The sequence below is a fragment of the Mauremys reevesii genome, linkage group 6, assembly GCF_016161935.1.
Source record: "Mauremys reevesii isolate NIE-2019 linkage group 6, ASM1616193v1, whole genome shotgun sequence".
NCBI lineage: Eukaryota > Metazoa > Chordata > Testudines > Geoemydidae > Mauremys > Mauremys reevesii.
This window is the reverse complement of record NC_052628.1, coordinates 271225-405461: the sequence shown is the minus strand read 5'-3', so window position 1 is coordinate 405461 and position 134237 is coordinate 271225. Positions and strand designations below refer to the sequence as shown.

At 55.8% G+C, this 134237-nt stretch overlaps 3 protein-coding genes across 15 annotated transcripts; 2 read left to right on the top strand and 1 right to left on the bottom strand.

The window, feature by feature from the left end:
* The first annotated feature begins 20292 nt into the window (after nucleotides 1–20292).
* TPM2 (tropomyosin 2) lies at nucleotides 20293–50916 on the top strand. 11 transcript variants are annotated; one of them, XM_039543696.1, is made up of 9 exons: nucleotides 20293–20488; nucleotides 21662–21787; nucleotides 39028–39161; nucleotides 42775–42892; nucleotides 43460–43530; nucleotides 44915–44990; nucleotides 45198–45260; nucleotides 46374–46443; nucleotides 50610–50916. In XM_039543696.1, the coding sequence occupies exons 1-9, from the start codon at nucleotides 20375–20377 to the stop codon at nucleotides 50690–50692; spliced, it is 855 nt and encodes a 284-aa protein (XP_039399630.1). In that variant the 5' UTR covers nucleotides 20293–20374; the 3' UTR covers nucleotides 50693–50916. The 11 variants fall into 11 exon arrangements, with proteins under 11 accessions (XP_039399630.1, XP_039399633.1, XP_039399638.1 ...); XM_039543699.1 differs by lacking the exon at nucleotides 44915–44990 and adding an exon at nucleotides 43985–44060; XM_039543704.1 differs by lacking the exon at nucleotides 50610–50916 and adding an exon at nucleotides 49079–49278.
* Nucleotides 50917–63969: 13053 nt separating this feature from the next.
* On the top strand, nucleotides 63970–94144 carry LOC120408231 (gamma-secretase subunit Aph-1b-like). 3 transcript variants are annotated; one of them, XM_039544932.1, is made up of 7 exons: nucleotides 63970–64205; nucleotides 74074–74244; nucleotides 88392–88465; nucleotides 89022–89144; nucleotides 91761–91888; nucleotides 92510–92633; nucleotides 92942–94144. In XM_039544932.1, exons 1-7 carry the CDS (start codon nucleotides 64093–64095, stop codon nucleotides 92977–92979), a joined length of 771 nt encoding a protein of 256 aa, XP_039400866.1. In that variant the 5' UTR covers nucleotides 63970–64092; the 3' UTR covers nucleotides 92980–94144. The 3 variants fall into 3 exon arrangements, with proteins under 3 accessions (XP_039400866.1, XP_039400864.1, XP_039400863.1); XM_039544930.1 differs by lacking the exon at nucleotides 63970–64205 and adding an exon at nucleotides 64955–65010 and having other exon boundaries at nucleotides 92947–94144; XM_039544929.1 differs by lacking the exon at nucleotides 63970–64205 and adding an exon at nucleotides 64955–65010.
* A 1278-nt stretch (nucleotides 94145–95422) lies between these two features.
* Nucleotides 95423–131029, bottom strand: CA9 (carbonic anhydrase 9). Its single transcript, XM_039543036.1, has 13 exons — nucleotides 130815–131029; nucleotides 118977–119006; nucleotides 112234–112404; nucleotides 110046–110188; nucleotides 108618–108710; nucleotides 108017–108083; nucleotides 107321–107478; nucleotides 106934–107075; nucleotides 103057–103131; nucleotides 97092–97115; nucleotides 96376–96411; nucleotides 96026–96116; nucleotides 95423–95712 (listed from the first exon to the last, which is right to left on the bottom strand). Exons 1-13 carry the CDS (start codon nucleotides 130915–130917, stop codon nucleotides 95646–95648), a joined length of 1200 nt encoding a protein of 399 aa, XP_039398970.1. The 5' UTR covers nucleotides 130918–131029; the 3' UTR covers nucleotides 95423–95645.
* Nucleotides 131030–134237: the final 3208 nt, after the last annotated feature.

Genomic DNA, 134237 nt, shown 5'->3' with positions numbered 1-134237 from the left:
TGGGAGTGGATCGGTCATTACACAAAGTAAAACTATTTCCCCATGTTTATTCCCCCCCCCCTACTGTTCCTCACACCTTGTCAACTGCTGCAAATGGACTATTTTGATTACCACTACAAAAAGTTTTTCTTTCTCCTGCTGGTAATAGCTCACCTTAACTGATCACTCTCCTTAGAGTGTGTATGGTAACACCCATTGGGGTGTGTGGGGGTGTGTGTGGGTGTGTGTGTATATATTGTGACAGACCCAGACCAGTGGGGTACAGGAGTCTGGCAGCGGGCAAATATACTGGTCACTGGATGAGTAGTTTTCTGTTCCCTGAGTGACCAGAGCAGGGGCTGCACTACAGTAATCAGGAACCTGCTAGAACCAATTAAGGCAGACAGGCTGATTAGATCCCCTGCAGCCAATCAAGGCAGCTAATCAGGGCACCTGGGTTTAAAAAGGAGCTCACTCCAGTCAGGCCAGGGGAAGCCAGAGGAGAGGAAGTGTGTGTGAGGAGCTGGGAGCAAGAGGCACAAGGAGCTGAGAGTGAGAGGCTGTGCTGCTGGAGGACTGAGGAGTACAAGTGTTATCAGACACCAGGAGGAAGGTCCTGTGGTGAGGACAAAGAAGGTGTTTGGAGGAGGCCATGGGGAAGTAGCCCAGGGAGTTGTAGCTGTCATGCAGCTGTTACAAGAGGCACTATAGACAGCTGCAATCCACAGGGCCCTGGGCTGGAACCCGGAGTAGAGGGCGGGCCTGGGTTCCCCCCAAACCTCCCAACTCCTGATCAGACACAGGGGGAGTTGATCCAGACTGTGGGGAAGATCACTGAGGTGAACAAATCTGCCAATAAGTGCAGGACCCACCAAAGTAGAGGAGGAACTTTGTCACAATATATATATATATCTTCCTACTGTATTTTCCACTGCATGAATCCAATGAAGTGGGCTGTAGCCCACGAAAGCTTATGCTTAAATAAATTTGTTAGTCTCTAAGGTGCCACAAGTCCTCCTGTTCTTTTTTGCATATTCAGGGTGACTCCAGTCAGTGACTGGGGATCTCAATCCTTATGGCTTAAGGTTTCCCCCTCTTGAAACCCAAAGCAGATCTGAGATGAAGAAGGATCATCTACCCTTTAACCTCTAACAATGCAGATTTGCATTTCAAAGCTCTATTCAATTACATATTTTCCTAACAAGTCTCTAAAGCTGGGCCATGGGTCAGGTCAGTCTGTGAGGTAATTAACTTTCTGGCCCTGTCACCTTCCACTGAATTATTATATTACCTCTTGTGATGTTATGAGTGTATCAGCACTGCCACTCACCACTAGTGCGCATCCTTGCAGCTCGGTCTGGGAAAGTCGGGTTCCTCCTTGCTCACTCTGCAATAGCCTTGCTTCTGGTAACGTGGACCCCTGTCCATATGCTGTCTCCAGATGGCGTTTGGCCTCAGCGTGGGCTCTGTGCCATTATATCAGTGGCTGCCAGGGGAACCCAGGCCCACCCATGACACCAGGTTCCAGCCCAGGGACCCTGTCACCAACAGTCCAGGTCCTCTGTCTCTGTTTCCCTTGGCTCCTTCTTACCAGGCCTCCCTATATGCTCGTTCCTGCTTCTGGGTTTACCCCTGGAGCTTACACCACCCCTGTGGCTGCTGCACCCATCCTACCCTCGGCTCAGATGCCCTGACAGCCAGCCAGGCTCCTCCCAGGGAGTGACTGCAGGCCCCTTTCCCTGCAGCCCTCAGCTCCCTGCTTCAGTGCTTCATTCGCAGTTAACCCTGTGCAGGTGATGCCTGGTCACCTAATTGGTGTCTCAGGGTGTCATTAACCCCCCAGGGCTGAGCTGGGGTGCACACCCCTAGCCAGGGGCCTGTACCCCGTCCAGGAAGGAAACAAGATTGGTTTGGCAAGATTTGTTCTTGACTAAGCCAGGCTGGTTGTTCCTTACAACCCTGTTTTCCTAGACTATGGGGGCAGGTGAGCTGAGCCCAGCAGCTGGGGACAGAGGCAGAACAGGGCAGCCTTTGCCATGGGCCACTCACTGCAATTCCAACTGAGTGTGCCGGGTGTGTCAATGCCCACCCTGATGCTGGCACGCTAGATATATCCCCCCTGGACACCCACTCACCTTCCATCTCCCTCACCCCAGGTGACTCTGACCACCTGTTCTCCATAGAGGGAGGGGCCTGAGTGGGGCCCGCCCGCTCCCCTCCCTGCCCCCCGCAGAGAGGGAGGGGCCTGAGTGGGGCCCGCCCGCTCCCCTCCCTGCCCCCCGCAGAGAGGGAGGGGCCTGAGTGGGGCCCGCCCGCTCCCCTCCCTGCCCCCCGCAGAGGGAGGGGCCAGCGTGGGGCCCGCCCGCTCCCCTCCCTGCCCCCCGCAGAGAGGGAGGGGCCTGAGTGGGGCCCGCCCGCTCCCCTCCCTGCCCCCCGCAGAGAGGGAGGGGCCTGAGTGGGGCCCGCCCGCTCCCCTCCCTGCCCCCCGCAGAGAGGGAGGGGCCTGAGTGGGGCCCGCCCGCTCCCCTCCCTGCCCCCCGCAGAGAGGGAGGGGCCTGAGTGGGGCCCGCCCGCTCCCCTCCCCCCCCCACAGAGAGAGAGGGGCCCGACCGGGGCCCGCCGCCCCCTCCCTGCCCCTGCAGAGAGGGAGGGGCCTGAGCGGGGCCCGCCTGCTCCCCTCCCCCCCCCACAGAGAGAGAGGGGCCCGAGCGGGGCTTGCCCACTCCCCCACACCCTGCAGAGAAAGAAGGGCCTGACAGGGGCCCGCCTGCTCCCCTCCCCCACCACTGCTGGCTGCAGCTCTATGTGGGGTGGGTGTGGGGGGTCTCGACAGCCCCAGCTGAGGCTGTCCACAGCAGCCCATGCCAGTGCCCCCCGCTTTGCCCGGCCTCCCAGCCAGGCCTGGTGCGAGGCCCTGCACCTCGCTGGCAGGCAGCCAGCTGCCTTGCCGAGATCGCAGGGACCCAGGGGTGCGCACCCAGCGGGCTGGGCCCCCAGCTCAGGGCCAGCCTTGCCTGGTGCAGGGAGAGCCGGGCAGGCGCATGAGCGGGTGTCTGTGCCAGCGGAAAGGCTGTGACTAAGAGTGAGGTAAGTGCGAGGAGAGAGTAACCGCTCCCTGCCCGGCAGCCTCCACCCCCGAACCGGGGGAGCTGTCGGGAATGTGGGGACTACAGGCTCCCTCAGGGCCCGTCTCCCCAGCTTCATCCCCCCAGCGGCCTGCAGGGCTGGGGACAGTCTCCCTTGTCTCTGCCTTCCCTGTGCCCATCACCCCAGCGTCCAACCCTGCAGGCGCGCGGCTGTCAGGATCCCAAGCTGGACTCTGGCTCTGCATTCCTGCGGCCCCAGCCCCGCCTCATGCAGCAGCACCATCTTTGGACTCGGCACAGCCCTGGCTCATCAATCTCCCCCGTCTGCTTAATTTCAAAGGCACTGGGCCCTTGTTTTCCAGCTCCTCCCCTTGGGGGGGGGGGGGGAGGTGGGCCCCACTCGGGCCCCTCTCTCTCTCTATGGGGGGGGAGGGAGCAGGCGGGCCCCACTCGGGCCCCTCTCTCTATGGGGGGGAGGGGAGCAGGCGGGCCCCACTCGGGCCCCTCTCTCTATGCGGGGGGAAGTGAGCAGGCGGGCCCCACTCGGGCCCCTCTCTCTATGTGGGGGGAGGGGAGCAGGCGGGCCCCACTCGGGCCCCTCTCTCTATGGGGGGGAGGGGAGCAGGTGCCCCCCCCTCCTGACTCTGGCCTGTTGTGAAGCTCAGGACGAACTGTCTAAATAAAGTGCAGGTCCAAGCCAGCCAGGGCCAGTGCTGCGCCAGAGACCCACGTGGCCTGCGAGGGGCCCGGAATGTGGGGCCAGAGCTGCCCTGGCTGCCTGCACTGATCTCACGCCTAGAAATAGAGCCCAGGGGCCAACCTGAGGGCCGGCAGCTGCGGAGAAAGGGCAGCGCTGCCCAGCACCTGTTCCCACCCTGTCACTGGGGAACGAGAGGGAACAGGAGGCAGGAAGCGCCTGGCCTGGCGCGTTCCCCAAATGGCTCTGGCTTGTCTGTCCCCTGCTGCTGCTGGAGGGCGGGTGGGGGGCGCGGCGGGGGTGGGGGCCCGCCCAGGTAGGCAGCCGCTGGATGGGAAATGTAAGGAGATAGGGAGGGGCTCTGGCCCTGGGGAGAGGGGAGCTGTGGAGAGGGAGACACCCCCCCTCCCGGGGGTACAGGGAGGTTGACAGGAGGAAGAGCAGGCAGGGCCTGCGAAGGGGGAAGCTGGCAGTGAGCACCCAGGGCAGCTGGGACGTACCTCCTGAGCTGAGCTGAGGCTCCTGGGGGTGATACCCTGCCCAGTCACCGGCCCATCCCTCCCATTGACAGCCCCCCACTGGTCACCCCCCCCCCCATAGACCACCTCATGGTCACTGGCCCATCCCTCCCATTGACAGCCCCCCACTGGTCACTGCCCCTCTCCCATTAACACCCCCCCACTGGTCACCCCCCCCCCATAGACCACCTCATGGTCACTGGCCCATCCCTCCCATTGACAGCCCCCCACTGGTCACTGCCCCCCTCCCATTAACACCCCCCCCACTGGTCACATAGACCCTCTGGTCACGGCCCATCCTCCCATTGACAGCCCCCACTGGTCACTGCCCTCCCATTAACACCCCCCACTGGTCACCCCTCATAGACCCTCTGGTCACCGGCCCATCCCTCCCATTGACAGCCCCCACTGGTCACTGCCCCCTCCCATTAACACCCCCACTGGTCACCCCCATAGACCCTCTGGTCACTGGCCCATCCTCCCATTGACAGCCCCCACTGGTCACTGCCCCTCCCATTAACACCCCACTGGTCACCCCCATAGACCCTCTGGTCACCGGCCCATCCTCCCATTGACAGCCCCACAGGTCACTGCCCCCTCCCATTAACACCCCCACTGGTCACCCCATAGACCACCTCATGGTCACTGGCCCATCCCTCCCATTAACACACCCCCACTGGTCACGCCCCATAGACCCTCCGGTCACCGGCCCATCCTCCCATTGACAGCCCCCACTGGTCACTGCCCCGCTCCCATTAACACCCCACTGGTCACCCCATAGACCACCTCATGGTCACTGGCCCATCCTCCCATTGACAGCCCCCACTGGTCACTGCCCTCCCATTAACACACCCCCACTGGTCACCCCCATAGACCACCTCATGGTCACCGCCCATCCCTCCCATTGACAGCCCCCACTGGTCACTGCCCTCTCCCATTAACACACCCCACTGGTCACCCCCATAGACCACCTCATGGTCACTGGCCCATCCTTCCCATTAACACACCCCCACTGGTCACCCCCCCATAGACCCTCCGGTCACCGGCCCATCCCTCCCATTGACAGCCCCCCACTGGTCACTGCCCCGCGCCCATTAACACCCCACTGGTCACCCCCATAGACCACCTCATGGTCACCGGCCCATCCCTCCCATTGACAGCCCCCACTGGTCACTGCCCTCCCATTAACACCCCACTGGTCACCCCCATAGACCACCTCATGGTCACTGGCCCATCCTTCCCATTAACACACCCCACTGGTCACCCCCATAGACCCTCCGATCACTGGCCCATCCTCCCATTGACACCCCACTGGTCACCCCATAGACCACCTCATGGTCACTGGCCCATCCTCCCATTGACAGCCCCCACTGGTCACTGCCCCTCCCATTAACACCCCCCACTGGTCACCCCATAGACCACGTCATGGTCACTGGCCCATCCTCCCATTAACACACCCCACTGGTCACCCCACCCCCATAGACCACCTCATGGTCACTGGCCCATCCTTCCCATTAACACACCCCACTGGTCACCCCCATAGACCCTCCGGTCACCGCCCATCCTCCCATTGACACCCCCCCACTGGTCACCCCCCCCCCATCGACCACGTCATGGTCACGGGCCCATCCCTCCCATTGACAGCCCCCCCACTGGTCACCCCCCCCCATAGACCCTCTGGTCACTGGCCCACCCCTCCCATTGACAGCCACCCACTAGTCACCGCCCCCTCCCATTTACACTCCACCCTTGCTGGTCACTGCCCCCCCCCGTGACAGCCCCCGGCGGGGCACTGGCGCACCCCTCCCATTGACCCCCGTTCCCACTGATACGCCCCCACTGGTCACAAACCAGCCAACAGGCCACACACAGCCATGCCATGGCCTAAATTTATGGTGTTAAGGCCGCCCGGATGGTTCTGCCCACCCAACCTGGCCTTTGCAGTGCCGAACCCAGCCACGGATCCCTGCGAACCCAGCCACGGATCCCTGCGTCCAGCCACTCACCGGCGTGGGACAGGGCTCCATGGGCGCTGCTGGAGTCCTGGCCTGCCAGGCTGCCCAGAGAGCTCAGGGGCCTGGCTGTGGTTAGCTCCCTGGGGGAAGGGATGGCAGCTGACTGGCGCGGAATCAGGGCGCTGAGGCAGACGGGGCTGGGAGAGGCTTCCACCCATCCCGCAGGCGACTGAGAGCCCAGCGTGGCTAGTGCTGGGTGGGAGCGTTCCCACAGCTCGCCTGCCATGGGCCCGTCCAGTCTAGCATTCTAGGGCCTAGCAGCGGGACTCCTGCCAGCAACCCTTCCTCCTTCAGCCTGGGCGATGATCCCCCAGTGACCGGGCCACCCCCCCAAGATGATTCCCCCACACCGCAGAGGGGAAAAGGATTCCCCAGTGCTGTTCCTTCACCCTCCGGAGACCCGCTGCCCCGAGCCGGCACCCCCCCCCGTTTCCCCCCGGGGAGACCCGCGCTGCCCCGAGCCGGCACCCCCGTACCCCGGGAGACCCACTACCCGAGCCAGCGCCTCCCATTCCCGGGAGACCCGCTGCCCGAGCCGCGCCCCACCCATTCCCCGGGATACCCACTACTCCGAGCCAGCGCCTCCCATTCCCGGGAGACCCGCGCTGCCCCGAGTCGGCGCCCCGTTCTTCCCCGGGATACCCACTACTCCGAGCCAGCGCCTCCCATTCCCGGGAGACCCGCTGCCCGAGCCAGAGCCCCCATCCGTTCCCCTGGGAAGACCCCGCTGCCCCAAGCCGGCGCCCCTGTTCCCCAGGAGACCCGCTGCCCCGAGCCGGCGCCCCCGTCCCCCTCCCGGGGAGACCCACTACTCCGAGCCCGCGCCCCGTTCCCTCCCGGGAGACCCGCTGCCCCGAGCCGCGCCCCACCCGTCCCGCCCTGGGAGACCCGGCGCCCCGAGCTGGCCCCCCCACCCGTTCGCCCGGGGGTACACCCTCTTCACCGAGCTGGCGCCCCCCCCCGTCCCGCCCTGGGGAGACCCGGTGCCCCAAGCCGGAGCCCCCACCCGTTCCCCCAGGAGGCTGCTCCCCAGTCTGGCACACGGCACAGCTTGGGGGCTCTTTGTGCCAGCTGCCCAGGTATTTCCTGCTGACTCCAGCCCAGCCCAGGCCCAAGTATCTCCCGTATCTGTCCTGCCCCACCTCAGGCCTTGCACCTTTCCCACGTTTGCAGACTGGTCTGACCCGCCCTTGGGCACGGCTTAGCCAAGCGGGACAGATTTAGCTCTTTTCATCTTGCCTCGGAACGCAGGTCCCGGCCCCCGGAATATTTCTTCCACTCGTCTCTGGACACCCTCCACATTGTCGGTCTGCCGCCTGCCCTCTGCACACTCCTCGTGTCCTTCACACCGACCCCCATCTCCCCCCTGCAGCCCCCTTCTGCTCTGACCACAGGGCCCCCCATGAACCCCCAATTCTTCCCTGCAGCCCCCTTCTGCTCTGACTCCCCACAAACCCCCATCTCCCCCCTGCAGCCCCCCTTCCACTCTGACCCCCCCAAGATCCACCCACCAATGCCCATCTCCCTCTGCAGCCCCCTTTCACTCTGACCCCGACCCACCCACCAACGCCCATCTCCCCTGCAGCCCCTTCCACTCTGACCCCGAGATCCACCCACCAATGCCCATCTCCCCTGCAGCCCCCTTTCACTCTGACCTCCCCAGACCTTCCCACCAACCCCATCTCCCCTGCAGCCCCCTTCTGCTCTGACCACAGGCCCCCAAACTCTCCAGTTCCCCTGTAGCCCCCTTCCGCTCTAACTCTGGACCCCCAACAACCCCCTTCTTCCCCACCATCCCCCCTCTGTTCTGACACACCCCCCGGACTCCCTATCTGCCAACTCCCCTCCACTCTGACCCTGAGGCCTCCTCGCAATGCCCCCTCACTGTGCCCATCAGGCACAGATTAGCTCCAATCCACCTGCCCATAATGGGCCACACACCATGACCCCAGCCCCTGCATAGTCCAGGGGTGTCTGGTGGGCAGCTTGCAGCCAGCAGACCCGTCTCCCGTTTGCCCTGGCAGGTGTGAACTCCTGGGTGCAGAGGCGCAGTGTTACTGTTCACCTTGCTCTGGGCCCTTTCCCAGGCAGGAGGGGGGCTGTGGCCAGGCAGAGAGCTGGGGAGGAGCACTGCCCTGGAGCAAGCTGTATTAATTAATTGTCACTTGCAGTGCAACCAAAGCCATGCTAGACCCTTCCTAGCCCCGAAGGAGCCAGGTCTCTGCCCTAGGAGTGTGTGATCTAGGGAAGGGCTGACTAGTGATGGGTTTTTGTATCCTCTCCCCTCCCCTCGGCCCCTGCCAGTCCAGGTTCTTGAGTCCCACCTGGTTGGTCCCCTTAGCCCATGATCCTGCAGGAGCGAGTGGCTGGCGGGGGGAGGAGGTGAGGGGGGAGGCTGATGTCCCAGGCACTCAGGGTGGTGCAGGAGGAGGCTGGAGAGGAAGAAGGGGGTGAAGGGAAGGCAAGGTGCGAGAGCGTGCCCGTGAAATGCCCAGCTGAACAGGAGCTGCTGCTGCAGATGGCTCCCGTACTTGCCCAGAGGCCAGAACTCTAATTTAGACATAACCGAGGATTGAAACAGCCCCTTGGATGTTCAGTTCACCTGGCAGTGAAAGCTCTGGCTTTCAGCCGGCCGCACTCAGCTGACATGCAGCCAGGGATGGGGGCCTGCGGAGCTGAGGCAGCTAAATCTGGGCCTGGAGAAACAACTCAGTCAACAAAGCCGCACCGGGGCCAGAGATCTGTCGGTAGAAGAGCTGTGCAGGCCAGCTGGAGGGCTCGGCTGGTCCTGCCTGAGAAGTCCCACCCACCCAGAGCCAGCTCCAGACCCCAGCACGCCAAGCGCACGCTTGGGGCGGCATTTTGCCAGCAGGGACCAGCGCACCCTCCGCAGGCACGTCTGCAAGAGGTCCCCCGGAGCCGCGGGACCGGCGACCGGCAGTGCGCCCCCCGCGGCGTGCCAGCGTGCTTGGGGCGGCCAAATCCCTAGAGCCGCCCCTGCACCCACCTGCACCTCAGCACCAGGGCTAGGTGCCATAGCAAGGAGACACGCTGCCCCCCAGCACAGGGAGACAGGGAATGGGGCCCAGCAATGGCTTGCTGCTGCGAGGGGCGAGCACTGAGGAGTCCGTCTAACACACTCCGGGGGGAGAGGAGCAGGGGGGTTCTGGCCTCCCAGACCTTGTTGGGTCACTTTAAACGAGGAGACAGTAACTCTGCCACGCAGCCGTTGCACAGGCAGCAAAGCTGAAGCTGCCCGGAGCCGGCATAGTAGTCACATAATCAATGGTCTGCATGCCAGGGGGATGGGGATGGCGATTGTTCTCATCTAGACTGGGCAAGCAGGAGAGGGAGCCTCTGACAGGCTGCCACCATGTGTCTCTGCTCTGAGCATTCAGCCAAGGCAGCGTAATGGTCCCGGGCAGGGGAAGGTGACCACAGGCAGGGTGGGGTGCAGGCGGGGAGCTAAGGCTCCTCTCCTCCCCGAAGCTGCCCCAGTTTGGTCCCTGAGAGGCACAGGAGGGCTGACGTGGGATCCTGCCTGTCAGAGCTGAGGGACGCTCTCCAGGGGCCTGGCTGCAGGAGGGATTTTTTTCCTCTTGGTCAGGAATGCCAAGCGCTCCCCAGCTGTCCCCAGCAATCTGCTCTGCCCTGACGCTGCGTCAGGGTGTCATCCAGGTAATAGACACATGCCTCAGACGTGAGCCGGGCTGTCGCTGGCCTCACAAGCATTGTGCTGGCCACGGCACCAAAGGCAAAGTGTGTGGAACCAGAGCGGCTGACCCAGATGAATGGGTAGCACAGAACAGGTCTGGCAGAATGAGCAGCTGGGACATTCAAGGGAAGCAGGGCCAGGGCACTGTCCCCTCTGGCACCCAGCACCCCAGAAATCCACCTGCTCCCCAATTTGGCCACATGCTGTAAGAGTGGCTGCTCTGCCCAGGCTTTCCACAGGCTGCCTCCAGTTCCCCCTGCCGCTCTCCGCGAACCCTTTGTCTGTCCTTTACAGCCACCTGGGGATTAGCTCAGTACCCACAGGCACTGGATCTATGTTGCTCAGATGCTCGGCTCTGTCCAGTGAACCCAGAGATTATGGGGCTGGGCACCATAAGGAAACAGGAATAAATGTTACAGAAAAGAAGACGAGGAGGATGTGAGGTCAGTGGGTCCAGTAAAAGATATGACCTCACTCACCTTGTCTCGCTGATGTCTCTAGTATCCTGGGGCCAACATGGCTACACGAACACTGCAGCCAGGAACCAAGACAATACTTTGCTACAAGCTGCCCTTCCATCCACTGCAAATGCTGCATTCTGGCTAGAGCGGAATCCCCATAAAGTTTCCGCACTCGAGCGAATGTGAATTGTGGGCGGGTTTCAATAGCTGCAGTGGCCAAGATGTTCCAATCCAGGTGCCTCAGGTTAGGCTCCTAAGTCCCTATTCATCACCAGCTGTCAGGCACCTAGATATGGGCCATGCAGCCTCACTGCTGGAAACCGTGGTCCCGTTTCTCTCTGAAGAGTGAAGCTTTGAATTGTGCTGCACTGTTCGGAGTACGTATGGGGAGGGAGGCTGTGCACGTACGTGTCTGCACTGTGTGGGGGTGGGTGCATGCACGGAGCCCCCATCAGTCCCTTTCAACCTCAGTGTACTGATTATTTTGAAGACCAGTAGCTTGCAAGCCCCTGTCTCTGGTGGCCCTGTGGCAGAAGGGGAAGGATCCCAGCCCAGCTTCTGACTTCTCCCTGGCTGGCAGGGGCTGGGGTAGCAGGCTCTGTCTGTGGGGGGAAGGACCCCCCCAGGTCATTCTCTATTATCCCCTTTGCCTGGCCTTCAGGGCAGCTTTTACTCCAGCCTGTGAATGGCTGCTACAGCAAGAGCAGGAATGTGCCAGGATCAGAAATCCCAACTGCCCCTGCAACCCCATAATCGCCACAGCCAGCTGGAGCTTCCAGACAAATGTGGTGCCATTTAAAGCTCGGTTTCTGGGGCTCCTGTGCTGAGAATAACCCTGCAGTTCCATCCCTGCAGCAGCCGGAGTCGTGGGGGCTCTGCTCCGGGCAGGCTGTTGTATAGCGAGACGCCAGTGGTGGCAATATCCCTACGGAACCAGCCCTTTGGTGCAGCTGCTCTGGGCACTCCGGTGGCGTGGGTGTTAATGAGAGAGGGAGATCGCATTATTTCAGTGTGATCCTCAGGGCTCCTGCTGCTGCGTGACAAGTTCCAGCCTGAGCCCCTGGTCTTTGTAACTCACTAGGGATCAGAAGGGAGCTGCCAGGCCTGGCAGCAACGCAGGTACCTGCCAGAGCTGAGACAGGCTGATGCGTCTGTCCAGCCCCATTGTTTCTTGCACTACGCTCACTGTCTGCTCCAGTTCACTCTCCATCCCCTTCTTAAAACTGGCTCCTCTGCTCACCTGCCCAGCCCAATGCTTCTTTCTTTGCAGAGCTCCAGAGGAGACAGCTTCCTCCTTTCGCACAGCAATATCCAGGATCATTTCCCTCACCATCTGACCGTAAATGGGTGATTTGGCATGAAGCTTCCCTATTTACAACCCGCTCCTCCTGCCTGCTTGCTCTGAACACAGTAACCCGTCAGCCTTGAGTCCGCACTGTGCATGGACCCAGCTCAGGCTTCTTTCACTATCACCCCATCTTCCATCGTCCTGTACTCCTCCCCCGCAACGCATCTCACCTCAAAACGCAGCTTCCTGCTACTTATGAGGCCCTGGCAGCCAGCCACACCTGCTGTGTGTGTAGCAATGACCTGGGACAGGTGGGACCCACCACCACAATGGAGTTTATGGATGCTGGTAATCAGGGCTCAGCTGTGACCAGCACTGAGGAGAGAGAAATGATCCAAAGGGACCTGGTGAGGTGAGAAATGGGGGCAGATCGTCGGGCAACTGCATGCCAGTAAATCAGTCAGGAAAGCAACGTCTCTCTCTCACCCACCCCTCTCTGTGTGCCTGAGCAGAGGGGACAGCGAATAAGCCAGGAGTCTGCAGCATGATAGCCCCCGGCCATGCAGTTTTGTGATGATTGCCCTGAATACAGTGTTCGGTGCCAGGCTCCTCTGTACCAGGAGTGTGCTAACACCTGGTGAGGAAATCAGGGACCAGCAACTAACATGATGCTGGGGCTGGAACAAGTCCTGGATTTCCGTCTCTGTGCTGCACCCAAAGGTGTGCCACGTGCCTCCCAACGCACTGAACGAGAGGAGGCCCTGCCCCACAACACGTAGGAACTGGCCGTTAGCCCAAGCAGGGGAGAGCAATCCCCGGGTGGGCTAAGCCGGATGGGCTGCACATCAGACAGTGCAGTGACTGGAGTGTCTCATGTGCTGCTCAGTGGATAATTTAATTCTAATTCCTTCCCCTGCGGCCCTCTTGGCAGACGTGACTTTTTAGGAGGCATTGGAAGGCGGTAAGGGGTGAAGCCTGGTATGCTGGTTTGGGAGGGCACTCCTTGCATAGGCCGTGGGCAGGTAAATGCCGGTAGCTGAGCTAACTGAAGGGACGGCGATGGGGTTACTCTGTAGCAGAGGGGCAGGGACCTTGGGAAGGGTGAGGCACGGTTGGTACAAGGGGTCATAATGAAATGTAATTGAAATTTAAAGTGAATAGTGGACATGTAGGCAGAATCTTAGGGCACATTCCCCAGCAGCGACATGTATCAGGCTAAGGAATCAGCTTCTGGGGAGGGGTCAGGAGCCCCTTGCTCCCTGTGGGGTGGGGAATGGATCCAGCTGGGGCACCCCACAGCCTAGGATTGGCCAGAGCCCTGGAAAATGGATTCTAGGGAAGACTCCTGCCCTGGCCTTGGAGATGAGCTGGAGGGAACCTGGCAGGGCTATTCCTGTTCTATGATTACAAACACCAGTTATAGACCTAACCCCATCACAGCGCCTCTCCCCGCCCACTCTGGCTGTGTTTACTGCATCACCATCCCACTCCCATCCCCAATGGCTGCACCCTGGCTGTCCTCTCCAGTTCTCCAGTAACCCATCCACGCCCAGGTAATCCCCCCACTCAGCCCGCTCTACCAGCAACAGCTCCAGCACTGCCATGGCCCTTCAGCCCAATCAGGTCCTGCCTCTCAGCCTCCCACCCAGCTCCTCCATGCTTGCTGTTGGCCCAGCCCCTCCTTGCTCGCTCACCCAGCCCAAGCGCTTGCTTGGCCTGGCTCACTCTGGACACACTTATGAACCGTTCAGTGTGTGTGAGTTCTAGAGGCGCTTGTATCTGAGGGTTTTACATGGGTCGCCTGTTGCATATTGTTGATTTTGAGCAGAATGCATTCTGGGTGCCTTGAACCACAGCCGCGGTGTCTGTGTTGCCTTGGGAAGTGTGGCCACGGCAGAATGCAGCCACGGTGTGCTGTGCAGTGAGCCTTGTGGGCCGCGCTGGCAAGAGGTGGGGGGTCTCTGAGGGGTGCACTGCAGGAGGAGTACCAGGGCAGATAGTCAGCTCATGGTGTTACCTGCTTTTGGGGTGAGAACTGGAATATGTGCTCCGTCGCTGAGCTCAGGGTTTGCATCTCTCCCTGAAGCAGTGATTTGAAGGCAAAGCCTGGCTGCTTTTCGGCTGCTTCACACTGCACAGGGAGGGTTGATTGCTTGGTTTGTTTTTAAAGGCTTTTTCTGCTGCTTTTTCCCCTTAGACTCTCCGGAGTGGCGCTGGGTGAGGCGGGGGAGCAAGGGTATTGGAGCGTTCATGAGGCGCTCTCACACCTTGCTGGGGGCTGAGGTGCCCTTGCTCAGCATAGACTCTGCTGGGTCTAAACAGGGCCTGACCCCTCATGGAAACACAGCAACAATGACCCTGCTGGCCCCACCCCTCCCTCCCCAGGACACGAGCCCTGGGGTTGTTTCTCCTTGGAGAGGGCTGAGGGGTCCCTGGCATGTAGGGCCGTGTGGTGCTGTGGAGGGGGCTGTGTGGGGAGCTCAGCCTAGTGACCTGGGCTGGAGGGAGGCAAGGGGTGTGAAGGAGAGAATGAGAAGCTGGGCTCTGAGATTCAGAGGCTGGGATTCAGGAGGGAGCTAGTGAAGGGTGTGAGAAGTGGGCAGCCAGGCTGAAGAGCAGGAACGGGATGTCCAAAGGGCATGGTCAGGTTCTGCTAGTGGGTTAGAGAAGAACATCATTATGGCAACAGGCCTCATACAAATTAAAATAAAATAAGAACATAAGAACGACCTGACTGGGTCAGGCCAAAGGTCCATCTAGCCCAGTATTCTGTCTGCTGACTGTGGCCAATGCCAGGTGCCCAGGGGGAACGAACAGAACAGGTGATCACCAAGTGATCCATCCCCTGTTGCCCATTCCCAGGATCTGGCCGTCAGAGCTTTGGGGACACCCAAAGCATGGCATTGCAACCCTGAGCATCTTAGCTAATAATCATCGATGGACCTCCAGGAACTGATCTAGTTCTTTTTTTAACCCAGTTATATTTTTGGCCTTCACGACATCCCCTAGCAGTGAGTTCCACAGGTTAACTGTGTGTTGTGTGAAAAAGAACTTCCTTTTGTTGTTTTAAACCTGCTGCCTATTAATTTCACTAGGTGACCTCTGGTTCTTGTGTTATGTGAAAGGGTAAATAACACTTCCTTATTCACTTTCTCCACACGAGTCATTATTTTATAGACCTCTCTCATATACCCCCAATTCATCTAATTTCCAAGATGAAAAGTCCCAGTCTTTTTAATCTCTCCTCATATGGATGATGTTCCATACTTTTAGTGCCCTTCTCTGTACTTTTCGATTTCTAATATATATCATTTGAGATGGGGCAACCAGAACTGCGCACAGTATTCAAGGTGTGGATATAACATGGATTTAGCTAGTGGCATGATAATTTCTGTCTTATTATCTATCCCTTTCCTAATAGTTCCTAACATTCTGTTAGATTTTTTTGACTGCCATTGCACACTGAGCGGATGTTTTCAGAGAACTGTCCATGATGACTCCAAGATCTTTCTAGAGTGGTAACAGCTCATTTAGATCCCATCATTGTGTAGGTATGCTTGGGATTATGTTTTCCAATGTGCTTTACTTTGCATTTATCAACATTGAATTTCATCTGCCATTTTCTTGCCCAGTCATGCAGTTTGGGGATGTCGCTTTGTAACTCTTCGCAGCCAGGGTATAAACTGTTCAGGAAGGACAGGTATGGGAGGAAAGATGGAGGAGTTGCATTGTATGTAAGGGAGCAGTAGGATTGCTCAGAGCTCCAGTATGAAACTGGAGAACAGCCTGTTGAAAGTCTTTGGGTTAAGTTTAGAGGCGAGAGCAACAAGGGTGATGTTGTGGTGGACGTCTGCTATAGACCATCAGGCCAGTAGGATGAGGTAGACGAGGCTTTCTTCCGGCAACTAGCAGAAGTTTCCAGATCACAGGCCCTGGTTTTAATGGGGGACTTCAATCACCCTGACATCTGCTGGGAGAGCAATATAGCAGTGCATAGACAATCCAGGAAGTTTTTGGAGAGTGTTGGGGACAACTTCCTGGTACAAGTGCTTGAGGAACCAACCAGGGGTCATGCTCCTCTTGACCTGCTGCTTACAAACAGGGAAGAATTGGTAGTGGAAGTAGAAGTGAGTGGCAATCTGGGCAGCAGTGACCATGAGATGGTTGAGTTCAGGATCCTGGCAAAAGGAAGAAAGAGTAGCAAAATACAGACCCTGGACTTCAGAAAAGCAGACTTAGATTCCCTTAGGGAACTGATGGGCAGGATCCCCTGGGAGGCTAATATGAGGGGGAAAGGAGTTCAGTAGAGCTGGCTGTATTTTAAAGAAGCCTCACTGATGGCGCAGGAACAAACCATCCCGATGTGCAGAAAAAGTAGCAAATAGGGCAGGCGACAAGCGTGGCTTAACAGTGAAATCTTCGGTGAGCTTAAACTCAAAAAGGAAGCTTACAAGAAGTGGAAATTTGGACAGATGACTAGGGAGGAGTATAAAAATATTGCTAGAGCATGCAGGGGTGTAATCAGGAAGGCCAAGGCACAACTTGAGTTAGAGCTAGCACGGAATGAGAAGGGTTTCTACAGGTATGTTAGCAACAAGAAGAAGGTCAGAGAAAGTGTGGGACCCTTACTGAATGAGGGAGGCAACCTAGTGACAGGTGATTTGGAAAAAGCTGAAGTACTCAATGCTTTTTTTGCCCCAGTCTTCACAGAAAAAGTTAGTTTCCAGACTGCTGCCCTGGGCAACACAGTATGGGGAGGAGGTGAGCAGCCCTCAGTGGTGAAAGAGCAGGTCAAGGACTATTTAGAAAAGCTGGACATGCACAAGTCCCTGGGTCCAGATCTAATGCATCCAAGGGTGCTGAGGGAGTTGGCTGATGTGATTGCAGAGCCATTGACCATTATCTTTGAAAATTTGTGAGGATGGAGGGAGTTCCCGGATGATTGGAAAAAGGCAAATAGAGTGCCCATATTTAAAAAGGGGAAGAAACAGAACCCGGGGAACTACAGACTGGTCAGCCTCACTTCCGTCTCCAGCAAAATCATGGAGCAGGTCCTCAAGGAATCCATTTTGAAGCACTTGGAGGAGAGGAAGGTGATCAGGAACAGTCAACATGGATTCACCAAGGGCAAGTCATGCCTGACTAACCTGATTGCCTTCTCTGATGAGAAAACTGGCTCTGTGGCTATGGGGAAAGCGGTGGATGTGATGTATCTTGACTTTAGCAAAGCTTTTGATACGGTCTCCCACAGTATTCTTGCCAGCAAGTTAAAGAAATATGGGCTGAATTAATGGACTATAAGGCGGATAGAAAGCTGGCTAGACTGTCAAGCTCAACAGGTAGTGATCAATGGCTCGATGTGCAGCTGGTATCAAGTGGAGTGCCCCAGGGGTCGGTCCTGGGGCCGGTTTTGTTCCAAATCTTCATTAATGATCTGGATGATGGGATGAATTGCACCCTCAGCAAGTTCTCAGATGACACTGAGCTGAGGGGAGAGGTAGATACACTGGAGGGTAGGGATAGGGTCCAGAGTGACCTAGAAAATTGGAGGATTGGACCAAAAGAAATCTTATGAGGTTCATCAAGGACAAGTGCAGAGTCCTGCACTTAGGACGGAAGAATCCCAGGCACTGCTACAGGCTGGGGACCGACTGGCTAAGCGGCAGTTCTGCAGAAAAGGACCTGGGGATTACAGTGGACAAGAAGCTGGATATGAGTCAGCAGTGTGCCCTTGTTGCCAAAAAGGCCAATGGCATATTGGGCTGCATTAATAGGAGCATTGCCAGCAGATTGAGGGAAGTTATTATTCCCCTCTATTCAGCACTGGCAAGCACCTGGAGTTTTGGTCCCCCCATTACAGAAGGGATGTGGACAAATTGGAGAGAGTCCAGCCGAGGGCAACAAAAATGGTCAGGGGGCTGGAGCACATGACTTATGAGGAGAGGCTGAGGGAACTGGGCTTGTTTAGTCTGCAGAAAAGAAGAGTGAGGGGGGATTTGATAGCAGCCTTCAACTACCTGAAGGGGGGGTTCCACAGAGAATGGAGCTAAGCTGGTCTCAGTGGTGGCAGATGACAGAACAAGGAGTGATGGTCTCAAGTTGCAGTGCGGGAGGTCTAGGTTGGATATTAGTAGGGTGACTAGACAGCAAGTGTGAAAAGTCGGGACGGGGGTGGGGGGTAATAGGAGCCTATATAAGAAAAAGACTCCAAAATCGGGACTGTCCGTATAAAATTGGGACATCTGGTCACCCTAGATATTAGCTAACAGTATTTCCCTAGGAGGGTGGTGAAGCACTGGAATGGGTTCCCTAGGGAGGGGGTGGAATGGGATGGTGGTGGAATGGGTGGCTTGGATGATTTAGTTGGTGTTGGTCCTGCTTTGAGCAGGGGGTTGGACTAGATGACCTCCTGAGGTCTCTTCCAACCCTGATATTCTATGATTCTGTGATTTAGCCTTGACTTAACTATCTTGAGTAGTTTTTGTGTCATCTGCAAACTTTGTCACCTCACTGTTTACCCTTTTTTTCAAGACCATTTATGAATATGTTGAATAGGACTGGTCCCAATACAGACCCCCGGGGGACACCACTATTTACCTCTCTCCATTCTGAAACCTGACTATTTACCCTTTGTTTCCTGTCTTAACCAGTTACTGATCCATGAGAGAACCTTCCCTCTTATCCCATGCAGGGGCGGCTCTAGGCACCAGCGGGCCAAGCGCCCGCTTGGGGCGGCGTCCTGGGGAGGGCGTCATTTGGCTCCGGTGGAGCTCCCGCTGGCATGCCGGCGGCAGGTCCACCGGAGCCCGGGACGAGCGGACCTGCCGCAGGCATGCCTGCGGCGGGTCCCGTCTTCCCGCGGCTCCGGTTGAGCTCCCGCAGGCATGACTGCGGCAGGTCCGCTCGTCCCGGGCTCCGGTGGACCTGCCGCTGGCATGCCGGCGGGAGCTCAACCGGAGCCAAATGACGCCCTCCCCAGGATGCCGGAGCCGCGGGAAGAGGGGACCCGCCGCGGGACTGGGGAAGGGCGGCGCAGCGCTCCGCGCTGCTTGGGGCAGCCTACTTTGTAGAGCCGCCCCTGATCCCATGACAGCTTACTTTGCTTAAGAGCCTTTGGTGAGGGACCTTGTCAAAGGCTTTCTGAAAATCTAAGTACATTATATCCACTGGATCCCCCTTGTCCACATGCTTGTTGACCCCCTGAAAGAATTCAAATAGTTTGGTGAGGCATGATTTCCCTTTTCAAAAGCTGTGTTGATGCTTCCCCAACAAATCATGCTGATCTCTGTGTTTTAACTATTCTGGTCTTTACTATAATTTCAAACGATTTGCCCGGTACTGAGGTTAGGGTTACTGGCTTGTAATTACCAGGATCCTCTCTGGAACCTTTTTAAAAAATTGGCATCACATTAGCTATTTTCCAATCATCTGGTACCGAGGTTGATTTAAATGATAAGGTTACATACCACAGTTCTTAGTTCTGCAATTTCATATTTTAGTTCCTTCAGAACTCTTCCATGAATCCCATCTGGTCCTGGTGATTTATTACTGTTTAATTTATCAATTTGTTCCAAAACCACCTTTACTGACATCTCAATCTGGAACAGTTCCTCAGATTTATCACCTAAAAGTATGGTTCACATCCTTTGCAATGAAGACTAATGCAAAGAATTCATTTAGCTTCTCCACAACAGCCTTGTCTTCCGTGAGTCTCCTTTGGCATCTCCACTGTTCAGTGGCCCCACTGATTGTTTGGCAGCTTCCTGCTCTTGATGTAATTAAAAACATTTTGCTGTTAGTTTTTGTATCTTTTGCTAGTTGCTCTATTTATTGCCTGCCTAATTATACTTTGACACGTCACTTGCCAGTGTTTATGCTCCTTTCTATTTTCCTCAGCAGGATTTGGCTTCCAATTTTTAAAAGTTGCCTTTTTGCCTTTAACTGCCTCTTCTACTCTGTTGTTTAGCCACGGTGGCAATTTATTTATGTGGGGTTTTAAAAGTTTCCAAGCAGCTTCCAGGCATTTCACTCTTGTGACTTTTCCTTTTGATTTGTGTTTAACTAGTTTCCGGTGTATGTGGGCAATGGAAATCTCTGGAGGTCGCAGCGAGAATCTCTGGGGATGGGGGTCTCTGGTGTTTGGGGGTCCCTCTGGAGAGGGCGATTGGGGAGATCAATGTGACTCAGTGGGGTTGGGGCTCTCCCTGGGGAGCAATGGGGTGGGGCTGGCTCTCTGGGAGTGCAGTGTGATTCAGTGGGGTTGGGGTCTCTCAGGGGAGCACAGTGGGCGTAGGGTCTCTCTGGGGGTGCAGTAGGAGTGGGGTCCCTGGGGTGGGGGCGCAGGGGGTGTCTCCGGTTCCGGGTCCCTGGGGGCGCAGCCGGGCCGGTCCCTCCCGGGGTGCTGCGGCTGCTCGCCGATCCCGCCCCTCCCTGCGGCTCGGCTCGCGAGCCTGTCCCTAAAAGGTGCTCGGCGGCGGCGGGGGAGGGTCCGGGTCCCGCGGCTCCTCCCGTCCCCTCCCCGGCTTTTAGGCGCGGCGGCGGCGCCCGGGCCCCAGAGCCCGCTCCAGCCCCGCTCGGCCCCGCTCCCAGCCCGGTCTCCGCCCCGCGCCGCAGCCATGGACGCCATCAAGAAGAAGATGCAGATGCTGAAGCTGGACAAGGAGAACGCGATCGACCGCGCCGAGCAGGCGGAGGCGGACAAGAAGCAGGCGGAGGATCGCTGCAAGCAGGTGGGGGGGGGTGTCCGGAAACCCCCTGCCAGCGCCCCCCCAGCCCCCAGGCAGTCCCCCAGCGCCCCCAGGCCCCAGAAAGCCCCTGCCAGCGCCCCCAGGCTCCAGAAAGCCCCCGCCCAGCGCCCCACAAGTTCCCAGGCAGTCCCCTTGCGCCCCCGAGTCCTAGGAAGCCCCCAGTGGCCCTCCAAGTCCCCAGGCAGACCAGGACCCCCAGAACCCCAAGTCCCTGGGCATCAACCCCAGTGGGGCCTCTCCCAGCACCCTGGCGTGCCCCCGCCCCCAAGTCCCCAGGCTCCCCAGCCCACCCTACCCCTGGGCACAGCCTCTCTGAGTCCCTAGGCAGCCACCTCCCAGCTCCCCCCCCCCCGAGTCCCAGGGAAGCCCCCCATCACACACCCGGACAGCCCCCCTCCAGTGCCCCCACCAGCAGTGCCCCTCTAGTTTCCAGGCAGCCCGCTGCCCAGCCCCCCTCCCCCAGCTGGGATTAACCCTGCCCAGTATCCCCATCCAGTGACAGATTAAGCAGGGTGAGGACTGATACCCCCATCGCTCAGGGCACCTCCCCCTTAGACTCCCATTGATAGGGTGAGGACCAAGTGGGGGGGGATCACTGCACACTGTTGGGACCACTCCAGGGACCCCCAGTTCCATCCCCTGACCAGGTACCACATTGGCCCCTCCTGGAGCTAGACTTGAAGGGGGCTCATTGCAAACAGGCATCTTGGCTCCCTCTGCACATCCAGGCACTGGGGTAGAGACTGTCTCTGCTCCACCCCCCTTGGACACTGCCTGTCTCAGCAGCTCAGGCCCTTGGGATGGAGCCAGAATCTTGGGCTGAGTCTGGGGTTTTCCCCTCCACGCAGTGGGTTCACCAGAAATGTGGGGCAAGAACATCACCCCCCGCCAGCTGTGCCCAAGACCAGGGAGAGGCTTCTCTGGGCTCCCCTGGTCCTTGGAAGCCCAAGGAGCCATTCTTGGGAGCCGCCGTCTCTGGAGATGCTGGCCTCGAGTTCCAGGAACCAAGCTCTGTGTCTGCGCCAGTCCTGGGGGGTGTCCCAGAGCGGCTGGCCCAAGTTCACCTTGCCGCTTTCCTGTTACCTAGCATGCTGCCTGGCTCCTGCTGAACCTCTGTCCGGGCCCCTAACCCCCCGCTCTGATCTCCCTTCCCAGCTGGAGGAGGAGCAGCAGGCCCTGCAGAAGAAGCTAAAGGGGACTGAGGATGAGGTGGATAAGTACTCCGAGTCCGTCAAAGAGGCCCAGGAGAAGCTGGAGCAGGCGGAGAAGAAGGCAGCAGATGTATGTACCCACTGCCAGTCCCTTGAGATGGGAGAAGCATCTCATGTGGGAGGGGTGGGGGCCCTGTCACTGGGGGATTAAGGGGTGGGAGCCTCATTGGGAAACCCCTCCTGGTGGAAGCAGTCAAAATCCCATCACTTGGGACACTTACACTGAGCTGCACTAAACACTATAAAATGGACAATAGGGTCCTGACCCCTGGAGTGGGAGGTGCAGCCCAATGGGAGGAATGGGGCAAGGGGGTGTAGTCTGCTGAGGGAGGAGGCGAGGGTGGGTGCAGTCCGGCAGCGACGGAGGACGAGGAGACAGGTTGGGGTGCAGTTTGACGGAGGATGGGGAGACAGGTTGGGGTGCAGTCCGGCGGTGACGGAGGATGGGGAGACAGGTTGGGGTGCAGTCTGGCGGCGACAGAGGACGGGGAGACAGGTTGGGGTGCAGTCCGGCAGCGACCGGGGATGGGGAGACAGGCTGGGGTGCAGTCTGGCGGGCGACGGGGAGACAGGTTGGGGTGCAGTCTGGCGGGCGATGGAGGACAGGGAGACAGTTTGGGGTGCAGTCCGGCAGAGGACGGGGAGACAGGTTGGGGAGCAGTCCGGCGGTGACGGAGGACGGGGAGCAGGTTTGGGTGCAGTCCGGCGGCGACGGAGGACGGGGAGACAGGTTGGGGTGCAGTCTGGCAGGCAATAGAGGACGGGGAGACAGGTTGGGGTGCAGTGTGGCGGGCAATGGAGGACGGGGAGACAGGTTGGGGTGCAGTCTGGTGGCGACGGAGGACGGGGAGACAGGTTGGGGTGCAGTCTGGCAGGTGACGGAGGACGGGGAGACAGGTTGGGGTGCAGTCTGGCGGCGACGGAGGACGGGGAGACAGGTTGGGGAGCAGTCCGGCAGAGGATGGGGAGACAGGGTGGGGTGCAGTCTGGCGGGCCATGGAGGACGGGGAGACAGGTTGGGGTGCAGTCCGGCGGTGACGGAGGACGGGGAGCAGGTTGGGGTGCAGTGTGGCGGCGACGGAGGACGGGGAGACAGGTTGGGGTGCAGTCTGGCAGGCAATGGAGGACGGGGAGACAGGTTGGGGTGCAGTCTGGCGGGCAATGGAGGACGGGGAGACAGGTTGGGGTGCAGTCTGGCGGGCAATGGAGGATGGGGAGACAGGTTGGGGTGCAGTCTGGCGGGCAATGGAGGACGGCGAGACAGGTTGGGGTGCAGTCTGGGGGTGATGGAGGACGGGGAGACAGGTTGAGGTGCAGTCTGGCAGGTGACGGAGGACGGGGAGACAGGTTGGGGTGCAGTCTGACGGAGGACGGGGAGACAGGTTGGGGTGCAGTCCGGCGGCGACGGAGGACGGGGAGACAGGTTGGGGTGCAGTCTGGCGGTGATGGAGGATGGGGAGACAGGTTGGGGTGCAGTCTGGCAGGTGACGGAGGACGGGGAGACAGGTTGGGGTGCAGTCTGACGGAGGACGGGGAGACAGGTTGGGGTGCAGTCTGGCGGGCAATGGAGGACGGGGAGACAGGTTGGGGTGCAGTCTGGCGGTGATGGAGGATGGGGAGACAGGTTGGGGTGCAGTCTGACGGAGGACGGGGAGACAGGTTGGGGTGCAGTCTGGCGGTGATGGAGGACGGGGAGACAGGTTGGGGTGCAGTCAGGCGGAGATGGAGGAGGGGGAGACAGGTTGGGGTGCAGTCTGATGGAGGACGGGAGACAGGTTGAGGTGCAGTCTGGCAGGTGACGGAGGACGGGGAGACAGGTTGGGGTGCAGTCTGGCGGGCAATGGAGGACGGGGAGACAGGTTGGGGTGCAGTCTGGCGGGCAAGGGAGGAGGGGGAGACAGGTTGGGGTGCAGTCTGGGGGCGACGGGGGACGGGGGGGCAGGTTGGGGTGCAGTCTGGCGGCGACGGAGGACGGGGAGACAGGTTGGGGTGCAGTCTGGCGGGCAATGGAGGACGGGGAGACAGGTTGGGGTGCAGTCTGGCGGGCAATGGAGGACGGGGAGACAGGTTGGGGTGCAGTCTGGCAGGTGACGGAGGACGGGGAGACAGGTTGGGGTGCAGTCTGACGGAGGACGGGGAGACAGGTTGGGGTGCAGTCCGGCGGCGACGGAGGACGGGGAGACAGGTTGGGGTGCAGTCTGGCGGTGATGGAGGATGGGGAGACAGGTTGGGGTGCAGTCTGACGGAGGACGGGGAGACAGGTTGGGGTGCAGTCTGGCGGTGATGGAGGACGGGGAGACAGGTTGGGGTGCAGTCTGGCGGTGATGGAGGATGGGGAGACAGGTTGGGGTGCAGTCTGATGGAGGACGGGGAGACAGGTTGAGGTGCAGTCTGGCGGGTGACGGAGGACGGGGAGACAGGTTGGGGTGCAGTCTGGCGGGCAATGGAGGACGGGGAGACAGGTTGGGGTGCAGTCTGGCGGGCAATGGAGGACGGGGAGACAGGTTGGGGTGCAGTCTGGCGGCGACGGAGGACGGGGAGACAGGTTGGGGTGCAGTCTGGCGGCGACGGAGGACGGGGAGACAGGTTGGGGTGCAGTCTGGCGGGCAATGGAGGACGGGGAGACAGGTTGGGGTGCAGTCTGGCAGGCAATAGAGGATGGGGAGACAGGTTGGGGTGCAGTCCAGCAGCGACGGGGGATGGGGAGACAGGTTGGGGTGCAGTGTGGCGGGCAATGGAGGACGGGGAGACAGGTTGAGGTGCAGTCCGGCGGCGACGGAGGACGGGGAGACAGGTTGGGGTGCAGTCTGACGGAGGACGGGGAGACAGGTTGGGGTGCAGTCCGGCAGCGACGGAGGATGGGGAGACAGGTTGGGGTGCAGTCCGGCAGCGACGGAGGATGGGGAGACAGGTTGGGGTGCAGTCTGGTGGGCAATGGAGGACGGGGAGACAGGTTGGGGTGCAGTCTGGCGGGCAATGGAGGACGGGGAGACAGGTTGGGGTGCAGTCCGGCGGCGACGGAGGACGGGGAGACAGGTTGGGGTGCAGTCTGGTGGCGATGGAGGACGGGGAGACAGGTTGGGGTGCAGTCCGGCGGGCGATAGGGAGGTAAGGGCACAGTCGGGGGGGGAAGGGGATGCAGTTTGAGGGGAGGCAGTGAGCTCTGACCTGCGGGAGGTGAGAAGCTGTTTGGAGTTTGCTCTTGGACCGAGGGCTTTGCTGACAACACTAGTCGCTCTTGGAGCTCGGCAGGCCCCAGAGCAGCTCGGCTGTTTCAGCGGACTGGACCCACCTCTCTAGTAGCGATAGGGCCCTGCCAGGACTGGAGCTGTCACTGCACCAGCCAGTATTGAGTATCTTCAAATGGGCCATTGGTATCTGCTGGGCACAGACCAGCTCATCGGCCTCCCATGACGTTCAGACATCAAGAGAAATTCCAGGGTGCTTGTTAGCCTGTTCTGGGAAAGCCAAGGAGAGCAGGGAGCCAAGGGGAGGGAGCAGGCACAGCAGGTGTCTGTGCGTCTGAAAGAAACCCTGGGCCAGGGAGGCTGGGGGAGGCAGGAGGGTGGCTGGCTGGAAGGAAGGAGGTTGTAGCTGTGCTTGGGGAAATCCTTTTCCTCCATGAGCTCCAGGGGCCGAGGGCTCCATCCCAGGCCCCTCGGAAGGACAGGCCTGGAGTGGTTTTCTCCTGCCTGGGGGAAGACGTGTCCGGGCAGGGCACAGTGAGGAACAGCTGTGTGCAGCCCCCGGCTGCTCCAGGGAGTGGAATGGGGTGTAGTGACCCACTGTGCCACACAGGGTATTTGACACCCTATAAATAAATCCTCCTTTTCATAGCCAGCCCTTCTTTGATGAAACCCCACCCCGGGAAGTGGAGGAGAAGCTGAAGGGAGCCATCTGGAGCACAGCCAGTGGGGGGAGGGCCAAGCTTTTTAGGATCAAGAGCAAAAATTCAATCCCAGCTGGTCTGTGGAGCTAAATGGGGGAGATGTGTCAAATCTCCGAGGCAGCCACCAAGGACAGGGGAGTCCGGACAAGGACAAGGCTGTGGGGCTGTGATACGTCCCCTCCCCCACTCCCCAGGGCAGCAAAACGCCCTGGTTGAGTTCAGGACCCTCCCATCCCACAAACGTATTGATAGTCCAGTAGAGCCCCTAGTCAGGATCAGGGCCACTGTGCGGGGCTCTGCATAAACATACAGGGAGACGGACCTTGCCTCGAGGAGCTTACAATCCCAGCGCTCAAGTGCCCTGCACCTACTGCGGTTACTCGAACCAGCACCAGCTGGCACAGTCCGTACAGGCCAGGCACTGGTGCTAGTTCTCCAGGAGGGCTGCAGCGGGGTGGCCTAGTGGCCCCGTTCCCAGCGAGCGCTCCAGGTGTAAAGGCAGTGTGGAGCGAGTCTGCTTCCTCCTCCCTGTTCGCTGGCTGCTCTGCTCTGCTCTGGCTCTGGGACATGTCTGCTCCATTTGGACCGTGAGCCAAACCCTGCATCAGAGCCCAGCATAACTGGGGGCGAAATCTGCAGCCAGGCACTTGAGACAAGAAGCTCCTCTTGGCCTCTGCCTCCCTTTACCCTGAGGCAGCTGCCCTGGGGTCCTGGGGTGAGATCCTGGGCCCATTGAATCCATGGGAGTTTTGCCATTGATTTCCTCAGAGCCTAGAGTTCACCCTGGTGACTCTTGGCAGAGGCTCCCCTGGGCTTTGGGCAGCCCAGGCTGCCAGGCTGTGCAGCATTAAAGGACTGGAAAACCTGCCTGCAGGTGCTCGATCTGCTTAGCTTAAAGGGAAAGTTATGGGGTGACCTGATCCCAGCATGTAACGAATAGTTGATAATGGGCTTGTCTGGCTCTAGCAGACAAAGGTCTAACCCGAGCCAAAGGCTGGTAGCTGAAACTAGACAGGTTCAGACTAGAACTAATATGGAGATTGCGCACAGTGACAGTCGCTAACCATTGGAACAGCTGACCTAGGGTCAGGGCGGCTTCTCCATTCCTGGCCGTATTAAAATCAAGACACGATGTTGCTCTGCTGTAGTTCCAATGGGAATTAATGCAGGGCAGTTCTCTGGCCTGGGTTCCCCAGGGGGGCAGACTAGGTGATCACAGGGGACCCTTCTGGCCTGAAACTCTAGGAATCTATTAATCAGTTGTTCTTCTGGCGGAGAAGGGGGAGGGGGCCTCCGGGACATGGGGCTGCCTGGGGCCTGGTGCTTCTCTGAATGCTGATTTAGTTAAGCCAGTGAAGAAACAAGTGCACAGACACTCTGGTTCCAAACAGGCTTGTTTCAGTTCGCCTGGCGTAGATTCAGAGCAGTTTTTAAAGTAAGTCTCCACTACATAAAGCCCTACGACAGCGCGTCTCTAACCCAGACCTACAGACTCAGGCTCCGGGGGCTCGCAGCACTTGTAGCCGTTCCCCCTGAGGCTGGAGCCTGGGCTCTGAGCGCTACCCCCCTCGCCGGGTTTCAGAGCCTAAACTCCGGGCCGAGCGGGAATGTCTACGCTGCCATTTTGAGTGCCATAGCATGAGCCCTGTGAGCCAGAGGCTGTGCTCCAGGGCTCTGAGATTTCCCGCTGCAGGGTTTCGGAGGGGGGGGGGGGTTCTGTGTAGATGTGACCTAAGTGTCCACAGAGGGGATAGCACTGCTTTAACTGAAGGGGTGCAAATTTGCATGTAGATTACCCCGTGGTGTGGACTGGCGTGGAGTGCAAATGGCTGGGGGTCCTACTGAGCTGCAGATGGGTGGCAGTGGAAAGGGGATGGCCCTGGGGGATGTCAGAGGCCTGGGTGGATGTGGAGTTCGCAGTGTAGTTGGCAGTGTGATGTGCAGTGCACGCTCCCGGGGGGAGGAATCCCTCGTTATGTGGCTCTGATTTGTGTCCACCCCTGGCATATTGTTCTCAGTGCTGGCAGACTGGAGGGAGCTCAGAGAAGAGTAACAGAAAGGCTCGAGGGGGGCTGGACAAACCTACCTAGTTTGACAACGGGGGCGAGGGGGAGTCCTGCGACCTCTCTCCACATATCTGAGAGATGTGACCTCCCAGGAGGGAGGGGAATTGCTTGGGGACCCGGGGGAGAGACCAGGAGGAATGGGATCCCATTCAGAAAAGGAAAAATAGAAAGAAATGTTGGGAAAAACTTGCTGGGAGTGAGCTGAAGAGTGGAGGCCCTGCGGTGATGGGTGCTCGAGATGGACCATCTACTTAGGACTGGCCAGAACCCTGGACAATGAAGTACAGGGACCAAACCTGCCTGAAAGGATGTCTCTCTGTGAGCCCCTGAGGAGCTCTGTTCTGGGAGAGCCCCATTCCAGGGGAGGACCCTGTTCTGTGGCTGCTGGAGCTTGTTTCCAGGATCTCTCATTGCCTAATCGCCAGCGAGTGAATCCCAGGGCAGGACGGTGCTAGGAGCTGGTGGGGCCGATGCAGCAGGAGCTGGAGGGCACCTGGGAAAGGAGGAGAATAAAACCCCAGGCTGAGAATCCAGGAGCCAGAGGAGCCAGCACCTCCAGAGATGGGGAGATGCTCCATTCCTGTGAGTCTAGCAGGGCAAGACAGGAGCACCTGAGCCATACAGGGCTGCTCCCAGCTCCCCGATAGCCAGAGAGGCAGCTGCTCTCTGTAGAAATATCAACAAATACATTAAAATAACTAACCCTCTCTAGTGCTCGTCTGGGGACAACGGGAACGTGCCCCTGGCCCGCAGCCTGAGCTGACAAGCCTGTCTGGAGACGGGAGTGCGGCTTGCTTGCAGATGGGCTGCAACATGCTAATGTAACATGGGTCCATGCTAACGGGTGTTAATGTGAGCCCCATCCCGCACACCCTGCCAAGGGGTGTCAGCTTCCAGCATAAAGCCAAGTGTGGCAGGCTCAGGGATTCACAGGTCCTTGCAATCCCAACAGTGGGGTGCATCAGAGCTCAGTGTAGGGGTGCTCGCCATGACGGGCGTGGGGACTGACTTCTCCAATCCCAAGAGCAGGGCACGTCAGAGCTCAGTGTAGGGGTGCTCGCCATGGGGGTGGGGAGGGCTGCCTGGCTTCTCCAGTGCCAGCCTCTCCCAGCAGGAGGCGCTGTGGGTGCAGGGCGGGAGCACTGATTCATAGGTTTTGTAGGCTGACCTCCTGCATAGCATGGGCCAGGGAACCTCACCCAGTGACTGGCCGTGGAGGGAATTATTCCTGCCTGCTCTGTAATTAACACTGCCAGCCCAGTAACCTGCAGTGGAACTGGCTGTGTGGGAGGCACCCAGCTGCTGCTCACTTCCCAGTCCCTGGGGCAGGAGCTGGTCTGGGTGCCCATAAGTGGGCTGTGCCAGGAGCCGCAGTAGCAGGGCTGGTGTGCGTCTCTGGGGCATGCAGGGAGAGTGCTGGATTCCAGGACTGTGATCCTGAAAGCTCCCTGTGAGGCTGTGACAGGATCCGCCCCAGCCCACCTCCTAGTCCAGACTTTGCTCTTATTTGGTGATTCCCTGAGCCAGTGGGAGGGAGTTGGCTGGCGGCCCAGGGTGTGGCTAGAGCAGAGGCCACTTAGCAGAGCAGCTGCTGAAAGGACTGTCTCTCCGGCCCCTGAACCTGCCCCATTCCTGGCAGCCGGGCCCTGACTCCCTGCCCTGTCCTGTGGCTGGTGTGAAAGTGCTGTGCTGCAGCTGGGCTCTGCACAGGCCTTGCCTTCCATCACTGCTGAGGACCGGGGCGACAATGCGTGAGCTGGCCTGCTGTAAAGCCAGAGTGGAGCCAAGGCTCTGTGGCTGTACCCTGAGGTCAATGAGCCGAGCTCAGCCCCAGGCAGGGGTACAACTCGCCTGCCTTAGTTACCCTGCAGGGAAAACAGACTTCTCAGCAGTGAAGACATGGGCCCTGCTGGGGTCCCTCAAGCACTGCCGTGGGTCAGCGGCTGGGCTCAGCTGTTGCCTGTGGAGCCCAGGAATCCCTGTGCTCTTTAAATGCAGGCGTGAAGTGCAGCCAGCGCTGCCTGCTGTCTGTCACTGCTCATTAAGGAGGGACTGAGGGCTCCCCTTGTAACGGATCAGACCGTGTCCCAGAGCATGGGACACCAGGGCATAGCCCCTGACACCAGATAGCGTCAGTGTTGCATTCCAAGACAAGCAGGGATGAAGATAGCAAGTGTGTCTGAGCACTGGGGAGTTGTGTGTGCGATTCCTTATATCCAGTGCAGAGTAGAGACCGAGGCTGCAGACATGAAATCATCAGGTCTGTCCGAGGGGCTTGTAGATCCCAGGCAATGGGATGGATGGTGTCAGGACCCTGGGGCTTGGAGACCCTTTCCCATGCAGATGCGCTCCGAGCACGGGCAGAAGCTCGAGTCGTTCATATCTGGCTGCTGACCCTAAAGGCCCAGCTGTGCTCTAGGATTCATGGCATGCAGCAGGCTGTCGCATGGTTCACACCTGCATGCCCTGTGGTTCCTGCCTGTCGCTGGGTTCTGCCGCCGTTGTTCCCCTGTGCAGAGATGCTGAAATAATGGGATTTAAAACTCCCAGACCCCCTTCCCTTCCACTGGTGTTTGGAGCAGCCATGCATCTTGGCTCTGGCTCTTGGACTGGACACTCTGCAGCCTGCCAGCTCCATCCAAGGGGGCACAGCTCCCAGAGAAATGGATGTGAGGTGTCTGTGAGAACCCCAATGGGGCTGCAGTCTCAGCAGCCCCTCTCATGGCTAAGGGCAGAGCTCCTGGTCGGATGGGGAGGCTCTGCAATGATTTCATACATAAGGACCCTCCAGGCCAGAGGTCTGACTGGGTTACTCCTGCATTCAGCCCCTCACTTGTGGGCGAGCTAGAGACCTTTCAGAAAGATACTAGCGATAGCCTCCTGCATGAGGGGAAGGAGGTGCTGCGTCTGCCAGGAGCTCCCTTGTTCTGTGCCTGGGCCTTCATTCCAGCCCCCCCACCCCCCGCCCGGGCTTCGTTCCTCTCTTACACGTCACACACCCTGACTCATGAACATATGTTTATGGGAAACTTTGTTCTCCCACTTCTCTGCTCCCCCTTCCAGCACCCCCCAGGGACTCAGTGTTGTGTGCAGGACCCACCGGGGGCAGGAAGGAGCCCTCCCAATTCCCCAGCCCCCTGGCTCCATGGAGCGCAGAAGTAGGGTCCAGAAGCCATGCCCGTGGCTACAGCAGTGGCAAATGCAAAAAGGGGCATCTCTGCTCAGCCCCACCTAAAAGAGACAGAGCAAACCCCTACAGGCGAGCCCCTGCTGGGGCCCTCCTCTCTGGGCTCTGCAGGCCAGGCAGCTCCTGGGACACACAGGCACCCAGAGCACCGCTGCAATGCTCCCTGGGCGTGGGGAGGGTGAGGCTGGTTCCCTGGGGGAGGGAGGGGAGCCCGTAGCTGCAGTGGGAAAAGCAGCTTGGATGCCTGGTGCTGCCTCTTTAAGAGGAGGGAAGTGTGCAAGCGCTGACACTCAGTTTCCTGAGGAGGAGATGCAGGAGAGGGGGAGGAGGAGCAGGAAAGGGGATGAAGGCGGGGAGGGGAGAGTTCGCATCCTGAGCTCTTCCTGCTGGCTTGGGAGTGGCAGTCCCACAAAGGGCTGAAGCGGAGCTGTCACCGGCAGAGCCAGTGACTGGCGAGCTCGGGCTGGAGCACAGCCAGCAGGACCCAGTGGGTTGGAACCAGGCTGCATTGGAGCTCGCCACAGACCCTGCCCCAGGCAAGTCCTGCTCAGGTCCCCAAGCAGCACCCTCAGGCCTCGTTCCTTGGGCGCGCCCCGGGGTGGAAGATGGCTGGGAGCACCTCCATTGATGCGGTGAAGAAGAAGATCCAGAGCCTGCAGCAGGTGGCGGACGAGGCAGAGGAGCGCGCGGAGCATCTGCAGAGGGAGGTGGATGCTGAGAGACAGGCCAGGGAGCGGGTAAGGCGGTCCAGGGCTTGAAGGTCCCAGCCAGCTCCTCCCAATGCCCTTCCTGCTTTACTCCCCCAGGGGCCTGGGTGCCAGCCTGGGTTTGACGTCCCCTCCGCTTCCTGTGGATGTCAGGGCCTGGCAGGCCCAGTCGGCCCCACCCCAACTGGGCTCACCTTGCACCCTCCTTGCCTGATGCTGGACTCCCCATCCAAGGAGCTTCTCCTTGTACTCACACCCCATCTGGCCCCATCCCAGCCTCCCACCACCTGGGGGTCTGGGATGCACCCAGTGAGGGGCCAGGGTGTAGGCTGCTGGGGAAGGCGGGGCGCAGACTGGGTCAGGGATGCAGCCAGGGAAAGGTTGGGATTGGGGGGGAGTGGTCTGGGAAGTAGCTGGGAGATGGGGCCTGGTGCTGTGGTTCAGGCCGGGGAGTTACACAAAGGTGGGGGTAGGGAGATTTTCCCCATGGTAACGGGCCAGAGCAGGCTGGTCCCAGGTGTGTGGTGTAGTAGGAGGGTATCCGGTGCCTGTCCCTATGGTGATGCCAGGGCAGGACAACAGCCGAGAACGACCCAAGCACCAGACTCGTGGCACTCTGGAAAGCCCAGCCCCATCCATGTGCCCCCTGACCTGGCTGTGGCTGTCTGTGTGGCTCAGTTTCTCTGTCCACCTACCGGCTGCGTCTCGGAAGGACAGTGGCCAGACCCAGCTGGGAAAGTGCCCCCCAGCAGAGATGAAGCCCTTCTTGCACCCTGGGTGTTTCTGGGGTCCCCATCACCGTGGCGTCAGTTTCAGGCCTACCGCTGGTTGCCCCAACTGACCATCTTGGCGGACTGGGTGCCCATTCCGGCAGCTTTGACTCATCGCCTGGGCCTTGCAGCCACGTGTGCACCTCCGTCAGTTGCAGAGCCCCAAGTCCAGTAGTGGCCATGCTCTGGGTCTGGCTGGAGGTGCAGTGGGTTCTCTGTGGGGAGGGAGCATCTCCTGCTCCAGGCTGAAGCTGCAGCCTCGGCTGTCCTGGCCCGCAGGAAGCAAAGCTGTGTCCCCATCTATCCCTCCCTCCCTCTGGGCTCACTGTGGCTTCCCCTTGCCCTGGGGCAGAGGAGGTGAAGGGAAGAGCCAGAGGCATTGCTGGCGGGAGTGGGAGATGGATGATTGGCAATGATGTAGGGAGGGTGCAGGAGCAGTGGTACAGCTGAAGGGAGCTGCCTTCTCCCATGCTGTGCAGCGTCTGTGCCTCCCTGATTAACCCAAGCTGACCCGACTGGGTCTCGGTGTCGACTGCCTCCCCCGAGAAGGGCTCCCAGGGTTCAGGACAGCCCAAGGGACAGTCCCACTGTGCTCTCTGGTGGAGTCACAGCGAGTCACTCGAGCAGGGATTCAGGGATTCGAGAGGCCCTGTGAGCTGGCTCATTATACTGTGGGTTGGGGACAGGCAGTGGCAGTGCTGGGCTGCCTAAGGGGGGGAAGGGGCAGGCAGCTCTGAAAGCCTGTTGGGCTGGATCTGGCCTGGGAAGCTGACTCAGGGCTGGGTCAGGTACCTGACCCAGCCCTGAGTTGGGTGGGAGTTGACCAGCTCCAGCAGCACATGATCCCATCCAGGGCCCTGTGCTCGACCCAGATCAGTTAGGCCTCGTCCCTGGGAATGGCGTTAGGCTTGGTTGCCAGCTCTGTCCCTTCACAGCAATGGGCAGATCAGCTGCCCCTGCAGGTTCTCCCAGCAGCCTTCGACTCCACCGCCCCCTCGGTGCTGCAGACTCAGCTGTAGGGACGAGCCCTGGGGAAGGGGTAGCTTGCGACTGGTTCTGCTCAGAAAGACCTCCCCCCCCCCCGCCCCTCCCAAAAGCAGCTGGCCTAGGCCCAGTGATCCCAGAGGCCCCCTCTCTGCCATGGGCCACCTGTGTTCAGCAGGAAAATTCACACTGCCTGTCCCCAGGGTGGGACTTGCAGGAGGGGAGTCGTCCTTGCCTCTGGGATTCTCACCACTGTAAATACGTCTGGCCAAGCCTGGTCGCTTCCAGAGCAGGCTGTGAGACACAGGTGTCCAGGCCTCCGCTGGCCGGAGGCCCCGGGAGCGCTCTCCCTAGCCCCGCCCTGTAAGGGTAGTAGCTGAGTGCTGCATCGCGTGTGCGGAAAAGGTGCTCCATTTGTAATGCACCCCTGGATGCCAGAGCGACAGGTGCCTCAAATACTTTCCATGGTATCCCCACTGCTGGGGAGAGGAGGGCTGCCTGCCAGGAGAGGGGTTAGACTCAGACAGTCAGGGATGCGGGGACCCAAAGAGGCTATTATGAGCATCCAGTTTCACCCCCTTCATAGCACAGGCCAGAGAACGTCAGCCAGCGATTGCCACCTCCAGCCCGTCCCTTCCAGTGAGCGGGTCTGGGAGAGAGCACCCACCGAGCCCTTACTGTTAAAAACCGCAGCTTAGTTCTAGTCTGAATGTGTCTCGTTTCAGCTTCCAGCCGCTGGCTCTCCCTCTGCCTTTGTCTGCTAGGTGAAGGAGCCCTGTGCTACCAGACAGCCCTGCCCCGTCTAGGTAGCTGTAGACTATGATCAAGTCACCTCTTGACTTTCTCTTCGATTTGAGCTTCCTCAGTCTCTCGCTGTCGGGCTAGCTTTCCTGCCCTCGCATCATCCTTGTAGCTTGTTCTGAACCCTTCCAGTTTGTCAGCAAAGTGTGACCCCCGAAACTGGCCATGGTCTCGCTAAGGCCATCTCCCCACTCCCTTTGCTAGCCCTCGCTTATACATCCAGGGATTGCCGTAGCCTTTTTTGCCACAGCATCACATGGGGAGCTCGTATTCCCAGAGGAAGTCTGGCTAATCAGGAGTCTGGCCTGCTTCAGGCCCTACCGCAGAGGCCTTCTTCAGGAAAGCTGCTCTGCCATAAGTAGCACGAGGAAGAGAGGAGAAAGCCCTATAGGTGGGTATCTCGGGCAGAGAGAGCCCAATAGGTGGGTTATGGGTATCTCGGGCAGAGCCCCCCTGGGAGGGGGTCCCATCAGGGAACTTCACATGCAGGACTGGGCCTTGCTGATCCAATCTGACTCTAGGAGGAGCTCAGCCTGGGCGGGGGGGGGCATTCCCTGGCTGGGTGCGGCTGGGCTACAGGCTGTTTGCCTGGGGCGGCACTAGCAGGCCCAAGCGGTACCTGAGGCTGGGTGGAGCAGACTCTGCCAGGAGCTTTCTGGGCAGGGCGCCCTGCAGGGAGCTTTCCTATTGTTCCCACAGCCCCAGTCCCGCTCACTCTTCGGTGCTCATTGGCTGCAGGGGAAGCCGGGCCACCCTGCCCAGTAACCTGATCTCCACGAGAGAGCCTGGCTGGTCACTCCAGTGCTGGGCCTGGCTGAGGTCCAGGAACCAGCGGAAACTCTCCATAGAGCAGTTGCGCTGCGTGGCTTCCTGCCCTGACTCCAGGAGGGAAGGGACCTGAGACCTCGGTGTGGAAGGGCCAGGTCCTGGCTTGCATGTCCCAAGGGCTGAACCTGGCCAGGTGGTGGGGGGGCCGGGGGTTGTCTCCTCTGATCTCCCTACTAGTGTGTGCTAAGCCCTGCCCCATTCCCGGCTTCCTGTGCTCTAGTGACCAGGCTGCAGGGAAACCCTGGCCTGCTGGGGAGTGAGCATGGCCGGAGGGGAAGGGGGCCCCAGCCGGGAGAAGGAGGCTCTGCCCACCCCCCGTGTCCCTATAACCAACATAGGCCAAGGACATTATTGCAGGCCCTGTAGGGTCAGGTAGCTTTCTGCAGCCTGGCTAACGCCTTCTGCTGGTGCTGGGGGGACCCCACTGGAATCCCATCACTGCTGTGCCTTGTGCCTGGCAGGGACGGTTCCTTGGGAGCTCTCCCAGCCCTTGTGGCATGATGTGGAGCCAGTGAACCCAGCCCGCACCCCGGCATGGCAGCACAGTGCTCCACGGGGAGAGGGTTGGGGGAGGAGAGCAGCCCAATGTGTGCTTCCTGGGGCCTTCTGCCCAAAGGCCCTTTGAAAGCCAAACTCAGCCCCTTTCCCTGCGCCTTGGTGTCTGGCCTGGGAGGAGATGGCACTGCGGAATTACAGCCAGCGAAGGGCAGGTCTGGGTCTGGCTGTAACTGGGGAGGGGGCAAGGGTCCTGGAGGCTTTGTCCGTCCCTGAGGGCCGGGCTGCTGGAACACTTTGCTTCGTGTGGGTGCTGAGAGCCATTGGACCAAACTGTAATCCTGTACAGATGGCAACCACTTCAAGCCGGGGGGGGGGCAGCCCTCCCAGCACCCCTGCCTGGGGGAGGGGGGTTTCCTGCGGGTGTGGGAGGCCAGGGAAGGGGACGTAGGGCAGGGTCATGATGGCATGAGGGGGTGTCCCTAACTCTGCAGGCTCACCCCTGTTCTGTGTGATCTGCTTTCTGGGGCCTGGTGCACAGATCCCAGCCTCCTGGGCAGGGCACTCAGTAGCCAAACAATGCTGGGGTGAGGGTCCCTGGCTGTGCCCTGCCGGGTGCTGAGTAGGCTGGGCAGGGCCCTGGGCCCTGCTCTCAGCACTGAGCCACGCTCTGCTCTCCCCCCGCACCCCGCAGAGAGTTCAGCCCTTGGGGGCTGCTGCACCCGCTGGAGGCATTTCCGGCCTGAGAGCAGGAGCAATGCGAGAATTACCAATGGAAAGGAAAGCTGGTCAGATGCTGTGGGGAGGGGAGGGGAGGGTGGTGTGGGGCTGGGGGAGCTGACATGGGGCCGGCGGGGGTCTGTCTCCCAGTCCACAGCTCCGGCTCCCGCTGCATGAAAGCGCCAGCACTCCCCACACCCCCTGCCAAGAGCTCTCTCTGGCGTCTCTTCCTCTGCCCCCGCCTCTGCTCTCATCCCTCTCCCCGCTCCCCCTTTCCCCAGTGTCCTCTGCCCTGGCTCGCCGCCCCCCCTCCCTTCGCCCCAGGGAACCCAGCCCTGTGGGGACGGGGTGGTGCTTGGAGCCTGGGAACACACTGGTTCCTGGCTCCTTGGCTGCGGGCCAGCCCCATGGAGGCGCTTTGCCGGATTCCTCCCTGGGGACTGTAAATCAGGGAGGGCTCAGGCCTGGCCCAGTCTGTCCCCTCGGGCTGAGGAGGGGCCGGGAGAAGGTGCCAGCCAGAGCAGCTCTTTCCTTGTAACAGAGTCCGGACACTCGCCGGTCAGCGGTGGCAGAGAGTGACTGGGGCCTCGGGGGTATCCACAGGCCCCCCAGCCTGGCCAGTGCTGCCTCCGCCCTGCCTGGCTGGGTAGGGAGCCGGGGCGGGGGAGGGGACCCCGCATGGACAGCCTCGCTGGCTTCGGTAAACAGGAAATCCACAAGTTGTTCCAATCTCCTTTTTGGGAGCGAATCTGTGCTGGGCATTCCTGCTCCTTTACTCACCGCTCTGCAAACCCAGATGCTGCCCCGCGCCACCCTCACCGGTAGGGTGACCAGACAGCAAATGTGAAAAATCAGGATGGGGGTGGGGGGTAATAGGAGCCTATATAAGATACAGCCCCAGATAGCGGAACTGTCCCTATAAAATTGGGACATCTGGTCACCCTGCTCGCCGGGGTCAGCCAGGACTGACCGGGCTGGCTCTGGCTCGGAGGGGAGGGTGCGGGGCTCCTGGGCTGTGTCCGCACTGCAGCGGGGCAGCCCGCGCTGGCAGGGCCTGAGGTAGTGCACTAATAGGAGCAGTGTGGACACTGCGGCCCAGGCAGCAGCTCTGGCTAGCCCCCGATCTCAGAGCCCGCTCGTGCCCTGCTCGCACAAGTCTGTCTGCCCAGGCCGGCATGCTCGCTCGCCAGAGTGACTGGGCTTTGGCTTGGGAAGGGGGTATGTGTCTATCTGTCCATCCTGCCGTCTGTCTATCTGTTCTTAGAACTGGGCTGGACTCTGGGAGCACAGGCGCCGACTCCGTGGGTGCTCTGGGGCTGGAGCACCCATGGGGGAAAAAAATACTGGGTGCTCAGCACCCACCAGCCACAGCTGTTCAGTGCCGCCAGTGCCAGTCAGCAGTTTGGCAGCACCCCCAATGAGCTAATCAGGAGTGCCGCCAACCAGCTGTTTGATGGCTGGGGAAGAGGCTTTGGGGAGGGCGGAGAGCAGCAGGTGGGTGGGGGCCTTGGGGTGGAGCAAGGTGGGAAGAGACGAAGCGAGGGCAGGACCTCGGGAGGCGGGCGGAGTGGGGCAGAGTGAGGGTGGGGCCTTGGGGGAAGGGACAGAATGAGGGCAGGGCCTTGGGTCGGAGCGGGGATGGAGACCCCCCCACCCGAGAGACCCCCCCCCCCGGAAAATGAGAAGTCAGCGCCTATGTCTGGGAGAACAGTGCAGGGTCCGCTGGGGGTGGGTCCTTGGGGCTGAGCTAGATTCAGAGGAGAGGTGCAGGATTCACTGGAGTCAGGCGCTGGCTAGACTGTGTGGTCCAAACCCCAGATGAGATGTGAGGAATTCAGAACAGGCTGGAGAGTAAGACGGAGAATTTTGAATGGCTTTATATAAATAGATGGTCCGGCCTCCCCCGCACACCCTGTCTCAGAAAGGATATTGCAGAATTAGAGGGGTTCAGAGAAGGGTGCTGAGAATGATCAGGGGTCTGGGAAAGCTCCTGTGAGGAGAGAGTGAACCGATCAAGATTGTTAGCTTAGAGAGACAAATAAGAGGGGGACATGACAAAAGCATCTAAAACAATCAATCCTCTAGAGCAGGGGTTCTCAAACTGGGGGGCATAACCCCTCAGGGGCTCGCAGGGTTATTATGTAAGGGTCACAAGCTGTCAGCATCCACCAAACCCCGCTTTGCTTCCAGCATTTATAATAGTGTTAAATATAAAAAAAGGGGATTTTAGTTTATAAGGGGGGTCAGACTCAGAGGCTTGCTGTGTGAAAGGGGTCACCACTAGAAAAGTTTGAGAACCACTGGTCTAAAGAATGTAGATTTGGAACTTCTGCTGTCCTAGAACCCCAGGATAGTGAAACTTTTTAATTTGCCACCTTTAAATTTCTAACAGAAGGAAATGCTTTGTCACACAGTTCATAATTATCCTGTGGAACTCACTGCCACAAGACATTTGGGCCAAAATTTAGCCCAGTTCAAAGAAGGATTGGATCCTTATATAGATAAGACTATTCAGGGCTATCCTAGTTACTGCTAGCATAAATTCTGGCAAGGATATTCAACCTCATGCTTCAGGGGCTTGAGCCAATCTCGAAGTATTCTAGACCAGGACAAGATTTCGTGTGGGGGCAGATTATTCCACCTCTCTCTACTATGGGCATCTTGCGTGAACTTTCGAAGCATCTGATGCTGGCCACTGTCAGAGGCCAGCTGGTGTGCAGGACGGACCCCTGGCTGATCCAGGCAGCAATTCCTCTGGCCTCTGCACTGGGTCCCAGTGCTGAGGGGCTCATGCACGTTCAGTGGCTCTCAGCCCTTTTCCAGCTGTGGGGTGGGATTGACTCTGATGCTGCTTCTCCCTCAGGCTGAGTCTGATGTGGCCTCCTTGAACCGCCGTATCCAGCTGGTGGAAGAGGAGTTGGACCGAGCCCAGGAGCGCCTGGCCACTGCACTGCAGAAGCTGGAGGAGGCCGAGAAAGCGGCTGATGAGAGCGAGAGGTGTGTGCTTGGTGGGAAGGAAGGAGTGCGGAGGGGAATGTAACCTGGCAGCTGAGGGCGGGTTGGCCTGGATGTGGCCTCTTGCCCCCATGGGGTTGGGCTCCTCTTCCAGGGCCCTGTGGGATTGCTCCAAGCCCCCATCCCATGGAACTGGGGTCCCCCGGTGTCACAGGCAGCAACGGGCAGCTGGGCCCCATGTCAGGGAGAGATGGGGGCAGGAGCGGTGGAAGCCCCCTAAAGGTGGAGGGCCCACAGGCACTTTTCCCCCGGAGGCCCTGCCCTTGCACCGCCCCTTCCCCAGAGGCCCCGCTCCCCACTGGCTCCTCTCCACTCCTTTCGACCCCCTCCTGACTCTCACCCTTGGGGCAGTGCATAGCCATGGCCCCCATGCCGTGTTGGCACCCCTGGATGGGGGCAGTTTGGGGCAGGAGATGAGATTGCAGCAGCCTGCCCGAGGCCAGCTGTGCTCTAGGTTGCCATGAGCGGTGAGTTGGACTGTTGAAGGTGCCAGTTACTGCTGTCAAACAGGGGCACCTCAGGCCCCTTCTCTCTTGCTCAGCTGGATCACGTGGCCCCTGGAGCAGGTTCAGCTTGTGCCAGCACTGAGATTTCATGGGGCTTTTCAAAAGCTAAAGTCTAGCTCTCCAGACTTCAAGCGTCACACAGACAGCGACTGAGACAGCAGCCCTGGGAGCTGTGAACGGCCCCGCTCCCCGGGGACCTTGCCAAGGTGTTGACTCTAAAGCCTAATGGTAACACTTTTGCAATGTTCTAATTAACTAGTCAGTTGCTAATCGTTTGGCCTTCAGGAGTGGGCAGAAGGGAGGTAATGGGGAGACACGCAGGTAGTGAAAGGGAGCGGATGGCAAACATGGCTGGGGAAGGGAGATGCAGAGGACAGAAATAGCTCCCAGAAATGGTCCTGAGGGGGAGCGTGTTCCTGCTGGGTGATGCTGGTTGTGGCTGTAAGGCGCTGAGCAGATAACAAAGAGAGTTTCCCCCGCCCTCAATGTGACTTCCTAGTGACCCCTGAGTGGGCTCCGCCATTCGTGGCAGAATGTCGAGAGTTCAGAATATTTACCCAGCCTTTGGGCCATAATTAAAAGGGGACTTAGGCCTTCCCCATGGGGTAAGTGACAGTCCTGCTGCAGGTGATACTCGTTGTCTCAGGCAGGGCTCATCAGCCCTGAAACTCTTTCTTTGCCCACGCTGATCACTGAGGTCTCTGGGCACCTTCCAGCTGTGGCTAACATCTGTCACACGTGCCTGTCCTCTCCCCAGGTGAGGACCCACGTGTGCAGTGGAGTGGTTGATTTTGGTAGGGCTATTAGGTTTTTTGAACACGTCCACACTGCCCCGGGTCTGTGTCAGCAAAGGAGAGCTGAGAAGCATGCTGGCCCTGGGACTGGAAGGTGGGGAGTTTGTGATGGTACTAGGCCCCTGAGGGAGTTTGTTCCAGTCTCAGCTGACCCTGGAAAGCTCTGTCTCGTGCCCAGATGCGCTGTACCCTCCAGGGGAGAGTCCCGTTGTGCTGAGGAGCGGAACTGGTGACCAGGGCTTCGTCCTGGAGCTTTAGGACCTTTTAGATGTGCTGGGCCCAGGCCATTGAGCATCTTGGAAATAAGGACCAAGCCGTGGCTCACTATTCTATGGGAAACCAGCATGGAAAGCAGGGAACTGGTCAGATGTGCGAATGCAGCACTAGTGTAGCGCAGGGCAGTCTCCTGGAAAGCCCAGCAGTCTGCCCTGTCCTCCAGAAGCCACCGGTCAACCCTGAAGACCTCTCCAGCTTCCCGTTCCAGGGTAAAATAATCAGTGCTCCAGCGGGCGCCGTGATCATGGATGCACTGGATTCTGGGTTCAGGGTAGTGCACAACACAGAGACCGCTCTAGTGGCACTGAGAGACGGCCTGGGGCCATGGACGCAGGTAAGGTCTCCATGCTCATGCTGCTGCACCACAGTGAACCGCAGGTACTAACTCACCTACCGGACAGAGCAGCCGATGGCACAGCACTCCAGTGGGTGAGCGTTCCTCTCCAGCAGAACTTGGGGAGTGATGATGGGTAGTGCTGAAGGCTCTCATCTATGGGGTCCATGCAACACCTGCTTCTCCTCAACGTCTACGTGACTCCACTGGGAGACAGAGGGAGACACCAGGGCTCAGTTGCCAACAACACTCAACTATCTATCTCGTTCACCACCGATGCAGCCACCACCACGACTAAGATGTCACTCGCAGTACGTCCCAGAGATCGGCTCTTGGATGGAGGGCAGTTGGCTTGCAGCTGGAGACCCTAGACAAAGTGACGCTGTTGGAAAGACTTTGTCCCCACCTTCCATTTGCCAGAGTCGTTCAAAGCCTTGGGGTCCTGTTTAACTCCTCGTTAAGCTGGGGGACCAGGGAGTATCTGTCTAAAAATGTCTTATTTCACCTCAGGCTCACTAGGAATCTCTGCCCCTTCCTCCTGGCTGAGGGCCTGGGCCCAACGACCCTTGTGTTTGTCACTCGAGGCTGGGTCACTAGCTCCCTTGGCTGCCTGCCCTCTCCATGATCCAGGCAACTGTCTGCATTGCCCACAGCCACGAGCTGCTGAACCTGGTCGACAGACCTGGGCTGGCGGGGCCCGCGCTGCCTGCTAACACTAGCTGGTCGACGTGGCTCGAGCTGGAGCTCAGGCTCTGAAGCCTAGGGCAGGGCTGGGCTTCGAGCCCACTCTACAGCCCGAGCTGCAAAGTGCAGCAGGGGCCCCGTGAGCCCAGGTGTGTCGACCCAGCTCAGAGGCTTGCAGCCAAGGACTGGAAGCCCCAGCTCCTGTCCCTCCACGGGCTCCCTGCCTGTTTGGGTGATTTGATCCTTTGCTGTAGGCTTTTGCGTACTACGTGGGGTCTATTTGGGCAGACGGGGTGTCAGGGCTGTGAGTATCACTGGTGCGGTGTGGGAGAGGAGGGCGTAAGTGTGTCCTGAAGATGGTCAGACTGAATTTCCCTGATCTCCACTGGGAGGTTTTTCTGTAGCTGGCTCCCCTTGATGGAGAATGCTCTGTCCCCAGCTCCCCCAGGTGTTTGGCTGGGCTTCATCATCTGCATTGTCCCAGAGGGGCCCATGCCCACTAGCGGCTTCGCTCTTGCTGCTGCCTCTGCAGGAGGCGCTCAGATGCTGTGGTGGTGGATGGCAGGACAGATACCTGACACAAAGGGTGCAGAACTAGCGCTGAGTGTGAGCTAGGATGGGGCTGAAGGGAGCTGCTAGCTCAACGCCAGGAGCATCTGACTCCACATGGCAGTGATCTGAGAGAGAGTGAGGGATGTGGCAGGATGGGCACTGGGATAACAGTGTGAGGCTAATTCCTGACACTGGAAGATGATCTAGAACATGGGGGTGGTTTAATTCACTGGGAGGGGAAGGGTGCTCAGGGCTGCAAAAGGAGAGGGAGCAGGTGTGGGGCGCTCCGGCATGGGGCAGAGCCGGGGTGCTCTGGCGTGGGGCAGAGCCGGGGAGCTCTGGCATGGGGCAGAGCTGGGGAGCTCTAGCTTGCTGCGAGGCAAGTTGGGTGCTCTAGATCATGGCAGTCTAGATCGCAGCCGTAACACTTTGGTTTGGTTTTTCTTCAGAGGCATGAAAGTCATTGAGAACCGGGCCATGAAGGATGAGGAGAAAATGGAGCTCCAGGAGATGCAGCTGAAAGAGGCCAAGCACATAGCAGAAGAGGCCGACCGCAAATATGAGGAGGTGAGAACCAGCCCTTCCCAACGACCATCATCCCCGGGGCTCCTGCTGACACCACCAGGAGCATCCACGGCTCCGGCTGGCTCACCAAGGATGGGCTCATGCACTGGAGCACTGCCATGGAGGGGGGCGCATCCCTCGGGGGGCTGGCAGCTCCTAGCAACACCCCCCTTTGTAGGAGAGGTCCCCGGAGAATGGAGCATGAGATCGTGGGTCCTGCTTCTGAGGCCCCTGCCCTTCCCCCACCCTCTGCTCTCTTGCCTCTGGGGGGCAACCCCTCTCCCACCTGCTGCCACTGTCTCTGGAGGGCACCTCCTCTGCCTGCCACCCTGGGGGTGCCCCCCCCAGACTCTCTGCCTCCTGCCACATTGGGCAGCACCCCACATGCCATGTCCTCTGCCTCCCAGCACCACTACACGTGGGGGCCACCATCCACCTCCCTGCTAATCCTCTGCCTGCTGCCTGCCCCCCCAAGGCCTCTATCCACGATCACTGCTGTGGTGGGGGCGCTGCTGCCGAGCTGTGTCCCCGCAGCCAGGCTGACAGTCTCTCCTCTGCCGGGCCTGCCAGGTTGCCCGTAAGCTGGTGATCATTGAGGGGGAGCTGGAGCGCTCGGAGGAAAGGGCGGAGGTTGCAGAAAGGTGAGTGCTGTCTGTACCCCCCGGGCAGCTGGGGAGGGCACGGGGACGGGGTTACTCAGGCCCCTATGTCCTTCCCCCCCCGATGAGCTGAGCTGGGATCCAGCCCTTGGGGAGCTGAGCCACGTAGGGCACTCAGTGGGCAGCCAGAGTCCGTGGCTGGGGCGAGTCCCTTCCCTTGGTTCTCCAGCAGGAGGCGCCACTGACCCCGTCAGAGGCACAGAATCCAGGTGCAGGTTCCCATGGAGCTGACGGAGCAGGTGGCCTGATCCTAGGTGTCCCTGGCTCTCTGTCTCTGATCAGGCTGAATGGCAGCCGGCTCCTGCCCCTTCGCTGTCCCCACCGGGCCCGGCCAGGTGGGTGGGGGTGCAAGGAGTGGGAATGGTTGATCTTGTTCTCTGCTCGGTTTCCCATGGCTGAATGGTCCCCCTGGGATGCTCCCTCTCACTCCCCCCAGCCGAGTGAGACAGCTGGAAGAGGAGCTGCGCACCATGGACCAGACCCTCAAATCCCTGATGGCCTCAGAGGAAGAGGTACTGGGGCAGGGCACTGGGGAAACTCGCAGCTTCCTCTCTGTCCCTCTCTGCCCCTCTGGACGTGCTGTCTCCTTTCCATCAATCCTCTGAGCCCTCTCCTTCTTCCCTCGCCATTCTGGGCGGCTTTGGGTCTGGTCCTGCTCTGGGGCTGAGACAGATGGGGCTCGATGCACTGAGGGGCTGGGGTTGGAGGCGAGCTGGGTGGCCCTTGGTGCTGGCTGCTGCCTGGTTCGCCCCACACCTCTCCCTGGCTGCCTGCGTTGCAGGGCCGCTCCTTGTGCTGAGGCCCCAGAGTAGCTCTGCGGGCGTGAGGCAGGCCCTGGTGGGGAGTGAGACCTCTCCTGCTCTCTGTCTACATCTGTCTCTCGGTACCGCAAGAGTCTCTGTCCCGGTTACTTTCCACTGTGCTGCTGGCAGGAGGAGCTCTCATGGTCCCGCGCGGGGCCCAGCTGGGGCTGAGCTGGCAGAAGCAAGTTGGGCTGGCTGGTCCTGTCACTCTGGCATCTCTGCTCCAGACTTTGGGCTCTTCTTAGATCCAGTTACCTGCCGAGCTTGCTCAGGCTGGTGATTCTCTCTACCACTTGGCTGCCTGGGCACAGCCTGGGTGTCTGAGCCTGCCTCTCGCATCCCAGCCATTCAGCCGGACGCTCCCAGGAGCTGTGTGACCACCGCCGGGGTAGGGGAGCGGGGATGGTGGCTTGCCTGAGGTCAAGGGCCATGGGCCAGGCTGGCTGTTGCTTCCTCTCCATCTGAATTGCTGTTTCTCTCTCCTGAGCTTTTTCTCTCTCTCCTTCCTTCATTCCTCCCCCCCGCCCTTCTCTCTTCCGCGCGCCCTGGCCTGCTGGGAATAGTAAATGCGGGGACCTAGAGGAAGAGCTGAAAATTGTCACCAACAACTTGAAGTCCCTGGAGGCCCAGGCCGATAAGGTAGGAGCCAGAGGAGAGCAGCACCGGCCCCCGGGGAGCAGGGCCTGAGACGTGAGCGGAGCCGAGTGCTGCTCTCCCGGGAGATGCCCTGCATCTGGCCAATGGTGGGGCAGGTCGGGGTGGGCCCGCCAGCCTGTCGCTGTGAGAGAGGGACCCCGCGGGTGCCGCAGGGACTGTGCAGTGACTCGGGCCTGTCTTTCTTCACAGTACTCCACCAAGGAAGATAAGTACGAGGAGGAGATCAAGCTGCTAACAGACAAACTGAAGGAGGTGAGAGACGCCCAGAATCAGAGACCCTGACAGGAGGGCAGAGACCTTGTATAATTGCCCCGTCCCCCCAGGGCGCACGGGTTTGCTGCCACCCTTCAGAGTGGGCCTGGCTGTGGGCTGTGCTGGCTGTGGGCCATAGGCACCAACTCTGTGGGTGCTCTGGGACTAGAGCACCCACGGGGGGGAAATGGTGGGCCCTGAACACCAAGCGGCAGCCCCCCATCAGCTCCCCCCCCCCAGCGCCTCCCTCCCATTGGCGGGCCCCGTGGATCAGCGCCTCCCCCTCCCTCCCCACACCTCCTCCCGCTGTGAACAGCTGTTTCACCGCATGCAGGAGGCTGGGGGCGGTGGGGGGAGAGAAGCAAGGATGCAGGGAGCTCGGGGAGTGGGCGGAACTGGGCAGGAAGAGGCGGGGGGGTGGAGCAGGGGCAGGAAGAGGTGGGGTGGGGGCGGAGCAGGGGTGGGACAGAGGCGGAGCAGGGACAGAAACGCTGTGTCTACTGCCCGCTCCTCTGAATGGCTAAAACCACCCTCTGCCTGGACAGGATCCCTGGCCTGTGCAGATCCCCGGCCAGCTTCCCCTGACACCCTGCCCCAAAACATGAGCCATCCCCACCGCCCTTCCCTGCCCAGCTCTTTGTTTCTGAGGCACTTAAGGGGCCAAACTCAGCCTGTGAGGGCCCCGGGGTGCTTGGTGGGGGCAGACACAGTCATTCCTGGAGCAGAGCTGAAATTAGCAGCACAAAGGCAGATTCTGCTTTGGCCTCACACATGGCTCTGAATGCTGCTGCTCCTCCAGCCATGGCCTGGCCCCATGTTGTGGGGCTGGAGTCACTGCAGAGCAGCTGACAGGTCGGCTGGATCTGCTGCAACTTGAGATACAACCAAGCAGGCAGCCAAGCCCTGCAGAAGTGCTGGGGGAGTGAGTCCAGCAGGAGGTTTGGCTGCTCGCCATGTCCCAGCTCCAGAAAGGGGCCCCTCCATGGGGCCAAGCAGGGTAGCCTCTGGCCCTCCTTTGCCCGTGGAGAGTCCTGGCCTAGGAGATGCTACCTCCTGGCCAGTTCTCCATCAGACGGTCGGTACCATAGCTAACGCTCCATTTCCTGACCCTAGGCTGAGACCCGAGCGGAGTTTGCTGAGCGATCCGTGGCCAAGCTGGAGAAAACCATTGACGACTTAGAAGGTAAAGAGACCCTGCCTGCCCTTTGCCCCCCCTCCACACAGAGCACAGCCAGCCTAGGAGGCCCAGGACGTGCCTCGGGGTCTGCCCAGCCAAAACCTCTGGCCATGGGACTGTGGCTGAGCACTGGGATGCGGAGAGGAGGGAGGGACAGAGAGCCCGGGTGGGTATCACAGAACGAGCTGCCCCCCAGTCTGAAGGGAGGGGAGGCAGGATCGCCGTGCGATGGGCGTGGGCCAGGAAGGGTCCCAGAACGGGGGCTGGCCAGGAGCACAATAGGCAGGGAGGGGATGAAGAGTGGCCAGAGAGCTCAGGCCGGGCCAAGAGAGTCCCTTGGTGAGAAGGGGCCAAGCGAGGCCCTGGAGCAACAAGGTAAGGGCAGGGGTGGGAGGAACCAGCCTGGCCTATCAGAGGCCCATGCACTCGTGTGAGCCTTACCCGGCACCCTCCCATGGCAGCAAGGTTTCTCTCTTTCTCTCTCACATTCACTCTCTCTCTTTCTCCCTCCCCCTCACTGCCCTGCTCCGCTCTCTGCCACGGGCCGCCCCCTGCACTCCCTCCTGCCTGCAGACGAAGTGTATGCTCAGAAGATGAAGTATAAGGCAATCAGCGAGGAGCTGGACAATGCACTTAACGACATCACCTCCCTCTGAGCCCCCCGAGCGGTCCCAGCACCATGGCACTCCACTCCCACTGTCTGCTCGCCCCCTCCCACCCTGCCTGCTTGTGATCTCAGTCGCCATGGCTGCCCCTGCCTGCCTGTCCGTCTATCCCTTGGTCTCTGCTCCTCACTGCCTGTGTGTCTGTCCATCCCTTCTTTGTCCCCACAAGCTCCAGTGCTGCTGGGTGGCTGTGGTTTGCTCAGTGAAAGCTGCAGGAGAGGAGAGTCCCTGAGCAGTGACCAGCCCATAACCCAGACTGGGGAGCATCCCTGGTCCAGGATCAGCCCGTCTGCAATGTGCCATGCATAGGCCTTGCCCAGGGGCTGCGTGTGGCCAGCTTGCCTGATCTGCCGAGCTGCAGCGAAGTGTCCAGTTAGACAGTGGGGTGAGCCTTCAGGGGCTGACCCCTCGCCTGGGGGTGGGGTCTGAGGATGGAAGGTGCATGGTCCCATCTCACCCCACATGCTGGGTCTCTGTCTGCTGGCCTCGGCTGATCCTTGCTCCGTGGGCACGGGCCGGGGGATGGCTGCAGATTTGGATTTCTCTCTTTCCTTAAGAGCAGTTGGTGCAGAAGGTAAAGTAGAGAAAAGCTCCTGTTGCAGCCCAGGAGAAGAGGCCAGGGCTCCCCATGCTACTGGCTGTCTGGCTCCATTCTGCCTCGCCTGCTCCATGGGGCATGCTTTGTGTCAAAGGGCTGCCGAGTTCTAACAAGCCTGAGGACAATGGCAGCTGTGGGGCCAGGACGCCAAGGCCTCAGGGGGGGGAGGAGACGGAGGGACATGCCCTGGGGCAAAGGGAAGCTTTACATATGTTGGGTCCCAAGAGGCAGGTGCATTTAGCCCAGCTGCTGGGAACAAGAAGGGAGCAGCTAGTGCTGGGATTGGGAGGGGCAGCGTGGGCTTCACGTCCGCTGACCAAATCTGCCTGGGCTCTGCTCCCCATTGACACCCCCCTGGAGGGGATTCCCCGCAGCTGGAAGCAGCCCCTCCAAAGCTGAGGGCAGCAGGAGAGGGGAGGGTCACTCTCATGGGGTGGAAGGAAAACGGGGGAGGCTTGGCAGCCCTTACTGCGTCCCCCTGTCCCTGTGCTGCATTCTTCCTGTCCTCCGCATGTTACTCTTGAGTTCACATTTCATGACTTACTTTCTTTTCTGTCCTTCTGGGTCAATGCGCTGGTCTCAATAAAACATTTTCTCTCCTTGGTTTCTCCTTTGTTTTCTTCATGCTGCTTTGGTTTTTCACCTTCACTCTCATTTTCATGCCTGTACATGGCCCTTTATGGGGGGTTCTCCCGCCAGGTGTGCTCCACAGCGCAGACATCCCCAGGTGCTTGGACCCTGCAGGGAAGGGCCTGGCATAAGAACCCGGACAGAGCCTTGAGCTCAGCCATGCCTGCCAGGGCGACCTTCCCCCTTTGTGCATCGGGGAGGGAGAGGGACACGCGCATTGGAGAGGAAAGTTCACCTGGTCCTTGGGCTCCTTTTGGGCTCCGGGTCCCAGCCTGAGCTGAGCTAGATCCAACCCTGTCTCTCTTTCGTTGCCTGGACTTGCCCCAGCGCACACACCATTTCACAGCCCTGGCCTGGCTTCCTGGCTTGTGTTTAGCTGAGTGGGGCAGCACTTTCCTTCCTGGAGCGGTGATTGGCTTTCCCCTTCAAAGAGCATGATGTTTCCGGGTCAGAATTCACCCCAGTTTGTGATACAAATCTCCCCATCTCCTGGAACCATGTCCTCTTTCCTTCTCGAATGCCTCCATGCTGCTCCATCCCCTAGCCAGGCCTGAGCCTGCTCCCTTCTGCCTGTAGCCCTGAGGTCATTTCTCCTTCCTGCACTGGGCAGACAGGCTGCGGGACGTGCGCCCCCCGGGCTCAGCGTACACCGATAGCGTCTCTGTGCTCACCTGACTTTCTCTTTGCACTAACTCTCTCCTTTCTCTCTCTCTCTCCCTCTGCTGCCGCTGACGTCTGTTTTCTATAGCGCGCTCCCAGCAGGAGGCGGAGAAAAACCGTATTCTCACTAACGAACTGCGGGTCATCCTTAACGAACTTAACAACTGAGCCAGCCTCAGCCCATGCTTATGTCACGTAGCCTGTGTCTCTTGGGGTGTTCCAGCCCCATCGCTCGCCCCGTGTTGCCCAGGACATTCCCTGCAGCCCCGAGTCCTGGTAACAGGTCCCACCAGGCCTGGGGAGTCCCTGCCCTCTCCCTGCTGCTGGGTACTTGGCACATGGACCCCCACCCCCTGGCCTTGCAGTTCAGAGTGACCAGCCTGCTCTGAACGGCTGGAGCCTCCTGAGCTGGTTGATTTGCTCAGGGGCAGAGCCTGCTGCCATCACAACCCAGCGATCGGGAGCCTGCTGTAATACCCAGAGCCCCACCTTCCCCATGGGGGCACTGCCGAGCCGGTGCCAGCTGCCCAGGCTGGGGAGGGAGTGCCCATGTGATGGGCTGAGCCACATGAACCCTCCCAAGAGCGTAGAGCTCCCCAAGCCGGGGAAGGGGACAGCCAGCCTCCCACCGGCTCTGCCAGGACCTTCCTAAACCACCCAAGTGCTGCAGGCAAAGGCTGTCTGGATACTGCTCTCACAGGTCCAGCTTCTCCAGCTCCAGGAACTGTAAGGAACAGGGCAGGAGCCCAGCTGCTCTGGCCCCAGCCTCTCCCAGCAGGGTGCGCTGGGCAGCAGCCGCAGGTGACCTCATGGAAACGCCTGTCCCAGCAAGGGCTCTGGTAGGCAGCAGGACAGACGCACTAGAAGGGGGAGCTCCCAGCTACTCCACTCCCAGACCCAGTGTCTCCCAGCTGAGGGTGTCGTGGCGAGTCTCCTTCCAGCAGAAGTGGTGTGGGGGACAGCGCAGAAGCGCTGGCTGTGAGCAGGTTTCCCGTAGCATGTGCTGTACACGAGGGCTAGAACTGGCTCCTGCAGTTTCGTTAGTGCTGGTCTCTCTTCCCTCTGTGCTGTCCTCTCTCCTCCTGAGCTGCTGCCTTGCTCCTGCTCTCCAGGGATCACTGCGCCCAGCTGAGTCTCGAAGCAGCTGGTCAGTACTATGCACCTTTCATCATGAGTGGCTGGGCAGGACTCGCTGGGGATGGACCTGGCTCTGCTGGAAGCACATGGCTGCGGAAATGGGGCTGTGCCATCTGACAGCCCCATGTGCAGTAGCAACCTGCAGGGAGCACAGGTAGAAGCAGTGGGTGTGACATTAGGCTGCAAGGATCTGGCTGGTCCAGGTGCCCTACCTGCCTCTGAGCTATTGCTGCTCTGTGAGGTCGGGCCGTGTCCCTGGTAGGGCCTTGGCGTGGAGCTGGGGTACGTTATGGTGCTGTGTGGAAATGCTGTTCCCCAGCGACACCGAAATGCCCATGTGTGTCTGGGTGTGTGGGGGTGTGCGCGTGTGTCTTGGCTCGGTCTGTCCCTCCCTGTGCACGGGCGGGTCTGTCTCCGTGCCTGTGTGATCTGCGTCTGTCTGTCTGTCTGGATGTGTGGCTGGATGTCCCTTGTGTTTACAGAGAATCTGGCCAGTGCCAAAGAGGAGAACGTTGGCATTCACCAAGTTCTAGACCAGACCCTGCTGGAGCTGAACAACCTCTGAGCGGCTTGAAGAGCCCCACTCTATCCGCCTGCCCCTGCACCTCAACCCCATTGGCACCCTCTGGAGGTCACCAAGTGAACTGCGTCATGGCCAAAGCCACACATCCATGAGAAGGGAAACCCTGCGGCCCATACCCTGGCCCTGGGGCGTCTTGTCTGTGCACAGCCAGATCGGCTCTGTCCTGTCTTCATGTCCAAATATTAAAGCAAGTTTAACAAGATGGACAGATGTCTGGTTCTTAGCCAAGGGGCGTCAGGGTGGGGAGAAGCTGCCCCCAGCTCATTTCAGTGGGGCTCTTGGCCTGACTGGGTTGTCAGATGTTGCCATAGTATAGGAGCCAGCCCCCTCCGGTCTCTTGCTGAGGGGAGGGGGGGACTTGCCCACATCAGGGCGTTCCCGTCTTTGGGGTTTGATCTCTTGCGTCAATTTGTCATTGCTGCCTGTCCGTGCTCTAGAGCAGGCACCTCCATAGCACGGAGCCATCTCTCTCCATCTCCCAAAGGCAGGGAGTTTTCCCTTCTCGCTCTGAAGAGACATCACGTAGGATTCCTGGTCGTTTGAGGAAATAAATGTATCTTGTTCCGTCACATCTGGGACATTGGGCTAGAATCTCTCTGTCCCCTTGGCTGCCCTGTCGCTGCTCGCTTTTTGTGGTTTGTGTCTCCCCAGCCCACCCCCAGTGCCTGGTCGCTGAGTCTGGATTTGCTGAGAGGCTGCCATAATTCTGCAGGTCTGTGCTTTCACAATCATTCTGTGCAGGGAGCTGGAGCCAGTGAGACACTTTTCAGGGTTAACGAAGGAGGCCAGGGTGACTTGCTACCCCCTGCTTATGGTGTGAGGGCATCTTGTCTGTGCCCACCAGGGGAAGGTCTCCCAAAGCTACCAGCTGCAGGCAATACAGGCGATCCACTCGGGGATACTGCAAGGCCCACTCTTTCCTGCTGCAGGCTAGCAATTTACCCAGCCCACCTTGTTACAGTCGCATGCCCACTTCCTTGTCTTCTGGACACCTGCAACGTCCACCGATCCACTGCCTCTGTGGAAGCAGGGCAGCCCAGGTCACCAGGGCCGGTGCTACCATTAAGGCAAACTAGGCGGTTGCCAAGGGTCCCAAGATTTGGGGTGCCAAAAAGCGGTGCCCCCAATTTTTTTTTACAGCATTTCTCCCCGAGCGCGCGGTCGCTGCTCCACTTCTCCTGCCTCCCAGGCTTGCAGCACCAATCAGCTGTTCGGCACTGCAAGCCTGGGAGAATTAGAGCAGGGGCAGCATGCTCGGGGAGGAAACGGAGAGGTGAGCTGAGGTGGGGAGGTGCCGCACGGCTCCCTGGGGGCGGGGGAGGTGCCACGGGGGGGGAGGGGGGTGGGCGGGAAGGCGCCGCAGGGCTGGGAGAGTGGGGGCAAGGTGGGAGTTTCACCTAGGGCGCAAAACTTCCTTGCACTGGCCCTGCAGGTCACTAGCTTCACCCAGCTCAGCACATGCCTTAGCACAAAGCACTGGGGCACGGCTCTAGTAAAATCAGATTGAAGTTTATTTAATGGAGCTTGAGATAGATTCAAATACAAGTAAAAGGCTTTGGGAACATAAGATTACTAGTAAAAGAAAAACAATAAACCCCAGTGTGTGGCCTGTACGTATTAACAAGTGCCTGTCCTGTCTGTTAAAGTATTTCTAACCCCCAATCAGTCCACACAGCGCCTGTCCAGGCCAGAGAATTGGGTCTGCTTTCCATGAGATGCATACTGGGTCCGCATTCCATGAGCATGTCACCTCCTAATGCTAACGCCTTGTGCCCTTGCTTCCTCGCTCGGACAGTCCCAGAGGTTTGGGCTCATTTCCTAACCTGCGTGTTTCATTCACTTCACCGCAGCTCTCAGGGTCTTTTCTTGGGTTTCTTTTGGTTTTGTCACTGTTTAGGCCCATGTCTGGGCCAGATGGAAACCCAGGACTGGGCTGGCTCGACAGATGCCGGGTGTTCTCACTCTTGGTGGAGTTAGCTGAGCCCTAACCCGCCTGTCAAGGCTGATTCCAGAGTGCAGAAGGTGGGGGCCCGCAAGGACTCTAACAAGTAACACTGGCCACTCCAGGTGTGTATTAAACTCCCAAGGTTACAGCTTCTCTCTCTCACCTTGGCTGGGTAGATGCTGCTGCCACCCAAGTGCAAAAACCCTCTTTTGAGAACCCAGGAAGGTGCACTTGGGAATTCCTTCCTGTGGGGTACCCTCAAGCCCTTTCACCGCCCCACCCCCCCGGGAAAGAGCTGAGAAAGAAAAACAAAGGAAATCAGCTGTTGCCACCAGCTAATTAAACATATGCACAAACCTCTTAGGACAGAAAACCCCAATCCTGTTCCTAAAAAAGGTAAATTTGATTAAAAACAAAAAGAAAGAAAATACATCTGGACTGTACGCTATTGCTGGATTTAAAAAGAGCAAACATAATTGAGCATCAAGAATGGTTTTCTTGAGGTCCAGCTTAAAGGTTACAAGCAAAACAAAAGCTTTTGGGGATTAGCACAGAGAAGGCCACAAGCCAATAAGAAATAACCCTAATTGCATCTTCCTAGACATTCCCTGATTTACTTACATAGCTGGGGTTTCAGGTAAATAGTCTCTAGGTATGATCTGATGGTTTTTCAGACCTGGCTTAAAGCTTCCTATAGCATAGCTCAGCCCTGTCCCTGCTCAGCGTCTCCTCTTTCCAGAGAACACCAGACACACAAAAGGGGAGTCTTGTTTCAATTTTAAAAAGTTCTAGCCTTCCCACTGGCTCTTTTGGCCAGGTGCCCACTCACTTCCTTTTACCTATGCATTGCAGTCAGACCTTTTTAACCCTTTACAGGTAAAGCAAGTAGAGAACAGCTACCAAGAGGGATTTTAGAGCTAACTGGCTGGCTGGGTGTCCATAAAAGGAAGCTCCCCTTCTCCCCCCCTTCATTTATCACACCACCTCAGGTCACTGCTTCAGCTCCAGTTGTTTGGAACCTCAGAGCCTATATTTTACAGAGCTCATAAAATACTTCCCATGCAAATGTCTGGCAATAACCACAATGATCAGCTAGTGCTTAGCTTTCGGCAGAGACCATGTGATCCTCCCCCACACCTTTGGTCAAGTATTGCAAAGCTGGGCAAGCCAAGATGGGTGAGGTAATATCTTTTATTGGACCAACTTCTGTTGGTGAGAGAGACGAGCTTTCACAGTTACACAGTTTCCTCAGGTCTGGGAAACTCAGCTAAATAGAAGGCGGAAGAAATTGTTTAGCATAAGTAGTAACATATTTCAAGGGACCAATCCTGGAGGGAAAGGAAAGGGGGAGATAAGAAGGAAGTTGTGTGTGTGTGGGGGGTGTTGTTAGTGGGTTACAGATTGTTGTCTTTGATCAGTCCATGATTTTTAGGGGCTAGCAAAGTTATGAATTTAAGCTCTCAGGCTCGTCTTTTGAAAGTATTGTGCAGGTTTCCTTTGAGGCTAAGGCCTGAGTGATCACTTTGTGAAACATGTTCAACCATATCATTTTCCTGTGAGAGTTCATTCGAGAGTGCAGTGATTCTCTGGTTTCACCCACATAGTTGTTATTGGGGCATTCAGTGCACTGGATAAGGTACCCCACATGTTGTGATAGGCTTGTGTAGGACCCATAGAGCTTGAAAGGTGTGTTGGGTGGGTGTTCATCATTGTAGCAGTGGTGATATGTCTGCAGGTTTAGCATCTGTTGTACTGGCAGGGTCTGGTGTGTTCTTGTAGTGCAGCAGAGTGGCCTTCCTCTGGACTTGAAAGTGAGAGCCCACTACACTCCCCCTGTTGGGCGGAGCCAAAACTGCCCCCACCCCCTGCGCAGGAAGTACTGGGATGGGACAGGAAGTATAAAGGGAGGGACCTGCAGCTCAGTTGAGTGGGAGCCAGATGTCTCCACTCTGCTGCAGAGTTGAACCTGTGCTGTGCAGCACCCTACCCCTGGAGAAATGGTGACCATATGTTCCTATTTTATAGGGACAGTCCTGATATTTGGGGCATATTTTTTTTTATAGGTGCCTATTACCCTCCACCCTGTCTTGATTTTTCACACTTGCTGTCTGGTAACCCTACCTGGAGAGGAGTTGCTGGGCATGCCATCTGCATCGTACCCTGAGGAGACAGAGGACCCTGAGACTATGGAACACCGCCCCAGACCGTGGTAGGAAGTAGCCCAGGGAAACCAGATGTAGAATTCCCACTGACCCAGTGGTGGAACCATTCGCGACTGTTTGTGACCCACTGGAGTAGGGTGGGCCCAGGCCCCTAGGGTGCTGGCCTATTCACCCCTAAGCTAGAAGGCCTGTGTATTATTCGTGTCTTGCCCCAGCTAGGAGACTGTGGGCCCAGCCTGTGTGTTTGCTGGCTGCCATAGCCAGGTTAGGCTAAAGCCTGCTCCCTGCTCTGTCCCGCCCAGTGGACCAGAGCTTCCTGTATAGATTGTTAATTGCTGTCTGCCCTGCCCCGCAGAAGCTGTAGGCTAAAGACTGTTCGTGCCAGAGCCCTAGACTCTTGATTGGCAGCAGCCCTAGCCCAGAGACCCTGGCCTAAAGACTGTTTACTGCTCCGCACTGCCTGAGGGAGCTAGAGCTCCAGACTGTTCATGGTCGTTTGCCGCTGCGAGGAGGCTGCGAGCTATAAACTGCTTACGACTTGGCCCCACCAGCAGGACCTGAGCCCAAGTGCAGCTGCCTGCCGCGGCAAGGCAGGGTGGCCTCCATCCCCCACTTGAGCGCAAGAGACCACTATACTTGGTGGTCAATGTGGGCATCATCCTTCCTCTGAGATAAGGGGACGAGCTTAGGACAGCATTAAATCGGACCCCCTCCCACCTGCTCTGGAAAGGATGGAGGTAAAGAAATTGATCAAATGGCTTGCCAAGAAGCAACAGCAGGCAGCACAGCTCCAGCAGCAGCAACAACTAATGCAACAGCTCATAAATTGGCAACAGCAATTGATCTGAGAGCTGGGGGCCCAACACCACGATAAGCAACAGCATTGCTTCATCAGCTTGACGCACTCATACCGACACCTGGGGGCTCCAACCCCGGGGGAGCAGTGGCCCCAACTGACCTCACTATGCTGGTGTGCTTGGCAAAAATGGGCCCTGAGGGCCAGAGGACAACCCAGTGGCCTTCCTCAATGCCTTTGAGAGGGTCACCTCGGCAGCTAAGTGGCCTCTTGAGGAGTGGGCTACCCTTTTGGCCTCTTATTTGATGGGCCTGGTCCAGGATGCCTACTGGAGGCTCCCAGCAGGGGAAGCCCAAGACTACAGTCAGTTGAAGGCTGCAATTCTTGACGCGCTCGAGATCACACCAGAGACACTCTGGCAGCATCTCCAGGAGAAGACCTACCCGCCCAAGATCTGACCGAGGGCTGTAGCCCAACAGCCGAAGGACGTGAGCTGGCAGTGCCTACAGCCTTGAGAGCATACTGGTGCCAAAGACACTGAACAAGTCATCCTTGAGCAGTTCATACATGTCCTCCCAGTGCGAGGCAGAACCTGGGTCCTTCGCCACTGGCTGGTGGCCTTGAGTGCAGCTGTGGCCTTCACAGAGGACTTTTTGGCCATGGAGACTGCTGTTGGCCCCATGGCCCTGATGATGGCCAACGCCAGGGAAAAGAGGACCCAGAGCCAAAGGAACTAATCCAGGCCTGGCCCAAGACACCCAGAAGGATGCGATGCTGTCAATCCTCAATATCCACCCCATGCATCTCAGGGAATACCTGAGGACCCAGACATGGTGAGGAAGCCCCAGATTGCAGGTGAGCCAGTGCCCTCACCCAACGCTACAGATTGGCCCAGGCACCCTGAAATTGGCCCTCGTTTCACCTGCAGTTGATTTGGCACCTTCGATGTGGGTGCCCTATGATGGACTGTGGTTTCAGCTGAGTCTGCTCTGGGGAGTCTCAGCCCTCTGGGTAAGCTGATAGTCCCCCTTGACATGTACGGAGTGTGAGTGTCCGCCCTCATTGACTTTGGATGCAGGCAGACTCTCGACCACCAGGACCTCATCCAGCCCCCAGATCCACCACTGGGAGTCATTCGGCTGCAGTGCATCCACAGGGAGGTGAAGCCCTACCCCAAGGCCCAGGTCACCATGATGATGAAAGGGGAGGCATGGACCATGACGGTAGGCTGGCACCAAGGCTAGCATACCCTGTTATCTTGGGCTGTGACTAGAGGGGATTTGTGGAGGTCCCGCATGCTGCAAACCTGGGGTCCCATCAGCCTGAAGTAGCCTTTGAGGGAGAGCCCTTTGAGGAAGTGGACGAGGCACCCGAGAATCCCAATCTGAACGGTCAAGGAAACAGAGACCCCGACTGCGACCCTCCGGAAGAGGCCCTGAGTTGGGGGCAGACTTCAGCTGGGACCAAAGGGAGGATCCAACACTCAGTCGGGCCTACAAACAGTTGGCTTGCATCAGTGGGACTGTGACAGCATTCCAATTGGGTAACAATGTACCACCCACTTCAAACTGACCAGTGACCACCTTTACCGGATCGACTGTGACCCATGAACATACGAAACCTGAGCTCAGCTCATGATATCCTCGTGGCACCAACATGCAATCTTGCAACTCATCCATGATGTTCCAGCAGTCATCCACTGGGTCATGAGAAAACAATAGTGAGAGTCGTGGCCTGGTTCTTCTGGCCCGGGGTGCACCAGGAGGTGAAATATTTCCGTGACTCCTGTCCGGAATGCCATCTTGCAGCCCCATGGGGAGTACAGAGGGCACCCCTCATTCTCTTGCTGGTGATTCGCACCCCATTTGAGAGGATCGCCACGGACCTCTTGGGGGCCCATCATGAAGAGTGTCGTGAAATTCAGGTATATCCAGGTGGTTTTAGATTATGCCACCCACTTCCCAGAAGCAGTCCCTCTCCAAAACATCACAGCACGTGAACAATTGCTGCAGAATTCTTGATAATATTTGCCCAGATAGGCCTCCCCCAAGAATTCCTGACTGATCAGGGCACCAACTTTACGTCGAAGCTTCTTCAACAGGTCTGTCACCTACTGGAGATAAAAAAGTTGAAAACATCTACGTACCACCCACCGACAGGCTTGTGGAGCGTTTTAATCAGACCCTTAAGGAGATGCTGCGGAAGTTCCCTCTGAAAGAACTTCACTACTGAGACCAACTTATCCCACCCCTGTTGCTGGCCATCTAAAAGGTACCCCAGCTGTTGACAAAGTTCTCCCCCTTTGAGCTGTTAAAGGGCCAGCAGCCAAGGGGACTGCTAGACCCTATGGGGGAGAACTGGGAACCAACACTGTCCCCATCACAGGGCCTCCTCCAGTATGTCCTGCAGCTTTGGGGGTGCTTGGCCAGTGCCGGAGATCGCAAAGAAGAACCTCCACTGTGCTCAGAAAGCACAGGAGTGAACTTCTAACAAGGGAGCCCGGGGAAGGGGCTTTTGAACCTGATGAAAGGGTTCTCCTCCTCCTACCCTCCAAGGAATCGAAACTCCTAGCACGCTGGCAGGGGCCTTATGAGATCATTTGCCAAGTCGGGCCGGTCACTTATAAAGGTCCCAACCCGACTGGAAGGAAAATGACATGGTAAATCTGTCATATCTGTTAAAGGCATGGCGGGAGCATGAGGGGCTGCTGATCGCCCCATATCCCTTGGAGCCAGACTTAGGGCCCCAGCTTCCTGACCTAATGGACTCTGAAGGGCCACAACTGGCGAATACCCTGACTGAGGAGCAACAGAAGCAAGTCAGAAGTCTGCTGAAGGCATTCCCTAAAACCTTCATGGCCCAGCCAGGACAGACTACACTTGTACAACATAGAATATTGACAAACTCAGGAGAAGTTGTCCGAGAGACCACAAGACCATTGCCGCGCCAAACACTCGAAGTAGTTGACAAGGAGGTCCAGGCCATGGTGGAACTAGGCATAGTCGAGAGATCCCAGAGTGGCACAGTCCCATCATTCTGGTCCCTAAGCCTGATGAGACCTTAGGTTCTGCATCAATTTCCAAAGAGTCAACACCATCTCTAAATTCAATGCTTACCTGATGACGTGGTTCAATGAGCAGCTAGACCGACTCAGTGATGCCCAGTACATGAACACCCTGGATCTCACCAAAGGGTACTGGCAAATTCCACTGGACCCAAGCTCCAGGGAGAAGACTGCGTTCACCACCCTGACCCGGCTGTACCAATTCACCTGGATGCCTTTCGGTCTCCATGGCACCCCAGCCACCTTCCACCGGCTGATAGACTGGATCCTACAACTCCGTTGTGCCTGCACCGCTGCCTATCTCAATGACGTAGTGATTTACAGCAGCCACTGGGAAGACCACCTCAACAAGGTCAGCACTATCCTTAGAGGCTTGTGCACAGCCAGGCTGACTGCCAACCCCAAGAAGTGCAAGATAGGGTGGCAGGAGACCACTTATCTGGGATACACCCTGGGGCAAGGCCAAGCATGGCCCCTAGTGGGAAAGGTCCAAGGGCTGCAGGCCTACTCAGCCCCTACCACAAACAGACAGGTGTGGCCATTTCTGGGGCTAGCGGAATATTACCACCACTTTGTCCCCAATTTTGCCTTGATCGTGGCTCCTGAAAAAAGACAGTCCCTGACGTGTGCATTGGATGGATGAGTGTGGATGGGCCTTCCAGACCCTCAAAGACCAACTGTGCCAAGAGCCGGTGCTGTTCAGCCCTGACTTCAACTGGGAGTTCCTTTTACAGACCAATGCCTCAGAGGTGAGACTGGGAGTCATCCTCTCCCAGGAGGTTAACGGGGAAGAGCACCCCATATTATATATCAGCTGAAAGTTGCTCTCCCGAGAGCAGAACTACTCAGTGATTGAGAAAGAAGCTCTGGCAGTCAAGTAGACGCCTTGAGATATACCTCCTGGGCCCCTCTTTGTGCTTCTGACTGCTCCCCTAAAGGGGCTGAACATGGTCAAGAAAACGACCGCCTGACTGATGCATTGGTACCTCCCCCTGCAACCCAACGAGTTCACGGTGTGTCATCGAACTGGTAAGGACCACACCAATGCCAATTTCTTCTCTCGGTTGGGAGAAGGGGACTTTGCCATCTCTTTGCTTTTCCTGGGAGATGGACTTGAGGGGGTGGGGTGTGTAGTGCGGCGGAATGGCCTCCCTCTGGACTTGAACAAGGGACCACTACACTCCCCCTGGTGGGCGGAGCCAAACCCACCCCATTCCCTGCACCAGAAGTACCAGGGCCGGTCAGGAAGTATAAAGGAAGGGCCCTGCAGCTCTGTTACCAGGAGCCAGGGAAGGAGACAGTTGTCTCTAGTCCACTGCCGAACTCTGGAGCTGAACCAGCACCATGCAGCACCCTGCCCCCAGGGAAGACTGACCTGGAGAGGAGGCTCCAGACTGTATTTTTGCTGGCTGCCCTAGCCAGGTTAGGCTAAAGCCTGCTTCCTGCTTTGTCCCGCCCAAAGGGCCAGAATTCTAGAGCAGGGGTGGCCAAACTCTTTTACAGTTAAAGTGCAGCTTGCAAAGCCCCCACACGCCACCCTCCATTCTCCACCAACCGGGGGGTGGGGGGGAATCAGGTCTTTTGTCCAGTGGGGAGGAGGGTCTCGAGGCTTCAGCCCCATGGGGCACACATGCCGGGGCTTGGGGCTTGAGTAGGGCTGAAGCCAATGGGATATGCCAACAACAAGGATGTGTCCCCACCCCATCCCTCTCAGGGAGTTTGGTGCCTTGGCCTGGGCTGCAGGGACACACAGCCAGGATCCATTTCCTGGAGTCAGGCCGCTTTGTGACCATGAGCTAGGCAGGGCCTCACGCTACACAGCAGCTGGAGGCGGAGGTGATGCTCTCCTAGTTTTTAGCCCAATGGTTAGATGTGGGAGCCCAGGCTCTGGCAGAGAGAAGGAAACTGACCCCTAGGTTTCCCACAGCCCAGACAGGTTCTATCACTGGGCTAGAAGGTATAATGGGATGGCTCCACCTTCTCCTCCTGACGAATTCTGAAAGTGCTGCAATCTAGTCAGCAGACTCAGCACCCTTACAGGATCAGGCCCTGCAGGTGAGCTAGAAATGCATTCACCCGTCTCCCCGGTTTGTGAATTGCTCCAGGGCTGAGGCATCCTGATGCCCAGAGTGGGGCAGGAGTGCACATGCTGACAGGCAGGCAACAGTGCATAGAGAAATTCTACCCAGACCATTTAAGCACATACCAAGTTTGGCAGGAGTTTTGTGAATTGCAATGGAGCCAAACCTGGGACCGGGTGCCTAAATACCTTGGTGAATCTTTCCCAAGGGACAGTCCAGCCCATTCTGCACAAGTGATGTTTGGGGCCCAACTTGAACTGGTTCCATTGATTGGGATAAAACCCCAATAGACACCTCACACGAACGCACCTTGTATGTGAGAGATGCAGCGCTGACAGCTGCTGGGAAGAACTGGGCTCATTCCCCAGCCACTCAACAAATGGAGCTGACTCAGTTCTGGGGCCACCTCTTCTAACGCAGCAACCCCACTCCCACTCAAAGGGGGTCAGACACCAAACCCAAATAGAAACATGCTCCACTCCTCTACACTATGTCATTGCTCCTGTGCTCAGTAACGCGGAGTCCCTCACCAGCAAACACACAGCAGCCAGCCCAGCGCCCGTAGACAGGTCACTGGGAAGCACATATCAAACCCAGCGACGGGCCAACTGCCTGTGACACAGGCATGCCCCAGCAGGCGCAACATACCCGTGCGTGACCAGCGTCTCACTCAGCTACCACAGCATGTGGTCTGAGGAGAAAGTCCGGGACATGTGCCTTAACACTTGTGAAACCGCCTTCACCAAACCAGGACACTCTACCAGAGCAGCAGATCTCATCGTGGACCAAGCCACCCAAAAACTCCGAGAGAACCTGCTTCCACACAGCAATAAAACCCCCTTTTACTGCACACCCCAGCTGTCACCTACCACTCCACGCTGGAACCCATATGGCATGTCATCAGACTACAACCCATACTCGATGGGGACCTGAAAGAAATTTTTTCCTGAACCTCCTCTTCTGGCCTTCAAACTACCCCCAATCCCTGCCAACCTCATCATCTGAATCACGCTCTCCATAGACCAGGACGGTAGTGGTCTCTCACTCTCAAGGGGGGAGGGAGGCCACCCCACCTCGCGGCGTGAGGCAGCAGCACTCGGGCTCTGGTCCTGCTGGTGGGGCCGTTTATAGCTTTTATAGCAGTTTATAGCTCGCAGCCTCCTCACAGAAGCAAATGGCCATGAACAGTCTGGAGCTCTAGCCCCTTGGGCGTGGCAGAGCAGTAAACAGGCTTTAGCCCAGAGTCTCCAGGCCAGGGCAGACAGCAATTAACAGTCTGTAAGGGAAGCCGTGGCCCTCTGGGTGGGGCAGAGCAGGAAGCAGGTTTAGCTTCTGGGCTTAGGCAGACAGTAAACACAGGCTATGTCTACACTACACACCTTTAGTGACACAGCTGTGCCACTACAAGGTGCACAGTGTAGCTGCTGTTGGTCGGCGGGAGAGAGCTCTCCCACCGACAAAGCGCTGTTCACACCGGTGCTTTTCGTCTGTGAAACTTTTGGCATTTGGGGGTGTGGTTTTTTTAGGCTGATGGGGTGGGGTAACTTGAGGGAATGGAGGAGTCAGGGCGATCTCAGGGAAGCTCCCTGCCAGGCATGTGTATCCAGCTGGAAATCATCTCCCCGTAAAAGGGGGAAGGGCAGCCGCGTTGGTTTAAATCATAGAATCTCAGGGTTGGAAGGGACCTCAGGAGGTCATCTAGTCCAACCCCCTGCTCAAAGCAGGACCAATCCCCAGATTTTTACCCCAGTTCCCCCAATGGCCCCCTCAAGGATTGAACTCACAATCTGAGCTATCCCTCCCCCTGCTTCCCTCCTTTCTCGGCTGGCCCCCTTGCTGCATTACATCAGATTCGGGTTGTGAGGTCCATGGCAGAGTCGGCCATGAGGTGTTAGAGCAACGGGGCCTGGCCCAAGGGGCTGATCAGACCCACCCACCTCAGGAAACAGGTGCATCCTCTGTGTTGGGCACATGGTTCAGCCGGGCTGAACTCTGTGCCCTGTGCTTGGAGTCCCGGCTTCCTGGCAGCCCGAGTTCATTCCTGGACCTCCCACCCTGCCCTTCCCCTGAGCTCAGGGTGGGGGCTTCAGCACTCTGCTCCGGGGGGGAAGGATCCAAAAGGCCTGACCCAACTCCCTTGCCCCCCTCCCGGCCTCTGTCCCCACGACTGACCTCAGCCTCCCCGGCCTTCAGCCCCATGACTGACCCCAGCCTCCCCCCCCCTGCCTGGCCTTCGGCCCCATGACTGACCCCAGCCTCCCTCCCCGGCCTCTGTCCCCACGACTGACCCCAGCCTCCCTCACCGGCCTCTGTCCCCACGACTGACCCCAGCCTCCCTGGCCTCTGTCCCCACGACTGACCCCAGCCTCCCCCGCCGGCCTTCGGCCCCACGACTGACTCCAGCCTCCCCCCCCCTTGGTCCCCACGACTGACCCCCTGCCTGGCCTTCGGCCCCATGACTGACCCCAGCCTTTGTCCCCAGACTGACCCCAGCCTCCCCGCAGCCTTCGGCCCCACGACTGACCCCAGCCTCCCCGCCGGCCTTCGGCCCCACGACTGACCCCAGCCTCCCAGCCTTTGTCCCCACGACTGACCCCAGCCTCCCCCCCCCGACTGTGTCCCCACGACGGACCCCAGCCTCCCCCCCGCCTGGCCTTCAGCCCCCATGACTTACCCCAGCCTCCCCCCCCGCCTTCGGCCCCATGACTGACCCCCAGCCTCCCCCGGCCTTCGGCCCCATGACTGACCCCAGCCTCCCCCGGCCTTCGGCCCCATGACTGACCCCAGCCTCCCCTACGACTGACCCCGGCCTTCATCCCCACTGGCCCCAGCCGCCCACGAGGCGCAGCGCCCTGCTCCGTTCCTCAGCACCCAGCAGCGCGTTGGGCAGAGCAGAGGAAGCCCCGGTGCCTCCCCAGGGAGCTAAACCCGCCCCGGCAGGAGTGAGGGGCGGGGGCGGCTCCATCACCCCCAGGGTGCGCGGTTCGGCCCAGTGACTCTCAGCGCCGCACAGGCTGGCCCGGGGGCTCCGGGGCTGGGCTCGGGGACCCGGCGGGGCAGGACCGAGGCCGCACGCTCCAGCCCGTCCCGGCGCAGCCTACCAGGGGGGCCCCACTCCCAGCCCCGGCGTTGCCCTTTTAAGGCGGCCGGCTGCGGGATGTGATGTCACCGGGCTCCCGGAAGGGCCGGAGCCGGAGCCGGGACCGAGACCGGGACCGGCGGGACAGGACAGGACAGGCAGCCGGACGGACGGACGGACAGACAGGCCGAGCCCCGCCCCGCCCGCCGGACCGGGAGCCCCCGGAGCCCCGCGCCCCGCCCCCTCCCGGCCGCCATGACACTCGCCGTCTTCTTCGGCTGCACCTTCATCGCCTTCGGGCCGGCGCTGGGGCTCTGCCTCTTCACCGTGGTGCGGGACCCGCTGCGCATCATCATCCTCATCGCCGGGTGAGTGCGCGGCCCGCGGGGGCCGGAGCCTGGCGCCGGGGGGCGGGTTCCGCTGCCTCGGGGCCGTGCGGGGGGGGGAGCCCGGGGGCGCCTCATCTGCCCGGCCCCGGCCCCAGCCCGGGGGGAGCGGCGCCGCCCCGGCCCCCGCCCCAGGGAGGCGACAGCGCGAGGCCGGAAGGGCTCGTTGTGGAGACCCAGCCGGGCCACGGGACTCGTCAGACCGGCCAAAGGCCCATCCAGCCCAGCGTCCTGCCTGCCGACAGGCCGGGGCCAGGGCCAGGTGCCCCCGGGGGAGTGACCAGAACAGGGAACCATCGAGTGATCCAGCCCCTGTCGCCCGCTCCTGGCAAACAGAGACCAGGGACACCACCCCGCCCATCCTCATGGACCTGGCCGTCTATGCATGTCACCCTGTTATCCTGCCTTTCACAACATCCTTTGCAAAGAGTTCCACAGCTTGGCTGTGCCTTGTGTGGAAAAATCCTTCCTTGTGGTTGTTTTTAAACCTTCTGTCTAGTCATTTCATTAGGTGACTCCTAGTTCTTGTGCTATGAGAAGGACTGAATAACACTTCCTCCTTTACTTTCTCCCTCTACCATAACCCCCCCAAGTCAGTCCCAATCTTATGACTCTGCCCTCATATGGAAGCTGTTCCATGCCCTCAGTCATTTGTTGCCCTTTGCTGTGCCTTTTCAAATCCCAATACGTCTTTTTTGAGGTGGGGTGACCAGATCTGCATGCAGTATTCAAGATGTGGGCGTACTATGGATTTATACAGAGGCAATATATTTTCTATCTTATTACGGTAACTATCTCTTCCGTAATAATTCCCAACAGTATTTACCAGAACCTGGGAGTGGGCGACAGGGGATGGATCACTTGATAATTACCTGTTCTGTTCATTCCCTCTGGGGCACCTGGCATTGTCCACTGTTGGCAGACAGGATACTGGGCTAGATGGACCTTTGGGCTGACTCAGTAGGGCCCGTTCTTATGTTACCTTTTTTGACGGCTGCTGCACAATTGAGTGGATGTTCTCAGAGAACTGCCCATAATGACTCCAAGATCTTTCTTGAGTGGTAACAGCTCATTTAGACCCTGCCATTTTGTTTGTATAGTTGGGATTATAGCACGAGGCGTGGGACTAGTCTGATCTCCTGTAGGTGTAGAGTAGAGCTTTCCAAAAAACATTTGTTCTTGATTTAAAATTTGTCAGGTTATGGGGTATCCAACATGATCCTTGGTAAATTGTTCTAATGGTTAATTACCCTCACTGTTAAAAAACATACACCTTATTTCCAGTTTGAATTTGTCTAGCTTTGATATTCAGCTATTGGATCGTGTTAGACCTTTCTCTGCTAGATTAAAGAGCCCGTTATTACCCATTTGTTTCCCATATGTGTACTTATACATTGATCAAATCACAGCTTAACCTTCTCTTTTTAAGAGTTTATCACTAATTTTTTTCTAATTCTAATTCTTTAATCATTCTCATGGCTCCTCTCTGAACCTTCTCCAAATTATCATCAAGTACTGACATCAGAACTGGACACAGTATTCCAGCAGTAGTTGCACCATTGCCAAATAAAAAGGTAAAATAATCTCTAATCATACTCAAGATTCTCCTGTTTATACATCCCAGGATCTCATTAGCTCTTTTGGCCACTGTGTTTGGCTGATTATCCTCCCCCCCCCCGAGGTGCTGGAACAGTTTGTGTAGTGGGGGTGATGAGAGCCATTGAACCAAACTGTAAACCTTGGCTATAATGGAAACCACTTCCAGCCAGGGGGTGCTGCAGCACCTCCTGCACTCCTAGTTCCAGCACCTATGCCCCCCACCCCCCATCTTTTTAGAGTGCCCGCTTCCTAGGATAGAGTCCCCCATCCTGTGAGCATGGCTGACATTCTGTGTTCCTAGATGGCTAACTTTACATTTAGCCATATTAAACGCATATTGTTTGCTTGTGCTCAGTTCACCAAGTGATCCAAATCGCTCTGAATCACTGACCTGTCCTCTTCATTATTTACCACTCCCCCAATTTTTGTGTCATCTGCTAACTTTATCTGATGACTTTGTTTTCTTCTAGGTCAGTCATAAAAACATTAAATAGCGTAGGACCAAGAACGGATTCCTGCAGGACTCCACGAGAAACACCCTGTCTACAAAAACAACAAGGAGTCCTTGTGGCACCTTAGAGACTAACAAATTTATTTGGGCATAAGCTTTCATGTGGGTTCTAGCCCACGAAAGCTTATGCCCAAATAAATTTGTTAGTCTCTAAGGTGCCACAAAGACTCTTCATTGTTTTTGCTGATACAGACTAATACGGCTACCACTCTGAAACCTGTCACCCTGTCTACAGTTACATTTTGAGACCTATCAGTTAGCCAGCTTTTAATCCATTTAATGTGCATTAGGTATCATTCTGTTTTTTAATCAAAATGTTGTGCAGTACCAAGCACTTTACAGAAGTCAGCATTTATTACATACACACTATTACCTTTAGCAACCAAACTTTTTTAATCTCAAAAAAAGATAATAGAATCATGGAATCATAGAAATGTAGGGCAGGAAGGGACCTCGAGAAGTCATCAAGTCCAGCCGCCTGCTCTGAGGCAGGACCCAGTAAACCTAGGCCATCCCTGACAGGAGTTTGTCCAACCTGTTCTTAATCTCCAGTGATAGGGATTCCACAGCCTCCCTTGGAAGCCTGTTCCAGAGCTTAACTACCCTGATAGTTAGAAAGTTTTTCCTAATATCTAACCTAAATCTCCCTTGCTGCAGTTTAAGCCCATTACTTCTTGTCCCACCTGGACATGGAGAACAATAGATCACAGTTCTCTTTATAACAGCCTTTAAGGTATTGAAGGCTGTTATCAGGTCCTCTCCCCCAGTCTTCTTTTCTCAAGACTAAACAGACCAGTGTTTTTTTAACCTTTCCTCACAGGCCAGGTTTTTCTAAACCTTTTATTATTTTTGTTACTCTCCTCTGGACTCTGTCCAATTTGTCCACATCTTTCCTGAAAGGTGGTGCCTAGAATTAGAGACAGTTCTCCAGCTGAGGCTCACCCAGTGCCAAGTAGAGCAGGACAATTGCATCCCATTCTTTCTGTACAGCATTCTAGTTAATACACCCCAGAATGGTATCTGCCTTTTTGCAACTGCATCATGTGGTTGACCCGTATTCAATTTTGATCCACTCTAACCCCCAGATCCTTTTTAGCAGTACTCCCACCTAGCCAATTATTCCCCATTTTGTAGTTGTGCATTTGATTTTTTCCTTCCCAAGTGAAGTACTTTTCACTTGTTTTTATTGAATTTCATCTCCTTGAATTCAGACCAATTCTCCAATTTGTCAGGGTTGTTTTGAATTCTAATCCTGTTCTCCAAAGTGCTTGCAAACCCTCCCAGCTTGGTGTCATCTGCAGATTTTTATAAGCATGCTCTCCACTCCATTATCCCAAGTCATTAATGAAAAAATTGAGCAGTACCAGACCCAGGACTGACTGCTGCAGGACCCCACTAGATACACCCTTGTGGTTTGAAGGCAACCCATTAACGACTCTTTGAATATGGTCTTTCAACCAGTTGTGCACTCACCTTATTGTAATTTAATCTAGGCCAGTGGTTCTCAAGCCAGTCCGCTGCTTGTTCAGGGAAAGCCCCTGGCGGGCCGGGCCGGTTTGTTTACCTGCCGCACCCACAGGTTCAGCCTATCGCGGCTCCCACTGGCCGTGGTTTGCCGCTCCAGGCCAATGAGGACTGTAGGAAGCGGCACAGGCCGAGGGATGTGCTGGCCGCCCTTCCCACAGCTCCCATTGTCCTGGAGCGGTGAACTGCAGCCAGTGGGAGCCGCGATTGGCCGAACCTGCGGACGCGGCAGGTAAATCGCGGCTCCCACTGGCTGCAGTTCACTGCTCCAGGACAATGGGAGCTGCGGGAAGGGCGGCCAGCACATCCCTCGGCCTGTGCCACTTCCTGCAGTCCTCATTGGCCTGGAGCGGCAAACCACGGCCAGTGGGAGCCGCGATAGGCTGAACCTGTGGGTGCGGCAGGTAAACAAACCGGCCCGGCCTGCCAGGGCTTTCCCTAAACAAGTGGCGGACCGGCTTTGAGAACCACTGATCTGGACCACATTTTTCTAGTTTTCTTATGAGACTGTCACATGGGACTGTGTCAAAAGTCTTACTAAAATAAAGATACGTCATATCCACTTTTCCTTCTTTGACAAAGTTAATGGACATGAGATTGGTTTGGCATGATTTGTTCTTGATAAATCCATGCTGGCTGTTCTTATAACCCTGTTATTCCCTAGGTGCTTATAAATTGATTGTTAAATAACTTGTTCCAGTATTTTTCCAGGTATTGAAGTTAGATTGACTGGTTTGTAATTCCCTGGTCCTCTTTGCTCCTGTCAAGGTTCCTTCCCCACTCTGGACTTTAGCGTACAGATATGAGGATCTGCATGTGAACCCCTAAACTGAATTATCAGCTTAGATCTGGTTTTGCTGCCACCACTCCCGAGTATTAACTCCCTTCCCCGGATAGTCTTGAGAGACTTCTTCACCAAGTTCCTGGTGAACACCGATCCAGCTCTTAACACAAGGAGAATTTAACCATCCCCCTCCTTTCCCCCACCAATTCCTGGTGAGTCTAGATCCAATCCCCTTGGATATTAACACAAGGAAAAATCAATCAGGTTCTTAAAAAGAAGGCTTTTAATTAAAGAAAGAAAGGGGGGGAAAAGGTAAAAATAATCTCTGTAAAATCAGGATGGAAAATAACTTTACAGGGTAATCAGATTCATAGAGCCCAGAGGAACCCTCTCTAGCCTTATGTTCAAAGTTGTAGCAAACAGAGGTAAATCCTCTTAGCAAAAAGGAACATTTACAAGTTGAGAAAACAAAGATAAAACTAACACGCCTTGTCTGGCTGTTACTTACAAGTTTGAGATAGGAGAGACTGGTTCAGAAAGATTTGGAGAGCCTGGATTGATGTCTGGTCCCTCTTAGTCCCAAGAGCGAACAACCCCCAAAACAAAGAGCACACAAACAAAAGCCTTCCTCGGCACCAAGATTTGAAAGTATCTTGTCCCCTCATTGGTCCTTTGGGTCAGGTGTCAGCCAGGTTACCTGAGCTTTTTAACCCTTTACAGGTAAAAGGATTTTGGTGTCTCTGGCCAGAAGGGATTTTATAATATTGTACAGAGGAGGGCTGTTCCCTTCCCTTTATAGTTATGATGGCTTCTCTTCTTAAAGATAGATACTATGTTTGCCCTTCTCCAGTCCTCTACCATCTCACCCATCCTCCAGGAGTTCTCAAAGATTGCTTCAGCTAGTTCCGTAAGTAGGAACTAGTATGAATTTCATTAGGTGCTGCTGACTTGAATACATCTACTTATCTAAATAGTCTTGAATCTATTCTTTCCCTATTTTGGCTTCCCTTCCTTCCCCCTTGTTAATATTAACCGTGATATCAAGTTAAAGCAACAAAGAGTCTTGTGGCACCTTATAGACTAACAGACGTTTGGGAGCATGAGCTTTCGTGGGTGAATACCCACTTTGTCGGATGCATGGGTATTCACCCATGAAAGCTCATGCTCCCAAACGTCTGTTAGTCTATAAGGTGCCACAAGACTCTTTGCTGCTTTTACAGATCCAGACTAACACGGCTACCCCTCCGATACTTGATATCAAGTTAGTTTGTGGTGGTGGTGTAGCCGTGTTGGTCCCAGGGTATTGGAGACAAGGTGAGTGAGGTAATATCCTATATTGGACCAGCTTCTGCTGGTGAGAGAGACAAGCGTTCGAGTTTATATGGAGCCCTTCTTCAGGTCTGGGAAAGGTGCTGAGAGTGGAGACAGCTCGTCTCTCTCACCAGCTGAAGTTGGTCCAATAAAAGATATTACCTCACCCACTTTGTCTCATCAAGCTAGTTTGACAGGATCTATTTTCCATAAACCCATGCTGATTGGCATTAATTATATTACCCTCCTTTAATTCATCATTAGTCCCATATCAGCTGCTTCATTATCTTGCCCAGGATTGATGTCTGGCTGACAAGCCCATAATTACCCAGTCATGCTGTTTATTCTTTTGAAATATTGGCACAATATTCGCTTTCTTCCAGCCTTCTGCACCTTTGCACAGTGTTTTAGGTCATTTTGAAAATCATCAGTAACCGTCCAACGGGCTCCTCAGCCAGCCCTTCTAAAACTCTTGGGTTCAAGTTATCTGGACCGGCTGTTTTTAAATATCTAACTGTTGTAGCTGCTGTGAGGCATTCTCCTGAGAAAGTAGTGGAATGGAAAGAGTGATATCATCATATGATGAGCCTACAACGTCTGTCTCCCACATACAGAACTGAAATATTTTCTGAACTCCTCTGCCTTCCATCTAGTAATAGACCAATCCATTGTCAGAATTCTTGTTCTTTTAAACATATTTAAAAAACTCTTATTGTCCTTATCTCTGCTAGCCACAGATTTCTCCTTGTGTCCCGTTTCAGTGTTCTACGATTCCTAACTTCTGATTTAAGTCCATTGCCATCCCCTTCTCCTTTCTTCCATTTGTTGTGTATTGTTTAATTTTTGTACGCTAAAGAGTGTGAGGTGTGCACAATGCAGGCCAGGTAGATAGATAAAGCAGGACCTGAGAGAGAGAGTTTTCAGGTCTGGGTATATTTTCTATGGGTCAGACCAGCAGCAGTCCCCTGTGCCCCAAGAGAAGAATCTGGTGCAGTCTGGGTCAGAGAGGATGGGGGAGCTCAGGGAACAGGAGCTGAGCACCTCTGCAGATTTCAGGGGCTGAGCCCTGCAGCAGCTCCACCGGACAGCACTGGAGATGCAGACTTCTCCGTCATGGGGCATACTGGTGGGACAATTCACCATTCCCTTGTGCTGTCACTTACAGCAGTGCAATCATGTGCAATGCTGTCCATTGGCATTCACTCTCTTTGCAGCACCAGGCAGGGCAGACCCGGGCAGGAAATAAAATTAAGATTCAGCTTGGACAATGCAGCTGGGGGCGGTGGGAGGAGAAATAACTCCAGTGCCTCCCTCACAGAGTCATAGACTTTAATGTCAGAAGGGACCATTATGATCATCTAGTCTGACCTCCTGCACAAAGCAGGCCACAGAATCTCACCCATCCACTTCTATAACAAACCCCTAACCTATGTCTGAGTTACTGAAGTCCTCAAATTGTGGTTTGAAGACCTCAAGCTGCAGAGAATCCTCCAGCAAGTGACCCGTGCCCCATGCTGCAGAGGAAGGCGAAAAACCTGCAGGGCCTCTGCCAATCTGCCCTGGAGGAAAATTCCTTCCCGACCCCAAATATGGCGATCAGTTAAACCCTGAGCATGTGGGCAAGACTCACCAGCCAGCACCCAGGAAAGAATTCTCTGTAGTAACTCAGATCCCACCCCATCTAACATCCCATCACAGACCACTCGGCATTTTTACCGGCCGATAATCAAAGATCAGTAGCCTAATTTTGGCAATTAATTTGGCAATCCCATCATACCATCCCCTCCATAAATTTATCAAGCTTAGTCTTAAAGCCAGATATGTCTTTTGCCCCCACTACTCTCCTTGGAAGGCTGTTCCAGAACTTCACTCCTCTGATGGTTAGAAACCTTCGTCTAATTTCAAGTCTAATCTGCCTAGTGTCCAGTTTATATCCATTTGTTCTTGTGTCCACACTGGTACTAAGCTTAAATAATTCCTCTCCCTCCTTAATATTTATCCCTATGATATATTTATAAAGAGCAATCATATCCCCCCTCAACCTTCTTTGGTTAGGCTAAACAAGCCAAGCTCTTTGAGTCTCCTTTCATAAGACAGGTTTTCCATTCCTCGGATCATCCTAGTAGCCCTTCTCTGTACCTATTCCAGTTTGAATTCATCCTTCTTAAACATGGGAGACCAGAATTGCACACAGTATTCCAGATGAGGTCTCACCAGTGCCTTGTATAATGGTACTAACACCTCCTTATCTTTGCTGGAAATACCTCGCCTGATGCACCAGTAGCTCTAGTTCCTCCATTTTGTTACCTAGGCTCCTCGCATTAGTGTACAGACATCTTAATTTTTGCCGTTTGGCTTCACTGACATTCTTTACCCGGTTAGGCACAGACACTCTACTACCAGTATCAGCAATTAGACTGGTATCTACGCTACCCTTCCTCCTTATGTCATGGTGGGCAGGAGAGAACCGCATTCAGTGGGAGACTGCAGGGCAGACAGGTGACATGGCAGCAAGAGATGCCAGTGCCATTTTGGGCGGTGAAGATAGGAGCTGGGAGAATGAGAATCGCTCTATGCAGCATGGACAGGACGGGGGATGTGACTGTGGAGAGGAGGTGTTGGGAGCCCTTTTGTTTGGCATATTAGACAAAGTGAGACATCCCTGGCCTGGCTGGGCCTGAGGACATGGCCACTGGGACCTAATCCAGCCCTTCACTCTAACTGGTATGGTGCTGTGTGTGTTGGGCTGCAGCCCCCAGCTCTGCGGGCCAGCTGCCTCTAGGCCCTGGCTCCCCTTGCTGCCCCCCGAGTGCCTGAGGCTGTGTGACCTGCAGTGACGGGGGCTGAGCGTCTTTCACTTGCCACCAGATGTTCCAGGTGTTTGCTATGTTCTGCTCTGAGTGCCGTGTGTTTCAGGTAGGGCACTAACCGCCCCAGTCTGCTCCCGGGTCAAGGAGCGCAAGGGCCTCATTCTGGAGCTGCTGCTAAGGGCCCAGTCCCTGCGCACTCTGTGGTGTGTCTGTCATGGGGTGGGCATTGGATGTGGGGTCTCTGCAGGGTCTTGAGTTGGGTTAGCAGTAGGTTTTTCTGCTACTTCCCATGTTTCTGGGCCCCCCTTTGCTCTGGGCACTGCATCCTGCTGCTCTCAGGGGGCTGCTGCGGATAGTGTCAGGAGAGCACCAGGCTTCTGCCTGGAGGGGCCTAGCACATGATCTGTCATGCTCTCGCAGAGAGATGTCGGCACAGTCGTTCTCTCAGCTGGCGCATGGGAGTCACGCTGCTGGGGTCACTGCTCCCCCCCAGAGTAACTATGCCTTGCGCCACTCGGGTGGTCCTGCTCTTGTCGTGCCCACAGTGGCCCTGCCAGCCCTTGGGGCACTCTTGGGGGAGGAAGAACGCAACGTATGCATGGTACGCAGGCCATGCCCTCTGAGGTCAAAGGTCCGTCTCTCTCAGGCCCTGGCAGCAGCTAATGGTCCTGAGGACCAAGCCAGTTCGTCTGAAATAAAAAAGCTGTTTTTGGCAGCATCACAGAAACGGGGAAGAGCAGAATAGAGACTGGCCAACCCCAGACGTGCCCCAGGCTGATCCAGCCCTCGTATCACCCAGACGGCAGTGTGGCTTCAGTGCCAGAGGAGGAATCTGTCTCCCGTGAAGCTGCCTGTTGGCAACACCTCTGGGAGAATGGCCATCAGTGCTCACCAGACTCCCCATGTATACGGGGCGGGGGGAAATGTTACCTGTTCTCCCTAGACACACCCAACGGGGATCTCACTGGGTGCTTGCTTGGGTCATTGCACATGGCCTCCAGCCCCGTTGCCCGATTGTAATGCTGCTGAGGGCGCCTGTGTGAGCAGGCTCATGGGGCAGGCCCCAGGCCAGGCACCTATGGCCCCACTCTCAGCAGGTGGGAAGACAATGGAGCTGTGCAGATGTCCACCAGCTGAGATGCCTGCCACAGGCATCCACACCTCTCCCCACCCCTAGCTCTGTCGAGCCTGACCCGGCTGGGAGCTGCACCCCACTGATGTGCAGATAGTGGGGCCCTTTCCACACTGCCCACCTGGGGGGCAAGCAGTATGGTGCTGCACGTTCCAAATTGGCCTGTCTTTCTCTTTCAGGGCCTTTTTCTGGCTGGTCTCCCTGCTCCTGTCATCGTTAGTCTGGTTCATTGCGGTTAAAGCCAGTGACCCAGGGGATGAGCCACTGCAGAAGGGCCTCCTGATATTCGGGGTCCTGTTCTCCGTGCTCCTACAGGAGGCCTTTCGATTTCTCTACTACAAATTGCTCAGGTAAGGAGTGGGGTGGGGTGCCTCGCACTACCTGCCTTTCTAGACTGTCAATCCAAACTGTAACTGCGCTGCCTATTGCACAAGCCAGGACTTTGACACTCACCCTGCTTGTCTGTTTGATCTGCCTGATGTCTCTTGTTACATATTCAGACTGCGAGGTCTCTGGTGCAGGGACTGTCTTTTGTTTGTGCTGGGCGCTCTAAACACCTATAACAAAAAGAGCCCTGATCTCCCGCCTCTAGGTGCTCCAGCAATACTACTAATAAATAGAGTCATCATTGTGATTGCATTTATCTAGTTTAAGGCCAGAAGGTCCATTAAATAATCTAGTCTGAGCTCCTGGGTAGCACAGCCCACTGAATTTCCCCCCGTTCCCTCTGCATGGAGCCCAATAACTTGTGTTTGGCTGAAGCAGCTTCCAGAAAGACATCCAAGCTGGATCTGACTCCAAGAGCTGGAGAATCCACCACTGCCCGTAAGAGTTTCTTCCAGTGGTGGTTCAGCTTCACTGTTAGACATTTGTGCCTAATTTCTAACCTGAATTTGTCCAGATTCAGCTCCCAGTGTTGGTTCTTGTTCAGTCCATCTCTGCTAGATTAAAGAGCCCTTTGGTATGTGGCATTGTTGTCCTAGGAGGTTACTGACACACTATAAGCAAGTCACCTCTCCATCGTCTTGTTGATAAGCTGGAGTTGAGGCTGAGACTAGATCCCTGTTCATTTAACGCAACGTTCTTACGAGTGCTGCTTTACCCCAAAGGGAAAAAGCCAAGAAATTAGCATAGTGGAAAAATCCAGCGTGTCTGAAACTCTGGCAATGCTTACACTGCATCCTGCTGCAAACAACAACCCAACCCCGACCCAGCACTCCTCTGCATCCCATTAGCTTCCCTACTACAGCAGTGCCTGGGTGCTTGTGCATGCCTGAAATTGACCATTATCTAGGTGTCTGCGTGGGAGCAAAACTCTTGAGAACTTCTGGCCCATCTCACCAGGCGCTGCTGACTGTCCCGGTGCGTTCAGGACAGACATGGAAGAGCTGGTCTCCACTTTTGCCTTGAGCATGTGATCTCTGTCCAGTACTGGGAGGGTGAACGGTGCAGAGGGAGGTATGCAGCTCTCAGTGGGCTGGTGGAAGAGGTCTGAGTCTGTTGTGAACCGTTTGTGATGGGTAATACGGGATCAGGGTTGGATTGGCTGAGACATAGGCCAGGATGCTACATCCAAGCACTGGCCACAGCGGTCTTGCCTCTTCCCTAATAGCACTGGCCACTACCCTCCTCCCTGGCTATCCGGGGTAGGCAGACTTCCATCTTCAGTACTGGCCTAGGCATGCTGAGGGCAGGTGGGTGAAGGTGGGACTCCACAGGGAGGAAGCGGGTGTCTGTGTTGCAGTAAGGGTGAGAGGACCAGCAGAGAGGGGCAGAACTGTGCAGGTCTTGGTGGCAAGAATGGCTGGATTACTCCATTGCTGGGAGGTGCCAGCATCATTGTATGCACAGCTTTGTGAACATGGTAATGTGTATCGAACATCTGAGAGACTGGGGCTGACTCTGATGTCCTCATGCAGCTGGGGGTGAGGAGTTTTGCTTTTCCCTGCTACAGCACACTCATCCACCTTTGGAATCCATCCATCTAGTAACTGGACGAGAGCAAAGCGCTGCCCTCTGCCAGCTCCCCACATCCTGCAGAGACACCCCCCCCAGGCCTGAAGGGGGGACACGCTGAAGAAAGGGTGGAGGTGCTTGTGAAGAAGCGGCCAAGTGGAGGTAGAGGTTACAGCTTGGGTGAGGACTTCTTCTAAAGGGGTTCTTCACGTTCCTACGTAGGGATGCGGCCAGAGCACTCTCCACTTCAGCTATTCCTGACTGCCCCTTTGCATCATGGGCAGTGGGTGTAATTAGAGCAGGCCTCGGGCATCTTGAATTTATGCCAGGGACTGGTCAGTCCCAGTCTCTGGGGACTGCAAAGGCTGTGCACAGCCACCTTCCCCTCCCTTCTAGCCCAGATCTGTACGTAGAACAAAGGCATGGGGGGGGATGGCTTGAAGGTGATTTCAGGGCTCTGCCTTAAATCCTGACTGAGCTTGTAGAGGTGACGGGCAATGTGAGAGATGGCATTATGCCCACCTGTTACCATTTGGGCTCATTCTGAGCTAAAAGGCTCAGACCCAGGTAAAGAGCAATGAGGCAGTTTCTTAGAAGTTTGGGATCAGATCTTAGCAGCAGACAGTTTCTGTGTTCTTTGGATTCTGGTCTTGGGTTCAGGATGCTCCTATGACTCCCACTCTGGAGGGGGCAATACCATGACCTTGGTGGTTCACAACTCCACTTTTATAGAGGGCCTCTGGGGTGAGGATGGGCAGCGGCAGCCCCTCTCTTCACCTGGTCTGACACCCGGATCTGCATCAGGACTTGGTTCTCAGGTTCCTGATCTGCATTCCCTACAGTAGCCAGTAGATGGTGATTGTGTATTACAAAAGGTTCATGTTTTCCATCAAGGGAGATGAGGTTCTGACTGCAAATGATTTGATCCTGAATGTTTGCACAAGGCTCTCCTGGCCTTGGCCCAGAAGCACAGAGTCACTCTGCTGGGAATTGTGTCCCTCCCTTTGTTTATAACCCTGAGTCACCATCAGAGATTGGTAAGGCCAGAATGGGCCATTATGATCATCCAGTCTGACCTCCTGCATAGCACAGGCCAGCGAGCCTCACCCAGTGATTCCTGCATGAAACCTAGAATGTCTGTTCCATGTTGGCAAACTGTTGGGAGCTGGTGCTGCTTCCTGGGCTCTGCAGGGTTGGTTCCCTATGTGGATGGAGCCGTGAGGCAGGTTGGCCCTGCAGCTCTTCCAGTCACTCTTTCCCTGACTCTAGTACATCGGATTTGGATTAGTTCACAAACGCTGTTGAACTCAGCCTTGCGGCCCCTCGGAGCAGGGCAGTATTAACCTCCCATGTTAGCAGATGGGGAACTGTGTGTTGGAGCACAGCCACTAACAGACCCCAGATCTGACTTCCATTCCTGGGCTTTAGCCTGGCTCCTGTATAGTCTGCACAGAAAGTCCCTGCATTTGTGCATCTCAAAGCCCCTTGGAGCCTTCAGCTCTGGGCCTCATAAAGAGCGTCCAGTCAGTGCAACTCTTACGTGGCTTGCTTGGCCTCATCCTCTCCAGACACTCCCTGACAGGAGAATCCAGGGGATGCTTCAGGCAAATTGACGTTGATTTGCAGGAGGGAGGAGGCGCAAGTGCCCTATTTTAAAGAGACCCCTTCCCCCCCATCCCAGATGCAAGGGGCTGCTGTTTTCTTATGCATGTTCACAGGCATGTGCAACCTGCTCTGAAAATCAGATATAACCCTCAGACTTCTGGCCAGCTGCCAGCACTGCCCTGATCTGGGTAAAGTCTGGACCCCACCCTCAATGAATCACCAAATAATTAAGAAATCAATTTGCAAAAACCTAGAAGATAATGAGGTAAGTAACAGTCCGCATGGATTTGTCAAGAACAAATCGTGTCAAACCAACCTGATAGCTTTTTTTGACAGGGTAGCCAACCTTGTGGATAGGGAGGAGGTGATAGACATGGTATATCTTGACTTTAGTAAGGCTTTTGATACTGTCTCGCATGACCTCCTCATAAACTAGGGAAATACAGCCTAGATGGAGCTACTATAAAGTGGATGCATAACTAGTTGGAAAATCGTTCCCAGGGAGTAGTTATCAGTGGTTCAGTCATGCTGGAAGGGCATAACGAATGGGGTCCCGCATGGATCACTTATTGAACAGAACCGGTCCCAGATCTTCATCAGTGATTTAAATAATGGCATAGAGAGTACCCTTATAAAGTTTGTGGATGATACCAAGCTGGGAGAGGTTGCAAGTGCTTTGGAGGATAGGATGAAAATTCAAAATGATCTGAACAAACTGGAGAAATGGTCAGAAGTAAATAGGATGAAATTCAAGAAGGACAAATGCAAAGTGCTCCACTTAGGAAGGACCAGTCAGTTGCACACGTACAAAATGGGCAATGACGGCCTAGGTAGGAGTCCTGCGGAAAGGGATCTGGGGGTCAGAGCGGACCACAAGCTATATATAAAGTCAACAGTGTAACATTGTTGCAAAAAAAGCGAACATCATTCTGGGATGTATGAGCAGGATTGTTGTAAGCAAGCCAGTCAGCCTCACCTCAATCCCTGGAAAAATCATGGAGCAGGTCCTCAAGGAATCAATTCTGAAGCACTTCGAGGAAAGGAAAGTGATCAGGAACAGTCAGCATGGATTCACCAAGGGCAAGTCATGCCTGACTAAACTAATTGCCCTCTATGAGGTCATAACTGGGTCTGTGGATGAGGGGAAAGCAGTGGCTGTGTTCTTCCTTGACTTTAGCAAAGCTTTTGATACGGTCTCCCACAGTATTCTTGCCGGCAAGTTAAAGAAATATGGATTGGATGAATGGACTATAAGGTAGATAGAAAACTGGCTAGATCGTCGGGTTCAACAAGTAGTGATCAATGGCTCCATGTCTAGTTGGCAGCCGGTATCAAGTGGAGTGCCCCAGGGGTCTGTCCTGGGGCCGGTTTTGTTCAATATTTTCATTTAATGATCTGGAGGTTGGTGTGGCCTGCACCCTCAGCAAGTTTGCAGATGACGCTAAACTGGGAGGAGTGGTAGATATGCTGGAGTTTAGGGATAGGATACAGAGGGACCTAGAGAAATTAGAGGATTGGACCAAAAGAAACCTGGTGAGGTTCAACAAGGACAAGTGCAGAGTCCTGCACTTAGGATGGAAGAATCCCATTCACTGCTACAGACGAGGGACTGAGTGGCTAGGCAGCAGTTCTGCAGAAAAGGACCTAGGGGTTACAGTGGATGGGAAGCTGGATATTAGTTGACAGTGTGCCCTTGTTGCCAAGAAGGCTAACGGCATTTAGGGCTGTATAAGTAAGGGCATTGCCAGCAGATCGAGGGACGGGATCTTTCCCCTCTATTCAACATTGGTGAGGCCTCATCTGTAGTACTGTATCCAGTTTTGGGCCCCACACTACATGAAGGATGTGGAAAAATTGGAGTGTGTCCAGTGGAGGGCAACAAAAATAAGGGGGCTGGAGCACATGACTTATGAGGAGAGGCTGAGGGAACTGGGATTGTTTAGTCTGCAGAAGAGAAAAATGAGGGGGGATTTGATAGCTGCTTTCAACTACCTGAAAGGGGGTTCCAAAGAGGATGGATCTAGACTGTTCTCAGTGGTGGCAGATGACAGAACAAGGAGTAATGGTCTCAAGTTGCAATGGGGGAGGTTTAGGTTGGATATTAGGAAAAACTTTTTCACTAGGAGAGTGGTGAAGCACTGGAATAGGTTACCTAGGGAGGTAGTGGAATCTCCTTCCTTAGAGGTTATTAAGGTCAGGCTTGACAAAGCCATGGTGTGACATTATTGACATAATCTGGGACCATATAGAACATGGCTGCAACCAAAGTCCTGTAGTGGCATCAAATCTTTTATAAAGGGGGTCAAATGAGGTGTCTAAGACCAGGTTATAGATTGCTGGTTATGATTATGCTGTCTTTGTGCATGTGTCATTTTTGTAGTTGAAGTTATGAATATTGGCTCTATACTGTCTGTACTTCAAACTTATGCTGTGCTTCTGGGTGACATCCCAGACAACATAAGAATGGCCGTACCGGGTCAGACCAAAGGTCCATCTAGCCCAGTATCTGTCTACCAACAGTGGCCAATGCCAGGTGCCCCAGAGGGAGTGAACCTAACAGGCAATGATCAAGTGATCTCTCTCCTGCCATCCATCTCCATCCTCTGACGAACAGAGGCTAGGGACACCATTCTTACCCATCCTAGCTAATAGCCATTTATGGACTTAACCACCATGAATTTATCCAGTCTCCTTTTAAACATTGTTATAGTCCTAGCCTTCACAGCCTCCTCAGGTAAGGAGTTCCACAAGTTGACTGTGCGCTGCGTGAAGAAGAACTTCCTTTTATTTGTTTTAAACCTGCTGCCTATTAATTTCATTCGGTGACCCTTAGTTCTTGTATTATGGGAATAAGTAAATAACTTTTCCTTATCCACTTTCTCAACATCACTCATGATTTTATAGACCTCTATCATATCCCCCCTTAGTCTTCTCTTTTCCAAGCTGAAGAGTCCTAGCCTCTTTAATCTTTCCTCGTATGGGACCCTCTCCAAACCCCTAATCATTTTAGTTGCCCTTTTCTGAACCTTTTCTAGTGCTAGAATATCTTTTTTTGAGGTGAGGAGACCACATCTGTACACAGTATTCGAGATGTGGGCGTACCATTGATTTATATAAGGGCAATAATATATTCTCAGTCTTATTTTCTATCCCCTTTTTAATGATTCCTAACATGCTGTTTGCTTTTTTGACCGCCTCTGCACACTGCGTGGACATCTTCAGAGAACTATCCACAATGACTCCAAGATCTTTTTCCTGACTCGTTGTAGCTAAATTAGCCCCCATCATGTTGTATGTATAGTTGGGGTTATTTTTTCCAATGTGCATTACTTTACATTTATTCACATTAAATTTTATTTGCCATTTTGTTGCCCAATCACTTAGTTTTGTGAGATCTTTTTGAAGTTCTTCACAATCTGCTTTGGTCTTAACTATCTTGAGCAGTTTAGTATCATCTGCAAACTTTGCCACCTCACTGTTTACCCCTTTCTCCAGATCATTTATGAATAAATTGAATAGGATTGGTCCTAGGACTGACCCTTGGGGAACACCACTAGTTACCCCTCTCCATTCTGAGAATTTACCATTAATTCCTACCCTTTGTTCCCTGTCTTTTAACCAGTTCTCAATCCATGAAAGGACGTTCCCTTTTATCCCATGACAGCTTAATTTACGTAAGAGCCTTTGGTGAGGGACCTTGTCAAAGGCTTTCTGGAAATCTAAGTACACTATGTCCACCGGATCCCCCTTGTCCACATGTTTGTTGACCCCTTCAAAGAACTCTAATAAATTAGTAAGACACTATTTCCCTTTACAGAAACCATGTTGACTATTGCTCAACAGTTGGTTTTTCTATGTGTCTGACAATTTTATTCTTAACTATTGTTTCAACTAATTTGCCCGGTACCGACGTTAGACTTACCGGTCTGTAATTGCCGGGATCACCCCTAGAGCCCTTTTTAAATATTGGCGTTACATTAGCTAACTTCTAGTCATTGGGTACCGAAGCCAATTTAAAGGACAGGTTACATACCTTAGTTAATAGTTCCGCAACTTCACATTTGAGTTCTTTCAGAACTCTTGGGTGAATGCCATCTGGTCCGGGTGACTTGTTAATGTTGAGTTTATCAACTAATTCCAAAACCTCCTCTAGTGACACTTCAATCTGTGACAGTTCCTCAGATTTGTCATCTACAAAAGCCAGCTCAGGTTTGGGAATCTCCCTAACATCCTCAGCCGTGAAGACTGAAGCAAAAAATCCATTTAGTTTCTCCGCAATGACTTTATCGTCTTTAAGCGCTCCTTTTGTATTTTGATCGTCAAGGGGCCTCACTGCTTCTGATGTACTTAAAAAACATTTTGTTATTACCTTTGGAGTTTTTGGCTAGCCGTTCTTCAAACTCCTCTTTGGCTTTTCTTATTACACTCTTGCACTTAAGTTGGCAGTGTTTGTGTTCCTTTCTATTTACCTCACTAGGATTTGACTTCCACCTTTTAAAGGAAGCCTTTTTATCTCTCACTGCTTCTTTTACATGGTTGTTAAGCCACGGTGGCTCTTTTTTAGTTCTTTTACTGTTTTTCTTAACTTGGGGTATACATTGAAGTTGGGCCTCTATTATGGTGTCTTTAAAAAGGGCCCATGCAACTTGCAGGGATTTCACTTTAGTCACTGTACCTTTTAACTTTTGTCTAACTAACCCCCTAACCTAGTTGGTGTTAGCTCTGCCTAGCCTGCTTGATGGCCCATTAAGGACCATCAGCTATACTAGGGGTAGGCAACCTATGGCACGTGTGCCAAGGCCGGCATGCAAGCTGATTTTCGGTGGCACTCACACTGCCTGGGTCCTGGCCACTGGTCCGGGGGGCTCTGCATTTTCTTTAATTTTAAATGAAGCTTCTTAAACATTTAAAAAACCTTATTTACTTTACTTACAACAATAGTTTAGTTATATATTATAGACTTATGGAAAGAGACCTTCTAAAAAAGTTAAAATGTATTACTGGCACGCAAAACGTTAAATCAGAGTAAATAAATGAAGACTCGGCACATCACTTCTGAAAGGTTGCCGACCCCTGAGCTATACAATTGACCCATTGAGAGAAGGCAGATACGCCTTGTAACTCAGCAAAGGATGCAGGAACTTGGCCATGTGACTCCAGACTCCATTTTGCTGTAATTTTCCACAGTAAGAACAAAGAGGTGTTCTTACACCTGGAAAAGTCTATATAAGGCTGATGCCTCCATCTCGTCTTCAATCCTGCTTCTGACCTCTGGAGGTACTTTGCTACAAACTGAAGCTCTGAACAAAGGACTGAATGACCCATCCCAGCTGGGGATGTACTCCAGAGATTTGATTTAAACCTGCAGTTTATTCTATCACTGCTACAAGCCTGAACCAAGAACTTTGCCATTACTGTATGTAAATGATTCCATTTAGCCAATTCTAGCTCTCATCTATATCTTTTTTTCCTTTTATGAATAAACCTTTAGATTTTAGATTCTAAAGGATTGGCAACAGCGTGATTTGTGGGTAAGATCTGATTTGTATATTGACCTGGGTCTGGGGCTTGATTCTTTGGGATCGGGAGAACCTTTTTTTTTCTTTATTGGGGTGTTGGTTTTCATAACCATTTGTCCCCATGAGTGGCACTGGTGGTGATACTGGGAAACTAAGGGAATTGCTTGTACGACTTGTGGTTAGCCAGTAGGGTGAGACCAAAGTCTTCTTTGTCTGTCTGGTTTGACTTACCTTAGAGGTGGAAAAACCCCAGCCTTGGGCCATAACTGCCCTGTTTAAGCAATTTGTCCTGAATTGGCACACTCAGTTGGGTCCCGGCAGAACCGCATCATTACACCTGGCTGGGATGATTTAGTTGGGGATTGGTCCTGCTTTGAGCAGGGGGTTGGACTAGATGACCTCCTGAGGCCCCTTCCAACCTTGCTATTCTATGAAGACACGAGAAGTAATTCTTCCACTCTACTCTGCATTGATTAGGCCTCAACTGGAGTATTGTGTCCGGTTCTGGGTGCTACATTTCAGGAAAGATGTGGACAAATTGGAGACAGTCCAGAGAAGAGCAACAAAAATGATTAAAGGTCTAGAAAACATGACCTATAAGGGAAGATCGCGGGGGTGGGGAAGGGTTTGTTTAGTCTGGAGAAGAGAGGACTGAGAGGGGACATACCTTTTCATGTCCATAAAAGGTTATTACAAGGAGGAGGGAGAAAAAATGTTCTTCTTAACCTCTGAGGATAGGACAAGAAGCAATGGGCTTAAATTGCAGCAAGGGAGGTTTAGGTTGGACATTAGGAAAAACTTCCTAACAGTCAGGGTGGTTAAACACTGGAATAATTTGCCAGGGAGGTTGTGGAATCTCCATCTTTGGGGATTTTTAAGAGCAGGTTAGACAAACACCTGTCAGGGATGGTCTAGATAATACTTAGTCCTGCCTTGAGTGCAGAGGACGGGACTAGAAGACCTCTCAAGATCATCTAGTCTATGATTCTCTATGATTCTATTTCCCATCTACCTTCAGGGCGTCAGAGGGCACCAGGAATTGATGCCGCCCGCTGGAGAAAGGTTGCTTCTCAGGCTGCAAATCCTCCTTCTTTGCATTATGAGAATGGAGCTACACACAGCATGAGAGACAGTCCCTGCCCCAAGAAGCTGACAGTCTAAGCAGACAGAGGGGCACCGTGAAAGGAAGTGACTTGCTCGTGGTCGATATACATCTGTACCAGCTAAACATAGGCAGGGATGGGGTCCAAACGAGCTGTGACCACTCACAAAAGAGAGCTTGAAGTGACCTTGAAATCTTCAGCTCAATGCACAGCAGAGGCCAAAAGGGCAAACAGAACGTCAGGAGCCATTAGGAAAGGGATAGAAAATAAGACAGTAAATAGCATAATACCATGGTTATTAGATAAATCCATGGTTTGCCCACACCTTGAATACTGCATGCAGTTCTCGTGGCCCCATCTCAAAAAGGGTATAGTGGAACTGGAAAAGCTTCAGAGAAGGGCAACAAAGATGATCAGGGGTATGGAACAGCTTCTGTACAAGGAGAGTTTAAAAATACTGGGACTGTTCAGCTTAGAAAAGAGGCAACTAAGGGAGGATATGAGGGAGGTCTATCAAATCCTGACTGGTGTGGAGAAAATTAATAGGGAAGTGTTATTTACTTTGTTGTGTAACACAAGAACCAGGGGTCACCCAATTAAATTAACAGGCAACAGGTTCAGAACAGACATATGGAAGTACTTCTTCACACAATGCCAGGGGATGTCGTAAAGGCCAAAACTATAACTGGGTTCAAAAAGAACTGAAAAAGTAGGGTATAGTCCATCAATGGCTATTAGCCAATATGGTCAGGGATGCAACCCCATGGGTCACCCTAAGCCTCCGACTGCCAGAAGCTGGGGGCAGAACGGGGGATGGATCACTCCAGAATTTCCCTGTTCTGTACATTCCCCTGAAGGTCTGGGATAGGCCACTGTCAGAGAGAAGGCACTGGGCTAGATGGATCGTTGGTCCGATCCAGCATAGCAGCGCTTATGTCACAGAGAGGCCAGAGGCAGAGCTGGGAATAGAGCTCAGGTGCCGGAAGTCCAGCCCAGTCTCAATCCCTCCAGCTTTCCCGCCAACGACACTCCTGCAGCTCCCTTACTAGCCATCCCTGAGCTCACTGGGGCAGGCTGGAATGTGGGGGCAGCAGCTTAACTGCAAACAATATAGCACGGAGAATGTGGGATGGTCAGGACTGTCTGGAAAGCTTGGTGAGGAAGGGGAGCTGGGGTGGAGCGGGGCTCAGGGATGATGATGATTCCAGGGCACACTGCATGATTTAAGTCTGACATGGTACCCAGGACACGGAATCTTGCTAAATGTGGCCAAGTTCATAAGCCTAAACCAGGTGGCAGTGAGGGGCCCGGGCTGGCTCTAAACACAGCAACCCCGTACCACAGCATCTCCCTGTTTGGTATCAAACACCCATTCATGCCTGGGCTCAGACTGCGTGGCCCAGCAAGGCAGTGTCAGAGCCAGGCCTAGAACCCAGGATTCACAGCGTTTGAGCCAGAAGGGATCATTAGTCTGACCACCTGAAGAGTGCAGGCCAATGTCCAGCCACTCCTGTGCTGAGCGATTTACTGTCAGCCATTGGTTCTTTTCTGCCTTTCTCGGCTTGATTAAAGAGCCCTTTAGTACCCGGTATTTTCGCCCCATGAGGGTCCTTAGTTGCCTCTCAGTCTTTTAAACAGATTGAGCTCTTTGTCTCTCGCTGTATGGCATTTTTCTGGCTCTTGGATTATTTTTGTGGCTCTTCTCTGCACCCTTTTTAGTTTTTCAACATCCTTCTAAAAATGTGAATCCCACATCTGGATGCAATAGCGGCCTCACCAATGCAGTATAAAGAGGTAAAATCACTTCCTCCTCACTAATCACCTGTTATACATAGATGACCACAGTGGTCCCCTCGTCCCTTAGAATCTGTGAATCTATCTGACCTTCTGCAGAGCGCAGGCCAGAGAACTACCCTGGAATAATTCTAGAGCAAAGCTTTGAGGAAAAACATCCCATCTTGATTTAAAAATGGTCGGTGATGGAGACTCCACCAGCCCTTGGTGAACTGTTCCAGTGGTTGTTTAACATCACTGTTAAAAAAATGTATACCTTCTTTCCAGTCTGACTTTGTCTAGCTTATACTTCTACCCACTGGATCGAGTTAGACCTTTCTCTGATAAATAGAAGAGCCCATTATTAAATATCTGTTCCCTGTGTAGACACTTGTAGACTGGAATCGAGTCACCACTTAACCTTCTCCTTGTTAAGCTAAATTGATTGAGCTTCTTGAGTTGATCACTATAAGGCAGGTTTTGTGAGGCTTTAATCATTCTCCTGGCTCATCTCTGAACCCTCTGCCATTTATCCACATTTTTCTTGAATTGAGGATACCCAGCACTGGACACAGGATTCCAGTGGTTCCAATAGTGCCAAAGACAGAAGTAAAATAACTTCTCTACCCATACTCGAGATTCCCATTCTTGCCTCCCAGGATCGCATTAGCCCTTTTGATCACAACATCACACTGGTAGCACATGTTCACCTGATTATCCACCACACCCCCCAAATATTTTCCAGGGTCACTGCTTCCCAGGATAGAGTCCCCCATTCTGTAAGTGTGGCCTGCATTCCTTGTTCCTAGATGGATGGATTTACGTTTAGCCATATTAAAATGAGTATATTGTTTGCTTGCACCCAGTTTACCAAGTGATCTACATAGCTTTGTATCCATGACCTGTCCTCTTCATTATTTACCACTGTCCCAATTCTTTTTTGTCATCTGCAAAATTTATCAGTGATGATTTTGTTTTCTTCCAGGTCATTGATAAATGGTTAAATAGCATAGTGCCAAGAACCAATCCTGGTGGGACCTCACTGGAAACAGTCCCGTTCAGAGATGATTCCCTATCAGTTAGCCAGTTTTTAGTTCGTTTAATGTGGGTCATGGTAATTTTCTATTTTCTAGGTTTGTACTGGGAGCTCGGTTCAGTTGCTTATCCCCTATGACCCCTCATCCTTTAGATTTATTACTTTCCAGGATACAGTCCCCAATTCTGTAGGTATGGTGTGCGTTCCTACATGACTGTATTAAAATGCATTTTGTTTGAATGGGCCCAGATTACCCTGTGTGACTGCCCTGTCCTCCTCATTATTTACCATTCTGCCAGTCTTTATCAGCAGATTTTATAAGCAGTGATATTTATATTTACTTCTAGATCCTTTGATTAAAAAAATGGAGTGGCATCAGGCTTAGAACCATACCAGAAATGCCCCATTCAGTTATGATTCCCTCTTGACAGCTGTCATAGAGCCACAGAGCTTTGGAATAGTCCCTAGGAGGAGCCCATCAGTGGGCCGGACCTCCTGGGCAGGGGTCTCACTCTGAGACTGGACCTCTGGGCCTGCAGCCTCCCTGCTTCACCTTGTGAGCTCTGTTCAGCGAGTCCCACAGAGACAGACCCTGATGGAGACTTGTCCACTCTGCAGGGATTAATGCACCTCGCCCAGCACCTGCAGTGACACTCACACAGCGCTGCCAGAACAGTCAGGTCTGTCTGTCACCTGGACACAGCACAGGGAGCCCTTAGGGTAGCCCAGAGAACTGACGGTTGGAGCATCCTCCAGTGTGGCCAGCCCAAAGCCCAGCCACGCTGTAGGGAACCCCTTGGGGCAAGCTCTGTCTCTCTCTGTCTGATCTCATAGATCAGACTCCAAGTGAGAGCCCGATTCCTCCCAGCTGCCAGCTCTGATCCCCCATTTCGCACTCCCAGTCCTTTGATCTCCAGCTGGGAATGTTGCTCAGCCTCCCTGCTGAGAGATGGGGAAATCCCGATCCCTCTGGGGCCTTGGTCACTGGGTGTCAACATCTGAGGGATTGGATTTGCCATTGTTTTTCTCAGATGCTCCATTGATGTGGGGCCTAAAGCCCAGACAGTTCGATGACACCCACCCCTGTGTTCCTTAGTCTGCCCTGAGAGCAGACAGCCCTTTTCCACCCACTTGGCAACCATGCAGCACACAGGGGAAATGGGCTCGCAGGACTCCTAAAAATATTACAAAATATTCCCAATTTCTCAAAACTCCCTTCTGAGATCTGTCAGCCAGCTCTAAATCTGTTTAATTTATGCTTCATTGGTATTGTGAAGTAATTTTTTAATTAGACTATTGTGCGGTGCTAAATCAAACATCTTGCAAAGATCCAAGTACAGTACGTCTACACAGTTACCGTTGTCAACCAGCCTCGTAATCCCATCAGAGAATGAAAGTCCTGGCTCCCAGCACCATGGTCTGTGCACACCCATGATGCCGCTTTGCAGCCCCATGGGCAGCCATACACTGGGGTGTGACTGGGGCTCTCTTCTATCTCTGTCCAGGAAGGCAATCGAAGGGCTGGTGGCCCTCAGTGAAGATGGCTGCTCCCCAATTTCCATCCAGCAGATGGCATATGGTATGTTCCTCAGTGGGGCAGGGCTGACTCCAGCCTGAGTGGTGGGGACATGGGATAAGTCAGTGGTCCCCAAGGCGGTGCCTGTGGGTGTCATGGCGCCCGCCAGGGTAACTAAGTGCGCCCGTATACTGGCCGGTGGACAAGCATCCGCCGAAATGCAGCGTCACCAAGAGGCATCACTGCCGAAATGCCGCTGTTTTTCGGCAGCATTTCGGCGGCGATGCCTCTTGACGTTGCCGCTTCTCTGCAGCATTTTGGCGGATGCTTGTCCACTGGCTACGGTCCTCAGTGGCTTGTCGTCCGGCGCCCACCACCCGGAAAAGGTTGGGCACCACTGGGATGAGTGGAGGTAGCATCCCCTAGAGAAGGGGAGTGGGTCTTGGGGAAAGGAGGTTTCTCACCAGGGATCCCTCAGAGTGGAGGCAAGTGTTATGGGGTCCCTGTGCAGGGCTGTGGGGGAGGCCTCTGGAGTTGGAGACAGGTCAGGGAGCCTCTCTGAGAGTCTCTGGCTCTAATGTCCCTGGGCTCAGCAACGTGTGTTTTCTCTGTCCCACAGTAGCTGGCTTGGGCTTCGGGCTCATGAGCGGCGCCTTCTCCATGATTAACCTCCTGGCAGATGCGCTGGGGCCTGGCACTGTGGGGATCCATGGAGACTCGCAGCTCTACTTCCTGACCTCGGGTGAGCAATGGGCCTACAACCCTCTGCACCATCTCCCCACCAAACTGTGCCATAGAATCTCTATGGATAGTAATTCCATGCTCTAATAATAAGAATGTAGCACTAGCGATATACTTCTGACCAGGATGGTGATAGTGACTGTGAAATGCTCAGGGAGATTAGAGAAGCTATTAAAATAAAAAACTAAATAATAGAGATTTTCACTTTCCCCATATTGACTGGGTACATGTCACCTCAGGACGGGATGCAGAGATAAAGTTTCTGACACCTTAAATGACTGCTTCTTGGAGCAGCTAGTCCTGGAACCCACAAGAGGAGAGGCAATTCTTGATTTAGTCCTAAGTCGAGCACAGGGTCTGGTCCGGTCCAAGAGGTGAATATAGCTGGACCACTCGGTAATAGTGACCATCATATATTAAATTTAACATCCATGTGGCAGGGAAAACACCACAGCAGCCTAACACTGTAGCATTTAATTTTAGAAAGGGGGACTACACAAAAATGAGGAAGTTAAACAAACAGAAATTAAAAGGTTCAGTGCCAAAAGTGAAATCCCTGCAAGCTGCATGGAAACATTTTAAAGGCACCATAATAGAGGCTCAACTTAAATGTATACCCCAAATTAAAAAACATAGAGAACCAAAAAAGTGCTACCATGGCTAAACAACAAAGTAAAAGAAGCTGAGAGAGGCAAAAAGGCATCCTTTAAAAATGGAAGTTAAATCCTAGTGAGGAAAATAGAAAGGAGCATAAACTCTGGCAAATGAAGTGTAAAAATAGAATTAGGAAGGCCAAAACAGAATGTGAAGAACAGCTAGCCAAAGACTCGAGAAGTAATAAAAAAATTCTTTAAGTACATCAGAAGCAGGAAGCCAGCTAAACAACCAGTGGGGCCACTGGACGATCGAGGTGCTAAAGGAGCACTCAAGGATGATAAAGCAATTGCGGAGAAACTAAATGAACTCTTTGCATCAGTCTTCACAGCTGAGGATGTGAGGGAGATTCTCAAACCTGAGCCTTTCTTTTTAGGTGAGAAATCTGAGGAACTGTCCCAGATTGAGGGGTGTCATTAGAGGAGGTTTTGGAACAAATTGAAAAACTAAATAGTAATAAGTCACCAGGACCAGATGGTATCACCCAAGAGTTCTGAAGGAACTCCAATGTGTAATTGCACAAGTACTAACTGTGGTTTGTAACCTATCATTTAAATCAGCTTCTGTACCAGATGACTGGAGGTTAGCTAATGTGATGCGAATTTTTAAAAAGGGCTCTGGAGGGGATCCTGGCAATTACAGGCCAGTAAGCCTGAGTTCAGTACTGGGCAAATCAGACATGTAGATGAACACGATTTGTTGGAGAAGAATGAACATGGTTTTTGTAAAGGGAAATCATGCCTCACCAGTTTGCTAGAATTCTTTGAGGGGGTCAACAAGCATGTGGACAAGGAAGATCCAGTGGATATAGTGTATTCAGATTTTCAGAAAGCCTTTGACTAGGTTCCTCACCAAAGGCTCTTAAGCAAAGTAATCTGCCACGGGATAAGAGGGAAGGTCCTCTCAGGAATCAGTAACTGGTTAAAAGATGGGAAAGGGCAGGAATAAATGGTCAGGTTTCAGAATGGAGAGAGGTAAATAGTGGTGTCCCTCAGGGGTCTGTACTGGGACCAGTCCTATTCAACATATTCATCAATGATCTGGAAAAAAGGGGGTAAACAGAGAGGTGGCAAAATTTGCAGATGATACAAAACTACTCAAGATAGTTAAGTCCCAGGCAGACTGCGAAGAGCTACCAAAGGATCTCTCAAACCTGAGTGACTGGGCAACAAACTGGCAGATGAAATTCAGTGTTAATAAATGCAAAGTAATGCACATTGGAAAACATAACCCCAACTATATGTATAAAATGTTGGGGTCTAAATTAACTGTTCCCACTCAAGAAAGATCTTGGAGTCTTTGTGGGTAGTTCTCTGAAAACATCCACTCAATGTGCAGTGGCAGTCAAAAAAGTGAACAGAATATTGGGCATCATTAAGAAAGGGAAGGGAGATAAGAGAAAATATCATATTGCCGCTATATAAATCCATGGTATGACCACATCTGCACCCATTATTCAAGATGTGGCCACCCCTGTCTCAAAAAAGATATATTGGAATGGAACACACACAAGAGCGGGTTGCAGCTCTGCTTCCCGATCTCTGTGAAGCAATGGGTGTAGCAGCCCCTGCCACCCCTCCCCCACACCTGCACTGCTCCCAACCCATTCCCCCCTCACCCATGTCTGCTCCCCACTTCTGCCATGTATCCACTAATACCACCACCGACCCTTTTCTCACCCACACTGCCCCCCACCACTGTCTCCTCCTCAAGGCACCCCACTCCCACAGCCCCTTGAACTACCTGCTAACTGTCCCCCCACACCTTCATCACCCACGGACATCCTGCTCACACCTCACCCATCCCCTCACCACCACTGCTCCCCACATCAGTGCCCTACGCTGCCTCTCAGGTAAAGCCAGTTCTCACCCTCTGTTGATGGTGCCCCACCCTGCCATGGCCCTGACTCTGCCCGGGGCAGCCTCGCCATCCTGGCCGTGACTGCCTCTGCTCCTCCTCACAGCCTTCATGACCATGGTGATGATTTTCCTTCACACCTTTTGGGGAATCCTCTTCTTCCACGGCTGTGAGACCCAGCGCTGGTGGGAGATGGTGGCCGTCATCTTCACTCACCTCATCGTGTCAGGATCGGTGAGTGTGGGCAAGGCAAACCGGAGACGTGGGCAGCTGGGTAGACTGCTCCCACACAACCGTGTCTCCGCTGCCTGAGTGCAGCAGGGGACGGGGTGGGCAGTTCTGGGCCAGGAATTACTATTTGGCAGGTGTGTGGGGGGCCTCCTCAGGAGCTGGGCCCTGTCAGGATGGGTGCCGCATGCACAGACAGTCAGTCCCTGCTCCCAGGAGAAACTCGGTGTTCCCCCATGACCGTTGCTCCAGGGAATCACCTGTGGGACCCTGCACGAGTGCGAACGGCCAGAGGCAGCCTCCAGGTACTGACGCCTGCGAGTGAGAGACACTAGCACTCCTGAACCTGAAACTCTAAATGCTCCAGAGGAGCCTGCAGGACCCCCTAGCTCTGTGGGGCAGTGCTGTCCTGCTGCAGACCAGCGAGGCACCCTGGGCATGCCAGCCCCAGAGCCCTCAAAGCACCGTGCCCCAGCCAGGTGCAGAGCCAGGGGTGTCAGGGAAGGAGATTAGAGCATCAAGGGGGCCTGAGCCAAGCAGGCCAGGGCTCAGGGGGAGGCCAGCTCTGGCATAACTGCCTCTGGGGTTCGTCCCCTCCTCTCACTCTGTTTGCTGCTCTCCTCCCAGACGTTCTGGAACCCCCTGTACGTGGGCAGCCTCGTCCCCTCCTACCTGCTGATGTTTGCCACAGCTGCATGGGCCTACGTCCTGTCAGGAGGCTGCACTCGGAACCTGCTCCGGTCCCTGCAGGGTGAGTATCTGGTCCAGCCCCACATCCAGACGAGGAGCCCTGCCGAGGCCCTGCCTCTGAGGGGTAGGAAAGGGAATGCCGGGAGGGGCTACTCCAGGGTTGAGGAGGATGTGGGCTGCTTTGATCTGAGCCCCTTCAGCAGAGATGTTAACCTTTTCCTGGCACTAGCAGGTGGGGAAACACCCCAATCTGGGCCTGTTCATCAGGGTGCTGCCCCTTTTCTGTGAGACTAGGGCAGGAAATGACCTGCTCTGGAACCCTGTGAGCTGGGTGCCTGAACTCACCCCCTCGCCTTTGCTTCTCCATAGGGCAGCAGTGTGAGACAAGCCCCCAGCCAGGATCCTGAGGGGCCATCAGGAGCTCTCCCCCTCAGCTGCTCCCTGCCTGCCCTGCCCACCCTCTGGTGCTGTCAGCTGGGACCTACAGTTGCCTTCTCTGCAATATCATTTCTCTCTTCTGGAATGGGGGTCCCCCGATCAGTCCCTGCTGGAGGCAGGTGTCCGGGGGCTCCTGCAGCCAGGGAGTAGCCAGCAGACTGTCTGATAGCTGGGGGCTGCTCACCCTGTCCTACCAACCCCTCTCCCTCCATGCTGTGGACATGAACTGGTTTAGCCCACCCTTGAAAGACACATGGTGTGAGAGGTTCTCCAGAACTCACTGTGCCTGCCCCACAACCAATGTGTGTGGGGTGGGTGCTCTCTGCCCCATACAGGGAGAGTCCTTCTCAGCCCCAGAAGTCTGTGATCTGGCCAGCAGTGGGCTGGGCTGAGGGGAAGTGAGCAGCACTGGCCTGTGGCTGTTTGCCAGCATACATCAAAGGGCCAAGCTGGGGATGCCAGGCATTAAGGAGCTGCAACGTCCTTTCCTCTTGCCCGGGAGTGGCTGTATCATGGGACTGAATTCCCAGCCCTGGCCCTGAGTGCCTGGCTGCTGGTAGGGGACAGACTGCCAGGTACTGGCCTGGCAAGGTGGGTGGCATTTGTGTGGGAAGTGCAGGACAGGTGGGTGGCAAAGGATGAGGCTGACTGGATGCCCAGCACTGGCATGGGGAGGGAGGAGGGGATGAGTAGTGACAAAGAACTGTTGCTAAGATGCTGGTATGGGAAGGGGGTGGGCAGGTGGTGCTGGCACAGCATAGCTGGTACCTGCATGACTCGTGCAGAAATGCTGGGAGGAGGGGCGGTCACAGAGGTTTATCAGTGACCCTGCCCATCTCTCTGGTGGGGTGGATATGAGGCGCCTGAGCTGGCACCAGCCCTGGGGATGTGGGGTGGAATTGGGAGCAGGGAGCCTGGTAGCCGTGCAGAGGCACCAGGGCCGAGAGCCAAGACTGGCTGAGTTTGTAATGGGCTTTTATATCAATAAAGAGAAATACCAGCCTCAAAGAGAATTTGTGTGTGGCTGTGGGGATGAGTCCTGCGCATGCAGTGCACCTGCCATGCTGGGAGTGGAAAGTTGAGGTAATACCCAGCTCGTATGCAGTGTTTCACAGGTAGGCGCAGAATTGACTTGTCTAAGGTCACCCATCAGGCCACTGGGGGAGACTGGCTGTTCTGAGCCCTGGTCCAGTGCTGTATCCACTCAACCACACTGCCACTCTCATTGGGAGGAGAGGTTTGTAGATACGGGGAGGGGAGAGGGACTGTGTCGCTGCAGGGAGGGGGAGGTCTGGCTTATTTCCCTTGGGTCCTTGTTCATTACAGAAATGCTGCAGGTTTCAGAGTAGCAGCCGTGTTAGTCTGTATCCGCAAAAAAAACAGGAGTACTTGTGGCACCTTAAAGACTAACAAATTTATTGTAGCATGAGCTTTCGTGAGCTAAAGCTCACTTCTTCGGATGCATAGAATGGAACACACAGACAGGAGATATTTATACATACAGAGAACATGAAAAGGTGGAAGTATGCATACCAACAGGCAGAGTCTAATCAATTGAAATGCTGCAGGGACTCCACATGGCCATTAGGTGTCAGTCAGTACCACGGCCCGTGGTGCTGGCATCGAGCGGGTGAGTGGGGCTCTGGTTGGATGTTGCCAGGAGGACCCGGGGCTCCAGGCTGGCACATTAACGAGCCCCGCTGGAGGGTCACAGGAAGCTGGGCATTGGCTTCCCCCCTCTGGCTGGGCAGTGGCTGTCTAGCCTCTGCTGCTGCATGCAGGGTGTCTGGTTGCTGAGCCTCGGGGGGCAGGCCGGTGGCCATGGGAATCCCCCTCCCCCCTGTGACAGGCCTCATGGCAATTACTTCTCCTGGCTGAGCTGCACTTGCCCCTGCAATGCAGCTGTGGGCAGGGGGCAGAGCAGCTGCATGAGAGCTCAGGGCGGGACAGGAAGGCAAAGCCCAGCTGCAGCGTCCCCCATGTTGGGATTGGCCCAGGTCGCTGGAGCCTGTACCCTGACAGTTGGGGAATGTCCCACTGGTTCTTCACTAACCTCAGGCAATGGGACCGTCAATCTGGTTCCTGCACCCCCAGCCCGGCCGGGGGGAGACATCCCCTGCTAGCCTGTAACAATCACCCCTTGCTAACTCCCATACCTGGGGCTTCCTGGCTGCTCTAGCTGGAGCCATCCACTGTGCTGCTGCGGGCAGCTGGTCCTGCACAGGGCTGCTTCCTCGCTCTGGCCTGGGGTATCTGCATGGGGCAATCCCACAGCAGAGGCAGGGCTGTCACTGCAATGGCAGGAGGGCCCTGGCCCCCAGGGGCAATAGCTCCTGCAGCAGAGGCAGGGCTGGCATAGCAACAGGTTTTTATTTCATTTATTTTATTGTATTTTTTAAAAAGTATCTGTGAAAGGGGCAGAGTTTTTCCCCTCAGTCTCTGCTGAGCCTCAGTGCAGGTAACCGGGCCTCAAGGAGTGAAGGCCCCAGAGGAGGGGCCCCTGCTGCTCAGGCCCCCCAGTGGGGAGGGAGGGCGTGCTGGGCTGGCCGCGAGTGGCAGGGTCCGGCTGGCTGAGCCTGAGGATGTGTGGCCTGGTCTACGTTCCATGTGCCGCGCAGGGCAGCAGGGGCAGCGTCTACACCATGTTCTCGTCTGTGGTGGCTGCTGTGTAGATGACGTTGGGCTTGGGGTGAGAGTCCGGCCTGCAGGGAAGGGAGAACACTAGGGCATTGCCTGCAGCCCCCCGGCAGCCCCCCTTCTGCATCATGGGGAAGGTGCTCACCCCACCCCACCCCCTGGCCGCTGGGCGGGGCTGAGCACTCTCTGCCTACACGCAGGAGTGGCTGCTGCCAGGGGGCTGCGACTCTCCCAGCCTTTGCAGGGTAGGGCACTGGGGGGGCAGCGTTGGAGAGCCATAGACTGAATGGGGTTGCAGGAGGGAGGGAGAAGGGTGGGGGGTGGTTCCTGCATACAGGGACAGGGGACTGGAGTACGTCTGAGGCTCCCAGCTCTCACCTGTTCTGGCTCCGCTGCTTGTGGATGTAGATGAGGAAGGCCAGAGCCGTGACTGCGAAGAGAGCCCCGAAGAGACCAGCCAGCACGTGCGCTGCAGACACAGGCGAGTGAGGGGGTTAGGCACCAGACACAGACAGGGAGGGAGGGCTCTAGCCCTGGGAGAGTGGGACCAGGCCAAGCGATGCTCCCAGGAAGCTAGAGGCCCTGAGCAGGGCTGGGGTGCCACAGCACAGGGGCAGGGAGAGGCCAGGAGGACCAGGGCAAGGGGGGGAGTTGACAGAAGCTGGGTGGCCCCAGGCCAGGGAATTGGGGGGGGAGGAGGCCAGGGCAGCCCAGCCGGGAGCACTCACCCGTCTGTAGGGCGAAGCCCAGCTGTTTTTCTGAATCTAAACATGAAACATTGGTGGGGGAGAGGAGAGAAACAGACAGCAGGTGAGGCTGGGCGGGGACAGGTGCCAATATCGCAGGTACCACCATGACCCCCCACCACCCCATGTACAACCCCCACCGCGCCCCAGCCCACTGTCCAGCCATCATGTGCCCACCAAGCCTGCCCCCCCATCCTATCCCAGTATGCAAGCCTGCCCCCCCGCATCCCAGCATGTGGTCACTGAAATCTGCGCACACCCAATCTCTGTGTGCACCCCCGCCCCATGTGCAGTGCCAGGCTCTTTCCTAGCACACAGCCAACACCCCACCCCCCCAGCATGGTGTGCCTTAGGGAAGCAGGTACCACCACCCCCTGCCACTGCCCTGGCCTAGCCCTCCCCCGCAAGCTGGTGTTAAGGCAGCAGTTCTCAAACTTTTGTACCGGTGACCCCTTTCACATAGCAAGCCTCTGAGTGTGACCCCCCCCCAATAAATTAAAAACACCTTTTCATATATTTAACACCATTACAAATGCTGGAGGCAAAGTGGGGTTTGGGGTGGAGGCTGACAGCTTGTGACCCCCCATGTAATAAGCTCCTAACCCCTGAGGGGTCCCAACCCCTGTATTAAGGGGATGCCTGCCAATTCTTTCGCCTCTGCCCCATCCTTGGGGTGTGGGGCCTGGGCCCAGCCTTACCTGCGCATGGTGGGCAGCCAGCACCTGCAATAGAGGCAACACGATGAGCAGGCTGTCGGAGGGGGTGGGGGGCTGACTGCAGCAATGAGCAGGCGTGTCCTATCACAGCCCACTGCCCCCTCTTATTTCATCTTTGGTAAAACAACTTTGAAGAGTAACTGCCGCCAGCAGAGCTGCGCTTGCCCCCCCCCCCCCGCCCCATGGCTGCCCCTCTCCTTCCAGCAGGGACATTCTCCCCCTCTGCACACAACCAGCCCCAGCAGTGCCGCTGCTTTAAGCCCAGCTAATTGGTCCTTCGGCATGGCTCAGCTGCTCCCTGGGGCTTGGCCTCTGCTCCATTTCTTCCTCGTACTCTAGGGAATAGTTCAGGGAATCCTAGAGCCCAACCGGGAGCGTCTCATGCCCACAGCGGATGGATGCCTCCATCACACACAGAATGGCACTGGGAGACCGTCACACACACCCTCCCCTGGGGGGGAGGGGGGGGGGGGTTCGACAGTCCTTTGGCTCTGACCATCACCAATCTAGCCTCTGACAGAGTCCAGAGTCCCCTTCCCAAGAGACCCCCCCCCCCCCGCCCACACAGGATTCTAGAAATCCATACAGGAACTGCCAAAACCCAGCCAGCAACACAGCTTGGGAAATGCTGGTTCCCCTGAGCCAGGCATGACAAAGAGAGAAGCCCAGATCTCCAGCAACGTTCCCAAATATGCCTAGCACGTGAGGTGCCCCCCCCCCACCTTCCCTCCAGCAGCTGTGCTGGCTGCAGGGAGATGGAAAGGACAGACATGGGAGTCTTAGTGTCAACCCCTGGGGCTAATGAGCCAGCAGGAGTGTGATACCGTCCAGGAACATCACTGGTGCTTGCCCCTGCAGCATCTTTGGCGGCAGGAGTCATGGGGGGAGCCCCACCACATGTGGAGAGATTACAGAGACTTCAAACAACCCACAATTCAGGGGCCTCATGGAAATGCCTGGGCCCGGCCCTCATGGAAACCTCTACCCAGTGTCGGCCCAGCTTCAACATGTACCCTCTAGAGCGTGTTATACCTTTGTCTGCTAGACTGACAGGCCATCTATCAGCAATTTTCTGTTCCCTCTGCCGGTACTGATGGACTGTGATCGTTACCCTTTAACTTCATCTTTGTTAAGCTAAAAATGACTTTGCTCGGGTTTATCACTATAGGACAGGTTTTCATCATTCTCGTGTTCCTGTCAACCCTCTCCAACTTTCATCCATCCTTCAGGTGTGGGCACCGGCACTGGACACACTATTCCAGCAGTGGCTGCACCAGTGCCAAATACAGAGATAAAATAAACTCTCTGCCCCTACTCACGATTCCCCTGGTTATGCATCCCAGGGTCACATTCACGCTTTGGGGACACGCTATTGTACTAGCCCCTCATGTGCAGCTGATTCCCCACCACAGCCACCCTCAAGGCTTTTCCAGAGTCACTGCTTCCCAGGACTGAGTCCCCTGTGCAGTACATGCAGGCTGCAGCCTGTGATCCTGCATTGTTCTGTTCCTAGATGTACATATACTGTGTGCTTGCGCCCAGATTCCAAGCGATCCCCCTCCCAGTGTCAGTGGCCTGTGCTCTTCATTATTTACCACTGCCCCACCAATTTTTGTGTCAAACTTTATCAGTGATGATGTTACATTTTCTTCTAGGTAATTGATAAAAATGTTAAATAACATAAGGCCAGGAACTGATGAATGTAGGACCCCACTGAAAACCCACCCGTTTGATGATTCCCAGTTACATTTTGAGATCTATAAGTTAATCAGTTTTTAATCCAGCTGTGTGCCATATTCACTGTATATCATTCTAGTTCAGGGGTCTGCAACCTTTCAGAAGTGCTGTGCCGAGTCTTCATTTATTCACTCTGATTTAAGGTTTTGCGTGCCGGTAACACATTTTAACATTTTTAGAAGGTCTCTTTCTATTAGTATAAATATATAACTAATCTATTGTTGTATGTAAAGTAAATAAGGTTTTTAAAATGTTTAAGAAGCTTCATTTAAAATTAAATTAAAATGCAGAGCCCCCTGGACCGGTGGCCAGGACCTGGGCACCATGAGTGCCATTGAAAATCAGCTTGCGTGCCGCCTTTGGCACACATGCCATAGGTTGCCTACCCCTGTTCTAGTTTCTTAATCTAAATGTCCTGTGGTACCAAGTCAAATCCCATACAGAAGTCTGGCTGTTGTCATCAGTATTTACCATGGTCATTTGACAAGATCCATTTTCCATAAACCCGTTTTGAGTGGCATTAATTATATTACACACACACACACACACACCCTTTAATTCTTTATGAATCAAGTCCCATATCAGCTGCCCCATTATTTTGCGCAGGAACAACGTCAGCCGGATAAGCCAGTAATTACCTGGGTCATTCTGTTTAACCTTTTCAAATAGTCACACACCATTAAATATTGGCACAATCACTCTCAGGGCTAAATATTTGTGCCTTAGTGCTAGTCTGGATTTGTCTGGCTGCAGCTGATAGCCATTGGAGCTTGTTCTGCCTTGGTCTGGTAGAATTAAGAGCCCTTTGTTCCTTGTGTAGGTAATTGTAAAATGGGATCAGTCACCTCTTAGCCTTCTTTTGGCTGAGTTTATTTAGTCTCTCTCCAAAGCAGATTTTCCAGATCTTGAACACTCACAACTCTTCCCTGAACCTTTTCCTATTTTCCAACATCCCCTTGGCCTCTGGAGCAGGACACAGTGTTCAGCGATGCCACAGGCAGAGGTAATAGCACCCCGGCAGGCAAGGATCAGGTTTTGTTACCATCATGCTGGGCACTCCTGTGCCAGGGGTCATCCGCCATAATCACTGAGTCCTTCAAGTGATAAAGGGCCTCAAAGGCCAAGACCAGGAGTTCAAGTGTGTGGCACTGGGCACGGAGAGCATGGCAAGAACTCAGGGTATGTGCAGGGGAGCGCCCAGGGCCCAGAAACCCAAACAGCCTGAAAGTGCCTCATGGACAAAGTGTGAATGTTGTTTATTATTCTAGTGCCCATGTACCTAGAGCCCCTCCCACTCCAGAGAAACCGTCCACCCACACGGCCCATCACCCCCCAGCCACCACCAGAGCTCAGCCTAGGACAGTCCTCAAGCCAAACCCCAACACGCGACAATCCCCGCACCAAAGCCCAGACGCCCAGCAGAGGCTCTGACGCGGACTGGTCCTAGGAGAGCCCTTCCCAGCAGCTGTGCTGGCTGCAGGCAGGTGGGAAGCACAGAGATGGGAGAACCACGTCCAGCCACCAAGGGGAGCGATACCTTCTTCAGGCGCTTTGTCGGTGCTTCCCCCTGCAGCATCTTCAGGGGCAGGCGTCACAGGGGGATTGCTGCCCTCTGGGTGAGATTACAGGGGCTCAAACATGCACAAACTGGGGGGAGGGGCTTTTCCAGCCAAGGGCCACCCACAACCCTCACTCTGAATCAAGGAATAGCCTAAAACTCCATCACGAACCCTGGAAATCCAGCGAGGCAAGCCATTACAAATCTGTTCACGCCTCTTTCAGCGCTGCCAGCAGCCTTGCGAAACGACGCTATGTCTCCACCTCACCTGAGTCGCACCCCCACGGTCCCAGCCCTCTTTTTGCCACGTTTGAGTCACTCCTCAAACCCTCCCCTCCTCCTGCCGCCACTGCTTTCTCCCCAAAGGGGCGCGGCCATTCCTTCCAAGAGCAGATTGACAAATTATAACAGGACCTTCCCCCTCTCGGCTTGCCTTCCCTTCGCCTCCTACACCTCTCGCTGCCTTCTCCCCGAGAACAGAGGCAGAAATTTCTCATCTGCTCACCTCCTCGAGCCCCAGGACCATCTGCTCCCTTGTGCCACTTTCATTCCCTCTTTTACCCTTCTCTGTAATCTCACTGGCCTCTGGTGCGTGCCCCTCTGTGACAACATCTTCCCACGGCTGGCAAGCATGCTTTAGTCTCTCCCATCGTAACAAATGAGCCCAGTTCCCTTTCAGTTCTAAGGCCACCGAACACAAGGTTTGCGCTCGCTGGCTGGAGTTCCACTCCACCCTGTCTCTTGTGCCTTGCACTTCACACTCACCCAAGTCTGTAATGACCTCTTAGCCGAGGCTCAGACCCATCCACCTTTACCTGTCAGCGGCCTGCCCTGCAGTCACCCATGCTCTCCTTGAAGCCTTGTCCTGCCTGGGCTTCTGTGACTCTGCCCTCCCCGAGTCTCCTCCCACCTCTCCAACTGCTCCTACAGCGAGTCTTTCCAAACTTCCTCCTCAGTCCCACTTCAGCTGTCTGAGGGGTTCCTCAGGGCTCTGGCCTTGGGCGCCTTCGCTTCTCCCGCTACACCTCGCTCTGAGCAATTTCATCTGCAAACACCATACCAGCTCTATGATTGTGAGTCACGGACCAGTCTCCTTCTGTACACACTAACATCTCAGCCTGTCTTGCTGACATCGCTTCCTGGCTCTCTCACCATCAGCTCAAGTGCAACATGGCTAAACCAGAGCTCTTAATCTCCCCCCAACACACAAGTCCGCTACCTCCTTTCCTGACCACAATGGACAACACCACAACCCTGCCTGTCACTCAGGCCTGTCACCGGGGTGTCATCATTGACTCGGACCGCTCTCTAGTTCCTCACATCCAGACTGAGTCTAAGTCTTGCAGCTTTTTTTGCAAAACATCACTAAGATACAACTTTTCTTATCCATCCACAAGCTAAAACACATCAGCTCATGTCTCAATTACTGCGCCAGTCTTGACACGTCTCACCCTGCCATCTCATACGCATTGGGAATGCTGTTACAAAGCTAATTTCCTAGCCTGTCGCTCTGACCACAGATCCCTGCACTGCTGCCTTCTTCTCTAGCACAGAGGGTCTCACCCTTTTTGTTTCTGCCCCTCTGCTCAATGCATGGCCCACCTCTGCCACCACAACTGGTTTTCTGCATATAAAAGCCAGGGCCGAGGTTGGGGATAGCAAGCCGGGCAATTGCCTGGGGCCCCAGGCCACAGGGGCCCCTGCAAAGCTACATTGCTGAGGTTTCAGCTTCAGCCCCGAGTGGTGGGGCTCAGGACCGGGGGCTTCAGCCCCATGCAGCTTTCTGCCCTGGGCCCTAGCAAGTCTAATGCTGGCCCTGCTTGGTGGCCCCCCAGGGGGCCCCAGACCCCTGCTTGAGAACCACTGCTCTAGCACATCCAATGTTTGCTTCCTTGCTTCCCTTTCAAGGCCCTTCACGGCCTATCTCCCCCAGACGGCGTTAAAAGAAACAAAACACCCCAGCTAGCAAGAGTCTGAGATACAGGGGACAAACTAGCTACTGACACTCCCATCCCCCCACCCCCCAAAGAGCCCATCCCCCTACAGCCAGCCATTGAGACAGCCCCAAGCCCCTCCCTCCAGCGAGCACCCCTTCCCCCCGCAGGAGCAGAGCCATCCATCCCCCCCAACCAGCCTCTGAGACAGCCCCGAGCCCTCCCTCCAGTGAGCACCCACCCCAGGAGCAGAGCCCATCCTCACAACCAGCCTCTGAGACAGCCCTGAGCCCCTGCCTCCTCTCCCCGGAGCAGGGCCAGCCAGCCCCCCCAGCCCCACACTGTCACTGCCCAGAGCCCCTGCCTCCAGCGAGCATCCCCCACCCCCCCAGGAGCAGAGCCATCCATCCCCCCCAGCCAGCCACTGAGACAGCCCCGAGCCCCTGCCCCTCAGGAGCATCCAACCCACACAGAGCCACAGCCACACCCAGCCACCAGCAGAGTCAGGCCACGCTGCCCCTCAGAGCCCAGAAGCCTCTGGCCCAGAGCCCCAACAGAAGCTCTGACTCTGCCCAGACAAGCTAGAGCCCCCCCTCCCCCCCCCCCCTGGCCCCAACCACTACAGCTGTGCTGGCTGCAGGGAGACAGGCAGGACAGACGGGGGAGCCCGATCCAGCCCCCGAGGAGATAACAAAAGCCGCTAGGAGGAGAGCGGTACCTGTTCCGGGAGTTTTGTCCATGCTTCTCTCTGTGGCACTGTCAGGGGCGGGCGTCATGGGGGGAACGCCGCCGTCTGTGGTGAGATACAGGGACTCAAACACACATGATCCAGGGGCCTCCCAGCACCCCCTGTGATCACCCCTCCCCAGCCCAGGTATACCCAGCAGCTCCCCTGGAGTGCCTGCACCGAAGCCAGGAACAGCCCAAACCTGGTCCCAGCAACCCTCACCGTCTCCTCCGCTCCCCTCATCCCGTAAGCAGCCCAGAGACTCACTGAGTTCAACCTCCTGCGGCAAGGACGCGCCAAATCCTGTGCCCAGGCCATCCGTGCCCCTCATACCACCATGCAGGCAACTCTGGGCTCTTACCAGAACGCTCCCCCCGCCCTGCCCCAAGCCCTGACATTAGCGGCCAGGCAGGAAATGTCAGTGCTCTGACTGCTGCGCCCCGTGTGTTTGGCACAAGCCTCTGTTAGGCTCGGCTTTGCCTGATTCCCTGCCGGGGACGCGGCCTCCTTTGAGACTGCATGCCCGTAGGCCAGGGGTGGGCCAACTTTGGTCCCAGGGCCACATCTGGGTATGGAAATTGTATGGTGGGCCATAAATGCTCACGAAATTGGGGGTTGGGGTGCAGGAGGGCGTGAGTGAGGGCTCCAGCTGGGGGTGTGGGCTCTGAGGTGGGGCCAGAAATGAGAAGTTCAGGGTGTGGGAGGGGGTTCTGGGCTGGGGCAGGGGGTTGGGGTGCGGGAGGGGGTTAGTGGTGCAGGCTCTGAGCGGCGCATCCCTCAAGCAGCTCCCAGAAGCAGCGACATGTCCCCTCTCCGGCTCCTACGTGGAAGCATAGCCAGGCGGCTCTGCGCACTGCCCCATCTGCAGGTGCCACCCCTACAGCTTCCATTGGCCCCGTTTGCTGGCCAATGGGAGCTGCGGGGGCGCCACTTGGGGCGGGGGTAGCGTGTGAAGCCCCCTGGCTGTCCCTATGCGTAGGAGCCGGAGGGGGGGGATGTGCCGCTGCTTCCAGGAGCTGTATGGCGTAAGCCCCCAACCCCGCTTCCCAGCAAGAACTCAAGGGCCGGATTAAAATGTCTGAAGGGCCAGATGTAGCCCCTAGGCCATAAGTTGCCCACCCCTGCCCTAGGCACTGCCCACAGCACCTGGGTGACAGAGACAGGGGTCTGGCTCAGACTGGGGACCTGGGCCCAGCCTGGCTGGAAGAGTCATGCTGAGCCTCAGGCTGCCATGAAGAAAGCCCTGAACCCTGCAGCAAAAGGCACCTTCCTCCCTCCCACATTCACAACCCCGAGCCAAGTTCCACACCCTGCTATAGCCTGACAGAGATGCCCAGGGCCAGGCTGGAGCCAGAGGGCACTGCTCTGGGAGGGCCTCCTCCCACTGAGCCTGGGGACCTCTCCACCCAGCAACCAGTGGGCCAGGAACCTGCCAGAGGGAATCTGTCCCTCTGAGCTGTGGCACCTGCCCCAAAGACAACAGAGATGCATTATCTGGGCCTAGCCACCTCCCTCCGCAACCTCCAGGGCCCTTTAACATCTGAGAGCCATAGAGGCCCAAGAGTGGGTGAGTGGCTCTGAGCTGTTCCAGCAGAGGCCTGGCCCATGGATGCATGATGCACCAGGGTCCCAGCTCGTGAGCACCATCCCAGGAGGGCCGGAAGCCCGGATGCCCAGCCAGCAGAAATTAAAGAGGCACACAGGAAATGAGCCCTCAGCCATGTTACCAACGGCGTCAGCTCTCGCTGCAGTTCAGCGCCTACAGCAAAGCGAGCAGAGCAAGCCCAGCCAGGCGGGTGGTGGGGGCCCAATGGCACCCACATGGCCCTGTGCTAACATCACCACCCCCCAAGACACCATCACAAGGGGTCTTCGTACCCCCTCAGCCAGGGCACTTGCAGAGGGAGCTGGTGCGGCCACGAGAGACAGCCCCCCACACTCCTCCAGTAAGCCCCTAGCAGGGACAGAGCTGCAGGGATGCTACTCATCATCCTCTGCCATTCCCTGAGGCAGCAGCCAAGCTCTGACCAGGGTGTAGAAGACGAATCACTCGCACTGTGCCCCCAGGTGCTCAAAGCCTGGCTGGGAAAGGGGCGGGCAGACCCTAGGAGCCATGGCTGGGGCAGCTCCTGCCCTCACAATGTGCAGTGCTGGGGCCTCCTGGTACGGCCAACACGCTCAGTGCCACCACAGAGTTGCCTGGTCTCATGTGTGGTTGGAGGCAGCTCAGCCCCGGCCTGGCCATGTTCTCGGAGGCACAGGGAGTCTGGCTCCACAGTGCCTGCAGCCCATTCCCATTCCCACGTCTGCCCAAAGCCAGCGGCTCTGTCCAGACCATGGTCACTGCAGTCAGGGAGGCACTGTGGCCCATCATAGCGCCAGCCCCTTCACAGCCCCGCTCCCTGTGAGGCTGAGTCCCAGCTGCCATTCCCTCCAGAGCCTGTTTTAACCGGTAATGTTTGGGACGTCAGAGGAAGAGCCGGTTAGCGCATCACCCCCACCTTCTCCTGCTGTCTCCCTGGGGCACCGGGGCTGCGGAGTGGGAGGCACTGGGAGAGCAGCCCCAGCTAAGGGGTTACAGATGGGCTCAGCTTGGCCTGGTTTGGGGCAGCAGGACTGGCCAGAGCCCACTGGTGGTTTCGTGCTGCCCCTGTGGAGGTGGGGCACCCAGACCTTCCCCTCCTCACTGCTTCAGGGATCCATGTTACGTCTGTGCAGATACAGATGGGAACTTATTGCTCCCAGCCGGCCCCATCAAGGCGCCTGTGGGGCAGAGTCAGGGACACGTTCGTCTCCAGTGAGGCTGATGCCTCCTTCACGCTGGGCAGCAGCAGGATTGGCATCCCCGGGGCTTACTGAGCCCACAGCGTGTGACCCCTCTTTCTAGGGCACCCGCACTGTCGCTCCTTGAAACCCACCCTCACCTGCACGACGTATACTGGAAGGGCGATCTCAGTGACTGCGATTTCCAAGGCCTCCGCCGCCCTCCCTGTGCCAGGGCTCCGGCACATCCACCAGCACATGTGGTTGGTGGTGGGTCAGTAACTGAAACTGGGCCCAAAACACTAGGACTTTGTGACACACCATGGGGCTCCGCCAGGCAAATATTTACCCAATGCAGTATCACAGGCCGTTAATGGTTCTGTTATCGCCTGGTACACACTTGCAGTATCATGCACAGGGTGGCTTTGTCTGTGGGTGAGACACTTGCTTGGCCCAGCCTCAGTTGTTGAGTGCTCCAGGAGTGGGGCAGGGAGACTGCAGCTTTCCTAGACCACTGATGGGTCAGGAAGATCAACAAGCACCTGAGCTGGGGCAGGGGTGTTCCAGGGAAGGGTTCAAAGAAGCTGAACTGACCAGGCCCTTTCCGAGGTGGGGCAGAGGATATGTCCCTGCACTGCTGGGCATAGCCAGGCCCAGAAGTGGGAGCCACAAAATACCCCTGGCCTGGAGGCTGTGTTCTGGGGTTGCAAAGAGTCCTGCTCTCCTGCAGTTCAGGCCTGGCTTTGGCTAGCAGGGCTGGGGACATGCAGCGAAGCACCCGAACGCCTGGTCCCGAAGGGAGCTGGCAAAAACTGCAAACAACTTGCTGTGACTATTTGTTCAGACACATTCCTTTTGGGCCCTGCTGGCACGTCAGCTGTGAGGCCAGGACAGAGCAGGCCATGGAGACCAAGCTGCCTCTCCCCACAGGTCAGGATAGCAGTGAGGCCCATTGCATTGTTGTGGCCCCACCGCTCGCTGGCACTTGCTTACAGGAGCTATTCCTTCCTGGAACACCAGCGTCCTGGTTCTGCTCTGCCAGGCGTGTCTGTGTCAGGGTGGCATGCAGCAGAGAATCGCCCAGCCCCATCCCACAGCTCCTTACCAGGTAGTGGGACCTGCCTTGGGCTGAGGGATGCCTGGAAACTCGCTAGGACTTTCCGTCCGTGCAGGCGCTGGGTTAGCCGGAAGTTGTTCTGCAGGTCCGTGTCATCGTCTCCCTGCAGCGTGGTCTCCAGCAGCGAGATCTGAAGAGGGAGGGTTGAACGGAGTCATTAAGCTGCCCCTGGGATCCTCATGAACGCAGCCATCCTCAATGCCCTGGTGCGAGGGGGGCTGGCTTCAGGAAGTCTCTGGGGGGCCTACGGGTCGCCCCCACCCATTGCTGGCGCTGGCACGCAGCTCCTAGCGTGACAGGAGTGGCAGAGCCACCTGCAGACAGTCCCACCCACTCCCAAGAGGAGAAAAGGAGGCCCTCACCCCCCGGACGGACCTGCTCCTTGGACAGCAGCACCGTCTGGCTGAAGACAGTCCAGTTCACCGTCTGGTAGCAGGGAGGGGTGGTCAGAGAGCCGCTGTAGCGGTAATAGTGGCCTAGGTTGGCAGGCAGCAACCCTTCAATATTGAATCCAGCCACAGTCGTTTCCTTGCCTGGAAGGAAAAAAACACTGCCTGTGCTCTAGAGCAGCATGTCTCCATGCTCTAGAACACAGAGACAGCACAATCTAGAGCAGCACCGCTCCGTGGACTAGAGCACAGCAACAATCGAGAGCTCCACAGGCCCCTGGGGATCCGAATTTGGGCAGCGTGATCCTGGGCAGCACGTCCCCTGGAGCCAACACCCAGAGAGGGCGAGCTGTCACTGCAGGAACTGACCCCTGGTTTCACTGGAGAAGCACAGTGCCCTGGCCAGGCACAGCCAGTCTGTACAAGCCCTGGATGGACGAGCCTAAGGTGCTAGGGAAGCCATGTCATTGGGACAGGTGCAGAGTGGGAGTCCGGGAATCCCGAGGGATGAGACAGGAATACCTGAAAGGCCTCTGCTGAGCTGGCCACTCATTGCCTGGCTGCCTCACAGGAGCTGCCTGCCTCTGTCTGTCTGGCATGCACCGGCCTCTCCATGCAGCAGGCAGCTCACTGCTGCCCCTAGCTGGCCCCATGGTGGACATTAGGCGCACAAGGGCTTTACCTTCCTCTTGGACCTCGTGAAGTTGCTCAAGCAGAGGCTGATAGTGCACGTTGTCCTCTGGCCCAACCTGTAACACAGAGACTCAGCAGGTGTGAGAGCACAGGGCCAGGAAGGGCAAGTCTCCTGCCTATTGAGCCTGAGTCACAGCAGGGGCGCTCTGAAAATGGGACTAATCTCACTGTCACAGGCAGAGGAGTGACCCGTGACCTCCCTGACTGACCTGGCTGGGGTCAGGGCATCCCCCAGCACGGCCCTGGCACCCCCTGACCAGGATCAAAGCATGAACCCTACCACTGACCAGCGATTAGAGCATCCCCTAACCTCACCTGGACCAGTGCACAGAGCACTCTCTGCCTCCCACCACAAGCATGGCCCTGCAATCAGGGCATGTCCCGTCTCCGCACTGGCATGGCCCAATTGTCAGGGCATTCCTCCCTCCCGGACAGCCCCTGCCCTCCACTGCCCCTATTCTCCTCCACCCCAGAACTGCCTATGCCCGCTCAGTCCTCACCTACCCTGCCACACCCAGCCAGTGATCAGAGCATCCCTGCCTGGCACTGCCCCCGCCCCACCTTCCCAGCGACTGCCCCATTGGCATCACCTGCAGGAAAGCTGCCAGCACTGCTAGGCCACCGGGTTTTTTCATTGCCTCTTTGATGCTGCCACAGCTGGGGTTGTAAAAAACCATATGGATCTGGAATCAAAGCACAGAACCCCCTGAGGCTCCATTGTGCCATGGGCGAGTGCTGGACCTCCCAGCCCTGCACCGGTCCCAGTGTGACCCCACCAGATCTGGCCAGCCCCAGCACTAGGGCCTCTCCATTAGCAGTGCCTGGGGCCTGGTCACATGGCCAGAGCCCCCCACTCAGCACCAGGCAAGCTCCCCAAACCATTTTATGGTGGCCTGAGAGTGCTGCTGCTGCCAGCCCCTGCTGCCCCAAGAGCCCTGCCACCAGCCTCCCCCTGGTTTCTGCACATGGGTCAGGGCTGAAGGTCGTCTCCCTGGTGCCCATCTAGCTGGGGCAGCAGCAATCTGGCAGCCAGCTCCAACTCCTGTCCTCCCTGATGTACTGGGCCCTGGCGGCTCCATGCGAACAGCAACAGGGGGAGGGTGGGTAGAACCAGCTAGGAACCAGACCCAGGCAGCAAACACCTCTGAGTATGAGACAACAGTCCCAGGAGCTCTCTGACCACACAGCTCTGGGCTGGTGCCAAGGACGAGGGCACAGCGAGCTGTCCCCACTCCCAAGCCCTCACATGCCAGGGAGCGGGCCAGAGTGCTGGGGAAAAGCTGAATCATCCTCCAGCACAAGGCAGCCTGCACTGGGGAGCTCTGCGTTGCCCCCTCCTTAGGGCCTAGGTCCCCTGGGGTAGCTTGTGCCCCCACCCCCGGGCACATCCTAGGGCAATTTTAAAGGGGGCTGTGATGGGCCCTGGACTTGGGGTGGGGGTGGGCTCCCTGTGCCCCAGCACCTGGTTAGCGCCAGGGCAGTCTGGCTGCAGAGCAGGATGGATTGTTTATCCTGTACACAGAGTGTGTGGGTCCGTCCCCGCGCTGTGCACTGGGTGCCTGGCTCCAGGCCATTCTCTCCCCACCCCCACCCCCGCCCTGCTGGCACAATGTCTCTTCCATGGGGGAGTTTTGCCTCATTTCCCTCTGCTTCCATGTTTCAGGCTGTGTCATAAACTCTGCTTTTATTCCAGTTGCTCAGCCCTAGGCACATGATTCCTCCCTCTGGGTTCCTGGGCACTGGGCACGTGACCTGTGCCCTCAGAGGGTCTGAGCCAAGAGCAGAGACTGGCCGGAGCACTCCGCTGAGGCCAAAGGGGTGGCAGCCTCCCCGCCGATGGAGCTGCAGCCTGCACAAAGGGCAGCCGGTGACCTGGGGGTGCCACATCCGCCTCAGGGCACCAGCCTTCACGCTGTGCAGACAGCTGGAGCAGGTGGGACTGATGTGATCACAGCCAATAACTGAGGCACACCTGGGGAGCAGCAGGCAAGAGGGGAAGGCCCACGACGGATCTTTACCTCCCCATCATAGCGGCGTCCATCCACGGTGTGTTCTGAGCCAGGCCCTTCCGGGGAGCCCCAGTGCAGGTGCAGCTGCATAGCTCTGTACTCCTGTGGGTAGCCGCTGGCAATAGTCAGAGAGCCAGGCAGCCGAAGGACAACTGCAGGGGTGAGGGAGTGAAGGGGTAGAGAAGTCAGAGGGGGGCTCTGAACCATGGCGCTGGCACCAGGCGGAGACGTGTGTTATGGAAAATAGTCCATGTGGTTTAATGGAAAACAGGTCCTAACAAGCAAACTGATTTCATTCTTTGGTGCAATTAGGAGTTTGGTTAATAGAGGGAACGGTAGAGATGTAACATATGGAGACACTGTAACTTAAAAACAGCACTATACGGTAGCAATAGAGCACATTAAATGGATTATGCTCCGGCTAACCAACAGCTCTCAAAAAACAGCTTCCAAAGGGGAATCCGCACTGATCAGGGGAGTCTAGAGTGAGGTTCTGCAGGGATCAGTTCAAGGCCTGACACTATTCAACAGTTTCACTAACGCTCTGGCAGCAAGTCACGGCTGATGGCACAAAGATCGGCAAAACGATAAGGATGAGAACAGGGCAGCCACACAGACCAATCTGGATCACTTGGTAAGCTGGGTCCATTCGAACAAAATGTGCTTTAATGCAGCCAAATGCCAAGGTATACATCTAAGAACAAGGAATCCAGGCTATATGTCCTGGGAAGCAGCGACTCTGAAAAGGATTTAGGGATTACAGTGCACCAGCAACTCAACAGGAGCTCCCAGTGCAACACTGTGGGGCAAGGGGCTAATGAGGGGATTAGGAGCAGGGAGCAGGGAGGTGCCTTTATCCCTGTATACGGCATTGGTGATACTGCTACTGGAACCTGGGTCCAGTTCTGGGGTCCACATTTAAAAATTAGAGAGGGTGAAGAAAAGATCTATAAAAATGAGCTGAGTGCTACAGAAAATGCCTCCTAGTGAGAGACCTCCATCTGTTTAATCAAAAAGGAGATTGAGCGGTGAATCGATTATGCTGTAGGGTTTGTCTACAGCACAGGATCACTCAGGAAACTAATGCTTAAAGTGGATTAGTTAAACCCCTGTGTGGACACTCTGAATCAGAATTAAAGTGAACTAAACAAAACTGAAAAAAGGCCACACAGGAGTTCAAGGCAGTTTAACTAATCCACTTTAAATTCATAGTTTTGGCTAATTCAGATTAATTTTCCTGCATGTTCCCATGTACACAAACCCTTATTTACCTAAGTACCTTAGCCCTAAGTACTTTCCTGGGAAGAAAATAACAGGTTCTAAGGGCTCTTTATTCTAGCAGAGAAAGGCAGAACAAGAACCGATGGCTAGGAGCTGAAAACACATGAATTCAAATTAGAAATTAGGCACAAATTTGGAAGAATTCTTTTTTAACATGATTAAGACCTTCACCGTGCTGAAGTCCTCTCTTAGCCACACAACAGACACAGCTTGAGCAATGAGAAGTACACGCCCTCACCCACCCACCCTCCCTCCGCCACCCCACCTCTAGGACAGTCAGGGAACCTTCACTGGGAGGGGCAGAACAGTGAGCCCAGAGCTTACCCAGACCTGGCACCCCAGGCTCTGGGGTGGGTTCAGGAATGAGAGGTTTGGGGTGCAGGAGAGCGCCCCCTGCTGGCAGAGGCCAGGGCTGGAGTAGCTGGGAGTCCTCCCCCAACAGCCAGCGCCTTGCCCCACTCCCGAGAGCGCCCCCTGCTGGCAGAGGCCAGGGCTGGAGTAGCTGGGAGCCGCCCCCAGCCAGCGCCCTGCCCCACTCCCGAGAGCGCCCCCTGCTGGCAGAGGCCAGGGCTGGAGTAGCTGGGAGTCCTCCCCCGGCCAAGCCAGCTCCCTGCCCCACTCCTTAGAGCGCCCCCTGCTGGCAGAGGCTGGGACTGGAGTAACTGGGAGCCCCGCCCCCAGCCAGCGCCCTGCCCCACTCCTTAGAGCGCCCCCCGCTGGCAGAGGCCAGGGCTGGAGTAGCTGGAAGCCCCCCAGCGAGTGCTCCTGCCCCACTCCCCACAGCGCCCCCTGCTGGAAGAGGCCAGGACTAATCTATGAGAAATGTCTCAAAATATCCTGCCTCATCTGAGCATCCTGTGACGCGAGTGCCACGCCCTGTGAGCCCAGCACACACAGCTCAGCCCCTGGCACTGACCTGTGTGGCCGTTGTTCATTAGGCTGAGCTGCTCACTGGGGTCCAGGTTGTAACCCGTCAGCACAACAGGCTGCAGCTCACGGCTGAAGATTGTGGAATTGGTGTCAATATTGATGGGAGACTGCATCTGCTCACCGCACAATGGGAACTCCAACTGCCACTCGTCCTTATCTGTGCGGGGAAGAGAGAGACACGTGGGAGAGCCTGTGGGGTGAGGGTGCCTGCCGGGGAAGAGGCGGGTGCAGGAGGACTCCGGGCCCAGGCACTGGCTGAAGCACTCACAGGATGGTGATGTTAGAGGTCTGAGCGAACCAGGGGCCTGTGGGGAGCTCAGCTGCAAACACTGATCCTTCCTGACAAGCATGTGCCACTGGGATTGTGCTGGCCACTCAGTGGCCTGGGTGCAGCACAGTGTGTTTATTCACGCTCAGTCTGTCTCGCTGACGGCCACGTACCCCTGAATTTTACCCTGGAGTGGTGGGGGAGGGGGAACGGATAGTACAACCATCCTCTCGCCCCGCCTTGTGGTACCTGCCCTGAGCATAGTGCATTGGGGTGCTGCTCCCCTGCGCTAGCTCCCTCCAGATTTGCTCAGAAGCCTTTGCAGGCGCAGCACTGCGCGGCTGCTTCCTGCCCAGACAGAAGCTGATGGCCAGGGCCTGCTCTGCCAGCAGACTGTGCTGGGCTCAGAAGCTGCTGGAATCTCTGTGCAGCTGCCACAGGACAGGGCTCTGCGCACGGTGCACTGCCAGGAGCATCTATTTTAAGGAGCAGCTGTGAGAAGACGATTTACAGCCTGAGCCTGGCAGAGAGAGAGAGAGACACGCTCCTGGCGCAGCTGTGCTGCTCCCTCCCTGTCGCTAAGCGTGCACTTGGCTGCCCTGCCCTTCATGGCCCTTTCAGAGGCAGCCTGGCTGGCCAGGTCAGAGACATGAGGCAAAACTGCTAATGCAAGTCACATGTGGGGGAGAAACATACAGCAGCAGAGCTATGGCCATGAATGGAAACATGCTGGACAGTGAGCAGCACCAGGAACTCAAAGGTGGCACCAGAGAGCAAGCCCCATCTCTTCCACGTGCACACAGCCAGGCAACACAGGGACCTGCATCCATGGCCAAACATGTTCATGTACACATGAAGCCCTTGTGTGTGCATGAGAGCGAGACAGACATAGCCATGTCTCTGTGTGCGTCTACAGGGGCTGTGCCCAAAGACACCCGTGTCCGTGTGCATCTGCAGGGGCTGTGCCCGAAGACACACACGTCCGTGTGCGTCTACAGGAGCTGTGCCCAAAGACACATATGTCCGTGTGCGTCTACAGGGGCTGTGCCCAAAGACACACACGTCCGTGTGCATCTACAGGGGCTGTGCCCCAAAACACCCGTTTCCGTGTGCGTCTACAGGGGCTGTGCCCAAAGACACACATGTCCGTGTGCGTCTACAGGGGCTGTGCCCAAAGACACACATGTCCGTGTGCGTCTACAGGGGCTGTGCCCGAAGACACACACGTCCGTGTGCATCTGCAGGGGCTGTGCCCAAAGACACACACGTCCGTGTGCGTCTACAGGAGCTGTGCCCAAAGACACACATGTCCGTGTGCGTCTACAGGGGCTGTGCCTGAAGACACCCGTTTCCGTGTGCGTCTGCAGGGGCTGTGCCCAAAGACACACATGTCCGTGTGCGTCTGCAGGGGCTGTGCCCGAAGACACACATGTCCGTGTGCGTCTACAGGAGCTGTGCCAAAAGACACACACGTCCGTGTGCGTCTACAGGAGTTGTGCCCGAAGACACACATGTCCGTGTGCGTCTACAGGGGCTGTGCCCAAAGACACACATGTCCGTGTGCATCTACAGGGGCTGTGCCCAAAGACACACATGTCCGTGTGCGTCTACAGGAGTTGTGCCCGAAGACACACATGTCCGTGTGCATCTACAGGGGCTGTGCCCAAAGACACACATGTCCGTGTGCATCTACAGGGGCTGTGCCCAAAGACACACATGTCCGTGTGCATCTACAGGGGCTGTGCCCGAAGACACACATGTCCGTGTGCGTCTACAGGAGCTGTGCCCAAAGACACACATGTCCGTGTGCATCTACAGGGGCTGTGCCCAAAGACACACATGTCCGTGTGCATCTACAGGGGCTGTGCCCAAAGACACACATGTCCGTGTGCATCTACAGGGGCTGTGCCCAAAGACACACATGTCCGTGTGCGTCTACAGGAGCTGTGCCCAAAGACACACACGTCCGTGTGCGTCTACAGGAGCTGTGCCCAAAGACACACACGTCCGTGTGCGTCTACAGGAGTTGTGCCCGAAGACACACACGCCCGTGTGCTTCTACAGGAGTTGTGCCCGAAGACACACATGTGTGTGTGTGCGTCACCACTTCTGGGGGACCCATGGCCAGCATAGCCCTGCCTAGGCACGTGTCTGCTTTAAGACCTGTTAGGCTGCGCATGTTGGATTTGACCCAATATTATTTTTGGCTCGGTTATTTTTGCTATTCCTTATTCCTGGATTTTGAATGCCTATAAAGGTTTCTGGGTTTCCCTGCTGGGGCTCAGTAAATGGGATCTTTCTCTTATTGGTAGAGCCCTGCAGAGGGACTGGGATCCTAGCGGGAGCAGCATGTTTAAAAGTCCTGTGCAGGGCTCTAGCTGGAAGCAGAGGTACTGGTGTCACAGGTTGCTCCTAGTTACCCCAGTACAAGGTTTAGCTGGAGCTCCTAAGGAGGAACAGGTTAGGCTGAGCACCTGGGGGACATTTTGGGTGAGCGCTGGGGGAGGAGTAGCGAAGGGTGGCACCCACAGAGCACAATTCATGGTGCGTATTGCTAGGCAGAGTGGCTCAGAGTGAGTGCCCGGGGAACTGTTCAGGGCACACACCTGGGAAGAAGGTTTATGGTGGATGCCAATGGCTTGGTTTAGGGTGAACACCCCAGGAGGAGCAATTAAGGGGAAACACCCAGGGAATGATTCAGCGTGAGCACGTGGGGAGCAGTACTCTAGGGTGAATGCTGGACGAATGTTTTTTGAGTGAATCCCAGAGATGGAGCAATTGAGACTGAACCCTCACTGAACGGTTTAGGGCAGGGACCAAGGGAGGAGCGGTGTAGGCAAACAGTCAATGAACAGGTGTAAGCATCCAGAGAGGAACAATGTCGGGTGAAACCATTGGGGAATCATTTAGGGGCGCAGCTGAGAAGAGAGCTTTACAATGGACACCCAGGGACGAGTATTAAGGGCAGAGAAGTTTGGGGTGGACACTTAGGGAGCTGTTTAGCAGGAGCACCCAGGGAACAGGGTTGGATGAGCATGTAGGGAAGAGCCTGGGGATTGTGTTAGGAGAATTTGAGAGTGAGTAGCCAGGGAGGAAGTATTTAGGGGGGCATGAGAGGCCACCGGCTTAGGCAGACCACTTGGAGAGGTGCAGTTAGCGTGAGCACAGTGAAGAGCGGTAGGGCGGCCTCATGGGACAGCATTTACATGGTTCTTCCCTACATGGAGTGAAGTAGAGTAAGCAGACCAGCGGCCTGGTTTAGGATGAATACCCAGGAACTGGTTTAAAGTGAGCACAGAGGAGACTTACTCTGGTTCTCCATGGGTGTCTACCCTGAACATTTCCACCCCCGGTGCTTATCCTGATCGACTGCTTCACCCATGTGCTCAGCCTTCACTGTTCCCTTTCTGGGCACGTACCCTGGACTGTTCCCCCATGGAGCTCACCCTCCCTTGAACCCCTGCCCCAGTGGTCCCACTGGTGCTCACTTAATAGACATGCTCCCTGGGCAGGGCTGTCCCTGTGGGGGTGCGGGGCCCGGGACATAGGGCAGAGTTTCTATCTGCCAGGTGGTGCCCCCACCGGCTCTACCCAGGCCCATCCCCTACTCCACCCCTTCCCCCAAGGCCCCACTTCTGACCTGCCTTTTCCCACCCCCCGCTCTGCCCACCCTGCCTCTTCCCACCCCGCCCCACCCTTCCCCACCCATTTCTGCCCCCTCCCCAATTTCTGCCCCCTCCCCCATTCTGCCAGGGGCGAAACATCTGATCCACGGTAGGCACTGGGAGGGAGGGGGAGGCGCTGATCAGCAGGGCCCGCTGGGAAGCAGGAGGCACTGCAGGGAGGGGGAGGTTGGTGGGGGTGGCTCCTCCTCACGAAGCACGGGGGCCCCCAAAGCGTGGGGCCTGGAGCAGTTGCCCGATTTGCCATACCCTAGGGAGGGCTCTGTCTCTGGGTGCTTCCCCAGCCCCCTTCCCGCCAAGTGCTCACCCTAAATAATTATTGCCCATGTGCTAATCCTAAACTGTTGCTCTGAAGGAGACTCCCCAGTGTGCTCATGCTAAACCATTGCCTTGCAGGAGATAATTTAAACTCTCGTCCCCTGGAGCTCACTCTAAACCCTTCGCCCCACCCCACTCCTCGCCACGTTTCCCCCACCCCACTCTCCACAGCTAGTCCCCTTTGGCAGCTCCCGTGCTTTATCCCCACAAGCTGCCCACACTCCCACTTAGTATCACGCTGCCCTCGCACACAGGCAAACCCCACGAGCCGGGATGCGGCAGCACGTCGCAGGCTGTCGCCGTTTGCAAATAGCTCAGTACAACCTGGTGCTGTGAAGCATGAGTAAAGCCACTGTGAGCTCACGCACCCGGGTGTTGGCCAACACGGCTCAGCGCCGCACCCAACCCCCCCCCACTTAGCGCTAACAGGCCTTTGGCCAACACGGCTCGGCGCCGCACCCAACGCCCCCCCCTTTAGCGCTAACAGGCCTTTGGCCAACATGGCTCGGCACTGCACCCAACGCCCCCCTTAGTGCTAACGGGCCTTTGGCCAACACGGCTCGGCGCCGCACCGAACACCCCTCTTACCACTAACGGGACTTTGACCAACACGGCTCTGCGCTGCACCCAACGCCCCCCCCCCTTAGCGCTAATGGGCCTTTGGCCAACACAGCTCTGCGCTGCACCCAATGCCCCCTTAGCACTAACAGGCCTTTGGCCAACACAGCTCGGCGCCGCTCTGAACACCCCCCTTAGCGTTAACGGGCCTTTGGCCAACATGGCTCAGCGCTGCACTGAACACCCCCTTAGCACTAACGGTCCTTTGGCCAACACGGCTCGGCGCTGCACCCTTCGCCCCCCCTTAGCGCTAATGGGCCTTTGGCCAACACGGCTCGGCGCTGCACCCAACACCCCCCTTAGCGCTAATGGGCCTTTGGCCAACACAGCTCGGCGCCGCACCCAACACCCCCTTTACCACTAACGGGCCTTTGGCCAACACGGCTCTGTGCTGCACTGAACACCCCCTTTACCACTAACGGGCCTTTGACCAACACGGCTCTGTGCTGCACTGAACGCCCCCTTAGCACTAATAGGCCTTTGGCCAACACAGCTCGGTGCCACACCGAACACCCCCCTTAGCACTAATGGGCCTTTGGCCAACACGGCTCAGCGCTGCACCCAACGCCCCCCTTAGCGCTAACGGTCCTTTGGCCAACATGGCTCGGCACTGCACCAAACACCCCCCTTAGCGCTAACGGTCCTTTGGCCAACACGGCTCGGCGCTGCACCCTTCGCCCCCCTTAGCGCTAACATGCTAACTGAATGGGTGGAGACAAAGGGATGCATTTAGCCTTCTTTGGGCTAGTGCACAATCCTGACATAAGAGGTCCTGGACCCGCACCTCCAGCCCGTCCCTGGGCCTCAGGAGGGGCAGATCTGACCATTGGCAAGTCTGAGTGAGACATTTCTATAGGGCCCAATTCACATTTTGGGTCCTAATTCACCAATCCCCTGCACCTTGTGTTGTCACTGACACCAGTGCAAAGTGAGTGTAAGGTGTCCTCACTCTGAGTTACTGGGCAAATGAGACACAAGGCTCAGGATAATAGTGACCTGGGCCTTGGTGTGAATGTGGGGAGGATTGCGGCTTGAATGGGATGGGTGGAGAGAGGAGCAGGGAAACCCAGCATAGAAGGAAGCAGAGGAGCCCAGCATGGTGGAGTCAGGGGAGCCAGGAAGCCCAAAGAGCAAAGCAAAGGTCCTGTAAGCACAGCTGAGATTTCCAGCCCCAGCCCTGGTTAAAGGCCTCAGAGGCGTGGGATGCCAGAGATGTGAGGAACTCTCTATCCAGCTGGGCTGTCCCTGCGGGCAGCAGAACAGTCAGTTCATCAGGCAGGCACAGGGTCAGGAGCCTGGCTTGTGCCCTGGGCCACCTCCCTATGGGCAGGGAGCTGCACAGCCAGCCTCGCTGCAAAGCGGGGTGCATATGGCAGGGGGACACAGGACTGGTGAGTCAACACCCCATAAGAGAGGAGGTGCTTCTAAGCCGGGGGTCGACGTTCCAGCAGAGGGAGCAACCCAAGGTCTGCATGAACATGGAACCTGCCTCTCCCAGTGACCCCAGGGGTGGGTGAAGTCCAGCTCAGTGAGTGAATGAACCTTTTAGCCTGTGGGAACACAGAGCAGATGGGCAGGGTGGGGCCCACAGCTCCCAACAGGTCACTCTCTCTTACCTGAATCTGAGCAGTTCCCACCTCTCCCTGGGCCTGTCAGGCCCCAGAAATACTTGTGAGCCCCTCTGGGGTTGGTACCAGACCCCACCCCTGCTGCTGAACAGGGGCCGAGCACGGCAGAGCATGGGCATGAGCAAGGCAGCCCTGTAATAATTAACCCTGGCTGGCACGGGCCCAGGGCCTGCTGTGTGATGTGACAGGGTACGAGTAACCACAGTGTATTTACCTGCATAGCTCCAGTGACTGTGGCCAGGACCTTGAAAAGAAAAGAGAGAGAGAGAGAATGAGTGGAAGCCAGGAGCTGGCAGCAAACAAACTAGTTCCAGGCAGCCCTCCAATCCCCGCCCAGCTGGACTGCCCCACACTTGATCCCAGCTCCCTCCCAGTTTCTCACCCTTCCCCCTCCTCTCACTCAGGCAGAGGCAGATTTACCATGAAACAAACAGTGCAGTGGCATGGGGCCCCCAATGACTGGGAACCCCACAAAATGTAGGACAAATCTCACCTGAGAACCAGCCCCTGAGTCCCAGCCGGCGGCACTGCAGGGCTCAAGCAGGCAGGCTGCCTGCATTCTGTGGCTGGTAGCCCCACACTGCTCCTGGAAGCAGCTGGCATGTCCCTGCGGAGTGTGTGTCTCTGAGCCCCCACCCACCCCAACCACCAACTCCCCGTGTGGCCCAACTGTGGCCATGCCAATGGAGCTCTGATGCCTGCAGGCAGTGGGCAGGCAGAGGGCGCCCCCCGCGGATCCCCGGCAGGGCCGCTGCCAGAGGGGTGTGCTGGTCGCTTTGGGAGCCACGCCGCTCAAGGTAAATGCCACCTCCTGACTCCTCCTGCACCCCAACCCCTTGCCCCAGCCCAGAGTCTGCACCCAGCACCCAAACTCCCTCCCAGAGCCCAACCCCTGCACCTCTTCCTGCACCCCAACCCCCAGTCCCAATCAAGGTACCTCACTTTATTTTCATTTACTTCCTATAACTTATAATATAGGAGGAGGACAATGGAGGGTAGGGATAGGGTCCAGAGTGACCTAGACAAATTGGAGGATTGAGCCAAAAGAAATCTGATGAGGTTCAACAAGGACAAGTGCAGAGTCCTGCACTTAGGACGGAAGAATCCCATGCACTGCTACAGGCCTGGAACCAAATGGCTAGGCAGCAGTTCTGCAGAAAAGGACCTGGGGATTACAGTGGATGAGAAGCTGGATATGAGTCAGCAGTGTGCCCTTGTTGCCAAGAAGGCCAGCGGCATATTGGGCTGTATTAGTAGGAGAATTGCCAGCAGATCGAGGGAAGTGATTATTCCCCTCTATTCGACATTGGTGAGGCCACACCTGGAGTATAGCATCCAGTTTTTGTTCCCCCCAATCCCCAACAGAAGGGATGTGGACAAATTGGAGAGAGTCCAGCGGAGGGCAACAAAAATGATTAGGGGGCTGGGGCACATGACTTACGAGGAGAGGCTGAGGGAACGAACTGGGGGTATTTAGTCTGCAGACAAGGAGTGAGGTGGAATTTGATAGCAGCCTTCAATTACCAAAGAGGATGGAGCTCGGCTGTTCTTAGTGGTGACAGATGACAGAACAAGGAGCAATGTCTCAAGTTGCAGTAGGGGAGGTCTAGGTTGGATATTAGGAAACACTAGTTCACTAGGAGGGTGGTGAAGCACTGGAATGGGTTACCTGGGGAGGTGGTGGAATCTCCTTCCTTAGAGGTTTTTAAGGACCGGCTTGACAAAGCCCTGGCTGGGATGATTTAGTTGCTGTTGGGTCTGCATTAAGCTGGGGGTTGGACTAGATGACCTCCTGAGGTCTCTTCCAGCCCTGATATTCTATGATTCTATGAAAAAACAAATGAAAAACTTGGGGGAGATAAGAGAGAATGTTCTTTTTCGTGGCTGGGTCCCGAAGGGGGGGGGTGTGAAAATGAAGCTGTGCACAGGGCCCCACTAACTCTAAAGCCACCACTGCACTCAGGTGAGAGCTGGCAGACTCCCTGTAGCATCAGGGCCAGCTCCTCTCTCAGACACATGCTGAGAAAGGCCCCTTCGGAGAGTCGCTCTCCTGCTCACTCAGCCCAACCTGATGCATCTGGAACAATCCAGAAATTTGGGCCATTTTTAAGTGATCTGAGTCTGATGAAATGGCAGCGTTTCCCATACACTGAGAAATTGTATAAACACTCTGCCATGTGCCCAGCTATCTCCAAAGCCGCTCCTTCTCCACCCTCAACCTCTTCTGGGTCAGTGCTCTCGAAGAGTGAGGCCTGAAGACGTTTAGCTTAGCAGGAAGGCTACACTTTTCCCTACATTCCTAATGAGATGCAGAAACTCCAGATCATGTGCTCCTGGGGCATATAAACGGGAGTAGGGAGGAGGCTAGGCAGGTGATTTTACTCCCTGGGCGGCGGGGGCAGTCCGTGTGCCGTTAGGGCAACAGGTGCATTTCTGCGGTGAGGGCAATTTAGCAGCAGCTTCTATGTTTAGCTGTCCGGGGCGGCTTCAGCTAATCATAGAAGCTGCCGCCAAATTGCCGCCGCTGCGGAAACGTGCCTGGAGCCCTAAGGGCACATGGACTGCCCCTACCGTCCACGGCTGCAATTCGGTGCGCTGCTTGGGGCGGTGAAAACTGTAGAGCCGGCCCTGCCAGTTCCCTCAGCCTCTCCTCATAAGTCATGTGCTCCAGCCCCCTAATCATTTTTGTTGCCCTCTGCTGGACTTTTTCCAATTTTTCCACATCCTTCTTGTAATGTGGGGCCCAAACTGGACACAGTACTCCAGATGAGGCCTCACCAATGTCGAATAGAGGGGAATGATCAGGTCCCTCGATCTGCTGGCAATGCCCCTACTTATACAGCCCAAAATGTCGTTAGCCTTCTTGGCAAAAAGAACACACTGTTGACTCATATCCAGCTTCTCGTCCACTGTAACCTCTAGGTCCTTTTCTGCAGAACTGCTTCCTAGCCACTCAGTCCCTAGTCTGTAACAGTGCATGGGATTCTTCCGTCCTAAATGCAGGACTCTGCACCTGTCCTTGTTGAACCTCATCAGGTTTCTTTTGGCCCAATCCTCTAATTTGTCTAGGTCCCTCTGTATCCTATCCCTACCCTCCAGCGTATCTACCACTCCTCCCAGTTTAGTGTCATCTGCAAACTTGCTGAGGGTGCAGTCCACGCCATCCTCCAGATCATTAATGAAGATATTGAACAAAACCGGCCCCAGGACCGATCCTTGGGGCACTCCGCTTGAAACCGGCTGCCAACTAGACATGGAGCCGTTGATCACTACCCGTTGAGCCCAGCGATCTAGCCAGCTTTCTATCCACCTTGTAGTCCAATCATCCAGCCCATACTTCTTTAACTTGCTGGCAAGAATACTGTGGGAGACCGTATCAAAAGCTTTGCTAAAGTCAAGGAATAACACGTCCACTGCTTTCCCCTCATCCACAGACCCAGTTATCTCCTCTTAGAAGGCAATTAAGTTAGTCAGGCATGACTTGCCCTTGGTGAATCCATGCTGACTGTTCCTGATCACTTTCCTCTCCTCTAAGTGCTTCAGAAGTACTCCTGGTTTTTTTTGCGGATACAGAGTAACACGGCTACTACTCTGAGAGGTTCTAGAGTCTCTCCAGCTGCCAGTCACTGCTCTCCACACTGACCCTGTGGCAAGGAGTTCCACAGGCTGGCTGTGCATTGTGTGAAGAAATACTTGTGTGAAGGGGTAAAGAACACTTCCCTGTTCATTTTCTCCACACCACTCATGATTTTACAGACCTCCCCCTTAGCCATCTCTTTTCTGAGCTGAACAGTCCCTGTCTTTTTAATCTCTCCTCATACAGAAGCTGTTCCATCCCCCTAATAATTTTTGTTGCCCTTTTCTGTACTTTTTTCCAATTGCAATTTATCTTTTTTGAGATGGAGTAAACAGATCCACATGCTGTATTCAAGGTGTGGGGGCACCATGGATTTATATAATAGCATGATGATATTTTCTGTCTTATTATCTCTCCCTTTCCTGTTTCTCGCAGTCTGTTAATCTTTTTGACTGCCGCTGCACATTGAGCAGATGTTTTTAGAGAACTCTTCCAATGCTGCCTTCTCCTGCCCCCGTCCTCTCTCCAAGCCCCTCCTTCGCTCAGTGCTGAGATGATCGTGCTCCTTCCCCCCAGACCCCTGCCTGGCCCATACACAAAGAGAGGAATCAGGTCTCCCTGCTCTGGTTGCCTTGGCAATGAGCACTGGGCCCTGCAGTCACTCAGGGATGTGATGGAGGCAGAGGCCAGGAGGCTGCATTCCCATTGTTCCCAGAAGAGTCTACTCCACACACACTCACTCAGCTTTGCCCCACAATCTCCTGCCTCACCTCACGGAAAGGCTGCACCCCAAAGGGGAGTACACAGGGCTCCACACTGGACGTAGGCATGACAAAGGGGAGTGCACGGGAGGAGACCCCGACACTTGTATTTACCTATGGCCAGACTGTCCCTCTCCCTCACGCACAGGGGGTAGAGCAGCAGCAGCAGGATCCCTGTTCCTCAGCTGGTATCAGATGCCAGGTGCGGAGCACAGCGCTGCAGCATGATGAGCTCCAGGACACAGACAACGCCAGCAGCAGCAGCAGCACAAGGGAATAGCTGGGAGCTGGCCTTGTCCTCACCCCTCACAATGGGATCCAACTAGGGCAGAGGTGGGCAAACTACGGTCTGCAGGACCATCCTGCCCAGCCCTTGAGCTCCCAGCTGGGGAGGCTGTCCCCCTTCTCCTCCCCTGCTGTCCCCCATTCCCCGCAGCCTCAGTTTGCCATGCCGCCAGCGCTCTGGGCCCCTGGCGGGCGGTGAGCTCCTGCCAGGCAGCGTGGCTGTGAGAGCCACCGGCCTGCCCCGGCCTGCCCCTACACAAGGGCCTCCCAGTAACATCACAGCCTCTGGCCAGGCCACTTTGTGCTGTGATCCCGTCAGCTCTCACAAGCTTCTGTAACGCTGGGCCTGATCAGCGCCTGCATGAGGCACCTCAACGGCATACCTAGCTACTGCCCATCATGGCATGGGTGACTGGGGTGCCTCTCTCTGCCTCCGCACTGACCCAATGCCCCGGTGTGGGGCAAAGAGGCACTGCTGGAGAGGCTGTAATACCAAGAGCCTGACCACTTGTGGAATTTAACAATCCCCCAGCACTTTGCACAAGGGATGGTAACACTGGGGCCCTGGCTCAATTCCTGTGCAGGTAATTATAGCCTGCCACCTAGATTCCCCCTGTACTTGCAGTCGGGTACAGTTTTCTTCCAGTCAGAAATTGCTGAGAAGCATTGTCATTCACTGTTGAACAGCTGCCACACACCACACCAGAGGTGGACGCATTTCAGTGGTGGGTCACATGATCACTGACTATCCATTACCTATCTCTCAGGAGGAGTGAGGCTTCAGTCATTGGTTATAAATTCAAAAGCCATGAGTGAAAGTTCATCTTGTCCCCCAACTGGTTAGGTCACCATCTTCACAGGGTAACTGGCAGGGCCAAGATTTGCTTTGGTGAGAATCCCAGCCAGGGAACTCAGCAGAGAGAGCTGCACACAAGGCATGTTCAGCTGCCACTGGGCTCAAAGAATCAGAGAAGCAAGACAGCCTGTCACCCTGTCCCAGCCCATCCCCAGAGTCAAGGCAGGCATCAGCCACCAGCACATTCTCTAGGCTTCTCTCAAGTCCAGCGAGAAATGCTGCAGATGACAGAGCCCTGCTCAGGGAGACCCTCCTCTGGCAGCCTGAGATTCAGCCTAAAGCTCCTCTGTGTTAATTTCAGCCACTTTCTCCTTGTCACTGCACACACCCAAGTGCCACCAGAAATCGCTCTCTCTATCAGGCATTTTGAGGATGCTCATCATGGCAGCGCCTGAGAAAGTGCCAGATCTGTTCCTTCCTTACTGCCAAGTTAGGGCAGGAGCTGCCATTAAAGGCAGGCAGCTTTGCATGTCCACAGTGCTCCAGCAAGGAAGGCAGTGAAAGCAGAGCCAGTTTGCTGTCAGGGGGAGGTGCTGAAAAGGCTGTGGGCTGGAACCAGTCCTGTGCAGAAAAGAAGCTGCTGACCATGGGACAGCTGAAGCCCCCAGTTCCCAGGAGCTCCTGGCAAACAGCCAGCCTGGTTGTGCTGGAAACCAGGCCTTGGTGGCTGGTGTGGTGCATGCGTCCTGAGGTCAGTGACTAGCTCGTACCTGCTCTGTTGCCCTCCCACCCTCACAGAGCCCTGTCCCCCTCTACTCCACTTGCCCTCTGCTCCCAGGCACAGCACTGGAACCTGGGCTACCCTGGCACAAGACCCGCCCAGACCTCGGCTAGACCCAGAGACCTCTCACCCAGTAAATGAGGGGGATCCCCGTATCCCCTCCATTGGTGACAGACAATGCCAGGGATCCCCAAATCCCACCCTGAGGGTGCCTGGACCTCATGCCAGGGCACATTCCTGGACAGTCGCTCCCCGAAGATGAGGAGCTCTGACCTCCCAGATTCTCACCCTCCTCCTCCTTGTGGGCATGCTGCCCTCCACCTCTCTGTCCTGGCACATGCCCCATAGACACTGTTCATCTGATGCTCCTTGGCCCCTCCCTGCATATGCCCCATGTCTGGTGCTACTTCTCCACTGCTTATTGGCCCCTCCACCTTCCCATGGCTCAGATTCAGCTTCTCCAGGTTCTCCTGTCCTCCCACACAGGCACAACCCATGGGCACGGCTCTCCAGGGATCTCCGGTGCACACCCTGGGCACCACCCATGCAGGCCTCGCTCCTTCCCAGCCTGAGCTCTGACTGTGCAATAACCTCAGCCGTGTTTAGAAATCTTGCTGTAGTGCAAACCTTTGTGACAGTCTCTAATCCGCAGCTGGCAGCTCGTGTTGCTGCAGGGAACATTCCTTGTGTTCCTGGGCAGTGGAGGGCGCAGGTCCTGGTGCCTGGGAATTGAGCCAATTCCCTACAGCGGCCTCTGTGCTTCTCTGGAGGAAGGTGACAGAGGGCTGGGCAAGCCCCAATATACCTTTCCCATCCCCTGACAGCCATGGAGCCCCCTACTCCTGCAGGTGTGATGATGAGGGAGATTGTACCAGCAGGGAAATGGGAGAGGGCACCAAGGCAAGACTGGGATGGAAGGTGACCAGGAATGGAGCTGGGAATGGACAGAGACAGGAATGGGGAGGGGAATGGACTAGGATGGCTGCAGTGGGACTAGGGTGACCAGATGTCCTAATTTTATAGGGACAGTCCCAATTTTGGGGGCTTTTTCTTATATAGGCACCTGTTACCCCCCACCCCCGTCCCGATTTTTTACACTTGCTATCTGGTCACCCTAAGTGGGACTGACATGGGGCTGGAGGGACTAGGGGAGGTGCAGGATGAGAAGGAGAGTGGGTAACAGAGGGAGACAGGGACAGAGGTCGTGGGGAGCCTCTCTGGGGTGGGAGGGGTCAAGCCCTGGATGGAGTCTCGCTCTCCTTCTCCTTCCCCCAGGGAGATGCTATTTCTCCCCATCACTCTTGATAACAACCCTGCCCATTTTATCAGGGCCAAGGTCTCTGTGCCAGGCACAGGCTGGGTGGCTGCATGCCTGAGAGGTGAGGGGTTGGCAGCAGGGGCGGCTCCAGGCCCCAGCACGCCAAGCACGTGCTTGGGGCAGCACGCCGCGGGGGGCGCTCTGCCGGTCGCCGGGAGGGCGGCAGGCAGCTCCGGTGGACATCCCGCAGGCGTGCCTGCAGAGGGTCTGGTGGAGCCGCGGGACCAGCGACCGGCAGAGCCCCCCCGCGGCATGCCACCCTGCTTGGGGCGGCGAAATGTCTAGAGCCGCCCCTGGTTGGCAGGGAGGGCCCCAAGGGCTGGGGAGCTGCACAGGAGCCTCTGGCCAGACACAGGGTGAGCCTGGCTGAGGATCCTGCACTGGGGGGGGGGGGGGGAAGCAGAGGAAAGCTCTGGCAGAGCTCATGCTGCCGGCACAGTCTGCTACAGTAACCACTGCTCAGCTGTGGGTACAGCCATCCCATCTCCCCACAGCCAGGGGCCCTGCTGCCTGGGGCCCATCCATTCTGCAGGGCATTTCTCGCACTCCAGCACTGAACTCTCAGACCAGCTGGCAGAGGCTCCAGGGAGGCAGGTCAGAGCTGACTCTCCCAAGCCATACCTCAGACAGGACCCTTTCGAGGAGGGCACCCCTTCCTCCCCCAAGATTGCTGCACTGTGTAACACAGAGCCCTGAGCCAACCCCCCTCCCAGAGACAGGCAGGGCACATGGCAGTGCTTTCTCCTTTGCTGCAGCAAAATCCAGTCCTGCCCCATGGAGCAAGCGCTGAGATGGGGGAGCCCAGCTGACACCCTCTGGTTCCAGAGGCCCCAGGTAGGATCGGGTCTCTGCCCCGACACACATTCTGCCCCCAAGATCTTAGCAGCAGATTTACAAGCACCCAGCCTGAAGCTCCCCCCTGGTGCTGGCCATTGGAGCACACGCTGTACCCAGAGCCCCAGACCTGCCCCTCTGGCACCAACGGGCAGGCTCTTCCCACCATCACGTCCACAAACCACACTGCTTCAGTGCATCTCCTGGCACAGTAGGAGGAAATGACGCAACCTGCGGAGAGTAATCACTCCCCAGGACGCTGCCTGTGCAGATCCCTCGAGTGCTAGTGCAACCCTATAAAACTAAACCACATGCCACAGCTTCCCCTGAGTCACCTCAGCCCTGATGCAAGTAGCACTTCCAACCACCAGCATGTGCTAGGAGGCAAGAGGCAGGATGCAGAGACCTTGGAGCTGAAGCCTAGTCCAGCCACAGAGCTGGGTCCATGTGGGCATGGTGCTCCAAGCCAGGGCCGCCCAGAGGATTCCGGGGGCCCGGGGTCTTCGGCGGCAGGGAGCCCTTCCGTTCCGGGACCCGCCGCCGAAGTGCCCTGAAGACCCGCGGCGGGGCCCCCCCGCCGCCGAATTACCACCGGAGCGGGACCCGCCGCCGAAGCGCAGCCCGGTCTTCGGCGGTAATTCGGCGGCGGGGGGGCCCCTGCCACGGGTCTTCGGGGCACTTCGGCGACGGGTCCCGGAACGGAAGGGCCCCCCCACCGCCGAATTACCGCCGAAGACCGAGCTGAACTCGGCGGTGGGTCCCGCTCCGTCTTCGGCGGTAATTCGCAGGTGGGGGGGTCCTTCCGCCCCGGAGCGGAAGGACCCCCCGCCCCGCCGGCGAAGACCGGGAGCGGAGAAGCTCCTGCGCCCGGCCCCGCAAGAGTTTTCCGAGCCCCCCGGAGCGAGTGAGTGACCCCGCTCCAGGGCCCCCGAAAAACTCTCGTGGGGGCCCCTGCTGGGCCCGGGGCCTGGGGCAAATTGCCCCTCTTGCCCCCCCCTCTGGGCGGCCCTGCTCCCAGCTCAGCACAACGTGTCTAACAGGGTGATGGAGGGCAACACAGGGACCAGCTGGGAGAAGGGGGGGTGCAATGGAGGGTCGGCGGGGGGGCTGAGATGAGGTGGGGGTGACAAAGAGGTGAGACAGTGACAAGGACAATGCCGGAGTAATAGATTCTGACTGCAGGCACTGACTGCTCTGTGCCCATTGCTCAGTCTGTCTCGGCTCTCCAACTGCACTCACTGCTGTGTTCTCAATGCCCGCCTGGCTCTGACTCCTCTAGAGCTGCTGCACTCTCTGGGCTCCCAGGAACCCTCTGAACATGGACAACACAACTGCAGCCTCACTCCTGTATCGACATCCCTGGGAACTTCCAGCATGGAAACATGACAGCACACCCCCCAGCTATATGACAACACCGTGCCCCCTGCAGCACTGACACCTCTGCATCCCCACTCCCTGGGCTCAGCAGCAGCCCTCTCAGCACCTGACTGGCACAGCAAAGACCCTTACCCAGAGCCAGAAAACATGCAAGACACAAGCCCAGCACCTAGAATGCAAACACACACTGGGCAGCAAGGGAGAACAAAGCCAAAACTGCCCCAGTCCCCTGCACAGAACAATCACACTGGTACAGATATCACTGCAGCTACATGTGCAGAAACAGACAAACCCTCACCAAATACAGACTCAGAGACCATAACCAGGGGCGGGGACCAGGTGGCACAAAGCATAGGCCAAACTCACAGAGCAGTGACTGTCCAGCCAGTGGACAGAGAGAAAGAGAAACATTCTAGTCCAATGTCCCACAGCAACAGAACAAATGGAAGTTAGACTGCAACTATCAGGAATCCTAAGCAATATCCTACCAGAGTGAAGAACTGCTGGACCCTGGAGATGGAAAGAAACAGCCCCACACTATGGAACCACCTGCCCTGGGGCAGGGATGGTCAGGAACAATAAATGGACCCAGGGACTCGAACCCCAAAGACATGAAGCCCTGACCTGGGAGAATCATATCCCCACCTCCGACAGAGACTGCAGGGGGCTGTTTCTTTCTTGCACTTTGCAGCACTTGTCTAGCCAGTCATGACAATCAAGTCTTACTGAACTGATGTGGTTGACAGTCCCTGAAAGCCTCCTGCACTGAGACATGACCACAGCCCTTCCGCTCTATCACACCCTCCAGGCCTTGCACCAAGATGTGGCTGAATTTATTCCTCCATCAGAACAGTGTGCGACTGATGCTGTTTGGAAAAAAAACATCACTGCACTTTTCTCTCCTGCTCCCCAGGTGCCTCATCGATTTCTCAGGTGATTCAGGCAGGTTCTGTGATAGCCCAGCACTGCACTAAGGGACCTTAGACGCGAGTGTGAAATGGCACCTGGCGGTAGCACTGCTCTGATCCTATTAGAGTGGTGTGTCTGAGCAAGCTCACAGCCAACAGACCAATGCTACAGATGAAAAGCACCATAAACCAGCTCAGCACTGGAATATCCATGCAGCTGTTTCAGGTCCATCCCCATATGCCTCCCCTCCCCCCAGCACCTTATTGCCCATCTGGCTGTGTCATCAATCTTGACAGCCTCGCTGTCCAGGCAGCTGTGCCTGGCCACCCCGTCTGAGTTGCTGACTGTACCAGTCACATGCCATCGCTTTCCCCTGAGTGTTAGAACTGTAACTGCCAAGTTGACATTAATCCCTTTGATCTGATGGAAAAAGGAATTCATGTGTGGAAAGGGCTTTGGGGCCCAGCGCGGAGAAAGGGGGGCAGCAGGAGATGGCTCAGGAGCTGTATGCAGAATGCGGGCAAGGTGAGCAGGAGAGGTGAGGGGTGTGTACATGGTGGGAAGAATGGGACCACGTGCTATGCAGGATGTCAGCCTGTATGACTATCATGGTCCCTTGTGGCTTTAAGATCTATAAGTCTGTGCACATAAGGAGGGGACTAAGGTGAGCGAAAGGGGGCACAGAATCTACACATGGTGGGTGAGCGAAAGGGGGCACAGGATCGACACATGGTGGGTGAGCGAAAGGGGGCACAGGATCGACACATGGGGGGAGGTCATGGGGGGTGAGCCAAAGGGGGTGGAAAGTCTGTATGGCTGTGTACACAAATGCTTGTTTAATTGGCAGACTGGGAGAGTGCCTGGCGGGGAGATGTTGCTGTGGTTACACCTGACCAAGCGATTCCAGTTTGTAGGTGTGCTGGGTTCTCCAGGGTCAATACAGCTGGCAACCTTCTCTGCATTGTGGTGCCATTTGTGGGTCATGTCCTCTTGTCAAGGTGAAGCTGGGATAAATTCCATCCCCGCTGACTGAACTTTTGGTGGGAGTCCCCAGGGGCTTAGCTGCTGCTGTGATAGGTGCCCTGGCTGTGTGCGCTGGTCCAGCCGGTGCTGAGAGACAGGAAGCGGATCCAGGATTTGGGCTGGGGGACTGGAGGCAGAAACTGAAGCACTGTCTGTGCAGGGGCATTCCTGCCCTCTCCAGCAGCCTAGCAGACAATTGCCCCATGACACAAACAGGACATGCTTCATTCAGCCCTCCTGGGATGTGTTAGAGAACCAGCAGGGAGACACCAGCCAGCCCTGTGGGGAGCAGAACCAGCGCCAAGTACCCTGTGCCCCATCTCTCCCTAGAGTGAGCAGCCAGACACCAGCGAGCCAAGGGAACCAGAGACAGAGTCTGGGATTTACTCACCTTTCTTTTTGGAGTGAGAAGAGTCCTCTGAGCCATGTTCGTCCTCAGTCCAGCCCAGGGCAGCCAGCAGCAGGAGAGAGAGACCCAGCCTGGTGCAGCTCATCTTCCAACAAGTACCAGTTCAGTGGGACGGCCCCACTTCTCCACTACAGAGCCTGCCTCTGGCTGCCAGAGTAGCAGCGAGCTGTGCTGGGCGGCCGGAGCTGAACTGTGTCTACGTGAGAGGGAGAGAGAGAGGGCAGGAGCGGGAGGGGGCAGTGACTCACACAGCCTTTACCTTTTATAGAGACTGCAGGCAAAGTCTGCGGGGCAGGTGAAGGGTGAAATTCATCCTGCATTGGGAGCTTGCCTGAAGTTCAATGTCATTGCCAGCTGGGGGTCTGGGCTGGGACCAGGGTGTGCGTACGCGGAGCCTTAATATGGACTAGAGCCAAGGGACGCTCCCGGAGCTTGAATAGGGTTTCCTTTTCAGACAACCTACCAGCAATGCAGCTCAAACACAGCTACAGCTCTTCTCCCATAGCAACAGGGCCTGGGACCGACCCTCCATTATCCCCATAACCGCAGCTCCCCTCCCATACCTAGGGGGCCTGGACCTGACCCTCCATTATCCCCATAACCACAGCTCCTCTCCCATAACAATGGGGCCTGGGACCAACCCCTCTGTGAGCCCCATAACCATGGCTCCTCTCTCATAGCACGGGGGCCTGGAACTGACCCTCTGTGAGCCCCATTACCATGGCTCCTCTCTCATAGCACGGGGGCCTGGGACCGACCCTCGATTATCCCCATAACCACAGCTCCCCTCCCATAGCTAGGGGGCCTGGACTTGACCCCTCCATGAGCCCCATAACCACTGCTCCTGTCCCATAGCAAGGGGGCCTGGGACCGACCCTCTGTGAGCCCCATAACCACAGCTCCTCTCCCATAGCAAGGGGGCCTGGGACCGACCCCTGTGTGAGCCCCATAACCACAGCTTCTCTGCCATAGCAACAGGGCCTGGGACCGACCCTCCATTATCCCCATAACCACAGCTCCCCTCCCATAGCTCGGGGGCCTGGACCTGACCCTCCATGAGCCCCATAACCACTGCTCCTCTCCCATAACAACAGGGCCTGGGGCCAACCCCTCTGTGAGCCCCATAACCACAGCTTCTCTGCCATAGCAACAGGGCCTGGGACCGACCCTCTGTGAGCCCCATAAACACAGCTCCCCTCCCCTGGCAATGGGACCTGAGAACTGACCCCTCCATGAGCCCCAGAAGCACAGTGTCCTTCTCACAGCAGTGGGGTCTGGAGACAGATTCCTCCATGAGCCCCATAAACACAGAACCAGTGACCCATCCACATCATTGTAGCTACAACCCCCACCCTTCCTAAGACACAGAGGGCTCAGGAGCCCATGCCCCAAGGGGATGCCCTTTGATGGGAGAGTGAGGCCTGAGGCAAATATTGCCCTCATTCCACTGCTCATCAGAGCGAAGAACAATACACAGGAGTTAGCTAGAGAACAAAAGGAATCCTAACAGTGATCATGGTCCATAGCTAGATGGGCATGGTAGACCAGTCAGTAATAATACAGAAAAGGCAGAAGTGTTTGGTAAATATTTCTGCTCTGTATTTGGGAAATAAACAGATGACGTGTTCATATCCTATTATATGATGATGAAATATATTCCATTCCAATAGCAATCCAGGAGGATGTCAAACAGCAGCTACTACTGTTGGACATTTCTAAATCAGCAGGTCCAGATAACTTGCATCCAAGAGTATTAAAGGAGCTGGCTGAGGAACTCACTGACCATTAATGTTGATTTTTAATAAGTCTTGGAACACGGGAAAGTTCCAGAGGAGTGGAAAAAGCCTCTTGTGTCAACATTTAAAAAAGTAAATGGGGCGACCCAGGTTACTTTAACCTGTCATCCTGACACTGATTTTGAGCAAAATCATGGAATGGTTGATATAAGACTTGATTAATAAGTAATTAAAGCAATGTAATATAATTAATGCCAATCAACAGCTATTTTTGAGAACAGGTCTCATCAAAGTAATATAGTGTTTTTTGATGAGATCACACGTTTGGTTGACAAAGCTCATAGTAATATTTAGATATCTGTGAGGTATTTGACTTGGCACTGCAGGACATAGTGATTAATAAACTACAGTGATATAAACTCAATATGGCATACATCTAATGGATTACAGACTGATTACACTGTAGGTCTCAGAATTTAATTATAAATGGGGCGTCATCATCAGAGTGGCTGTGTTTCTAAGGGAGTCCTGCAACAGGGGAGGGATAGCTTAGTGGTTTGAGCATTGGCCTGCTAAACCCAGGGTTGTGAGTTCAATCCTTGAGGGGGCCACTTAGGGATCTGGAGCAAAAATTGGTCCTGCCTAATGAAGGCAGGGGGCTGGACTCAATGACCTTTCAAGGTCCCTTCCAGTTTCTAGGCAATTGGTATATCTCCAATTATTACCTTACCTAAGGATCAGTTTTTGGCCTTACACTATTAAACATTTTTATCAATGACTTGGAAAAAAACCCAAAATTGTTACTGCTAGTGTTTGCAGGTGACAAAGATTGGGGAAGTGGTACATACTGCAGAAGACAGGTCACTGGTAATACAGAGGAATCTTGATCACTTAGCAAATGGGACACAGGCAACAATATGCATTTAAATACGTCCAAATACAAGGGCATATATATAGGAACAAAGAATGTGCGACATACTTACAGGCAGGGGGCTTCATCCAGGGAAGCCATGACTCTGAGAAAGAGTTGGGGGTTAATCAGCAGATCATGAGCTCCCAATGGCGACCAAAAAGGCTACTGTGACCTCTGGATGTACAGAGAGGGGAATAGTGAGTAGGAGTAGAGAGGTTATAGCACATCTGTATTTGGCACTGGTTCGACCACTGCTGTAATCCTGTGTCCAGTTTTGGTGTCCACACTTCAAGAAGGATGTGGGTACATTGGAAAGACCGTTGAGAGAAGAGCCATGAGAATGACTGACTCGTGGGACAACATGCTGTGATAAATGAAGGGGGTGGGGGGTAAACTCCCTTTTATGGACACCCAGCCAGTTAGCTATAAGATCCCTCTTAGTAGCTGTTCTCTACTTGCACTACCTGTAAAGGGTTAAAAAGTCTCACTGCTATGCCTAGGTAAAAAGATGGGCGTGGGCACCTGACCAAAAGAGCCAGTGGGAAGGCTAGAACATTTTAAAATTGAGAAAAAATTCCCCTTTGTCTGTCTGTGGGTGTTCTCCCAGGGAGAGGGACAGAACAGAAACTATGCTGTACAAAGCTTGGGCCGGGTATGAAAAATCATCAGATCATACCTAGAAACTACTCATTTGAAACCCCCGATATGTAAGTAGATCAGGAAATGTCTAGGAAGACGCAATTAGGGCTCTCTCTT

What these genes read in the sequence shown, in the direction of transcription:
- TPM2 (XM_039543696.1), top strand. Translation starts at nt 20,375, where the DNA reads ATGGACGCCATCAAGAAGAAGATGCAGATGCTGAAGCTGGACAAGGAG. An exon ending in CGGAGAAGAAGGCAGCAGAT is followed by an intron (nt 21,788 to 39,027) that starts GTATGTACCCAC and finishes CTTCTCCCTCAG; the next exon opens with GCTGAGTCTGATGTGGCCTC. An exon ending in TGGAGGCCCAGGCCGATAAG is followed by an intron (nt 44,991 to 45,197) that starts GTAGGAGCCAGA and finishes CTTTCTTCACAG; the next exon opens with TACTCCACCAAGGAAGATAA.
- LOC120408231 (XM_039544932.1), top strand. Translation starts at nt 64,093, where the DNA reads ATGACACTCGCCGTCTTCTTCGGCTGCACCTTCATCGCCTTCGGGCCG. An exon ending in CTCTACTACAAATTGCTCAG is followed by an intron (nt 74,245 to 88,391) that starts GTAAGGAGTGGG and finishes ATCTCTGTCCAG; the next exon opens with GAAGGCAATCGAAGGGCTGG. An exon ending in ACCTCATCGTGTCAGGATCG is followed by an intron (nt 91,889 to 92,509) that starts GTGAGTGTGGGC and finishes CTCTCCTCCCAG; the next exon opens with ACGTTCTGGAACCCCCTGTA.
- CA9 (XM_039543036.1), bottom strand. Translation starts at nt 130,917, where the DNA reads ATGAGCTGCACCAGGCTGGGTCTCTCTCTCCTGCTGCTGGCTGCCCTG. An exon ending in CAGTCACTGGAGCTATGCAG is followed by an intron (nt 112,405 to 118,976) that starts GTAAATACACTG and finishes TTCCCCGCACAG; the next exon opens with ATAAGGACGAGTGGCAGTTG. An exon ending in TCACGAGGTCCAAGAGGAAG is followed by an intron (nt 107,479 to 108,016) that starts GTAAAGCCCTTG and finishes TTTTCCTTCCAG; the next exon opens with GCAAGGAAACGACTGTGGCT.